The sequence below is a fragment of the Pleuronectes platessa genome, chromosome 2 (genome assembly GCF_947347685.1).
Source record: "Pleuronectes platessa chromosome 2, fPlePla1.1, whole genome shotgun sequence".
Lineage (NCBI taxonomy): Eukaryota > Metazoa > Chordata > Actinopteri > Pleuronectiformes > Pleuronectidae > Pleuronectes > Pleuronectes platessa.
Genome location: NC_070627.1, coordinates 21939366 through 22082990, shown reverse-complemented (window position 1 = coordinate 22082990; position 143625 = coordinate 21939366). Strand labels below are relative to the sequence as shown.

The window sequence follows — 143625 nt, the reverse complement described above, 5'->3', positions numbered from 1 at the left end:
CAACTCGCCGGGGTGAACCTCTTCTGGGGCTGACCAGGGCTAGAGGGGGCCACATGCCTGGGTGGCACTGCCTAACTAACCCCCCGGATGAGGGGTCTGGTTGTGATTTGGTTCAGTGGATGCTAAGACAGAGAAGACTCTTCCTTCGTTTTCTCTTTTGGCTAACACGAGTTGGGAAGGGGTGACAGAGAGGTCAGGGGGGCTCCAGTGGACTGTGCCCTGAGGGGGAATCCTGGGGAGGGATCGCAGAGAGGTAGTTGAGAGAAAGAGAGAGAGAGGGGATGGGGGTTGGGGGGGGGGGGGGGGGGGGGGGGTATCCCTCAGGAGCTTGGCCCGTCCTGAATCAAAACAAACAAACAGAGTGGTCCTCTGATCTAATCTGCCTGAACTAAAGCCCTCCAAACAGTCCGCTCGAAGCAGCTACTGCACTCACCAGCAGCATGTCCCTTACAGACATTCAGAAGCACCGTGAAGACAATAACTTCATTTTACTGCATCTTTACATTGTGAGTTAACAAGTCAAACTGAATGAAACTCATTTACATGAATACAATGAAGCACTGGGGGTTAGCTGCAATACTCTGATCTGGAGTTAAGCCCTGACTTCTGAAGACAGGATTAAGACACAGGACACTATTACTGTAAACACTGTAGTAAATACACGTGTTTATATTGACTGACATCCACCCATGCCTGTGCACGTTATCAGGATTATTCTAAGGCCACTGCCTGGGAAAGCCAACATGTTTGGCTCTTTGAATTCTCACCCTAAACATTCCTTCCATGTCTGTGTTTTGAGGCTTTGCTATGGTTTAGACAGTAGACTAAACTTCTCACTGGCTAGCTGTTACCCCAACACAATGCTAAACAAATCCCTCTTCCTCAGCGGCACCCCCACCAATGGCAGCGCAGCCTGCTGTCAGCTGACCAGCGAGGGAAGATGCGGGTGAGATTAGACCAATCAGGGGTCAGGCTGAGGTTATCACAACCGCTGCAAAACTAAAACAGATGGGAGGACGGAGCGCAGCACGACTCAACATCTACTGTTGGGATTCATATCTTCAGACCTTGTATTCTCCTGCTCCACTGGACTGGAAGAATGTCAGACTTAGTTTTGGTTTTGGATTCCGGGTCATGTTGCTTTAACAAAATAAGAGTGTGGATCAGCAAGTCCAGGGCGTACGATACGACACATGATAAGATGTGTAAATCTTGCACAGTGGTTAAATCCCTCTGTCCCTTAACGAATGTGACATAGAAACAAGAAAACATGCTGAATAAAGGCCACTCGCGTGTCCCGCTCTCATCTTCAAATCTTTGGCTTTCATCATGATCACAAACATTATAAGAGAGTTACAATACACAACTTAAGCAACATCAATTTTCTTGTAAGTAGCAGGGAACAAGATCACCCTCCTCTTTGGATTGACATTATTAAGAATTACATCAAATACACACAAGACAAAGTCTTTTATAAAGCATTGGTAACTAAGTGTGTGAGGTTTCATTATGATCACAGACATCCAATTTTTCTCTTAACTGTAGACTGGCCTTCTGGGATTTAAAAACCCAAACTTGCCCCAAATGGCATGTTTGCCCAAAACGTCATTCCTGTCGTCTGTCAGTCTGCTCTTTCTATTTTCCCCCCACGTTTGTCTATTTTTGCATAATTGTTTGCTTGTTTTCTTCATTATCTCTCCATCTGAAATTCAACTCCCCTCTGTGGTAAACATTAGGCCCCTCGCAGTCTCTCTCTCTCTCCCTCGTTCTCCCGCCAACTCCCTGCACCTAGATGAGATGTAATTGTGATTAACAACGCCGTGACAGGAGCACACAAGACTTTCGTCATGACGGAGAAACAAACAAACAGCGCTGACAGAGATAAAATGATTGAAATATGTACAACATCTTATCACAGATGTTAATTGTTTCCGTGTGGGAGGGGAGGGTGGATGCGGAGAGGAGAGGAGCGGTTCACGTGAGGGAGGGAAAGAGGAACTTGAGAATATCCTCCCTCTGCCTTTGGCCTGTGCCTGACTTCAGAGCTAAGCCCTCTCTCAAGAGAAGGTCAACACCAGGTTCAACTTTTCACCTCAGCAGCCTGAGAGAACACACTAAATACCAAGGATTACACCACGGTGCGCTGCAATATCGCCCAGCCTTCCACTGCTTTTCAGAACCGACCTACACAGCACATTTCAAAACCACAAAATTCAATAATGCACTTTCAATATAAAGTAAATGCCACAACTATGTGACTGTTGTCGTAGGGTTAGACACACTTGGTTCAGCAGAAAATACAAGTGCATCTGCTAGAAATGCATTGCGTTTAATTTGCCGAAGTATTATTATACATGCAACAACTGTAATTAAAATTCTATGCATTACATTTTTTCAGTTCAAGTACTCGCAAACTTTTTTTAAATGAAAGATTACAATTTTGATCAAATCAACTCTCAGCCATAAGCAGAACACCAAAGCCTCATGCCAATCTCATGTACTGAAGGGGAAAGTCGGCAGACAATAGTGGCAGGGAGCTGGTGACCCCTGATTTAACTTTGTGCACCATATCTAGTGCTGAAGTCCATGTGCGTGTGTGTGTGTATGTGTGTGCGTGTGTGAGCATGTGTGTGTGTGTGAGGGCATGATGATGTCTGTGCTGGTCAGGTGTAACCGAACAGACAGAAACACAGACAGGCAGGCGGCCGGCTGGCGTCAGCGGCCACACGCCTGTCACGACACACCACACGCCGTGCAGCCACATACCTCAGCGCCCACACTGCGTACACACAATGAGCGCTCAGTCCCCCGCATCACGCACCAGCGGCAGCAGCAATGTGAAATATTCACACAGGGACAGAAGGTAGAGAGACGGGAGGGGAACGGCTCCGGGGGAGACCTGGGAGGTGAGGTCGGAGGGAAGGGTTCAAGGGAGCGGGGCTGAAACAACGGCAAGAGGGATGTGATATTGCAACTTTTGACAAACTTGAGTTGTCTCTCTGCACAGCTGTTTGAGAGGAGAGGAGTCTGGGTACAAAACAATCTAAATCATATCTAGATTATGAGAATTGCTTTGGTGAAAATAAATGTCAACATTTTCTACAATATAAAAAGTAATTGTCATGCCTGCCCTCAGAAGAATTTACAGTTACACTTAAATCTAATCAATTACAAGAATCATAGCAGAAGCAGAAACAATTCACTAATAAATAGACCTGTAGTCAATTAATCTGCACCAAGTTTAAAATTTGAATTAACTTTAAAGTCTTACAAAGAAACGATCCTAGTTCTCGCGCATGAGGAGTTGCTGGTCTTTTGTCATCTGTTTTTACAAATTGAATTGTTGACTGTTGGCTGAACTGTGTTGGGACTGTCTCAAGTAAACTTGTGATGCACTGTTTTCTAAAATTGTATTAACTAAATAACAAATACATTAATCAAGGCATATCCAACAGATTATCAAAAAACAATTAATACTTATTTGCAGCGCTAATCACAATTTTAAATCAGTCTCTGCTTCATCCTAGTGACCTACTTTCTAAGTGAAACTTTCTGGGGAAGAATTTTTTTTTAATGTAATTTCAGAACAGGACCACAGTACACAATAACATGATGTTCCCGTGCTTTATTTGAACTGGAATTATTACAAAGATCCCTGAAAAAAATAAAATAGTAGTCACTTCTAAATGTTGGACCTGAGTTTCAAGACATTGCAGTTGTTATATAGCTCTCTCCCGCCCTCTGGTGGAGCAGGAGGAGACCTACATAAACTTCCTGTTAAAAAGCACCACAACCTCCTTATTAAACATATCAGACTGATCTGACGTTTCAAACTTTCTGTGGATCTGAGGGATGAACACCACAGATATGACCGTCTGTCATGTGAGGAGAAGGTGCTCGAGCACTTTCTACAGCCAGGGAGTGAATGGAGTACAGTGGGGCCCTCTCAAGCAAACGCTGACACCCTGAGCCGCGCACATCTGGTGTTAATCAGCAAAGCTTACACAAACACACACATACACACACGTACAAAGAGGCAGACACATACAGGCACTTCGGCAAAGATCCCCCTAAGAAAATCCCTCTCAACTCCTGAACTTCCGACATGACTGGGGTCAACACACTTGCCCTGGATCTATTAGTACAAACGCCGTGGCCATGTTGTAAGAAGTGGTGAGTTGTTACAGTACAAGGGCTTTGCCAAGTACACACAGTAAATTCTAGGCTCACTGCGTCGAGCAATGACAACACATAACCACAGATGCATACATAAACACACATAGATTTAAACGAGGGTATGAAGGGGTCAATGTTCAGAGCTCTCTATAATTAAAAAAGCTGGGGACAGGGGTTGAATTTTGACTTGTGATAAAATGAAATCTACTTGACAATAGAGATTTGCACCATGAAAGAAAACGGAAAACCAATAACTTCTACACATTCTAATGTCATTCGTGGACCACCAGGAAAGAGCAAGATAAAGACAAAAACACAGTGTGACTAAATTCAATCTGCATCCTTCTGTGTAGTTAACATCTTCATCAGCATGTTGCCCAAAAAGTTAATAAGAAGAAAAAGCAGCAACCCATCCATATAAAAGTGGTCAAGCCATATCTTGATCCTTTGTGGGGATAAAATGTAATTTCCTTTTGATCATTTATTTATTTTATTTTACTTGATATGTATAATGTGTTAATCTCCATTTTTTCAGTGTCTTGGTCTTGCGGATGTTACTCTGATTGTGGACAGCATGATATGACCTTTCGTGACAGACCTCACGTAACCTCACATGTGTTTTCATTTGTTCTGGTTTAATTTGGTTGCAGCTGCATGGAGTTATGAAAGGATCTACATCGTGGAACTATACTCTTTATCCTATTTAGAATGATGAATGTGGAAGATGTCAATCGGAATGTTTCCACATCAGACATATCACAACCCAGGTGTAAACTAAGGGGGTACTCATGGATCACACATCTCCACCAAGCCTAACGCCCTATCTTGCAAATAAAATGGCCTTGGCCCACACACCACCCTTCCATCAAGTTTCAATGAAATTGATTCTATATTTTTTGCTTAAATCCTGCTAACAGACAGATAAACAGCTATGAAAACATAACCTCCGAGGCAGAGGATAGAAGTTTAAATAGATTTTAAGTAAGAATAGTTTTTTTATATATTGAGCACAAACCTTCTTTTAATTATTTTTAAACTTGTATTCTCTATAACAAAAGCTCTTATTGCTTTGTTGAGCTAACCTGTCTAACACTTTTCATTGTGCCGTTGACCCTGTGTTAACTTGGATATAACAAATAAGACCTAATAAAATAAAATAAATACAAGAGCCACGCAAGTGAAATCCCCTGAGTGGGTGTGCCATAGGCAGTCATGTTGCTAATAGCCTAAATGCTAAATTTTAAAACACATCAGCAAATGTATATTATTATTTTAATTGGAGTGATAATAAAAAGCTAAAGCTAATCTCTTTTGAGAAAACAATAAGCTAAATTGATTTTTGAAGGTACAGCTAACTGATACATTAATTAATATCTTTATGACTGAGGATTAATTAGTTACATTTGTGGGAAGTTTTGATCTCATTTTGGATTGAATTTATCAAAAAGAACTTGAATCATTCCAAAGGTTTCATAATTATAAACAGCATGGATTATAATATACTATATACATACTATAGTCCTACTGTACCACACAGTTGTGCACATGTCATCATTAAGTTCTGTGTAGGATAACATACCTGTGTCCACCTGTGTGTGTTCCGGTGAGGCTCAGGAGCTGTGGCTCTGTGGGGGCTCACCTGTCAACAAACACATGATTTACATCAACAGGCTCACACAGACACACACACACAGACACAGACACACACACACACACACACACACACACACACACACACACACACACACACACACTGCAGCACTGTGTTGCCATTACAAACCAACTACAATGTGTCATTGAACTCACAAATTGAGATTCCTGGTTTTAATTATGTCGGTTCTGCGTCTGTTCTGTTGAGGTTTCAAACATTAGCTTTAGCTACTTTGAACTTTTAGCTAGTCCTTTTTACATAAATGTGAAGTTGGTTAACAAGGTAGCCTCACTGTTCTGTATTTAAGATGGAGAAGTTTCACCAGAGGTGTGTTAACCAGTGTCTACATGCTGGTGGTGGCTTCTCTTGTAAACTTCGAACATAAAATTTGGTGATAAATTAAAAAACATTCACATATCTCACCTCAGTGCAGCTTAATTAGCAAAATTACATTATGATCTGCCATTTCTTCTTCAGCTCAGCTGTCCAGTGCTACAAGTCGTGCTGAGCTCAATGCTGCCCCCTGTGATTAAAAATTACTTTACAGATTTAAATATGTTCCAATACAGCTAAACTACTGCTTTCAAAACTTGCCACAGTGAAGGTTGGGGGCCCTGATTGTAAAGTGGCACAAGCTGAAAATAACAGCAACATTTCACCATGTTTAGCTTCTAAACATACACAAAAAACTGGGGGCTTTTACATAGCTTTTATGATTTACAGAAATATCTGTTTACTTTGTCAATTCTAGTTTTCCCATAATGTTAATGTTAAATTTAAATATCAAATGTAAACAAAACTGTCAAATATAAATCCAAATAATAAATCTGAAACTAAATATTTACATCTTTATATTAAATTTAAACCTAAATGTTTAATCTAAATATAAATGTTGAATCTAAATCCAAACATTAAATCTAAATATCAAATCTAAATGTGAATACTACACTTATTTATTAAATCTAAATGTTTGATCCAAATGTTGAATCTAGTTGTTAAATTATTTATCGGGTCTATCATTGATGTAAACTTTTATATACTTTTCATGAAAAACTAAATATGGCAAAGCTATTGCGTTAAATCTGGTTAAAAGATTTAAAAATGCCACCTTTTTAAAACATTTTACAGCTAAACAGGTAAAAATGTTGCTGTTATCTTCAGCATGGGTCTCCTTTACAATCAGCAGCCAATATGAAAGTACATGAATATAATCTGACAAAGCTTCTCTCTCTCAACATAATAATGTTAATCATGCTTTCCACAGCATCCCCAAACTCCCTTCCCCTCTAATGCTCATTCCCACTGCTGCTCCACAGCTCAGAGAATTTGGCAGCTTCCATCATGTCAGAGAAAGAGAGAAGTATTGGGATCCAGAAAGAGAGGAGGGATTCTGTGTTCAGGCTTTTTGTATTGTGGAGGAAGTTGGAAATACTCAAGCATCTAAATAGTTTATTACAGTACTTGGCTAGCTGTATTTTCTTTTACTTTTCAGCACTGGTTGCTTTCAGCTTTGGTTCTCAGTCATCCAGTTTGGTACAGTTCAATGCAGAGGCAGTAAGTAACTTTATTTAAATAGACCTTTTCTAATCTTATCAACCAATCAGAGCACTTTACTGCGCAAGCCACATTCACCCATTCAATCAGCACTACTATGCATACATACCACAATTTGGTGTTCAATGTTTTGCCCAAGGACACTTTATTGTAGAGACTCCTCACTAAACTTTCGCAGGGTGTGAGAGAACATGTCATTCCACCAGGTTTGCACTCACAGTTCAAATACTTAAACTTTGAAACCTGAAAATGCAGAACTCAACTGGACCCATCCAGTGTCTCTCTTGCAGTGAAACAAGGTACATATTTTTACATAGAGAAATATTTATTTTAAACATGTAAACAGTGTTTATTTGGGTACAAAAAGCAGACGAACAGTGCCGCTAAAGCTTTATTAACTCTAGTATTTAAGTCATTAGTGAATCTATAAAAAACACTTAACATTGCAGTCAGGCTTTACACAAGTTGCACACATTGCCATTGTTATTATCTGCCCATGTCACAGTTATATGATTAAAGCCAATACTGAGTTGTAAGCAATATCTACTGAATAATGTCTAGTTATTAAGTTTAAAAGTTAACTGTTGAGAGATAACTGTTCAGTTATCTAAAAATAGCATTATTTTTAGCTAACTGAACAGTTATCACAAGGTGTAATTTTTTATTATCTTCAAATAAATATGTCAGTGTCCCTGTTGTTTTAATAATGTTTGTCCCCGCATGCGCATAATAGTTGAGTGATGTCACACAAGTCGTGAGAATCTGCTACTTGTCACATCACAACACTGTCACCTTAGAGTGACCCAAGTTGCTTCTAATTCAAATTTTAAGATTCAAATGGTCTTATAAAGCCCTGACACAATGTAGTCTGAGGCTCTTCCATCAATGAGGCCTTCTCCATCGTTGTCGACAAACCAGCAGGGAATACTTTCTCCATTCTTCATGTCCTGGCTGAAGTCCTTCTGCCAGTGTCTGTGGAGAAGAGAATACTGACAGTTAGGTGTGTGTGTGTGTGGTCCCGTATTACTCATGTTGTTTGGACCCACAACTGTTTACACAGTCACATTATGGGGATTATTTTTCTTATGTGGACAAAACGAAGTCTCCATACATAATTAATTTAATATTAAGGTGAAGACATGCTTTAAGGTTAAGGTTAAGGTTAAGGTTAATGTAAAGGTTAGGTTTAGGGTTAGGGTTAGGGTTAGGTCTAGGTCTAGGTTTAGTTTTAGGTTAGGCTAAGGTTAATGTTAGATTTGAGTTGAGGCTATGGTTGGGCAAAGAGCCACTATGGTTATGGTTGGAGAAGTCTCCAGGACATCAATGTAAGAATATGTATAGGTTTGTGAATGTGTGTGTGTTTGTTTGTGCGTGTGTGGTGTAAGAGTGTGTGTGTGTGTGTGTGTGCGTGTGTTTGTGTGTGTATTTTCACCTCGTCACGTTGACTGCTTGTCCCTTCACATACATGGTGGCATCTAATTTCTCCTGGTGGTCACCTGGACGCAGGTCTGTCACCTCAAACTCAACCCCATGGTAGAACTGACCTGGACCAAAATTGCTTGTTTAATATCTTGTGATATATTGAAAGTTAAAAATTAAAGCATGAAAATATGAAATAGCTGTTGCTGACCTAGCAGGCCATGAACTGAAGCAGACACATGATGGCTGTCCAGTGTGTAGAAGCCCAGGTAGTCCTGCTCCTCCCGAAGTCTCTTCCATTTCTTTGTGTGTTTGATCACCGTCAATTTAATGAAGTGCTTCAGGGTCACGGTCAGGCTGCAGTTCTTTGTTAACTTGAGGTCCATGCTGGAACAGATACAGACAATCTGTGTTTGACCCTATCCACTGTTTAAATGTTGCCCAAAACTTGGCTCAGAGGTGGAGGAGTACTGATACCAAAAGAGCGTGAATAAAAGGCTGGAACACTTCATGGCGCTATAGTCCACAACTGATAATATGTCCCTAACATCTGCTAGTGGTTGCTCACATCTAGTGGTGATCCCTGACATCTGCTGGTGGTTGGCAACTTATCATCAAACGATTTCTTGAAGACCTTCAAATGTACAAGGGATATTCTCCATTTTGTCTTATGTTTAAAATAAGAAATCATTTAAGATCCCATACCAATATTTTGCGTATGAACTTGAGCTAATTAAGTGTATAATAAACAAAACAAGTAACACCATTTTAACCTGTGGGCAAAATAACAAATATCTATTTATATAGTTGTAAAACATCTAATTTTTAACATGTCGTGTGCATGCATTTTAAATAATATCTGCACAGCAGTTTTACTCACTTTTTTTCTTTGATAGAGGCTGTATCAGACCACAGCATCTTGACATGTTTGCCATTGTGGAAGACGGAGATGTCCTGAGTGTTCACCTCCAGACTCACTCCCAGCTTCCGGTGGCTGATACCAAAACGCCCAAAGTAGGTGTTGGTTTTACCGTTTGGAACAACTTTCTTCTTGCCAATAATTTGGCCATTCACCAAAAAGCCTGAAGCATAATGAAATATTTCATGTCATTGCTTATTATGTTTTGATTATTTTTAAAGACGCATGGTAAACGAGTGACTAACCTGATTTGGCGTCTTTGACCAGAGTGAAAATGGTTCCTGGTTTGTCGTTGATGTTGAAGCACAGTGCGTCCTTTCTCTCTGGCAGCTCTATCATGAAATGAGGATCTCCATCCACTGCACAAGCATCATCCAAGAATCATGTAAGACAAATGTCAGACTCAAATATGATAGTAAGAGACTGAGCACTGTGGATAACCCCTGACTTTTAATACAGGTATGTGATAGATAATGAATAAAACTGAATATTTGAAATATCCCAGGTGTCATTGTCACATTGTGTCTGTTATGACAGGCTAATGCAATGATTTCCTTTTAGAAGTCAAAAATAAACATGACTTATTTCTGGTTTTGATGAGTCAAGCATTTGTTAAAAGCTTACCATCTGCATGACTACGAGAACTGGCAGCACGACCTGAGCCTGAGGAACCTGTCGTGCAAACATATCATTGTCAAAGTGAGGGTTGATTAGTTGTGTCATATAATTAAGTTAAAAGAGGTTTACCACGACTAGATGAACTCTGGCGAGATGCTGTTCGGCTGGATGCAGTTTTGTGAGATGTACCCGGATGGAATGCAAGTTTTTGAGATGTACCCTGGCGTCTCTCTGCTTCCTGTCGCTGGCCTGTAAAACAGTTAAAAGCACAAAGTTGGTTGGAAGCCATTGCAAAGATATAATGACACATACTGATTTAAATTGGCAAATAAAGAACATTCTGGTTTACTAGCCAACTTGTCCATCCGTCCATTATCTATACCTCTTATCCATTGAGGGTTAGGTGAGTGGTTGGAGCCCATCCAAGCTAATATTGAGCTATCATCAGGGTACAACATGGAGAAGTTGCTAGCGAATCACAGGTCCAACACACAGAGACAAACCACCATTCACTCTCAGATTCCCATTCACAGAAAACGCATGCAGACAAGGGCAGAGAACATGCAAACTTCACACAGAGACCCTGGCAAAACTGGAATTCAAACCAGGCAACAGTGCAAACCACCGCACCACTGTGCTGCCCCTGCTAACCTTTACTATATCAATTCCTTTCTATTCCTGCAAATAAAAGCAAAATATATGATAATAATTGATAACTGGTCACATGTCCCTTACTCTCAGTCAGCTTGTCAGCAATGAGAGGGCTGCTAGGTCCATCCTCGGTTTCAGGCTTGGTGACCACCATGGAGGTGAGCGGGGTGACAAAGCTGTACTGCAGGGACATGTTCAAAACCTTAGCTGTTATAGCATCTTTCTCTTGCTGAGTACCAAGGTCACTGGGAGACAGAAAAGAAAGAAGGGATCAGTTGGAAGTTGAATAATGAATAATGTGAGTAATCCTCTAAATCTGGTCAAAGGTACAATTTAAAGGTGAACGTGAACAAACCTGTTCTCCAGTAACTGCTGGATGGTAAGGTAGGCCCACAAACGCTCAGCAAAATCCCCAAAGATGTACTCTTGCTCTGGGTAGGTCACCTCCCAGTTTACCACATTGGCATTTCCCTGTACTTGTAAGTCTTTATCAGGCTGCAGAAACAAAAGTTTTTTCAAAAACAGATGATGAGAGAGGGTAGTAAATGTATGACTACAGTCATGGGTTAATGGTTTTGTTTATGGCAGTGGCAGACAAATTAATGTTTTAAGTGGGTGTTTAAGTTTGAAGAAAAGTTCAGGAAAGTAAACCTGTCGGTTGGGCTACTTGTTGAGATTATTCCATCTGGACCAATGTGTCATGTCAACCATCCTTGAAAAATTAACTGTACAATATGATGAGCTTTGAATATTCAGTGTCAGCTACAACAAGATTAACTTCTTACCCCCTGGCCAAGCACTTCCACCAGGAAATTATCCATGTCATTGCCGCTCAGCCGACCGGACACCACGATCTCTGAGCCGTTAAACAACTGGCTGAAGTGGTTTTTGGTCAAAGAGTCCACTGCATTGTCAGGATAACTCAGGTCCACTTCCAAGAGCAGAGGGTTGGAAACCTCCTCATAGAAACCCTGGGAAAAAGGCATAGCAAAAGTCATGTAATATCTGTATTCTACATTCCCTTTAAGGTGCAGAGATAGATTGGCAAAATGGTGTTAGACATCCCCTTTTCTGTTAATCTGTCTTTAATGGTTTTACTTTACCTGGAGTTGAATAGCAGAATCTGAAGCTTCATATATTCTGCGGGCCAGTCCCTTATTTTGTCTGCTCATCACATCCAGGAAGGAGTAATCCACATTATTTCCGAATCCAAGACAGAACAGAGACATCTTCCCCTTGATAGCATCATGCACATTCGTTTGGATCCTTTTGGGGACAGACACACCTATATACAAGCACGCACACGTGCACGAATCAAATGACAAACTGTAAGACAACTTTAAGCTTGTTTTTAGTTATCTACTTAATGTAGGTACAGAGACCTCTGACCTTCCAGACTGAAGTATTATTATCTTTCAAATCAAGACAACTTACCGCTGTTTGGCATCCCATCAGTCAGTAAAATAATCATATCCACACTCCTCTCTGGACGTGTCTTCTCTTCTCTTTCTTTCAACAGCATGCTCACTGCCCTCAGTACGGCGTCATTGATATCGGTGGCTGGGAGGGAAAAGAACAAATTAGATGGAGGCATGTTGCTTGTTTTCTGTTGTTTTATTACCTCTAAAGAAGCAGTCACGATTGACTTAAATTGTATTGGATTTGGCTGCAACACTGTTTACACCTGAGACTTGAGAAGTGTTTTATGGACTCAAACACTTCACCCAGTGAGTAGATGATGAGTGATTTTTTTTTACAGTGAACTATCCCTTCAAAGAGACAGGAGCTAAAACTAAGTGTTGCACAGTGGCTGAAAAGAGGAGCTGCGGCAATGGACACTATGAGGAAAGTGATACATATTCTGAACACTTCAAGTAATAACTCAAATTAAAATGATTCATTAAAAATGCTTAAAAAACGTCTCCTTTGAATGGAAAACAGACAGATTAAAGGCAGAAGACGTTTATGTCAAATAAATATACATAGTAACATTATGCATCTGTAAAAATATATTTAGATTTTTTTTAACTCTATGAATAGTAAATCGTTGATATTCAAACAGAATTTCTATTAATTTGCATTGAATAAACCATATTGCACTAAAGTTGCTGTCACTTGTCTCATACATCCATTGTCTCTTATCTTCCTGACGTAGGCAATGGCTTCAACCACATTTTCCTTTGTTGCTTTAGTAAGCGAGTTCTTCCAGGTGATAATGCGGTTGTCAAACACGATGAGAGCAAAGTGGTCCTCCACATGGAGGTCTTCCAGAATGGCAACCAATGCGTCCCTCGTCTGCAAAAGTTCACAGTTAAACACATAAAGAGGATCATAAACTGATGCCTGCAGTATGGGGCTTGCTTACTCCCCCCACACACACTCACACACACACACGCACACACAGTGACGCTCACACACACACACACACACACACACACACACACACACACACATATCTTTTACCTGTGCCATCTTTCTTCCACTCATTGATCCGCTCCTGTCAATCACAAACGCCACATTCTTTGGGACTCTGCGCAGGTCAGGGGGAGCAAAGAAGTGCACGAAGTATCCATTCACAATCTGCAGGGCAATAAAGAATTGAATCAACACTCGTTTGTGATTCTTATGTGCTGTTGTAAAGTCTTTGTTGGGAGCTGACCTGAACTTCTCCCAGGCCCTCCTCTCTTTTCACATCGTAGTTGATGAGGAAATCTCCGTCGATTATGCTCCTCTCACATTCTGGACACACTCTCTGTTGCTCCAGTGTTGGCGAGAAAGAAATGTGGGCCTGCGATACAGAGAGATTCATTTGACATTATTCTACACTTTACTTAAATTGTACTAAAAGAGATCATCAAATATTTTTAGAAGAACGGAAGCATGGAAAACTTTGTAATCCTTCACCTTTGTGCCGGTAACTGTTTTCTCCACCAGGGAAAGCAGGTCATTGGTGAGGAAAGTTGCTGAGGCGTCAAGAAAAGTGAAGCCCTGAGGCTCGTAGATGTTTGCTACAATCTGTCTCCACACACACACACACACACACACACACACACACACACACACACACACACACACACACACACACACACACACACAGACACACACACACAAACACACACACACCAACACACAGATCAAGAGTGTGATATAAGTCTCATTAATGTGCTGAAAAAAATTACACACAATGAAGCAGCTTATCTTTAAGCAAATGTTCTTATTTTGAAAGATAAAACAGGAGAGAGTAGAACCTGAAAGTCGTGCACTGGCTGTTTCGGTTTAACTCGAGTCACAATCTCATACTGGCCCAGTTTCCTCTGAAGGAGTTCCTCATAGGTCAGAATAAAAAACACTTTATTGTTGGCTGCTATATTGACAGACACTGAAAACACCTCCATCTTTCTCCCAGAGGCCCTGAAAGAATACACAGAGCACATAATTCACAGCTTTCTGATGTTACAATGTGTTTGTAATACTTGGTTTATGTATATTCAGCCTCGTCTGACTCACTTGACCAGTCCAGCAGTCTTTCCAGACGAAACAGCCTTCTCATACTCTTTCTTAGCCTTCTCTTTCTCCTTCACCTCCCCGACATACACCTGACCTTCAATCTCCCTGAGAGACAAAATTACAAGGGTCAAACCCAGAGAAACTTGCTTTTGCTCAACGGTCAAAAGTCCTGAGGTTTGAACTGACATGCTGAAGTTGGTGATGAAGGCGGTCTTGGGCAGGTCCACCTCAAAGAAGATTTCCTGCGAGGAGTTTGCTTTGTTCAGAGCCTTGGAGGTCATGACGGTGTGGGCGAAACGAGACGTCACCGTGCACTCCACGGTGACACTGTACACCTCCACCACCTGAGAGGATGAAGGGAGATGTAACTTTGGCCTGGTTGTCGAGTAAAATGTATTGTTTACGGGGCTTGAGCATCAGTAAATCGTAACCACTATGATTACAGCAAATAACCAAGACTAGTGGAGGACTGGCAAGTTCTGTCTTATGTCTCAGCAAGTGTCCAAAAAATCTGTATGAATATAAATGAATAAATAAATGCAGAAATTAATAATGAAAAACAAAATATTGCTTTCTGTATCTGTAAAAAAAGTATTTCTCTATTTGTACATTTATTAATTATGATGTTCTATATATTTAAAAAATATGTATTTCAACATATTTTTGTTTGTATTTCTAAGGTTATTAATTCATTCATTTCTACATTTATGTATTTATCCAGTTCTGTTATTCTAATTCAGTCTAAAGCCTGATTGTTTATAGCGTCGTTATCTTGTTCCTAATTTTATCCCTAATAGAAACGATTCACGTCATGAAACGGGAAGAGTTTACTTTAAAACATGAGATGAAACTTACTATTACTCCTGATGCAGATAGGAATAAAATACAGATGGAGAAATCTCTTCCAGCTCTTTTATCGTCATGTGAAGCAGTGAGGAAATAAAAGCATGCCAGTGGACACAGGGGAGGGGAGAGCGGAACAAGTGGCATCTGGAACCAATGTGATATATGGTAAATGTGGACTTCATTTCGCAACCGGTAACAATACCAAACAATCCCACTACTGTGAGGGAAGCTACCAGTCATCTTGACCATGTTTATTCAATTATCATATTCAGATTTGAATCCGATCCATGAACAAATGTAAAAGCTTTGCTGTTAGTGAGACCCCCTGTCCCGATTTTACGTCAATAGAAAAATTAGTTCCTTACATTTGTAGAGTTTGTGCTTCTTCTCTACAGAGAAAAAAGAGACAAAAATATATTTTCATTATTAACATTGTACGCTTTGAGTTTTGCAGAAAGGCATGACCACAAAGAAGGCAAGAAAGAAAGAAAGATTTGTAAAATGGCAGTTTAAACTGTGATAAGTATTTAAGTTGAATACCTTTATTGACCTGGTTGCCATAGTTTCTTGGGTTTCCTGAAACAGAGCATAGAGTTACTTTGATCTGCACCATATTAGACATCCCTTAATTAGACATTTCCCTGATTGTTAACCATTGGATACAGCCTGAACTGAAACATTCTAATGTGTCAAACAATCACTTATTGCAATTACAAGTGTCCATGCTGTTGATAGTCTTCATCAGTCGTACTCCTCTGTGTTTCCCAAAATGTAGGACAAATGTCAAATAAACAGGTTTATCAGGAATCTTAAGGGATCTTTGCTGCAGCATGCCGAGAAGTTAGAATCAGAAAGATGACGCATAACAAGTGTGGGAAAACAACCTCAGATGTAAAGGTCACACACAAACACAGACACACAGAAAGGGAAGATGATGAGGGAAATCGGTGCTCCACACTCTTTAGTTCAGTTCAACCATTTAGAGGCTATGATGCACTCGATTTCTAGAGCGTGAAAATGTGACTTATGTTCTTAACGTGTTTTGTGGAGTCGGGGGAACAAGGTGCAAGACCTGCTTGCTCCACTGCTGAGCTGAGGTCACTGAAGAATGGCTGTTGAACTGAAGGACAACCATGTTGACAGATGAATATGTGGGCGTCACGTTTCGATCACAGGTCATCTTCTTTAAAGGTTCAGTGTGTCAGATTTAGTGGCATCTATTGGTGAAGGTGCATATTGCAGGCCACGGAGTATCCCTCCTACCAACTCCTCTTTACAGTGTTAAGAAGAACCTGTAAAGGGCTTTTTAAATGTAAAGCATGAGAGGCTGTCTCTAAAACCAGTATTTGGTTTGTCCAGTCATGTAGAAATATGGTCTCCTCCGTGGTAGGATAGGATTTAGATATATAGAGGACTCCCTCTGAGGTAACAAAAACACAAAATGTGTACTTTCACCTGGTTATACAGTAATGAAAAAATAATTATCATAACTGCTGAGTGTCCCCCTAAATCCTACACACTGGACTTTTAAATGCATGAATAGAGATGTGTTCAGTCAGTCCATACAGGAGTGTGATATCACTTTATCTATACTATATGTCTTTAACCTTGGTATTCAATGAAAGTTCTATCCTCAGCTAATTTCTCTATTCAAGGAAATGTAGTATAAGATGTGTGCACACATTTATGAATGAAACTATAAACGAAAATCTTTACAAATTAATCAAACCTACACTCTCGTCAACATTGTGACCAAATTGTACAAGACCCATCTCACAAATGGTGACATGCACATAGAAGATCCCTGTTAATGCAAATTGCACACAAGCCTTTTGTTACAAAAATGAGGACAGGAAATTTGACTTGGACTCGAGTCCTGAAGATCAGACTTAACTCAGGACAAGGGTTTAAAATCAAGTCTGAATGTTTGACCTGGTAAAAATATGTAAATGGTAAAAAGTTAATAAGACAGACATGAGTTTAGTGACTGCACCAAAGTAGTAAGCCTTTATAAGTTTAAATTGCAGCAAATAAAGCTTTGGAGGGAAAATAATCAAAGCACATCGTTCGAAGGGTCACATTTCTGATGCTGAAACGTCTTGAATCTTTCAGTAAAGATTCAACATGGATCTGGGAGAATGAGTTCGATGACGTGCATTAACAGACCTGGGCCTTGACAATGACAGCGACAAACTCAAAAACAGCACGTGCAAAACTGCTGTTTTAGTCTGATGAGGATTTTCTTAATGAAGCTTCGTTGTCCCTACAGGTAAAAAGTCAAATCCCCTGAAAACAGCTAAATTGTCTTAAAACTCCTCCTACATCAATGATGTTTAACTTTAACTTAACTTAAATGCTTTTTCATGCTTCCAGTGTTCCTGCAGATGACTTGGTCACTGCTGCTTTAACATCTTTTTATTTGATTTTCTGTAGTGCTCCTCTGATTTCCTGCATAGCTGTGGTGATTGTGCAGGATAAACAGATCTTCCATTTGTTACTTTCTTTCACAAACAAAAGGGCTGTGGCAGTGGGCCAGCACTGCAAAGCAACTCACTTCCTGCATGCCAGGGGATTCGGCATGGGAAAGCTGTAGTCCTTACAGCTACAGATGCTTTCATAAACAATGCATACACTCACCTCACATCACGTAAGCATCATCTGACATAGAAATGAACTATGCACACGGAACTTATTTTAAATACCTGTGGCAGAGCATCACTCCTGGAAACAAGCAGAGCTCCCCGGGCCTTAGCTGGAAGGCAGATGTAGACGCAAACCCACAACAGGAGGACTCTCCACACAACAGGCATGCCTGGGAAACAGAAGTGCCTCTTCCCCGGCATGGCTGAGAACGAGTGTGGAAGGAATCTGAGGCATGTGGGGATCAAGTCTTCCAGCAAGAGTTGTACTCCGCCCACACTGTGCAGGAGGAGGGGCCCTCCATGTCCAAAGCTCTTCTTTTCAGTATGTTTGTGTGAGTAATCATGCGTAGTTTCCCATAAATTGCCTGCTTGTGTGGGTTTGTTTGCGTGGGTGTAATGCTTAGCCAGTCCCCACTTGCCCATAGGTGTGTACTCATGTATTAACTTCATGGAAAGTTACGTAGACAGCAGGATTTTCATCCAACATTTATTGTGGTAAGGGGGGAACAGTTCCTGTGGCTGAACAATAATCAAAGACATTTGCCACAATTAGGATTTTCTCTTTTTGCCTGTTCAACCATGAATAAAAAATCACCAAATGTTGCCATAGAGATCAAATTTATTAGGTGCCATGCTTTTAGTAGACTTTACATGAACTGTGATAAATCTTTTCACCGAGGTTTCCCTGCATAGAAACTGTTTGGATCCCAAGACTTTAAAACAGAAGTTTAACTAATAGACATTTTTGCTTTAGTCCATCTTTAAGAACAGTGTATTCCATGTCTTCCACGTCATAACACCTGTCTTTGAGTATATGACTGTGCAGGTACTATTTTAATAACGTTTTTTATCACTGTGATGGGTTCTGTGTTTGACACTGATATGTATCCTGCGTTTAAGCGGTTTTGAAAAGTCCTGACACAATGTAATCTGCTGCATCTCCGTCGATGAGGCCTGTTCCGTTACTGTGAATGAACCAGCAGGGAACCTTTTCTCCGTCCTTCACATTCCTCCTGAAGTCTCTCTGCCAGCCTCTGTGGACCAAGGCAGAAACGTCATGTAGACCAAGCGATGTTTATTCACATTTGAACACACTTTGCATTCACACTCTTCCATGGTGAGGTGGGACACTTATCTGAGAGAGGTACCTGGTCACATTGAGTTCCTGTCCCTTCACGAACATGGTGGCGTCTGGTTTCTCTGGGACTTCTCCTGGACGCAGGTCAGTCACCTCATATTCAATCCCTTGATAGAACTGACCTGGAGGACAAGCCGACATTTAAGAGTAATATTTTTTAATATTCATTTCAATAATGTTATTCCTTTTTTATGCTATAAAGAGACACCGCTTAAAATTTTGTAAATACTTAAATGCTGCCACAAACCTTAAACCATGCAGTCTAGTTCTGAGTAAGACCTCATCTATACTACCATTTCGCATGAAAATAAAATGATCCCCGTCCTCACACGGGCCTGAAAAGGCATATCAGATGACCACTCACATACACTGGGCATGCGCATGCCAATTTTAACAGGAATTGTAGCAGATTACTCGAAGGGGATCATGTGACCTGTGCCTGACTTATCAGCGAAGGCTACATCATGATTGAAAAGACCCAAACAGCAAACAGTTGTGAGTGTCCATACTAAAACATGCCGCCGGCAGCTTTTCCAAATGTCTGTTTTAACATCTCTGAAACTAGGTACGGAAACCAGGTGTATCCGTAGCAGAGTCGATGCATTTTTTATGAAAGCGTAGCGTTATGGATGTAGCGTATGAGCGTCACGTTGTACCTAGCAGGCCGTGAACAGCAGGGGAGAGGAGGTGGCTGTCCAGGGTGTAGAAACCCAAGTAGTCCTGATGGTACGGATGCTTCTCCCACACTTTGTGCAGCAGGATCACAAACTTCACTGAATCTTTTAGAGTTACGGTTAGGCTTCGATCCTTCGTCACAAGGAGATCAACGCTGAAGGACAAGAAGAAGAGTTCATTCTGAGCCTGGACTTCACATTTCATATTACTCATGTAGAGCGAGGTTCTATGAGCGACGGAGAAGCATGCAATTGTGCAGCCACTCACTTGGGTCCTTTGAGAGAGCCAGGATCAGACCACAGCAGCTTCACCCATTTGCCATCCTGGAACACTGAGATCTCATGAGTGCTGACCTCCAGCCTCACCCCCAGAGTGCGGTGGATGATGCCAAACCGCCAGAAATAGGTGTTGATTTTACCATTGAGGGGAATTTTCTTGTCCCCAATTGTCTGGCCATTGACCAAAATACCTGAAGAAACAATTCAGTCACTCACCACAGCATATGATTGAATGAAACGAAATTTACATTGTATTTAATACTGGTCTCGGGCTGACCTGACTCTGGATCTCTAACCAGTGTGAAAATGGTTCCTGGATTGTCATTGATGTTAAAACACAGAGCGTCATCTCTGTCTGGCAGCTCTATCATGAAATGAGGATCTCCATCCACTGCAAGTGATACCAGAGCACAATGACAGTAATGAATATGATTTAATTCATATAATATGGGGGATGGGTTTAATATATAGTATTTATAGTGATGATGTTAAACAGCCACGCTGTGAGGCACCACAGCAGGTACAGCTGTGCTTTGATCTAAATGCTAATAACAGCAGCAGGCTATGCTCACAATAGAGATGCTAAAAAGTTGACCTTTAGCATTTAATGTTTACCATTACAGGATAAAGTCCATCGGATTCATTGCTTGAGGGCCGTGAATATCTATAAAATAATATGTGTCAGTACATAGGTGAAGATAGTGACCTGCCTTTCAAATTGAAAAGTCAGAGGATCCAAAAGTCCTCAATTACATAAAGGACTGACAGAACAACTGACCGATAGAGCCATAACCATACAGATTGATGAAAATGATCAAAATACCATACCCGTAACCCATTGCTTACCAAAATGTGTAGGTGAAGAATAGGCGTTCGAAACCGGGCGTGCTAGATACAGGAATAATAAAGAAAAAACGAATTAATAAAGGGAAATTAGTTAAACATATTCATCTTTTTTTATGCTACAGGACAAAAAACATTACTGTCTTACCCAAACTGCTGGTGTAATGTCTTTGCACTGTCAAAAAAAGAACAAATTAATACCTTCTACAGTTCAAGCTTACCAAAATATGGAGGTGAAGAATAACTGTTCAAAACCGGGGTTATAAATTGATGTGCTCGATACAGGAAAAATAAAGAATAAAGCAAATTAAGAAAGTGAAATCTATTAAACATATACATCATTTTTTTATGCTACAGGACAAAAAAACCTTACTGTCTTACCCATTCTGTCAGCCTGTTGTCTTTGCTCTGTCAAAAAAATAAATAATGAATACCTTCTGTAGTTAAAGCTGAAGCTCTAGCCTCTACTAGTTAGTTAACAGAATAGAATGTTACAAAAAACATGAATTCACTGCAGGCCAGTGATGCCTGTGAACGTATTACAGTAAATTTTGGTCTGCATCACTCTCTAAAGCCTTTCTCTTTCCCTTTACCTTCAGTCAGCTTGTCGGCAATAAGAGGGCTTTCAGTTCCATCCTCGGTTTCAGGTTTGGTGACCACCATGGAAGTGAGAGGGGTGACGAAGCTGTACTGCAGAGACATGTCCAATGCCTTTGCTGTAGCATTGACTTTCTCGTCTGGGGTTCCACTCTTGCTGCAGGATGAAAAAAGATATTGAAGCTGCAACAAATGACGACGGAATTTAGAAAACGATAAGGAATCAACAAATGAATATTACAAGCTTATTTAAGTGCTTACAGACAATGGCCAAAGAGTATCATTTTCATCTGCCTTCATTCCACAAATGTCTGTCTGTCTGTGTGTGGACTGCATATCTCAAGAACCATTCATCTACTTCTCCCTTGGCATATGTATTGTAATTTGTCAGAGAAAGTGCAGTGCAGACTTGGTGCAATTTGGTGCTGCTATACATTCATCATTAATAAAAAAATGTATTTAACAAACAGGCGTGCAGATCTCTGTAGCAGTCAGTGGGAAAGGGCAGTTGGGCTGAAGTCTGGACGGAGTTGAATGTGTTTTTCTTCTAGTCATTGAATAAACTACAGCAGAGCCTCTTTCAGCCTGAGGCCAATTCTCTCTGTCTCCAGATCATTTAGATAAATTGATTATTATCATTTCACAATATAAGAGATACACAGTGGTTGATCTCTATCAAGGCAACACCATTCATAGAATTATTTCCTCTTCAGCAATTTGTCTTTAAAGTAAAGCACAATGTGTTGTTGCTGTAACACTTTGTGGAATTACAGAGGTTTTATTTTGGAAAGATTTTGAGTCTGTATACAAAGTTCAGCAACCAAACGATACAAAGTGACAGTATATTGTAGAACTTTTGCTGATCTGGAGAACAACCACGGAACAAATAAACAGCCCATTCTAAACAGACATGTTGAGAACAGGCACTGCGCTACTTAGACGAATGGAAATGATTTTCAAGCTAAAGCAACTCAGATTAAACTAAAGGACTCAAACAAACCTCTTGTCCAGTAATTGCTGGATGGTCAGATAGGCCCACAGGCGCTCTGTGAAGTCCCCAAAGATGTACTCCTCATCTGGATACACAACATTCCAGTTCAGAGCACTGGCCTTGCCCTGCACTTCGTACTTTTCCTCAGACTACAGGGGAGAGAAAACAGAAAGAAATGCAAGCAATTTGAGAAATAATGGACAAGTTTTCTCTCCATCTTAGCATTGTCTCCAAATGTCCCGCCATTTCCCTCTTCTCACCCCCTCGCCGAACACCTCCACCATAAAGTTGTCCAGATCGTTGTCTGTCAGCCGACCAGCTACCACAATCTCCGAGCCATTAAAAAGCTGGCTGAAGTGGTTGGTTGTCAAAAAATCGACTGCATTGTCAGGATAACGCAGGTCCACCTCCAAGAGCAGAGGGCTAGACACGTCCTCGTAGAAACCCTGAAATTGTTGCATACACACATTGTTTAAAATTTATTTGTACAAATGTGCTAATTAAATTACTATTTATTTTAATCTGCTAAGGAGCTTATGACTTGCCACTGTTTGATCGTTAATTTCTTTTTTTTTTTATCATTAGCAAGATTACAGAATAACTACAGAACAAATTTCCATGAAACTTGATGGAGGGATGGGACATAAAAAAAAAAAAAAAATTACACTTTTGCCGTGGATCACATGCACGATTTTTTTGTATAACTTTTTTTTACATTGCCAATTATTTCGGCAATCCCCTGAATAATTGAGGATCTTGACAAAAAACAAATTCAAGCATATTTGGGGGATTTTCAATGTGGTTTGTAAACTGTTTGTAAACTATATATATATAAATACATACATACACGCTCTGTATAAACAGTATTCTATTAGATTTTTTATTTGTGTTATGTTGAGCTCTATCATATTCTAATGTACTGTTATTTAAATCTATTTTACTCTAACTTTACATTTGTCTATTTCTTACTTTAAACCGTTCTTTGTATTTGGTTTATAACATTGCCCTTACTGCTGAGCTGAGCTCTCCTCTTGACCACAGATTGTACCGTTGACCTTGACCTTATGTTAACTTACATACAACAGTAAAACCTGAACTTTGTCTCATAAGGGGGTTGGATTTTCTTCTGCTGCTCTACAGTAACAAAAAGGGCAACAAACCTGAGACAAACATCAATGTGTACCTGAGGTAATGTTGAGTCGGGTCGCTAATCAAAAGCAGTGTATTTGTATCTTCAATACTTTTAGGACTGTGTCCAAACGATCATTTCGGTCATGTCGAATTCAAGGGGACAGCCATTCCAGTTTAAATTAAAATTATAAAAAACGATTGGCTCAGAATTGTACTCATAGTCTAATTCCTCCACCTGAAGTTGAACGGCTGCATCTGAAGCTTCATATATTCTGCGGGCCAGTCCTTTGTTTTGTTTGCCCATCACGTCCAGGAAGGAGTAGTCCACATCATCGCCAAACCCGAGACAGAACAGAGACATGTTTCCTCCGATGGCCAAATGCATATTCTCCTGGATCCTCTGGAGGTTAGTCTCTCCTTCAAAGCCAGAGATACAACATCCACAGTTTTAATGCTCAACCTAAAGTACATTGATCAAATACATCTAACAGTATGTGCACACTCAACATGCTCACCAGAATTTGGCATTCCATCAGTCATTAAAATAATCATATCACTACTCCTTTCAGGGAGCTTCTTCTCCTCCCTGTCTTCGACCAGCATTTTCACACCTCTCAACACTGCGTCATTGATATTGGTCCCTAGAAGGAAAACTCAAACAGTCAAGCGTCTCGTATCAGGATACATTTCTATCATTGAAGAAATAAAGAAGATATTTGGTCAAATTTGGAAAAAAGTGCCACTTGTTATTCTCTCAACCTCCATTGTCTTGAATGCGCCTCACGTAGCTACTGGCTTCATCCACATTTTCCTTGGTAGCTTTGCTAAGTGAGGGCCTCCAGGGAGTTATAGTGTGGTCAAACGGGATCAGGGCAAAGTGGTCCTCCTCGTGGAGGTCTTTGAGGATTTCAAGCATTGCCTGTCGTGTCTACAAAGGAGTACAAGGTCAGGGGTCAATACATTAGAACATCATCAACATATCAAATTAAAAGGCCTCTCACTTGTTCCATCTTTCTCCCACTCATTGATCCGCTCCTGTCGATCACAAACACCACATTCTTTGGGAGTCTGGGCAGGTCAGGTGGAGCGAAGAAGTGCACAAAGTATCCATTCACAATCTGAAGGGAAGATGATCATGATTCACATGAAGGAATGAAAGAAGCTAATCACAGATTCATCAATATTTTTTTAATTTGTGCAGCAGATACTGAGTTTAGTGACAGCTGACCTGAATGTTCCCAAAGCCCTCTGCTCGGTTTACGTCATATTTGATGACAAAATCTCCATCAATAAGTGTTCCATCACAACCTGGACACTTTCTCTGCTGCTCCACAGTTGGTGAGAACGAGATGCGTGCCTGATATAGGGATAAACACATTGAGCTCAGCTTGTTTTTTTTATTATTCTTGGGCCAGAAATGCTGGTGCATGTGAAGCCAAGGAAGTGAAACCTGAATTGTTTTGAATTCTGAAGGGTTACTGTGCCACGCACCTTTTTGTCTGTGACCGTTTTGTCCACCAGGGGGAGCAGGTCATTAGAAAGGAAGGTTGCATGGGCATCAACAAAGGTAATGCCCTGAGGCTCGAAGATATTTGTCACAATCTGTTACCTCACACAAACAGACACAAACATAATTTGTGAGGATAAACTTTCATTCAGGATCAATTAATTCACCATGAGGTAGAAAATGAATCATGAGCTTAGTTGCACCTGAAACTCCTGGACCAGGGTTTTGGGTTTAACTCGTGTTAAAATCTCATACTGGCCCATTTTCCTCTGAAGGAGCTCCTCATAGGCCAGAATGAAGGTCACGCTACTATTGGCTGCAATGTTGACAGACACAGAGAACTTCTCCATCTTCCTCCCAGAGGCCCTGAAATAAAACACAGACATAAGTGACAGCTGCAGATGTGCAGACAGTGTTTGGAGGGCTGGGTTTATGTATTTCATCATCTCCAGAGACTCACTTGACCAGTCCAGCAGTCTGTCCAGAGGAAACAGCCTTCTCATACTGTTTCTTGGCTTTCTCTTTCTCCTTCACCTCCCCGACATACATCTGACCTTCAATCTCCCTTTTTTAAGAGACAGAGAGATGGAGAGCTTGCATGATGCAACTTAAGAAACGTAAATAAACCGGGTCCTTTTAGTTAAGATCAGCTTTAGAGCACCATTGTAAAAGTTAGCGAGAAGAATGATTGTGTCATAAACAGAATGTGGTAACATGCTGGAGTGCGGAGAGAGTTGATATGAGAGTGGGGAAGTACTGACATGCTGAAGTTGGTGATGAAGGCGGTCTTGGGCAGGTCCACCTCAAAGAAGATTTCCTGGGAGGAGTTTGCTTTGTTCCGAGCCTTGGAGGTCATGACGGTTTGGGCGAAACGAGACATCACCGTGCACTCCACGGTGACACTGTACACCTCCACCTGAGACTGAAAGGAAGGATGGGTTGGAAAGACAGAAACTCTCATGAAAATGAGAAGCTTGCGTTCAGGGTTCAATATTGATAAATATGGAATAAACAGGTGACCAGCGCTCTGTAGCAGTCATTGGGGCTGGGGCAGTGTGCCTTCAGTCTATGGACCGAGTTGAACAGTTCTTCTTCTACATCCTTGGATAAACTACAGCGGTTGTCAGAAACTGTGTCGAACTGTGGGTCAGAATCGCTGCAAGACCTTTTTGATGACTTTTAATTATTTTTCTTTCACCACAACGGATTGAGACAGAGATTGGCCGGTGACAACATCCATAGAATCACGTTCTCTTTAGCAATTTGTCTTCAAACCAACAAGCACAATGTTTGTTTGATTGATGCAATGCTTTATGTTGAGCTGATATTCAAAAACTTTTGTTTTGAAAAGTTTTGAGCTTGGGTCGGAAGAATGTCTCTGTTGTTTAACAGACCTCTCAAATAATTGACATGCAATGTATGAAAAATACCAGCGGTTTAGCAAGTCATTAAACTTATATATAAAGCATGCAGATGAACAGTGTTTAAGATGCAGTTGGATTTGATGAAAAACATCAACTATAAAGTCTTCATTACAGATAAGCTGGGTAGGATGAACACAAAGTTTTCTAACTTCCCTCATTTACTTTATTACCATACCATTCACTGCATTACCATACCATACCAGACAAGCTTGTTTAATACGGGCTCTGCACAGGCTTTCACTTCTTCTTTCTGTGAATTAATGTGACGTCTGATATTTTCACTTTAATAATCAATTGAAACTGTGTTTTCCTCTCATGATTCACAGCGGGGTCCAGCCCATGCTGAGTTGCCCTGACTGGTGCCAAAATGAATTATAAGCACTGGAAAAAGTATCTTAAAAGACAGAAGACATGATGTCACTGGTTCCACCTTGGGAGTGTTCTGATGAGGCTGCTCAGCAGGGTTAATATGGATATATGGAAAAAAAGTTAGGTCAGTTATATCCAGTTCATCTTTATCCAATCTCTTTAGGAATCCACCTGCATCCTGTGTGAATTCTCATTGCTTTCTTCTGCCTGTTACTCTACAGCCTTTATTTCCTCTGATTCTCCAAACTCTTTTGTGCAGCCTCCTGAGTTAAGTTCAATATTTTATGGGGAATTTTATACGTATTTAATTATGGATCTACCAGTAATTCCACATATGATATTCAAGCAAATAGCCTTTTTAGTTGACAGTTTGGTTATTAATGGTATTTTCATTTATCTTCTCATTCTTATTGTGTGTATCTGCAGATCTGGCAGGTAAGAGGATGCCCTCACATATTAAAGACAACTTGTATTGTATTACCGTGGCTTCATTTGTACTTCTTTTCTGTAAAGGAAAAGAAAAGAAAAAGGAAATTATATTATTTTTAGATTTGAAAAATCTAATTTAAGACCGAACAAAACCATAAATTTCAACTGAGACTGCTTTATTCCCCTTTAACAACATGAATTTTCTATGTACCCTATACTTTTTAAATACTGTTTGTTAAGGGGCAAAACTTTGATAAATATAAACATAATGCGTGAGTGACTCTAACAAGTACCTGCATTGATCTGGCAGCTCCTCTCGTCTCCTGAAATACAAATAAAGCTCCATGATTGGATAAACAACACACTGTGTTAAAAGCATGTGTATCACATGTACAAATAAAGAGGAGAGAAAAAGATATGAATCTAAACAGGATCACAAATACAAACTTTGGAAGAGCAAAGTTTGGGTCAAAACATTTGAGAGGAAATCGGACGTGCTTCAATCAGGAGCTAAACTGATAAAATAAATAAATGCGATTTCAAATTAAAGTCAGGGTACAAAAAGCTGTGTGTGTGTGTGTGTGTGTGCATGTGTGTGTGAGGTCACCTGTGTCGCATCAGGGTACCCAGAGATGACCAGAGCCCCCTGGGTCAGGCTGGGCAGCCCGAGGCAGACGCAGCCCCACAACAGCAGCAGTCGAACACCCAGCAGTCCAGACATGACCAAACTGAACACAGGCTGACTTCACTGCTGAGAAAACTGCTCTCTGTCCAGGGGGAGGGACGTCGTGTGTGTGTGTGTGTGTGTGTGTGTGTGTGTGTGTGTGTGTGTGTGTGTGTGTGTGTGTGTGTGTGTTTGTGTGTGTGTTTGTTGTCCTGCAATATTGACAAACAGAAACAGACCTGAGTTCAGTGGTCAGAAGGCCCTGAGTTAGAAGTGCTTATGCTTGTAAAGTTGTGAAAGAAATGTCTGTGCTCAATCTGCAATGTGCATGACTGTTGGTAGAACTGACACCAAACTAACATATAATGACATCAGCCTCAACATAAATTACAGTTTCTATGTCTAATTGGATATAAGGTCAATGTGTGTATTTATTGTCTGTTTTGTGAAGCATTTATTTCCCGTCAGTTACTGTGATGTTCGGTTTGAATGGGTCAGAATATCTTTCGGAGTTATCTTACGTGAATTTTACATTAGTGCATGTATGTTTCTGAATAAAACACTTGATTTGTTCATTCATTGACCAACATCAGTCGGGTTTGTTTAATCTGGCGTTGGGCCAATGAGTTCTTCCTCTTCCTTTCACTCTTTCACTCAGCGTCTTGTGCTGCTCCACTTGATGCGTGTGTGTTTACATTATATCCCACGTGGGAGCGAACACTGGGCAGCTGTCTGAAACCAGAAAGACTCTCTTGTATGTTTTTTTAAATGCAACTACTGAAAAAAGTAAAGATTAGATTGCATTGCATGTAGATGAATGTGTTACACTGGGCTAATTCAATAACTTGACTACAAGGCTACTTTGACAGTAAATGTGTCCTTTGTCCCTCACATCATATTCCAGATGACCATTTAGGACAAATGTAGATTTAACCTTAACAAACAGATTTTGTCTGTACAATGAACCTTGTGAACAAACACAGTGGGCATGCACTCTGCACATCTGGTGAGTCATGGTCAACAGTAGATTAAAGAGTAAACAATCAAAGTTGTGCAATTTTCCACTGAATTCTTTGACGGGATATCAAACCTTCGGGGTCTGCACCATGGATGTCGGGATTTTGTGTTTGCAGTTTGTAGTGATGACAGAGCAGAACATATCACTTGTACTTTTGTTTGTGCTTGATTTTTTTGTCGGTTGAAATACTGCCATTGTCTCAGACAGGCCAGGGTTAATCCACTGTGCTCACAAGGCAAACATGTGCTGTTTGGCTTTATTTGTCTGTTTATTGTGTATTTATTGAATAGTGATAGGTAGTTAATGATAACTTGCACTATGTAAGTGTCGTACATACTCAAGCAAAATGCCTTAAAAGTGTATTTTATAAAGATGAGGCCTTAAAGGGCCTATGTTTTACACATTTCTTGGATATATGAGTGGTTTAACATTTTTTGTGTATTTGCATGTCCTCTCTCTGGAGCTGCAGACAGAACAGGCTGTTTTCACCTGCCTCGTGAGCCCTTCCTCTGATTGGGTGACTGCACTTTGAGTGACACGCGACCAGGCCTATCACCCGTCTCAATCAGAATCAGAATCAGAATCAGAATGTATTTATTGCCAAGTAGGTTTACACCTACGAGGAATTTGCTCTGGTTATTGGTGCATACAATGAACATAGAAAAAAAAACAAAAAAAAAACACAATAAATACAATAAATACAACACACATAAGAAAAGCAATAAAAAGAAACAATATATATTTACTCACTATTTACTTCTTATTTACTCCCCTTTTCTAATATTTATACAAAGTAACATTTATTTAGACATAAGCATATCTAAATAAAAGATATATAATAGATATAAAAAGTGAAATGTAAAAAGTGAAATGCAAGACAGTGAACAGTGTCAGATTGCAATATGCAATGTAGTGCAGTATAATATAATATTATATAATGTGTTAATTGAGCACATCCTTGAGGTGTGGGGGCGGAATAAAAGTCAGAGTCAGGTGGGGGTCCCGGACCTTGTTGATAAGGCCAATCTGACACATTGACGATCTCTTTGGTAAACACAGCTGAAAGTCACGTGGTTATGTTTGGATACAGCTATAGAAGACCAGCAGGTTCATAGTCAGTAAGTAACACTGTCCCTATGTTGGTTCAGTTTTAGCAGGACAGTCAGCAAATGTAGGTGTAACGTCCCGAGTTACAGTTTCACAATCATGTCAGAAGAAATAAAGCATGACCGCTGGTCTCGAACAGTAACGTTCTTAGGAGGAATGTGCACGGACACATTCTCTTCCTTTCATCGCTCCACGCTGCAGTGTTTCTTCAGTGTTGTTTGTTGTGGTTAGCCTGTGGTAGCTAACAAGCTGCTAGCTCAGCAACATGTCTGCTTAGTTAGGGTCGAGTTTGTTGGGCTCGGAGGCTGGACTGGTACCGGCTGGGTGGGGCTCAGAGACGAGTGCAGGCCCATATGACTCATACGGGGGAGGAAGTACGGAACAAGAGGTTCCGATAAAATATTTGTTAGAATGGACTGAGTGCAAAAGTCAGCGGAGGGACTGTTTTCATACTCAGAGGGTCCCTGCTGACCCCTTCAAGTAATTACGGAGAGTAAAAGCCCAGAAAATGTATTTGACACAATACAGGCCCTTTAAGACAGTTTAGTGTTGCATAAAGACCTTTACACATTTGCAGAAATGACAAGCTGGGTTGATAATGAAATCGTGTTAGCAAGATCTATAACACATCTATATAAGAGAGTTACATTAGTATTGATTAGGAGTTGTGTCCTGGCCACCTGATGAATGTAAAGGTTCTTCACTATCTCGAGGGGAACTGCAGAGTCTAGTGATAATTGTGAACTTTAACATGTGTCACGACCCCTGACCCCTGTCACATACAAGTAGTCATGTTATGCACTGTTTAAACTGCATTACAATGGTCAAATCAAAAATATTATCAAAATCAATCACAACAATAAATAGTGATTTGAAAGTACAATAATAATTCGGATCCAAAATGACTGTTAACTGTATTCATACTGCATCATTCATTTCAAGCCCTAAATGGAATTACTACAAACAAATAATGATAATAAAAAACAATATTCCAGTATGAGGGGAAATGATTTATTCAGGAAATGATCATGCAAAAGCAGAAGAAATAGGTATATACTTTTATTAAAAGCCAAGTCTCTATTAATAAATAAATGATACAATCCATTTATAGCTCATGACCCACATTAAAAAAATATTTACAGAGTCTGATGCACTGTTCAAACTGCAAAGTACAATAACTGCTTACATAGCAGTAAAGTCAACACACTCCACAGCACTAAGCAACTATCTCTGAACCATAACTGCTACTAAAATATGACAAACCCCTCTGTTTGTAATCCATATCATAAAACACTTTAAGAGTGCAGTGTATGTTTTTTTTCCACATCTCTCTCTCTCTCTCTCTCTCTCTCTCTCTCTCTCTCTCTCTCTCTCTCTCTCTTGTCCTGCAGTGTGTCTATTTGCTGAACACACTGGCTCCTGGAACTTTGGCAGCAGTCGGCTTGTCCAGGGCCGTCTCCGTCCCCGACCTCACTCCGCTGAACACAGACGGAGCCACTTTGCCCATACGCTCTGCACATGGAAAGAGACACGGACACGTATGTCACTGAAGTCGGTTTACTGAATTAAAGTACTTAGCCCGAGTGCAACACTTTAAAAACAGTTACTCTGGAGATGTTACACAACACAAATATCTGCGATAGTAATATTATTTTACACTTTCTCTGTGTTTTACTTTTTAACAAAGATCCGTCCTGGTATCAAATATCAATTAATTTGCTGGATTTAAAGGTTCAGTGTCTAGAAATCAGGTGAACGGGATCTACTGGCAGAAATTCAATCCAAAATAATCCTTGTGATGTTTTCACTGGTGTGTTTCACCTTAATTGTACTAATGTTGTTTTCTTTACCCTAGAATGGGCCATTTATATTTAAATACTGTATAATTACAATGGTAGCGGTTCCTCTCTATGGAGTCCGCCATTTTTTTTACAGTAGCTGAGACTGGACAAACTAAACAAATTTTGAGTTTTTATGACAACGGAGGGTTTCAACAGGTTCTCTTTCATGTTTGGAACTTGAGGGTGAGTGAGGGATACTCAGCTGCAACATGAATCCTCACCTCTAGATGTCCGTAAATTCTGCACACTGAACCTTTATGCTCTCTAAATACCAGCTTGTAACTATGATGTAACATTTTTTTAAATGAATAATCTTCCAAACATTGAATGCATAATTATGTGCATTGTGAGGTAACAGGAGAAGAAAGAAAATAACCTATCATCTCTGTCATAGTTGGACAAATACAATGATTTTGTTCTAATGGTTATTTCATAAAACTGGGTTCATTATATATCTCAGTAGCAATAATCCCACAACGTTATTGTGCACTCGCAGATTTAAGTTTAGTGTAAAATATGATCATTTATAGCACTTTAATTCCGATTTCGCTCATTAGTTCCTACCTGCAGCTGTTTACAGGGGGACAAGTTTGAATGTAACAGGGGAGAGCCACATGCTGGGTGGCGTGGTGATTCAATGAAGACAAAAGAAAATTAAATAACTGCTTATGGAGTACCCAGCTAAGTCAGGTTTGAGATTTACTTCTCTCACTCGCCACATATCCGTCCCTGGTGGTCTAGTGGTTAGGATTCGGCGCTCTCACCGCCGCGGCCCGGGTTCGATTCCCGGTCAGGGAACTAGTCTTTTGGCAAAATTTTGAACCACTGCGAACTGTGAACAACCGCGTTTACGTTACCAGGTTAAAGTAAACAAATCAGCTTTATATCATGGTCTTGATGGATAAATTATGTTTAACAAATAAATACACAACCCTGCTTCAACAATGCAACAGAAATAAATCAATATGTTATAATTATTATTTGTATTTAAAAACAAATAGATATTGAAATGAAAGAAGAGATAGTATACAGATATAAAGAAATGCGCGAATGTGCAAAAAGATTGGGAAATACATTGGGAATGTATTTCATTTTTTTCTACCTCTGTATAAATCTACATTTATTAACTTAACTTAGTTAGCGTCATCCAGTAGGAGAAGAAAAAAAGACTAAGTACGAAGTACAAAGAGAAAAGAGCTAAATCTGCTCAGTCAGTGAAACCACTTATCTCATGTTAAATTCATATTAGGCATTTTATTTACTATATTCTAATAATTGAATTGTATGTTTAGATATTTATTTATGTATCAACTTCAATGTTTCTATTGTGATTGTATTTATAATGTTTTTCATTCATGGATCAAGGATATATGTTTTCTATAGAAGAGGCCAAACAAACAGCATAATGAAATAGTGATATATGATTAACCAGCTTGTTAATCCTAAGGTTCTATACAAGTTGATCGATTGCATAGTTAAATTATATAAAACTGTTATGAAGGATGATAATTGGCGTCCCAAGGCTGAGCAGGATTAAAACAAGAGTAGAAATGTGTTTTTAGAGTCAACATCGGAGGCCGTGTTGTGTTTTTACATAGCATAAGTAAAAGGCTTTGCTCACCGCACTCTGCCATGACCTCATAGGTCTTACTCTTGACCTCGCCCTTCAGTCCCAGTTTACTGCGGGCTCCTTTCAGGTCCTCCTCCTTCATAGGGGGGCGCTTCTTCTTCTTCACCTCGCCTGGCTGGAGTTGGTAAAGAAAGAAGATTATGAATGATAGGGGCGGAAATAAAAGTCATGGTATTATTGATATCTGTTGTAAAAACTGGAGTAAGATGTAGGTGATTAATCCATTCAGCTAACTTACCTGTGACATGGTGATCAAATTTGTTGTATCAGTCCAACAGACGGCCTTTCCAGTGTGACACTGTCGCTGCTGTTTTCCAACTGTGTGTCTTTGTCTCCCAACATGCCTGCTATCATTTATATATATAGTCCTGGACCAGATCCTGTGGGCCAGTCAGAGCAGCTGCCCACTGCCCCGCTCTGCCTGTTGTCAGTGTGTATTATTAGGTCTGACGTGAGGGATGCGACGGCTGGAGCGGGTCTCCCATCTTTAAAGATAAAGTTCCAGGCCGACAGCTGATACTCAGGACACAGGTGGCACCTACGACTCTTTCTGCTGAAATCCAGAGCAAACTAAATCCCTCTGTAGGTGAAGTAATAAAATAGAATTATTGTGAACACATTTATTCTGATAAATGTTTAAACCATATTATTTTGTAGGTTTGTGACACTCAATTCCAGATGTTATTTTGTTTGTATTTTCTAGGGTTTTCATTCATTGGATTCTCATGAGAAGCTACAGATTAAGGCTGGAACAAGTAAGCAAACAGTTCCGGAGACAGCAGTCAGAGGAGTTGGACTGAGGTGTTAGCTCAGTTTCAAATGAAGGATGAAGGACCCACTGACTCACACATACAGAATGACTAACAGTCTCAGTCGTCATCTGTTTGTGAATCTTTCTACTGAATCTCAATTACAGAGTTACAGTATTACAACAGTAGAGTATTGTACAACACTTTATTGTTTAACTTAAAAATATATGTAGCCTAAGTAGGGTATTAATAAAGTATTATCAAACTCAGATCCTTTTTGGTTTATTGCAATACTATCAGCAGAGAGGGTGGATATTTATTTGAATGTGTATTAACCAGACAGAGCTTTTTATTTCATACATACATATAAATCATTAAAATATATTAGCATGTCTCAGAAAATGTCTCACATAAAATCAAAAGTAGGAATTGAATGAAAAAGGAATAAAGATAAATTAATAAATAGGTCTGTCTCTCTAACCTAAAATAGTATATTACAAACTGCAGTTGACGCTCCACAAGTGGCTCCTACGGCCACTGAGTGTTACTAGGGCCAAAGGGAACACGAAAACAACTAAGACAACATATGATATAGTTGTGTGAGGCAGGGAATGAGATCACAGCGTGGCCTGTGACAGTGCTACATGGAAACTCAGGCACTAGTGTGTCTTTAACTGGAGCTGATGAGTCAGGATGTGGTGGATTATCATGACTCCCCATACTAACTGTGGGTCTGTGCCTTTTCTTAAGCTTTTGTAAGAAGCTATTAGAAGTTCTAGCTGGATCTATTTCTGGACACATAGCCTTGACTGTAGGTACGAGTCTTCTAAAATCTGGTGCTCCATCTAGTGGTAAACCAGGACCAATGCCCACAGTTCTCCTCACTTATAAGAAGCACCTGAAATATTTTTTTTCTACTGCTGCTTGTATTGATTTAAATTTATGAAGCGTCCATGAGTGGTACCATCCTCCCTGGTCGTCTGCTGGTCCAGACTCAGGGTTGCCTGGATTAGGTTCTCGGTCAGGCAACCCTTTGTGGTTTACTAAAACAATACGAGATTCACATTAGAAAAGGACTCAAACATTTGGCTCAACATGGTTTATCACATCCTTTATTGAAAAAGCAGTTATAATGATAATTTACCTCCACCTCTTGCCTTTATACTCAGTCCACTTTGCAAAACATTAAAAGTCCTTTGTCCTGGTTTAGTTAACATAACTGATGCAAGATGCTGTAGTGTCAGTCAAGTAAAATGAACACTCATGTATTCCTTACCAACATGCCAAACACATCCTAATCAGCAACATAGTCATCGTACATTGCAGTCACAGTTTATCACTTCTCCTTTATTGAGAAGAAGCACTCACACATGCATCCAGCAGAAGCCAGTGCATACAGGTGTACTGTGTGTGTGTGTATATGTATATATATATAAATATATATATATATATAACCACCCACACACACATACATACACATAGAAACAAATTCACATCCACCCACGCGCAGCCTGACTCTTGTCTGTCTGGTGGACAGTCACTTTACAGTTTAGAGGTCTATGCATGTCACATTCTTTATATCAGAGCCTGCTGAATGCTGCCTGATGATCTGGAGCTCTGGATAAAACAGTCAAAAGAATCTAACAAACAGGCACTCAGGCACATTATTGTAACAAAAAACAAATCACAGGAAACACAAAAGGAAAGGTGAAAGCTAGAATAACTGGGAAACTGTGCAAGAAATTGTTCCCATATCTACTCTTCCCATTAAAGTAAAGGAATGAAGAACACTTTTGGAAGAAGCATAGTCACCTTTTTGGCCCGAAAATAACACAAACAAAAACATATACTAAATCCCTACAAGTCCAAATGAAATGAAATGTGTTCAAAGACAAAGAACACGCAGTCACAGCGAGTCAGTCAAACGGTCAACCAGAGGGAAATCTTGTGTCCACAGACAAACGATACTGACTGAGGGGACATGTTGCACACTGTGGTACCTGCAGTCCTGTAGGTGTAACAGTTGAAAGGACTTTACAAGAGAATAAAAATGGAAGTTTGCTGCAAGCATGAATGTGCTCCCTTTGATATGAGTAACATCACACATGAAGTTTACAGTAGTCAAGTGTGGAATTGTGCTCAAAAGTGTTAGTCACATCAATACCGTGATTCAAACAGTCTGATGCAATCGTGCGCGCACACACCCACGTGCACACACACTTCTGTGTTTGTGAGGACACTCTGACATAATTCATTGTCTAGCCCTTGCCCTCCCCCTCACAACTAAAAGCCTAAACATTATTCTAACCTTAAAACGTTAACTAATCCTAATCCTTATAAATCTGTATCCTCAAAACTGTACAGGTCAGCCAAAATATCCTCACTTCCCACACACACACCTTTAACATGAGAAAACGAAAAGCACAATGTTCATATGGATCTACATCAGGAATACACTCAGTTTAAAGGACATGTTAGAGTATTAGATATACTGTTTAATCAGTTTTGTTTGCATGTTTGGGTCTGGTGTGGCCACTGAGATTTGTCCAACTGTCATAATCCTGGACCAGTGCATCACAATGCCACCAAGGTCCACATAGTATTGTACCAGTGTCGCCCTTTTCATACGTCACTCACATTCAAATTTAACATGTTAACAAGGGTTCATGATTGAGATGTTTTCCCAAAGTGAATTTTAGATCAGTCGCCACAGGAGTGCCAAGTTAACTGCAAAAAAGAAATCTCCCGGTGTGTTGATAAATCCCAGGTTAGACACTCTTTATGCAGGAACTCTTCAGGATTCAACAGAGAATTCAATGAAAGTTTTTTCTTCTGCCGTCAATGAGCATCCTGTGTTTGAAAAGAGGTTGATATCAGATTCTGATGAGGTACTGGGACCGCTTGTGGATCTGTGTGGTGAACAGCTCCCGGAGAACATCTGATGGAAGCAGTTCAGCTAGGCACACGGGTCAAACAGGGATCCCCATGCGAAGCTTCTTCTTCTTCACTGTCTTCAGGCCACTTAACCGACGAACATCATCCTCGTCAGACTCGTCCATTTCATCATCTGCTGAGAAAATGATCTAAGGAACAGGAAGGAGAGAGAAGTATTAGAAGTGAATGGCGTACTGGGAGACGGGTTCATGATATCATTCTAAGGGCATCCAGAAGTCTTTCATGACTGAAAACATACCTTCCCCCCTCAACTGACATTTTTTCAGTTCATTATAAATCAAAAATATATTCCCCATAAATTGTTATATTTGTGGTCAATGACGCAGTATCATCATTGGCCCCCTTTTATCGATTTTTCCTCATTTCCTTTTAAATGTGTAAATTCATATTAAAAGGCCCTGATTAGAGGTGCAATCCTGTGTCATTAAACAGCTGCATGGAGTGCAATTATTCTCTCAGCCCCTCCTAGCTCTGCTCTGTCTCTCACCCCCTTATTCACCAACTGATACACAATGTACAGTCATTCACATAAACATGTTGTGAGACGAGAAAAGCAGATACGAGCCAGCCAGGAGTCGAACCTAGAATCTTCTGATCCGTAGTCAGACGCGTTATCCATTGCGCCACTGGCCCGCTGTGGCTGTTTCACTCCACTGAAAGGAATACATTTGTTCCAGCACAGCTCAGCCCATCCCCCACAGCTCTGCAGCCTGCTGAGAGCATGCGCTCTCAGGCCCACTGCTGCCACACGGAGGAAGTCAAACAAACCGTTGTCTGCACTGCTCTAACCTTCAAAAGTTAAAATGGATTGTAATTCTGAATTCCAGTTCTATTTGTGATCTAAATATGTATTAACAACTTGGCCCACTGACAAAATACAACTATTGTTTATAAGAGAATCAGCTTTTTCTCAAATAATTTGAGAATCTGCTTTCAGAAAGTAATTCAAAACAACCCTTGGATCTTTTTATATACAAGTTGTCTTGGAACATGTTAAACATGGGTGTCCACGTCCCACAATGTGAAAAAATGAGATCAAAGCAGCAGATGTTAAATACATCTTTCAAAAACAGTTCAGCAATTCATTAGGGCTCTAATCTTGCGCCACATTTAGCTAGTGTCTCTCGGCTGTACCCACTGTAGACCAGGATGGTACTACAGGTTAAAACTGTGTTAGTTGATCTGAATGGGTCAATACAAATGGCAGGGTATGAAACCGAGCCAGGAGTCAAACCTAGAATCTTGTCATTGAGAAATCGACAGTCTGACGGTTGAGAGTGCACACTCCAGATCAGCGGGTTGTGGCAATGCATCCGCAAGAAAGCTGAAGAAGAGACCAACTTGACTTAAGTCAGAGCAATGGTCAGCCGAAAGCAGTCACAAGTGTGGTTACACTTTACAAAAATCGATGGAGAGAATGCTCACGACAATATTTGTGAGGCAAAATGAAAAGCAGGCCAGGGTAACAAGTCTTACCCCGAGAAACACAGCAACCACAGACTAACATTAGCATATCTGTAGGCTAACGTTAGCATATCCCTCCTTGGACGATGAAACATTAAATGAGGCATCAGTAGCGTACACGAAATAAATGAACTGTTAGGTAGTATAACTGACTTCCAGGTTTTTGTAACATATCTGAGGATTTCTATTGCATGGTTCTCTCATGTGGTTTCTCCGATAGCCACGTTCATATTACTGCATTTAGACTCACCTCTGACTCCGAGTCGTCATGAGACAGAGCTCGTCTGTAGCGCACCTTACTGTTCCCCCGAGGGTCCTCCTCTCTCTCCTCCAGCTTTGCTTTTGTCCTGTGCTTCTTCATTAGAAAATTATCTACCACCCAGAACATGAGGGCCTAAAGGGAAGACAGACGACATTTGTGAATGATATTTCCTCTGGTGGAATTACCATAAGTAAACACACACACAAGGCAATGAACTTTGAATGAGCAAGCAGACATAATTTCAGTTATGAATTATGAAATTGCACAAGACACACGTGGTGCTAGTGGTGGAGAGAACAACGGGCTTACGTTGACGAAGAACGGAACGATGAGCATAACGATGGCCAGTTCCAGGTCAGGATTCTGTATGGGGTTGAGGAGAGCCAGCTGCGACACACATAAACAAGCACAAATGTAAGCATACATAAAGGCACATGTTGCCCCCACAGCTTTTAAATTACAGCAGAGATGGAAGGAGAGAACATTGGAGCAATCAGCACAACTTAGAATTTAATATACTCTACTAAACATCATCGGTAAGTCATCTAAAAGAGTGTGTATTATATACACAATGAATATGAAAGTATTATAATGCCCATTTAAAAGCAAATATGAGGTACAACTTCAGAATGCATGTGCATACATATGGACTGAAAACATTTAAGTTGTTTAGTCCCCTGAAATGGCAAATACTGCTGTAGTGTACTTTAACATCATAATAACTGCCAGTTGTCAAAAGACATAAGAAACAAACACCACAAACAGTGGATTCTAGGATTCGGAAGCCCGGGTTTAATTTCCTGTCAGGTGATAAGTTATTCTTTTTCACTACACTTGTCTGTAAAGCTGCTTTCAGACATGCACCAAACTCAGCAGATTCCTCCGAAGCATTGATGATGCTTGTTACACGTAACAGACGCAAAAATGGGAGAAAAAAAACTAGAAGAAAACAAATATCTCCTAGTGAAAAGGTGGTGCCATACAAGAAGAAGACACAGATACATAGATATTTAGAGCTTGTGGTGATAAGAGCCAACACCGGTGTTTGTAAAGAAAAACGCGTGATCTCTGCAGTGGAGTTAATACGTTGCTTCCCGTCTCTGCTGCTCCACCTTTTGCCTGAATTTGGTTGTTGTTATGAAAAATCCCGCTGTGTTGTGCATGTGTGAAAGACAGACTGCCGGTAAACTCCGTAGCGTATTCCCCAGATTTTACCTTCAGCTCATGTCGGAAAAGTGAAAAAACATTTTTGGTATAAAACCAGGCGCAATGATCTGCGTCTTTAGCGGCCCAACACAAGACAAATATTTGTAAGTGAAGAAATCAGACAAGAGCGTGAAAGGCAGACCTGCTCCATGAATTTATGTCATTTCTCATGTACAGCCTAAATTGCAGTTTCACAGGCCTTTTCAGAGCTGAAATCGTGTCTCATTATACAGCTGCATGCAGTGCATTTATTCGCTCAACCCTTCCTGGCTCTACTTTCTCTCTACCTTATTTACCAACACACTCACCGAGACAAAAGAAATGTAAGTCAGTAAATGAAAGCAAATCAGTCATTCGCATAAACTTGTTGTGAGACGAGAAAAGCAGATACGAGCCAGCCAGGAGTCGAACCTAGAATCTTCTGATCCGTAGTCAGACGCGTTATCCATTGCGCCACTGGCCCGCTGTGCGGCTTTCACTCTGCCAAAACCAATACATGTGTTCCAGCACAGCTCAGCCCATCCCCCACAGCTCTGCAGCCTGCTGAGAGCATGCACTCTCAGGCCCACTGCTGCCACATGGAGGAAGTCATACAAACCGTTGCAGACAAAGCTGGCTTTTGTCTGCACTGCTTTAACCATGTGATGTTAAAAAGGTTTGTAATTCAGAATTTCATTTCTATTTAAACAGATACAGACTAAGAGGCAGTGGCCCGGCTTTTATTTCCAGTCAGGGAACACCATGTCTCATGTACATTCTAAATTGCAGGTCAATGATAGCTTTGGAGAGTACGGCTCCCCCTTTAAATAATTAGAGTTCTTCTTTACTTGTCAGCTTTTCAAATAATTTTGTCTTTATTCTGACCTTTTTCCACTGGGGTATGAGGAGGACCAGCATGATGAGGACTTTCTCAAACATCATGATGAGGATATAGAGGATACACTGGCCCAACCACGCTGTGCACTGCACTGGCTCTCCTACACACACAAACAAACAAACACGCACACAGACACAAACATAGAAAAATAGAGAAACATCAGATTATTGTCAACAGTTATAACAAAATTTCCCAGCTTGAGTGTACAAAGTGTAATTGAGGGAAGAAAGCACTGTAGTAAGAAGTGACACAGCAGCATCACATTACTAAGGGGAGCTACTGCCCTCCATTGGACGTTCCAGGCTCTTTGAGAAATCGCTCTAACTCCCACTCTACCACTCAGACACATGGTCCTCACCATATTCTCCGAAACGCAGAGACTCCCACTGCCTCCACTCCACTACAGCACTGACAGCTCTCACCCCAGCATAGATCAGCAACATGCCCAGAGTGGCATCTAACAGGAAGTTAATGAGGTATCTGGGAGAAAAAGAAGAGTGAATGGAAACTGCATCTACAGTTTAACACATTATGTCTACAAGATTGAATAGTCGTCATTTGAACAGGTTCTTGGTGATGTATCCTCAGCATGCAGAATCAGAAAGCTCTAAGGTCGTCGAACACACAATTGACTCACAGTGAGCAGGGGTCCTCCTCTGTGAGGCCTGACAAGTAGACATTAGCGAAGTGAATGAATAACATTCCTATGGCCTGTTTTGAGGTATCCAGGAACCTGCGGAGAAACACAGGACAGTTGGTTTGTTTCCATTTGATGTCTTTGCAGAGAAATTAATTTAAGCAGGCTCAGCTGCCTTACCAGATCCTCCAGGGTCTCCTCTCACGTTTTGGCTCCCGGAAGCGTTTCACTGCGAATGGAAGACATATGTATTACAGATCACTCACACAAACACAGAGGTGCATAGAATCTGTCAAGCAGATTATTACTTTTCATGTAATCAAGTTACGACTCTCCTTTGAGCTGTCAAATGCCAAATGATCACTTGTGCTTTTATGCTATTTAGTACAACAGAAAATCGAGTCTTGTACCAATGTCCTTTAGATGAGTAAATGAAGGATGATGCATCCTTTTTGAGCATCTTAACACACAAGCAGGATACAAAGTGAGATATGAAAAAGTAGCAGGTGCTGCATCATGCACTATGTGTCTCTAAAAATGGCTGCTATTCGTTTTTCTGTAGGCTTGAAGAGAAACTGTTATATCTCACTTCGTGGCCTGCATGTGTGATCGAGTTACTGCTCAAAAAGGTGGCATCAGTATTTAGTTTCATATGTGTGCACTTTGTTGTTGCAGAATGAGAAGTGAGCAAAGGCAATATGTTGACTGACCTAATATCCTGTGCAGAAACTGAAGCGATTCGTCTGCTATCCTTGTTTTCAGCTCACTGCTAAACTAACCAAAACGTGTTTATCTCAAGATTCCCAAAAGGGGAAGTGAATCAGAATTGCTCATTAAGCTCATTAAGTATGCTGGTGTGTATAAGCACTGCTCTCCAGGTAACAAACTGTGAGAGAACTGAGTGTAGCTGTATTATGCATGGGCTGTTTTAGTTAAGGGCTTTCTAGAAGTTTAATTAATCCCTGTGTGAAAAGGAGTCTGAAGGGATAAATGTTAGAAGGCTCATCAGTATAAGCAGTGAAATGATCAACATAAATAACGCTCCAGCTGTTCCTCACAATAGTGGCTTGTTTTCATGACACCCCCGCTACCCTTCACTTTTAAGTGCTATGACATAGCTGCCTGGTGACAGGGGAGTGTCACTACTGTTGTTGTTAGATGACTGATTTACTTTTCTATCATCAGGGACGTACTCTGACCATTGTTTTAAGCTGTGACCCTGTGAGCTGCACAGTGACCTTCATCCGATCCGAGAGCTGTTTGTGTTTTCATGTAGGCGAGTTTTACCATTAGCTATGACCTCAGTGTCTGCTCTGAGAGTGACTTCAGACTGAACACACCCAGCACGCAGCTGGATGTGATGTGAAAACACGTGGAGGCCTCAGCCAACTCCTCTAACTCAGAGAGCTGCCTCCAGCAAAATGCTAAACATTCCTCACCACTGTGATGCTGCAGGGAGGCACACAATTCAGGCTGACTGAATGGAACCATGGCAAAATCTTGAGTGTAATTGTTTTTCTGTGGCAGTGTTTCCATGTCTTACTAAAAAAATTAAAAGATGCTGACGCTAACACAAAGCAAGAGATGGAAAAAGATATGAAAATTAGTCAGACAGCAGTTTAAAAAAAGCAGTTACATATACCAGTTTTTACAACAGGGTTTCTGCATGTCAACAAGTTAAATGTAAGACTTAATAAGTCCTCGTGGAGGAAATTTTAGACCTTCTTCAAGTATGAAAGAAGAGAATAACTCATGATACACTTTCTTGTCTTGCAAACTGGAGACAGTAGATATCCATTGTCTTTCCTATAGCCAGTGTTTTGTGATAAACTCTGACTAAGGCTGATCAGTTCCATATTGGTGTTGTTTGTAGTTTTATGTGCTAATATTTGTATGTGGTGAAAAAACTACAACAAACTGAAACACTCCAAACTATGCCTGCCACCAAAACAGGTCCTTTAAAATAAACTTTCAAATGTGATGGAGTTGATGTTAAAAGGAGCTTTAGCATTATAAAGACTCAAGTAAGTGTGTAATATTATAACTTAAGACTTCTTAAGTCCTAAAATTCTGATTATTAAACTTTTTACTTTTTCAGAGCCGGCAGAAACCCTGTACTACGATACTTAGGAAAGAGAAGTGACTATCAAGCAGCTGCAGCATATATTTAATAATAATCATTGAAGTTAGAAAATGGTACACTATCACAATTTTGTCAGAAGGTCGGTGGTTTGAGTTCCAGTGTTTTTGTGCAAGACTCTGGTCCCCAAATTGAATTCACTAAAAGGGAATGGTGTAATAGAAAAAGCACTGTATGAATGGGGTGAATGCAACTTGTAGGAGCATGTTGAGGCTAATAGAACCAGAAAAGTGACATATAAATACAATCCATTCACCTGCAAACTACTGCTGCTTCCCATGAGGCTTTTTTAATTATTGACATTTAATCTGATAGGGGTGTAATTGATATTATGTGACAGGAACATGTGCAAGCAAACGAGAGTGAGCAGCTCTTATTACCACAGTGAAGAGGAAGTAACCAGGATGAATTAAACCCCTGCATTTAGGTTTACAGGCGAGAGAGAGCATTTCTACTTCTGTCACGTTAGTCTTCCTCTGTTCTGGAGTAGGACATGATCCTCCCTGCCTAGATCAATAATACATTAGGTAGCAGAGCTCTGCTATTGCTTTATTGCCCTTGAGCAGCTGGTGTCCGATATCAGAGGCACGCAGCAGATCCTCCCTGGGTCCATACTCACACATCAGCGTGCTGAAAGCCATCATGGCCAGAAGTCCCTGTAGGAAAATCCCAAAGGAGTCCATGAGGGCGCCGTTCTCACACCTTCCACCATCGGTGGCCGGCGTCGGGCTGGAGGGCGCCGAGGTGTTGGTGAAGGACCCGGCGAGCAGCCCCGCTCCCCCGGGACCCGCCAGCGCCACGTCTCCGAGCTGGGACTGCATGTTGACCCCGCTTACAGCCGCCATGGGACACCGGAGCGGGTCGAGAGGAAACGATAAAGCCGGGGTGCAGTAGGAGCGACCCCCCGCTGCTCTCCAGCGGTTGACGGGTCAGCTAATCGATCGGTTCAGCGGGACAGTCTCCGGTGGAAGATGGTGGCATCCTCTGCCTCGCCAGCGCGCACTCATTCTCCTGCTTCAGACACCAACTGAGACATGGCTGTTCCAAGTGCCGCCGAGCCTCAACCTGCTAAGCAGAATAAAATAAGTTATAAAACCGTCATTTGGGACTCCTGCTCACAGGTCTGCACACTTTAAAACACATTTAAAAACCAGGTTTAAAAAGCTCCGCCACGCAGAGGAAACATATCCAGGCTCGTCCTAGAGTCTCCTTATCGGCAAGCTAACACTGGTGACAGGAGCCGGCTGCAACCACTGCCTCCGAACTACTTAAACCGACTGAATAACTTATCTTAAACCCCAAGTTAAGTGGGAGTTAACAGGTCAGGAGTGTTTAAATCTCCGGCTGACAAAACGTCAACGTGAAAAATCACAGATACGGCGGCTGAGACACTGCTACCATCACGTAACTAGCTAGCATCCAAGCTAACTCCTCAGTTCCATGGCGCTGACGCCAGAAGGACTACCTTGTGTTTCCTGGCAGTGAACACCAGGCTGCGCACTGTTCACCTGTCACGCTGACTCCTGCCCGGGCTGCTCCTCTGCGATTCAAATGAATATCGTGGATATCTGCAGGTCACGGTGAGAGGAGGTCCAGCAGCTCCCCTGCCCGGTAGAACCCACTCATGTTGACAGACCAGACGCACGGTCACGTGACCTGCGCACACGCGAACCGCACACTGGGAGTTGTAGGTTAAAAAGGTACAACAGACAAAAACTCGTTTTCATTGGATTTTTTAATTTCTTATTGCAGATTTCTCATTAAATAGCTGTAATAATCGTTTTTTTTTTTTTTAAACATGAAATAAAAATATGTTCCATTGCAGTAAGTACAAGCACATGAGTAAACAACTCCCACAGCAGGGTTTTCAAACACAAAATCAAGCACACGACAATAAACCACGCTACAGGAACTGGTAAAAAGAGGAACAACTCAGATACAAAAACATTTAGAGAAACGCTTCTCGCTTTAAAACTGCCCATCAAGTTAAATTGTTTAAAAATAACGTCTATTCAAAGATATGAAATGGCTCAAATAATCAACTGTAGCTGAATTTGTTAAAACCACTCTCCCCATGTGAGGAGGTGTTGGCATATTATGTGCAAACATCATATGCCTGTGTATTTAGGGCATTTGCTCAGAAAGTTAATTGCTCGATACGTTTTTCTTAACACCCTGTTGCACTAAAAGATATTTAATTATGTACACTATATACAAACATGCACTGTCATATTTGCATACCATCCAACAGTAGATGGTTTTGCTTGTGCTTCCATTACTGAATCCTCGCACTGTAGATTGGTCTTAACAGCAACTTGTAGGAGAAAGCAATTTGATGCAATGAGATGAAGAACATATCACATCTGTTGTTGAGCAGACGTGTGTCTGGTGTTCACACTAAAACAACCATCTGGCAACCACTCAAAGTGACTCACACACTCAGATTATCAATCACCGTATATCTAGCTTAATATCACCCTTGGCTTTAAAAAAACTTGGAACTTGCTTTAAATGTATGACACTTGTAGTTTCATCTGTGTACAATTAATTATAACTGTATTAATTACCAATTAGGCCAAATAGGCTGTTGAAACTAAAAACAAAAAGGACCCTACACATCCAAGATACAGCCTTGAGCTTATGCAATGAAAAATTGTTTTGTTGATTTTAAGTGCTTCAGTAAGTGGGCTGTCATATTTCGAGTGCAAAGAAATGTTTATCTTTTTTCGATGAAGAACGACTTCATTGTGAAAACACCAGGTCTTTCTGACTCCAGCAGACAACAATGAATGTTGACCAACAGATGCCAAATACTCTGAGGCCAGACTGTGACAGGAGAAGCTGTGATTCAGTACCGTTCCCTTTTTAGAGAAAGCCAGGCACGCTGGAGGTCATGAATGGACACAACAGCCCAATGGAGTCACAGCACTGGTGCTCAATTACCTTTCCTCAAAGAAAAATGAAATGTTAAAAAAAGGAGGAAATAAAAGCGGAGAAACCAAGGCATTCAGAAGACACAAAAGAGTAAAAAAAAATGATTGTTAGTACATGGCAAGAAAACCGAATCGTGTTATCTTAAAAGCATGTCTGCCATGATAGATTGAAGTCAAAATGTGTTGGATTTAAAAAAGGCTTTTAGATTTATTTATGACAAAGAAGGGCCTTGAATTCTCCTCTTTCAGTCCTTCCCTGTGTTATTCTCTCATAAAGAGACCCGCAACTGTTTTTGATCAGTATCTCTACTTTGCTTTCCATTCCCTCCTCCAGGATCAGGACATATCGCTCCACCCTCTGGTGTTCATGCCTCATGCATGTATGTGCAGGATTCTAAAGGATATCCAGTGTAAGAAAAATCAGAATGGGAAAATACAGTGTTTTCACAGGATTAATACACAAAACAGGATGTAATTGTGTCCATCAATGTTCAATCCCCGTCAGCTACGTGGCAAACTGTTGATAAAATGCCAGTTTGACCCTCTCGATGTGGTGGCACAGCTTGATGGCCGGTCCCAGCTTCAGGTCCATGCACTCCTGCACCGTCGGGAGGTTCAGCAGGAGCAGAGCTTGTCCGTCAATCTCCTATAAACACATACATCTATATGAGAAGCTTTTTCCATATATAGTTTGTTATTGGCTAAACTTTCTCTAGTGGTTTGGATGGGTGACTGACCGTGGATATACAAGATACATTTATTGATCCCAAACACTTGCACAGTCACATGCAGATGAGGGAAATTTGACCTCTGCTTTTCACTCATCTGGTGAACATCGCATGACACACAGAGCAGAGGGCAGCCATGCACGGCGCCCGGGGAGCAGATGTTGGGGGAGTAAGGTGCCTTGCTCAGGGGCACTTAGACAGTGGAGGTAGGGAGAGTGCTCTTTGGACTTTGGAACAGATATAATACAAGTACAGTTGTTGCAGTAGAGTGGAGCAAGCTGTCTTTCTGAGAGGCCAATAATTCCGTGAGTATTTCTTACCTGGTCCAAGAAAATCCTTGCTAGAGGTGCACAGTCAGTGCTCCTGATGAAGCGAACTACATCAGTAACGCTCCACTCCAGGGGGCTGGTGTCCAAACACAGCTTCTGAGGAGGCTCAATCTTTGAGGTCTATAAACACAGAGATGAGGTGAGTCAGAAAGAGGCGAGGTGAGAAGAGATCACAGCCTAAGTGGAAAAGCTCAAAGCTTGGTTTAACCCTTATGATTGATACTGAGAAGAGAGAAAAATTTCACAAAGGGAGCACTGATTTCCTGAGTCTTGATTCCCACATAAACTGAGTTGAGGGCACAGAGAAACAGCTGTAATGAGGATTATGTTGAAGGATGATGGAATAGAGCATAACAAGTTGGAAACATCAATAACTCCACCGAGGACACATTTTCACCTGTCCCTTTGTATCTGTCATTTTTCAGCAGGATTACACATAAATTACAGAATCAATTTGCAGAAGAACCGGGCGGAAGAATTGGACATGGACCAAGAAAGAGCCCATTCAATTTGATCCAGATCAGGTTATTGTTGAATTTCTTTAACAATGTGAGATTAATGCATTTTACATTTTTACCAATTTCCCAGAGAATAATGCATGGATTTTGATTTACGGATATACATTTGACACTATTCATATCTATGAGTGTGTGCAATCTTGTTTCATAGGGGGTAGGCTTTTTTTCTGCAGTAATAAAGCTGGTGCGGATCTGCACAAAGGGTCAAGAATTTTATTTTACTACTTTCTTTAACATTTTACCTTCTGCTAGAAAAGTAGACTCTCAAATTCAATATATTATTGAGATGAATAAGTTGGGCAGTGCAAGGCAATAACATTTAATGGGACGGGGTGCAGAGCTGATCTAGCTGTAATATTTTCATGTTCCTCAGAGATATACTGTTTAGAAACACCGCTATAAAAACAGATATTAAAAATGTGTTTGTAAAAATGTATCGTCAGGGCACACAGCTTTTTCTTTCTCTACTTTAAACACCTTTGGTGAGGGAGGGCGGTTCTCATCATCAGAGAAAGAGGGTGAGCGTGGTTTCCGGCGTCGGCGTGTGGGCCTGGGTGTCGCTGGTGGGGAGGGGGAGGGTGTGGTGGGCTGAGACTTCCCAACAGATTGTTCAGAATCGTCCTGGAGATCGTCCTGCAGCTCTGAGCCGGAGTCTTCACTCAGAGAATCGTCTTCATCTAAATCCTCTTCCTCTCCACTGCCCTGCAACCCAAAGATAAGGACAACCATGAATAAATAAATAAATCCAGTATAGTGACACAGATTAAAATAAGAATGACATAACAATGATGCCACCTACGAACCCTGTAATGTAATGCTTAATGAAGGGAATGTGTGCGTTACCTGTGGAGAACCAGCAGGTGTGTTATCCACGGAGGCTGAGGAGCGTCTCTTCTTATGGACAAAGAGCTGCTTCCTCCTCTTCCTCTTCCTCCCTCTTCTCTTCACTCCACCCTCCAGGTTGGAGTGGCCCCCCGGTGGACGGCCCACACGTTTACTCTTCTTCTTACCATAGTAATATGCTGGAGACAAGAGGACAGACTTATTTTGTTGCATCTGACAGGCCTGAAGGATTTTAATATAGTATTGAGAGACAAATGGTACATTTACAGCTGGGCTGAATAAATAAATCAAACAGTTTATTCTTAAATATGTACATTCTCAATGGGTAACGTATTATTAAATAAGATGAGTGAGGGAGTCTGGAGAGCACATGTCGTCAGGATTCTCATGAAAAGTACAAGACAAAAGAGACAGACATTTTATTTGTGTTACCATCATCACTTCTTGAGTCAGAGAGAAAACTAAACGCCCCTGACCTGCCAGACATTCTGTACTTAGGATCCAAACCCGACCAGAGACCGATGCATTTAATGTAAGCTGTACTGAGTTTGAAAAAGTGTATTTTTTTCATTTTCCCAGATTACAAGCAGTCTGTTAGAAGATGTATGAATACACATGCATACATACATAAATATACATGTGCGTATTTCTTGTGCATGCCTATTGCAGTTTCTAAATCACAGAATTTCTTTTTAGAATGTATCTACCCATTGATTCTTTCTACTCATGAGCAGCTTGACTGAAAAGAACTGGACTGTCTGAACCAAAACAAAATTAATGAGCTGTGAGCTGAATTAGAGGTCTGAATATCGGTTTTAATTAGGATCGCAACTGAAAGGCAAATATTCATATTTCCAACCAATTGATCAGTCACTAGCTTTTATGTTCATCGTCTTTATTGATCATGTGACAAATCATTTAACGGCTCAACATCAGCAGTGTGTATTAGTGTAAAGCACTTACTGTATTTGGTCTTGGTGAGGACAGAGCAGTTCTCAGAGCAGCGCTCCAGAACCATGCGAGGTCCAAACAGGTTTGGGCAGCACTCCAGCTTGATGCAGGTTTTCCTGCAGAAGTCGGCCACACGGTCTGCAGTGCGCACTATCTCCACTGTGGCCCGGTAACTCTTCCCCTTGTACCTGAAATGTGAGTAAAAGCAACGTTGACCAGTGAGCAAATTATGATAAATATGTTACAAACTACTTCCAAAGATGAAGATATGACTCTTCCCTCTCATAATCATGTCTAACAAATACGGTAGTTAGAACCAACAAGAAGTAACACGTGCTAAGTAACACTGCTAAATAAAGGCTATATTGTAGTATCAGTTATTTATTCCCTGTTGTGCATTTAAGAATAATTGCAATCCAAAATGGGTCCTAAAATAGACCAGCTGTGAAAACTTGTGCTATTCCTGCCAGTTATCTTCAGAGGGGAGAAATTCTATCTGAGGATTAAATGGTGATTCCACTCACTTGGCTTTGAGTGTCTCTCCGTAGCCTTGCCAGCGGCTCTCCTGGTCCAGCTGCAGCTCTCTCAGCACGCGGCTTGGCTTGTACGCAGAGTTTATCAGCAGACTCAATACCTGGGTATGAGACATGCAAAGGAATGCAACACATATCAGTTAATTATGGGTCGGAGGGTTAGTGGCTACTTTTGCTAGCAAACACTGATATGAGCATTTGAAAGATATATCATATCAGTGTATATGTTTTCCAATATGGACAGAAACGTAACATTTATTTTAACTGAATAAACGATGCAGAAAAGATATGCATTAATGTTTACATTACAGGTAAAAATAGGTTTATTTTTCTTAATTCATGCTCAGTATATTTTGTTGTATATGTGTTTTGATATTCACAGTTATTTATCATTAAGTTTATTGTTAAACTGTTAGATATCAAAACTCAATTTGAGGGGGGAAAATTAGGTTGAACTTAATCTGTATAATGGTACATAATATATGATAATTGGCTATGCATAGTCATGTCACAAGCATTGCTTAATAATGCTGACAACCATACCTCTGTGCTATATGATTGAGGGGAAGTATTTTTTGTTATCTAAACAGTTAACCTGTGGGTAGGCCCTCTCACCTCTTTGAGGACGAGGACACAGTTTCCAGGGCCGATGAACTGAGGCAGCTCAGCGATGCGTCCCTTGTTGAGGTAGGGCCCAGAGAAGCAGCGGTGGTTGAAGTATATCTTGGGACAGCAGTATTTCCCGTTCCCATGTCCTGCACGGGGATACAAAGATAGATACATATGATGGGACAACCACAGACAGCCAGTATATATAATATATATCACAGTTTGGGACCCTTCAGGGACAACTGACACACCACTCACCTGTTTCTGACTGGTGGGCCAGCTGCTGCCTCATAGCGTCAGGTGTCATAGACTTTGGTAGATTTCTGCTGTGAAGAGATGAAAACTGAGTCAGATGCTGAGAGGTCGTTAGACTCCATCCACTTAAACCAATAAACCAATCAATGACCACACCCTCCTCTTATACTCACTGTTTCTCTGGCTGCACGACAGCAATCTTCCTTTCTTTCGCGACTAAAAACAAGGAAAGAATAATGAGTGCTCAGTCACATTCATTTGATATTGTTAAAAAATATCACAGCATTAGATACAGACTTGTTATGGGAGGTGTTTTAAGAGGACGTTGCGTACCTGTGGGTTTGATGGGATGGATGAGTGGATAGCCATTTGTCTCACACCAGCTGATAGGGAAAATGTCCAGAGAGTCCACATGAATGATCAGCTCTGGCATTGGTTGCTTCAGCCCTGGACAAACAGACACAGACACACACAGAGCTGCTAAGAAATCCCTCCAGTACACAGTGAGCAGCACTAAAAATATCACAGACTACATTCTTATCTAGGCAAGTGAAGTATGAAGTGTATAGTGACTTAAATGGTCTCCTAATAAGTGACAAAGAAATATCACCAGATTTTATTTATGATTTGCTGCAACTGGCAAGATCATCCATGTCGTAACACACAATTTGACTTTGATATTTCCACAAAGTTTTCTACATTCATATACATTTCCATAGCTTAACAATATTTACACATCCCGAAGGCTCCAAAAAAAAACAGTTATCTTAGGCAGCTTCTTTCTGGGAGATGAATGTTGTCTTCTCCTCTCACTCCACCACATACTGACTGATGCTTTTCTTAAATTGTGTAAATATTTCTTGTGTTCACATCTTTAAACTCAGACTGGGTAAAACATCTTTTGATCTTCACGAACACAAATGATGTGCGTGTTTATTTTCTTGTAGAGCGTGGAAGTGAGACACTATCAGAACATATTTTAATACCAGGTTTGAACAGATGGACTAAAAGCTGTCCCGTTGGGATCAGATATCTCATGATCGATGTTAATACCAGGTCTGGCCAAGGCCACAGATCTGTACATGAAATGGACGTTATGCAATAATCCCAGATTCTGACATCCATGTCTTCTCCATAAAAATGAGAAAACTATCTGCACAGCTACGAAGCTTTGAGTAGATCCACAAAGGTTAATGTTTGACATATCATTGACACTCATGTGTAGTTGGATGGCAGAGCAATCATTCTCTTTTAGATCTATATTGTAATCTAGTAAAAAAAACACTTTCTTTCAGTATCTCATCTCACCTTCCAGACTGAGCCAAATGTACTGGCCTTTGACCCGGTTGACTGTTGCCACATGAATGTTCTCAGGTGACAGCGGGTTGACAGCCTCCAGTTTCATGGCCTCTTTGAAGCTGTGGTCACACTGCTCCTGGCAGGTAAACAAAGAGGGAAAAACCTGGTGAACGCCGTCTCACAGCAGTTTGTGTTCTGTGATTGTTATTCACTAGGAAATCACCACAGTGTCAGTGGTCCTTCACACTTCAGAAATATGTTCTCATCTCTAACATCTGTTACATCAGAAGTTCAGCCCTGAACTGCCGCTGCACCAAGCCAAGCTGTTCACATTATAATAATGAGCAAAGAGCACTAATTTAAATGCTGCTGCTATTCTCTTATAGGAATATTGTCTATTTATTTTATTCTTTATTCATCCGGTCATTGGTCTTTCTCTTTACTTTGCCTCACATCCAATCTGAACCAATAAACAAATCATATTTTATTTCGTTCAGTTATTTAGAACTATCTATCTGAAATGCTGCATGGACTTTGCAATTTAATAGCAAACAAGTTTTAGCTTGGACAGGAGGGTAATGGTGATTAAAAATCCAATATATTTCTGAATGCCCACTACAGCCATATAATAATATAATAATATGTCAAAATAAATGTATTGTCTCATTTTGACAGTGACAGGTGGAGAATATAAAATACGCTATGAGGTGTTTAATAGCTTCTCTTGTATGACTCATGTTCACTTCACAGCCCATGTTAAGTTTGAGCCCACACACTATTTGATCCTGTTATCAGTTTGGGACAGGAACATGCTTCTTATACTGAAGTGGGACCAGTGTGAACTTGTACTGGGTAAAACACAGGTTGACTTACAGTTGGGAAGCAGTGCTGAGGAGCTGCCTCCGCCTCACACTGTTTCAGGTAATCTGCCCAGTCAAAGTCCGGACCCTGGTATCCTGCACATGATGACATAGGGAAAGAAAACAGACAGAGATAAGAAAAGGGAGATAAAGGAAGCAAACAAAGCCAAGGAGAGAGAGGCAAAGACTACACAAGTCATTTTATCATGTTATTCCTAACAGGCAATTGGTTAAGAAGGTCGTAATCAAGGTACAATGTTTGACGGAGCAGACCTGGTGGGGGGCTGAGAGGGAGTCCATTTTTGAGGCTCCACTGAGTAGGGAAGATCCCTGGACTGTCTCTGTGACACAGGAAGGACCGTCCTGCACCTTCTGACTCCTCCATACCACAAAGGTCATCCATCGTCACCAGGAAGTACTGCTCACTGAACAACTGTAGAAGAAGAGAGGAGGAAATTACCTAACAGATAAGGAAAGGAGCGTCAATGCTTCCTTAATTATCTCATTCAGCAGAGGAAACACTAAACCATCTTTTATGAAAGGAGAGGAGAAAATGCCATCCCACAATTCATTGCAGCAGCAACCTTGTCGTTGCACCTGGATAGACCTCAAAACAGACCTGCTATTTAATTTCCTGACACGATCCAGAAGTGACGTGAATCCTCACATTTGGCTGAGCTCCTAATTTCTTCTTTGTCACATCTTTCCAGACAGGAGTCACAATGAGCAACAAACAAATTGAACTCATAGTTCACAATAACATCATCAGAACTAAATACACCTAGGTAGTTAGCTTTCTTTTCTATTTAACTATTATTTCAATGGCTATGATGTCTCTGCTTGTAAATTATTATGTTATTTCAACATGTCAGTCTTGTTGTTCCTACCTTGGTTAAATGTTCCCTCTGTTTAAACTAAAACAATCTTTTAGTAGGAGGTGTCATTCTGGTTCCGACAGGACATTTTTCTTGACTTGTACGCAAACGTCACTTTATCGAACATATTTAGTTATAAATAAAGTTGGTTTGAAAAAACAACAATGTTTAAATGGAGTCAGATTTCTCTGCAGCGTGGTTCTCCTTTCCTAACTCTTTACAGCTTCCCCTTCACAATCTTTCCTTGACCTCATGACATTTTTCCATCGGGGTCAAGGAATAGTGGTAAGCAAGGAGATTATTTAAGACTTTTCAAATGCAGCCTTGAAGTCATTCCAAAGTGACAGCTTTAAAAATCTGAATTCAAATGAATTTCAGCCATGCTGAGGAATGTGGGTCGACCCTTTCTTAGCTACAAAATACAGACAGTTCAGTTAAAAAAGGCAGAAAGCACAAACATCTACAGCCAATAAATAGCAAACAGAAGAGACAAAACATAGCAGCAGAGCAGAGACCGATTTCATAGGAAAGGCTGTTACCTTGGTGACAGTGGCAGGCCTGATGGAAATAGGAGCAGCCGGGTCAACAGCCTCCAGTTTCATCCCTTCCTTGAAACAATGAGCAGGGATGGCAGGCCGATCCTGAGACAATACACACACACACACACAGTTTGAGTCATTCTTAAACAGCACAGCACTCAGATGTTTCAGCGCCCAGTTTGAAGGTGTCACAACTCTTTGCAGTACCTTACTGAGCTCAGCAGTCAGAGCTTCATCCTGAGGCAGGTCACTGATCCTCTGCCTCACCTCCTCCCACTCCTCCTCTGTCCGCAGTGCCAACAGATCTGAAACCAACAAACACACACAAATCAGCTGCCGAAAAGAGCAAAACCTTGACTTCCTCACCACTGCGTTATTATTTTATTATCAATGAGCTACAAAAAAGCAAAACATCCAACGGAACAAATTCTCCTTTGCACAACTTTCCTATTTAATTTACTAAACCTGTTGGTCTGGATTATATCTGATATCAGCCTGTTCCTATCGACTCCTCTAAAACGGTTCCCTGCAACTAATTAAAACAATGTTGTCCTGCACAATTTCACAACCATTAAACACACAGACTTCTTATCACAAGGCGCTAGGTTAAAGCCGGATTTATAAATAGGGTGACATGTAGAATTAATGAAGCTGAACTTTGGTTGTTACCTTTGATGGATTTAAAAATACGTTATATTTTCCCCTATTTTTTTTTTATTATTCTTTAAGACGATGATTTCAAATCCCTTTTACTGCTCACTACATTCTGTCATCACATTAATCAAAGAATTAGCAGATTGTAGCCATTAAAACAATGATCCATCTGATCATTCATAGAAAATCCGTTTCAGGGTGTAATGGGGCACCATTCCATTGTGAATATTTGTCTCATAACATGTGAATACACATAATGAGAGGACATATGTGATTGAGAACGTAGACATAAACATGGGATTTTTAATAATGAATATTTAAACATTAGACCTGTAGCAGTGACTAAGTGTAAATGACAGAGCATAATAGATAAAATAGGGTTATGCTTTATAATTGGACATCCATGATTTCCACATTCATTTTTTCTGTCCTTCCATCAGTCAGCCTGCTTTGACACTAAACATAATTTCCTCTGCCAAGGAGGTTATGTTTTCCTCTGTGTCTGTTTTGTTTTTTATATTCTCACTGACTTCCAAGAGAATCATTCATGGATCATGATTTAAAAAACAGGCATATTTAAGGGACTGATTTCTACCAGCGTGTGCATTTCTGTGCAGCTTCATGCAATAATTGTGTTCTCTGCGGGCCCCTCACTGTGCTGGGCCCTTGGAATCTTTCTGCCCCCCCCCCTCTACACCTTGGCAGAAATATGCTCTCTACTTAGTGCCATTCTTCCTTTTGTTTCTAAATATATAATGTGATCTGTGTTAGAGCCACTGACCTGAGGGAGGCCTGAGGGTGCAGCTGTGCTCTTTGGCCCAGCCCGGTGGGTGGAGGCGTGGGTGGAGGTAGAAGAGCCAGACGGTTGCAGGTGTGCCTGGCAGGCCCTCTGTGCCAAGCAGACGCAGCTTCAGTCGCCCTCCGACATTCTCTTCCACCTCTGCAGCCCAGGCAAGCCCTGAGTCAGCGATGTCCTGGAGCTCCACGTAGCAGCCTGCGCACAGGAGCTCCACTGGGTCTCTGCCACGCTGGGGCTGTGGGGGGGGGGGGGGGGGTGAGGGACGGTAGATGAGAAGGTAGCAGCACACACACTTACACAAAACCCCAAATATATAAACATCTGGGAGAAAACCCTCAGTACACTAAGGCATGGTCACAGAAAGCTAACTAATGGCTCTAAAAACACACTGGGTGCTTCATGATAGACTTCTTTATTCAGTTCACATTTATTCCAATGAAGTCTACCATTTCAAATTGAGAATTATAGATTCTTTAAATACTTGGAGATTTGAATCTAAACTAAAATAATACAAAAATATAAAAAATAAGTAGCACACAGGAATAAAATATGGCATGACATGCAGCACAGTGAGTGTGTGTCTTTGTTTCTGTTTGTGTGTTAAAACTGAAGAGACATGGTTCTGATCACCTGAGGGTAAAAACTATCAGCTTGCGGTATCTCTTATCATTTCTGTTTACCAAACTTGCGTCAACCACTTATTGGGGTAAGCATGTCTGACTCTATTGTCTTCATATTTATCATTCGAGTAGTGATAGAGGCACAGCCAGAGAAAGAGACCAGAGCTAATGTTGCACCTTGGGTGTGAGTATATTCTAAGGAGGGACAGCCGCTTTGTTTCTCTGCCTTACCAATTCCAGCAGGTTGGCAGGCGCGCTGCACTCCTCAGCCAGAGCCTTCTCCAGCAGAGCCTCCCAGTCCTGGTGCTTCTCACGCGCACCTGAGGTGGATCATACACACAAAGCATTTAGTTGTATTAAACCAGCTGAACTCAGGATCACCAACACACACTCCACTCTGCATTTCTCATATTCAATCACAGCATCACCTATACCAGAAGAAACACTACAAGAATTCCTTTAATGTAACCATGGACTCATACCATCTTAAAGTGATCCCATCAAGTTAAAATCAGGGGTCCAGTACTTAGCATCAAAAACTGAAACTTGCTTTTGCCATCATCGCTATCCTGAACAATAATTTAGTTACTTATGGTATGAAAAAACATGTGTTTTCTTCACTGCTCATATGTGCCCGAAGCCCTTAGAAAAATAATAAAAGGTAGGGCACTCAAGGGTACACAAAAAAGTGACAGAAATATCCACTTGAGCATTTGAACTTTGTTATATTTACTAAATTTAATGATAAATACTTTTCATGATTTACGTTCACATAATCCTTTTAGCTCCGAAACGGAGGTTTTGTTTTGTTTGTTTGTTTTTGTCAGCAAGATTACACCGATACCGATTTCCATGACATTTTGTGGACGGGTGAGACGTAAGAGAATAATTCAAGTTTCTTGATGAAACGTTAGAAATAGTTAGGGGACTTATATTTATGAATGTGTGCATTTTGGTGCAGATCCAAATAAAAATCTGGATCTAGTGTATTTAAATGTTTTATAAGGGTTTTATAAGGAGCCTTGGCAGATGTATGCACACTATGGCTTTTTTAATTAGCTTCCATGTCATGTGACCCACTCAATCCAAACCAATACTAAATTGCATTTTTATTGTTTTTCTTTATTATTAAGACGCAACTGTTTTTATTACCTCAACCAAGAATGATTGGTTATGTTATGTTTTCATTGTTATGTTTTCATTGGAATTTTTTGGTCTGTTCTTTAACAGGATAACTCAAAAACTACAGAACTAATCTAATTTTGAGCCAATCCAGATAAGCAGGCAGATTCAGAAATTGCAAGATAGGGTGTCAAACTGGGCAGAGGTGTGTGCTCTATGAGGCCCCTTCTAGGTTAATGTAATGTAATCACAGAGCTCTTTAGGACATATACCTTGCTACTTATTGATTATTCATTGACGGATTATAGCCCAACCATTAGCCTATGTCTTACAGCTAAACACACCCTGCCAACACAAGCCATGCCTCACCCTCAGGGGCCTTCATGGTCTTTCCATGTTGGCGGCTCCAGCCCAGTGGGTGGAGGTCTGCCGTCATGAGATCACACCAGAAATCTGCGCGCCGGTCATCTTGGTAACCTTCGTAGCGTAGCAGCAGCAGCTGGCCGCATGTGGTGATGATGTTGGCGACCCAGTAGGGGCTGTCGGCCTCTGAGCGGACACACACCTCCAGCTTCATGCCTGGAGTCAGACCTGTCTGCAGACCCTGGTCCACCTGAGACAGAGACAGAGGATCGGAGAAACATGACGTCATTAAACCAGGTTTTCACACAAATAACAACTTACAAGGCTCACAAAGAAACTAAAGGACGTATCCTGTGTTACTATTGGGTTTCATTTCAAGTGTTAAAACCCATATTTGTGTAAGTCTTGTTACAACTGGTGTTGCAACATGCAACCTTTGAGTTTAGGCTGTTGACTGCTTTCTGATTGGATGCTGCTAAAGCTGTTTCATTGGAACCTGTTAACACTTTATTAGGGACTTCACCTGATTGCACATTCTGTGCATCTGAGTCATGCTTTCAGATTTATTTAATTTAATACATACTTTGAAACTAACAAGAAGTTACATGGAACTAAGAACTTCACACAGTAGCTGTATAAGCTTATCAAGAGACGGGAGTTGGCTGCGATCGTTGTCAGGACCCACATGTTTGAAGGCGTGATGGGGCACGGACACGGTTCCAGTCTCCTCCAGGTATTCATCCCAGTTAAAGTCGCACACATCCTGAGCAGAGTCTCCATCTGGAACACACACATACAAACACACACACAAACACTCCTCCTTTACAACCGGCTTCCCAACATTTTATCTTGCCCATTTCCCGCAGCTGTTCACAGAGCACTTCTTTCTTACCAGACTCCAGTGACTCCTGACTCATGCTGGTGCCCCCTCAAGGCCGAGACGTGGAGCTCTGAGGAGAGGAACAGAGGAGGATTATCATTATCATCCCGTGAGAGTGAAGGAAGAAGCACTCGACCAAAACTCTGATGCCACAGAGAAGAAAACACAGAAATGAAAATATAGCAGTGAAGCATCCTCGTCACAGCCTTACGTTTATCAGTAATCTCTGAGCGCTGCTACCGATTAGAGCTGGAAGATTAATGAGACAGGTTCCATCGCCAGCTGGCTCAGCACTTCACAAGCCAAACTGTATCAGCAAAAAGTTACACAAAGAGCTGGAAACCATGATCAAGAGTTACTGCGGCTCCCTCGTTTAAACTCTGGGTGAAGGAAGTGCTCTCCGGGATTCCATTAGAGAAGCCGAGATGCAATCCTGACACCACCCGGGACAAATCTATTAAAACATGGTCCTGCTTTTATAGAATTTGTCGAGAGTATTTCACTTACTGGAGCCAGCTGGAGCAAAGGATGCACAATGTTATGGAATATAAGTATCTTAATATTTCACAATGTATATATTCATATCAGAAACCTAATCGTGTGCATTTTTCTTTATTTTCTGTCATAATTCCTTACTCTCTTTTTTCCCACTATTGCCTTGGGTATGTTAGAAGAGGGTTCTGTAGCACAACATTTAAGTGTATCTGGTTTTTATGCTGCGTTTTGCAACCTGAAATTCTATAAATTAAGTATTCAACTTTTTCTATAGTAGTCTGTTCTTTTAAAGGTTCAGTGTGTATAATTTAGTGAAATCTAGTGGTGAAGCTACATGTTGAAGCTTAATACCCCTCACCTCACTCTCCCCTTCCAAATATGAAAGAGAACTTTTGAAAACATTCAGTTGTCATAAAAACTCAAAAGGTGTTTAGTTTGTCCAGTTTGGGCTACTGTAAAAAACATGGCAGCCTCCATAGACCACAATTCACCCGATTTAGATGAAACACACAGAAAACATCACAGGATTATTTTATATTCAGTATCTGCCAATTGATCCCTTTCCCCCAAATCTTACACACTGGAACTTTAAAAAGTCAACATGCAAATATATGCACAAACCAGCAGTGATGGCATTCATTAGTAGGAGAGAAAACTAATTCAACAGCTCTAACTTTAAATAAATCGACTTCAAGGCCAGATATTAGCATTTGTTTGAATTCCTCAGCTATTTTAAAATCAAGGACTGCTGGGTTTTCATAGAAGATCTGTTCAGACACCAATTCTTTGTTTAAGTTATGACATCAATATTCAAGTGCTTGCATCTGGTCCTGGTCTCAATAAATACAAAACAGAAGTAGTGAATAAAATTACAGATTACATCCTGCTGACTGCAATTCATTAGGGCAGCACAGGCTACCACCTAAGTAACACAGCAGATGGTGCGAGATGGGGAAATATATTAAACTATGCTAATCTCGTCCTGCTTCATCTCTACTTGTGAGACTCATCTTTTTAAAACCAAATCTAATACCTTTTCCTGACCCGATGTAAAGACTCAAGCGGCGCCCTGACATGAATGTGGACACACACATCAAACTCTGACACATCAAACTGAAGCCGCAGCATTGTGACAAGCTGGTGAAATAAGTTAATGCAACAAGAGAGGGGGCCTGAATGAGAAGGAAGGGAACGCGGGGAGTGAAACAGTGGATAGATAGAGCGGTGTATGGGATGCTGAGGAGAGCTGCTCTGTCACGGCGGCTCTATTCAGCCGGCCTGTCAGGCCCGTCTTTGTCACGTCTGACATCTCTATTAAAAGCAGGGCCGCCATCGGAGTCCACCCCCTCCCGTCCACCGGACTGCCGCCGCGACCCCCGTGCTCTGTCGGGATCAGCGCCGCCTTTCACCCCTCGACCCTGCCCCAGACTCCCTCTGTCTTTCTGACCCCCCCTCCCTCCGACGCATACACACACACACACGCACACACCAGAGGGCCTTATTGTCCCCGTGGGTCGCACTCTTCCACAAGAGTGGAAAAAAAGAGCATTGGAATCAGGATTAAAAATAGAGCTCAAGTCAAGAAACTTTATGTGACACCGACACGTCATCTACGAATTCATGCTACAATTATAAGTGGATTCCATTTCTACCTCTCATATAAGTTCCTGCGACCTTCTATGATCCGTTCTAAGGTGTTTGAATACAAATTGAAAATGAATAAATCTTTCTCAATGACGCCCTGTGTTTAGGTAATGCCTCCTACGTGAAGGACTGATTGCAAAACGTCTGGCAACTACTGAAAACTTTCAACATTTCTTCTGACTTTGACTTCGCCAGCCTAAGCTACACACTGAACAGCACAGGAAGAAAAGCAACTCCCCCTATTTCATGCACAGTAAGTGTGTGGACTCCAGCGATCACATTCTGCCTGAATCGTTCTGCACCAACCGAGACCCCGACTGAACCGAGCAGAGAAAGGGCCAAATGTGAACACACACAAAACAACAACTGAGATCCACACTACATCTCTATACATGCACTAACTGAATTATTCTCATCAGCACTTAGCATTTCTTAGCAGAGCGTTTCTGTTTGAGGGTTATTGATCTATAGGTTTTAAGAAATCAGTCAAGGAAGTGGAAAGAAAAGTTTTGTTTGTCGCTCACATCATTGAAACATACCTTTAGGAAATCTGCAGCGTATTTCCGTTACAGAAACTCTATCAACTGAATTTTAAATAACCAGCAGACCTCCCTGTGAATAGTCTTCATGGGGACTATCTCAAGTTCCTCCTTTGAAAAGTGTCTTTCATCTGTGACAGACATTGTTTCTAGAAACTGATGTGATTCAACAGTAGCTGAAACCTAATTGTATTTGTCAACACTGAGAGAATATTTTATCATTTTTTCCATTTTTATACACCCTTGAAATAGAATTTTCATCAATAGCAATATAACAAAAGCCAAATCAATATATATTTATATAATGTTTATGCCTTGTAAAAATGCGTTTGCTGATTTTATATAGAAGACCAAATAAAACATATTGCTCCTTCCTACTGCTTTTCAGACAGAAGATGAAATGTTAATCCATGTTACTAAACATTCAGGATGTAATGTTTTCCTTGTTGTTTTCTCTTACTTCTGCTGCCGATTGTCCATATTCTGATCTTTTTAGACAATCTTTTGAAATTGTATCTTTTAAAAGCGTTTGAAATACAAAAAACTGCAAGCACAGTGAGGAGCCATAACGCATGATTGATCTTTACCTCAGATTTATTAAATGTTTATAAGTGTTTGCCATTCTCTGCTCATAAAGAGTTTTAAACCACAACCTTCACCCAGAAGCCAAAATCCCTCTTTAAATTTAAAATTAATTATAATCTGACATGTATTATGATAATTATCGATACACTGATATGACCATTAGTATAAAGCTTGAGTAGGCTTTAAAACACATGTGCTTCCTGACAATCACATGATACCATTCAGCACCACATAATTAAAGGGATAGTTCACTTGAAAATCTAAATCCCCTCACTCATTATCTACTCACCAGTATGCTGATGGAGTGGTGGCTGAAGTGTTTGAGTCCGTGAAACCCTAATTTACACCATGTTTTAAGCTTAAAATGTCTGCTGTGAACATGGCTCCAGGGGAGGATACCAGAGGACATGTACGCTGTAAAACACCGTCTAAATGGCTCCGTTTTGTGTCGAATTTGAACGTTAGAACTTGCGACACTTAGATGACACCACAAGCTGTATGGAGGCATGTTATGCTGTCTTCTGCTGTATTTTTACGTTTTGCATTGGATTAGGCTGCAACGCTGTTTACCCCTGAGACTCCAAAAGGCTGTTGTGGGCTCCAACCCTCCTCCCACCCCTCCATCGGCTTATGGCGAGTAGATAATGAGTGCATTTTCATTTTAAGAGTGAGCCTTCCCTTTAAGCAGCACGGTGGAGGTTTAATCTCAGGTTTAATTTGCCAGGACACCTTACACCTGCCAAGGCGATTTATATCACTTTAAATGCATTAACGTGGACAGCAAAGGGTGGCACTGAAACTGAACCAACACAAAGTTGGCCTCGCTCGTCGTGGTTCATCCACCGACTGGAGACCAAACCAGGTTGTTGTTTATCTCCTCCGCACACAACAACACTTTCCCTCAACTGCCTCCACTCGGCTCGGAGACATGCCGCCGGCTGCCATCGCGTATAGCGGCTCGTCCGCCGGAGCTGCGCCGCGGCCACTGGATCACTCAAGTTGCACAATGGTTGAAGTTGCGAGCCAGAGGCGACGCGGGGCTGCAGTAAGTCAACGTGGGGCATGACAACCGAGTGACACGCCGTGCGTCGGGCTGCCCTGAGAGCCCGAGGCGAGAAGCTCTCCAACAAACCCACTTATTATTCAGCTGCTTTTATTTGAGGGAGCGAGCCATACGCGTGAAATGTGCTGAGGTTCGCGCAACCTTCATTATATAAGACTTCCACATTAAAAAATATTCAGTGACTTATTCAAGGGCACATCACTGGAAATGTCCACACGAGCCCGTGTAGTGGAAGCAGCCCCGAGAAGATCGCGCTGCTACACCGCAGGATTCACGAACAGAGATGGGCCATTAACGCGATGGCTTTGCAGAGAGAGAGAGAGAGAGAGAGAGAGAGAGAGGGAGAGAGAGAGAGACTACCGCGGCCACGGTCTTAACTTTCACACTGAGGAGAACGTGGCAAACGGCGAGAGAGCCGAATGCAACCAGGCAGATGTGCGGTGAATAAACATGCGGGGCTGAAACGCGCGAGGTCCCGCACACACGCTGAGGAAATAAATAGAAAACCCGCCTGCGTCCGAGTCAAGTTAGTGGACGTCAGGGCTTCGAGCAATAAGAGCAGGCTGACGAGCAATAAGGGCGCTTACACTCGACCGAGCCCGACCCGTCTTTTTGAGAGACGGGAAAAACGACGGATGTGCCCCCGGTACACCAACCAGCGCGGGGGTCCGCTGACAAACAACATCCCGTACGTGAATATTTAGTCGCCAAATTCGCCTCTTACCGCTAAGTAGTTTTTCCAAGTCGCTTTTTTCGGATGCCGTTCCTCTCCGCCTGCTCGCCAGCAGCTCTGTGAAGTCGGAGCAGACGAGCGCCGGCAGCCCCGGATGTGTCCTTTCCAAAATATAACGGCCACGGGCGGCGGGTGGCTGCAGTTACAGTGAAGGGAACTGAACGGGCCTTTTTGTCTGTGGAGGAGGGAATCGCGAGACTTCCGGTGTGGCCCTGCGAGCTTGACGCGCTTCTCGTCCACGACCTCGTTCCAATATGGCACGAGGGGCCAGTGCGCATGTGCGGCCGCCTGTGTGCCTGTGAGCCCGGCTACACCGACTTCCATCTTCACACACACGCACACACTCACACGAACACACACTATACACAATACCAACCAACACTCACATCTGTAAGGCGAACAAAAGAGAGCAGGAAAAAAAACACATTTATTATTATTCATTATAAACAGAAAGTGATCAGTGGTTTAATGGCGTTTAATGATTCTACACCGTTTGAGCTGAATTCAATTCTCATCGACCCACTTTCCATAAGTGCAGCGTGTCTTTTTTTAACCACAAAAAAAATCTGCGCCCTGTGTGTTGCAGTTGCGTTTATATAGTGTTATTGAAAATGACCTAAAATTGCTTTATTCAAATTCATTTAAAGTAAATGAAATCCCACACACTGCGCCTTAGAATGCTGCTGCTTCCTAAATAAATCCCAATAGCCCCATGTTATAATGTATTTCTGCTGTGTGGGATCTCAGCTCGGGTTTTTATTATTTTTGGTATGGGAGGGGGGGGGGGGTTGAGGGCGGGAGAAACTGCTGGAAACGACAGAGCGAAGTCCATGTTTCCTATTAATAAACGAGCTTCCTTTATATGAATATGAAGTGTGATCGTCTGCGGGAGCTCGCACATAATCCGCGGTGTCTGAAACAGGTTCTGCCGCTCACTTGGACTGCAGAGCTAGTGCCTCGCATTATCGTCCACAATAGACCAAGCCTTCGGATGCCTGGTGTGACAAAAGACCCACAAGAAAAAAACCAAAAAAAAGATACCCGCGTTTTGTGGAAACAGTGCATGAAATGTGAGCATCACAGAAGCGATCGGATGTTGCACGAACAGTGGAAACAGTCGTGGACATGCCGTGCATAAATCAAAAGGCATGTATTAAATTCATTAATTTGATCACAAGTGCGGAGGTGCTCTCTCTCTCTCTCTCTCTCTCTCTCTCTCTCTATAAGCTATCACTCATCACTGTAAAACTAGTATAATGAAATTAGGTTTTGCAAATAAAAATTCTATAAAAAATCAATTATTTGTCCTTTTTTTATCATGTTATTTTAACCCCGACAATAGTGGGGGGTCATTTTATTTTTAAGAGGTCTGTAACTTGAATGCTACATTCAGGCTTAAGGCTGTTTTTTGCATAAAGGCAAATGTTCTCAACGGCTTGGATGAGGTTGTATCTCTCGGTGCAGGCTGCAGCTTCTACAGGGCCTGTTTGTTCAGTGGTCACATCCTGCAGCAGCCAGTGGATTACTGCTGGGGACAGAGGACAAGGACAGGGTCAGCCGTGCGCACTGCAGGAATGCGTCCAGTCCACGCATTGGTAAGGACATGGGAGGGAGCAGTTATATCACCTGACCGCTACGTGGCAGTAAATCCCAACAGGTCTTCCTACAGAGAGCTTCTTCCTTTCGGCGGTCAGGTGCTGCAGTATCATTGCCACAATGGTAGACATTCTACGGTTTGTCTTTACAATTGGCTACACGAATACATGTTTACACGAGAAGCCCTGTGACATACAAGTCTTCAACAATAGATGTAAAATGAAAAAAGCAGACATGCATTTTGAGTTTATATTATATTTATTTATAATCAGATGTAAAAGACGAAGAGAGTAAAAAAGTAGACCCTTAAATCAGGAGACAGCTCATGGTTACGTACATAATGTTTTTTTTTACATAGACAGCACTATTATTCTCATGTTCAAAATTCCTACATTCAAGTAATATAATACATCTCAAAGACTTTGTGTTTCCAGTGACATAAGCCCCTCCCTCCTACACAAAATGACACATCCTTCTAAACACATACTTCAGGTATAGTACCACACCGCTGCTACAGCTCTTTCCAGTAAGTCTGCTGACACCCCAGGAAATTAACCCGAGGATGACATGAGGGTCGATTGTTTTACGTTACTCTTTAGTTTGATGAGCAGCCAGAGGTTTGACATCAGTGGCAGAGAAAGAGAAAATAAGACAACATGCAGATATCTGCGCTAAATTTAAAACAACAGAACCGCACATTCTCACACTCTTTGAGGTGTGTGTGTATGTGCAGTGTGAGGGGAAAAGCTCCTCAACAAGCTTAATTCAGAGGGATTTAACAACCCCCCACTCTCCCTCTCCCAGCTTTGTGCTACAATTCTTCCTATGACGACTGGATAAACCAAGGATTCATTGAAAAGCAGACAATGTTACCGGGCACAGCAGCACCATTTGCATCTAAGAAAATATCTGCACACACCCACACACCGGGGTGCATGGGCTAACACACACTCCCAGATGGGGATGTGCAAGCGGGCATGCAGCAGGCAAAGCAACAACAGGGTGAGAGTGAATACTGTCTGTACCACTGACTTCTCCTGACATGCGTGTGCGATGCAGGGTGGATATATTTGTATGACTAATAAGGGGCGTGGGCACATGCCTATGAATTCAAATGTAGAGAAATTCATTCAAATTCTGTCCAATAGACGATTTGTACAGATTCAAGATTTGATCATGACAACAAGAACAAAATCACAGAAAAGTAAGAAACAGCAAAAGGCAGAATTGACCACCCCCCCAGCATTGATTATAGTAACATTGGTTTCATTTAGAATCTCCCTTAATTTCCTTCAGCTTTACACTCTTTTATTCACCTTTAAATGCTTGACCGCTGAGACATGATTAACGCTTTAAACATTGGCAAACAACAGTGTTATTTTATCTCATCCTCTGACAGAGGAAGTGCATAGGTCATAGTCCAGCCCAAATCTTTTCACGTTCTTGTCGTCCATCCAGTTGATAAGGGATTAGGATAACAACCTGTTTTGGTTTGCTAGGGCTAGGACTGTGGTTCCAGGGAAACCATTTTGCATGTTCACTTGGTTATCATTTGCTCTAGCTTGGGGTTGACAAAGGAAAAGCCAGCAAATGCGGCCTGGTCCATGGAGTCGATGAGGTTCTTGTCTGCATGGGAGAGGCGAGGCTTTTCACTCAGGAACTCTCTGTCAAAGTTGCTACAGTCACTGGCAGATTTCTGTGGGAGGTAGATCGGGGATTTTAGTCTGGTATCCAGGATGCATGCAGTCCTATTTACACAAATGGAGCAATGCTTTCTCGAAAGTTCAGGTAGCCAACTCTGTCTGCACTACTCCACCCATGTGACATGTCTCACTCTCCAGAATTCTCTATTATACATATCCTCTTATTTTAGTTGTCTATTTAAGCTGCAGATATGTCCCATCTCTCCCTTTGCCTGACAGTGACTCATCTAACTAATCCTCCTGCAGCCTCGGACAGGGAGTTTAAGGTTTATTAGTTCATCATAAATATGCCCCATTATTATCTTCATGCAATCATATCTGATGGGAGTGATAAGGAGCCCCAAATCCAATCTCTGACCATGTTCTGCTGCTGTAATAAATAATTCTAACATGAGTTTTCTAACTGAAGTGGATTTCTGGCAGCACATAGGTTATTCAGGAATAAAAAAAATCATAGGCTCATACCACTTTGGGCTTGAAAGGGGGGTCCATCTCTCTCCTCTCCAGTGCTGGCCAGTTGATGGATTTGAAAAAGGGGTGTTTACGGATGTCTCCCACCACGCCCAACCTCCGACTGGGGTCTCGATCAAACAACTAAAATGAAAGGATATAACTGATTTCACTACAGAAACAGCAAAAACAACTCCCTTTCACACTATATTTTGTAAAAAGGAAACGCTTACAATGACATCTATTCATGTTTATGATATATTTGCCTTTGTGGGACAAAGTGTGTATAAGAACGTTATTTAATCACCAGTTCAATCAGGTTCTTGGCCTCCTTGGAGATCCAGCGAGGGTAGTGAGGGGTGTCCGACCTGATGGATTCAAACAGCTCGTCCTCATCATCACCTTGGAAAGGTGACTGACCAATCAGCATCTCATACACTAGCACACCAAAAGACCACCAGTCCACTGAGAAGGTGTACTTCTGTCCTAACAGGATCTAGGATCGGAGACAGATACATGAGATGTTCATAAGGAGAATAAGGACATAAAGGAAATGTAACTACAGACACTGCAATGCCTCCTATCAGCCACAGGGTGACATGTATTGCAAAACAATGACGGAATACATGGCCCTTCAGATTTATTCTAAACTATACAGCAGAATTAATATGTATATAGGATTTTAAGGCAGACGTTATGGTATAATACTACTAAATTTGCTCTAAGCTTTAAGACGAACCTCTGGTGCAATATAGTCTGGTGTTCCACAAAATGTTGTGGCTCTGGCCTCTCCAAACACGTTCTCTTTGCACATGCCAAAGTCTGCAATCTTTATGTGTCCATCCTTGTCCAGCATCACATTGTCCAGCTTCAAATCTCTACAGAAAGACACAGAAAGAGTTAATTCCAATTCCATCAGTTGTTGTACAGTATATTCTGCTAAAATGACTGCAGTCTAAAATCCAAAAAGAGATTTAGTTCTAAACTGATCTGTTGAAGTTTAATATATAGATTGTAGATACTGGTGCAAAATGTTTTTTAACCTGTAGATGATTCCTTTTGAGTGGAGGAACTGCAGTCCCACTATTATCTCAGCACCATAGAATCTGAGGATTGAAATGTACAAAAAAAAACATTAAACACTATTTTACTGTGAATAAAAGCATCAGACACACATCCTCAATCGTGCAAAATGACAACTGCCAAGGCACTCATGTTTCTTAACGTGGTTTCCTAGTTTACTCACGTGGCTCTGTTGAGATCGAAGCGCCCTTTGTCCTGGATGTGGAACATCAAGTCGCCCCCATTCAGGTACTCCATCACAAAGAGGAGGTGCTCCTGTGCAAACAACACATTAATGTCAGCTCAGATAAATGGGGCATGAGGAGACAGTGAGTGACGGGGTTCAGATAAAGGGGGTGGATGTGTGGGTCCTCATGGACAACTGGGAATTGTTGCTCCTACCATCCTGACCCAGATTGACTCCCTATAAGAGAAGATGCTTTTTAAGCTTTTAATCGTGAAACCCTCAGTATGTCTCTGCTTACTTTAGACTGGAACGTGGAGTAGAGGTGTGTGAGGAAGGGGTTCTCCCAAGCGAGGGCCAGGACTCTCTTCTCCACCATGGTGCACTCCACGTCGTCATCCATGAGGACGACATCCTTCTTCAGAACCTTCACGGCAAAGTACTTACCCTGGCCCTTCAGCTCTGCCAGCAGTACCTGGGGTGACAGAGTCGCACAGCGTGAGCACTTCATCAGGGTGATAACAGCAGTATTTTGGAATATATTTATAGCAAAGAAATCGAGATGAGGAAGTTATTCATATCTCCTGCTCCGGTTCTATCTGAGTGCACTGGCACCAGGATACAATGAACCTGGCTATAAATTAAACCTCTCTACTTTGTGACTCTGTTTTCCTAAAATAGGTCAGCCTTTAAGGCTGTAGGATTTGTCAAATGTTGACTGGGATCTATATTGATGGAGTAACACAGCTCTGAAAACCATCTCCCACTCCAGTACATGAAGAAAGTAATCCAACAAGTAGTGGGGGAAGTATTGATCTACGATGTATTGCTAGCCTAGTTCATCAAAAATGTACGACACCATAGTCAGAGAAGAATAAATGACGGAGCTGAGAGAAGGAGGTTAATATTGCAAGAAAATATATTTCTTGCAATATTTAACATTTAAGTTGTAACTTTATAAGTAAAGAACATGGATAGTCTCTGTTAAATTATAGATTGTAACTTTTACAAGAGAAAATAAGTAAAACCAATGTGTGTTTTTGTCACAGTACCACCTGAGGTGGGTGACAAATTCAAATTAGCATACATTGCATTCAGGTTTATCACAGGGGGTTTGAGTGAAGCTGGATAACAGAGGAGATGAGCTGGTTATAGAGAGCTGCGTGGCAAACAAAGTCAAACAGGCAATCGTAAAGTGATCCTAAAGCTCAATGAAATAAAGGTTACTGAAAGAAATTCACAAATCCCACTTGTATTGCTGTAGATGTAACCAGCATCTGTCCATTGAGTTGTTGGTCCTGATTTACAAAATGTCAAAAAATTCTAAGAGAATATCATTTGTTTAGATATTCTCCAATTTTTTTCCACCAAATCTGAATTTCTCAAAATACTCTGAGGGAGTTTAATAAAAGTAGTCAGTATACTTTGTCATAATAAGCATGACAATTTTTGACTTATGGTCAAAGACGTGGGTTGTGAGCTCACAGTGACCTTCTTCACCTTTGACCATCAAATCCTACAGAAGTCATCTTTGAATCTAAGTGAATGTTCAAGCCAAATGTAGGAGATGCCATCAGAGATCTCTGGAAATTTTGACTCAACAAAAGGTGAGGACACATTGACCTTGACATGTGACTTTAGTTCTCCAAATGAAACTTTGTTCACGATTTGAAGTATTTCCTTCAAGTTGTTCCTAATATATCACATTTTCCAGACACTGAAAGAAGCTCAGCTGAGCTACGGCTGTCAATGGTGCAGAGGCATAACAAATGTGGCTGAAGGACGGAGAGGGACAGACCTTGATGATGGAGTGTACTAAGACAAGATGTGATAAGAATCTGTCTCTTTAGGATTAGTGCCCATCAAAGCTCACCTGTATCACCTATCATCATTTCAAACATCTTCACATTCCTGTTTTTCTTAGTTATTTCACTTCTAATGGTTTCAGACTTGGGTTAATATTCACGCCAAGGCAAAATCAGGTGGAATTTAATGGTCTTATATTTTATGTGTAACAACACTGGCTTACACAGTTTTGTGTATGGAAAAACATCTCATGTTAAATTCAGGAACATGTTCAGAGATGGGGATCAGGGGACACACCTTTCCAAAGCTGCCTTTGCCCAGCACCTTGTGGAACACCAGGTGGTTCAGGGTGAGGTGTACCCGGGGGACTGTAGAGGCCACTGGGAATGGACTCACGCCCTCTCCTGCCTTCCCGTTACCAGCTACAAGTAAATAAATACAAGTTTGCACATACAAGGTAAACATATGAAAACCTGAATAAAAACACATATAAACAAACCCATACAATAATGAGCTAAGATTTCAGAATGTAACTGGCATTAACTAGAGCTTGATTTCGAATTATACAAACCTATTTTAACATTATATAACTGGATTTAAATCCATTGACTTTGCAGTGTATATGTGTGTGTGCTACAATGAACACATCTTACCACTAGGGTCTACTGTTGCACTTTGGATGTCTTGGTAGATCCCAACGTCTGATGCATTGGAGTCATCTGGCTTCTTGATAGATTTCTGAAGAAGAAATAGGTTTTTGCTGAAACAATTATGATAACGTACATATTTTACAACACTGACTTGACACAATCAACACAAACTCAAATGTTTGTTACAGTGCTAACCTGGGAGACTTGAGACAGAGCCTCTGCCAGGAGTTTCTGGTTGATTCCACACATATTGGCCACTTTCTTCTGACAGTAACTGTGTACGTTCATGCCACAGTCTGTTCACAGGTGAAACAAATGTCCAGTTGTGAGGGAGAATACGATGAAAGGTTGACCGACAAAAAAACAAACATGAACACTTAGGACTCACCATCACATTTGAGGCCCTGTTTGTAGAGACCCCACAGCAAGCTGCCACAGTGGTCACAGAAAGTAGGGCTCTTGTAGTTATAGTGCTTGAAACGATGTGGCATATCAATCTTGAAGCGCTCTTTCTGGAACTACACAGACACACACACACATACAGAAATATGTCAAAGTCAAAATAAAATTCTACAGATAATATTTAAGCACATTCCGCCATAGATTTCCTTACTGAATTTAATATAGATGCATTCTGTCCACTTGGTTAAGTATAATATAAAATATTTTTTTATTCATGGAATTACACAAGGATCAAATGAATGATAAATGTTCTACCTTATAACAAAGCATAAGCCATAAAAGCATGAGAGAATAACTAAATCAGTTTCAAATCATAGCTTGGAAGAATTAATACAAAGATAACGCTGTAAATCAAGTTCACAGTCAGTATCAGATCTGAGGTGAAGTGTTGCTTTCACGCTGGAGAACATTAACTTCTGCTCACCACAGTATCACGGCTGTTCGTGGCCGTTCCAGTGCACCTGCCAATGATTATTTCGGTGCACTTCTTGTGGATTGCAGCATTGCATTCTGAGTGAAATAAACAAGCACATATTTTGATAATCGAGATGAATAGAAAAAGCATAACATCTGTTAAAAATGTAGTTAGCCATTAAATAAACACTCACGTCTGCACTTGTAACCTTGCTTGTTGAGCCCCCTAAAATGGATTAAAGAGATGGAAAGAAATGAGAGAAAAACATAGCTGCTGATTCCAGAGAAATATAATTGAGATGCTTCATTATTTGGACTGTGACGGTGTCACTTATGTATTCTAATAAAATGCACAAGTTGACTGTCTCCATTGTGCAAATCTTCTAATCTACATCTGAACTGTCAGACATTTATTATTCAAAGTATTATATAAATAAAGAACCCTAAGAAAACCTGAGAGAACTGAATAACAGTGACTAAAGGGTTTTACGTTTTTTGGATCATGATTAAAACTAATACAAATACACATTTTCAGGTGGTATATCGGGAAACACAACTTTCCATTTCCTCCTGCTTGTCTCTTGAGAGAAAATAAACTACTGTATGTTGTGAGACGGGGAGTTTGGCTCACAGGTTAGTCCTGCTGACATAGTTGGAAAACATCATGATAGCCTTGTGGGATTTCCCTAGACGGTGACTCATTCCCACAATAGCAGCCCTGCTGTTGTTTCTACCATCACTCCCGCCCCCCGGCACTGTTCCATTTAGGAAACTAGAATTGCAACTAATTGGTCTTTTGAGAAATACCCATGGGGGGGCCCGGCTTTTCTTATTGGCCAACTGATGTTTTTATCCCATTTGGTGCCAAGAGAATATTCAGTAGGTGATGGCACAAATGGTCCGAGTTTATTAAAGCTGCGCCAGTGGCATCTTCATTAAAGTTCAACGCTGATCATAATAACACTTTATAAAAACAAGCTGACAGGCGTATTAGCTGCTTCTGGGCGAGTCATATCCAAACAGAAGCCTTTTCCTGGAACTCATAAACACTAAACGTCAAAGAGAAAGAAGTATTTGATATGTGAACAAGCTAAAGCACACAAGTGTAACAGTGACGTAGTGGAATCACGTAACAAATGCAGGACTCTCACCAGAGGAACTCTCTGCACACAGAGCAGAAGGTGGGCTGGCCGAAGAAAGTGGCGCAGAACTCGTGGTTCTTGATCATGTGAACCTTGGGCTGCTTGAAAGCTCCCCTCCTCCTGTTGAGGGTCATGACTCCATCCTCCGGAGGAAGCTTCACCGACCGCTTCATAGACACTGAGGAGAAACATTTACATAAGCAAATCAAACTGAGTTACTTTATACTTTGTCTGCTCAGATCTAAAAGACTACAGGGTGAACTTTGAAGTGAAGCGCTAGCAAACTCCCTTTTTTATTGATTCCCAAAAGCATATACAATGACTCTTTGTTTGCTTAATTAATCACCCTACTTTTATTTAACAGTCTAGCTAGTAATGATGATCAAGCACTGTGGGCTTTTAAATGATATCACAGTGGGAATTAATCACTCAAATATCCAAGGGATACTTTGTCCAAAAGCTCTGTTTGATAAAGAAGGAGGCCGCAGGCAATGCTGGGAACTGGACGGCAAACAGAGAATAATGCCCTTCTGTTTAGGCGGCTGCAGTTGACTCAAGTCAACAGGGTGGGGTCAAAAGTCACCCAGGGAAGAGTGTAAAAGGAGGCGTGGGAGAAGTAAACAAAGAAAGCAGAAACTCTGGAAGAGATAGGGAGAGTGGGTGGGCGTTATGGAGGGGTTCAGAAGAAGAACAATTCGAAAAAGGAGTAGCCTCACAGAGAGAATTGATAGACTGGGGAAAAGTGGGAAGAGTGATGAGGTGAGTGAGATAAGCCAACTTCCTCTCTGCCATTCTCCTGAAAGATGTTTGTGTTTGGACAGTGTTTCAGGGAGCCAAGAAAGTGGGAGTGAGAGAGAGAGGGGGCAATGACAGACAGGGGAGGCAGACAGCGTAGAGGGCTGTTCACACATACCTAAAAATACTCTGCTTTTCAGGAAACCCGTGAAGTGTGTAGGAGGGAGCTAACGGAGTAGGGATCTCTTTCATAACAGTAGGCACACCTCCTTCTCATGACCCCCTCCGACCCTGAACAGTGAACCCCTGACTGTTCCACTCCCACAAAAGTAACTCTCCTAACCAGAACCAGTTGGTAAATCTCACCCAGTCCACTCCATGTAGGCAGTGAGTTGGGTTCCCTGCAGGGGAGTTAGCCATCATCTGTTTCCAGTAAAGTATCCCGACCACTAAAGGCTAATGGAGAGAGCACTTCTATGAAAACTCTTCAAACCTACAAGTTTATCACCTCCATTTCAAACCAAAGGACTACATACAGGGCGTCTATGTAAACCCAGCCCCAAAGACAAATGAACATGAAGAACAGTTGCAGTTACATTGGTTTCCTTCCAACAACTGAAAAGCACAATGTGAATTAGCCAGATATATTTTTGCATTTGGGCCAAAGAATGCTAACTGCACACTCCTCAGAGAGGCTGTCAGTAACTAACATTTGGGGATGTTTGCAGAAAACGCAGGGAAATGAACCACAGATGAGGATCATTTCTGCCAGTAGAGGGCATAGCAAATCACACAAAATAAAGGGGAGATTGATTCCGGGGTGAGAAAAGACTGAAGGGAGGGGGCAAGAATAAGAAACAAGAGGGAGGTGGTGGTCCTCACAGTTGATGATGTCAGACTATCATCCCGTTACAGACACTCTTCCCTGGTGGTCTAGTGGTTAGGATTCTGCGCTCTCACCGCCGCGGCCCGGGTGCCATTCCCCGTCAGGGAACTACTTGTTTTAAAATTGAAAGAAATATATTTAGTCACCAGTAAGGATTTAAAATATCTGAAGCCAAATTTGATGAGGTCATGTTCTTTGTTTCTAGACACCTGTCACTAAATTCTGATCATAAATCACCCAGACAGAACCATATTCTCTATTTGAATTTGCTTATTTCAATTGGTATTTTGGGGAATCTGCAACTTATTTAATGTTAAATGTTCAAACAAATGTTAAGTCTATAAGATGTAGACATTTTACCTGCATCAGCATCCTCCAGGAAGAACTGTACAGCAATCTGGATCCTCCCTGAAGGATGTAGGTCCACCCAGAACTCGGAACGTCCGTTGCTTTTGGACTTTTTACAGCGTTCTGCCAGTACAGACACACCCACTGTGGCCTTGGCCAATGGCTCATCAGTCTTCTGCATGAGAACCAGTTCTAGGACACGCCCCTCATAAATGTGAGCATCAAAATTGGACTTCCATCCTGGATACATGGTGGGCTTCCTCTGGACCAGGGTCTTTCCTCGCTCTGTGAGAGAACATTGGGATCATCCATTGGAAGAAAATGCTCATCTTTTACTTTTTCATTCTCAGGACAGTCACAGCACATGAACTAACAGAAACTACCTGGCCTTGTTGAAGTTTACTAAACGGACTTTTCAGCTCAGCAGATGGTGACTGTTAAAAGTACTACACTGAGGATGTGTGCGTCAGTACATACCTGTGTCGAGAGACTCCTTCATCTTGACGGCACAGATGGGAGGTTCAGATTGAGGAGTCAGAACGCCCATGTCATGAGCATTGAGAGAGATACGCAGGAAGGGTGCCATGGTGACCACTCACCTACGCCTCCTGGAACAAAGAAACAGATCCAGAGTTTGAAAATCTCATATCATCACACGTCCATGCTTATCTTCTTCTAGCGTCACTCATAGTGTGTGTTTAAAACAGGAGAGAAGAGAGTCAGTCACAAAGAGTCACTGTTCTCTGATGAAAACTACAGAGGAAGCTCAAGTGTCCAACTTAAGACAAACTTAGGAAAGTATCTGCCAGTAATGATGGATGAGGAAACACAGAGGTCCTCCTGAACTGAGACACATAGTGACAGAAAATCAGTAATATCAAACTTTTAAAACAAAGCTCCAGTGTTAATGACAAAGGCAAACGTGAAGTTTGTATGTAACGAGTAAATTTCTGGCTCTGGCCTTCTTCTTTTAAGGTGTTTTGACTATATCAAAAGCCCCTTTTTCAAAGAAGGAGCAAACCTCTTTGGCAATAAATCATATTTTTCAGCAGATTCACCCACATTTAAAAACCTGCATATACCCTGTAATTTTGGTGTAAAAGAGAACTGTCTATACTTAGCATCAGCTCTGGCCATTCTGAGCGCACAAAAGGCTTTTATTTTATTCTGCAGAGGAGATAGTGGTTCTCCTGTTTGGTTACATTCTGGTCCTTTAGTGTTTCTTTTTTTCAGTTGGTGGTGTAGGCTGAAGCTCGGGGGCCACTCCTAACAGACTAGTTGACCAGAACACCTTGCAGTTCTATTGCTTTGATTTGCTAAGGGATCATCCAGGCAGCTTTTTACTATATTACAGGAAAATATCCTTTCCAAATCTTTTCTGTCTGTTTTATTGTTCGACTATAATCTAAACTTGCATTAAGCTGAATTGCCAAATCTTAGAAATGTGATATTTTAAGTAATAGACTCTAGTCAATAAATTCTTTGATTTATCTATACCTTCTTTGAAAATAATACTGAAGTGAACATTTTATTTTACACTTCTGCTACAACAAATGAAACAGAAAACACAACTTGCGAAAGTGTCCAATGCTCTTGCTTCATTTAGACTGAATTGCTCCATTGACAGATTGCTCACCACTGCTTTCCACGTGATCTGTGTACTTCCCTCTCAACACACACACATAAATTATACATACATAAATACAACCCAGAAATAAATGCCTATTATATATCTTTTTTATTAGAAAATCCGGTTAGCAGGGAAAAGGGAGTTTGAACTATTTTCTGAGAACTTTACAATGATAAAATGTGTTCATCTAATGCAGAAAATAGTGATTAAGTCAGTGTCTAGAAATGTTCTTCTATTAAGTAGCAGCAGGACACCACAGCATCTTACCACAAGGGCAAGAACTTGTCTTTTTTTTCCAGTTTTTAGTACACAGTGATCAGTGAATTAGTGATCTTGAACAGTGAGAACAGCTACATAATGACACTTCCTCCATTTCAGGGGCCTTGTAATATCATAAATTACAACAGGTTCTAAACAAGGGGCCAGGCATTCAATCCTCATGTTGTGGAGAATACTGCACTTATACACTCTCTGAACCTTAGATACTATCACCACGATTTCACACTTGAGTCACACAAATGCTGCATCACACACTAGCAGGACGCGGAGGGCGTATTAGTCTACATTCTGATTCCCAAAACAGCTAAACAATCTCCCAGAAATCCTCCAAGAATTTCCACACAGCCTTCTTGTGAGCTTTTAAGTTCCTTAAGTTGATCTCTTGAAGCTTCGGTTGCTTGCTCCATTGACATAATCGTGGTTTAATAGTCATTTCAGAGACACCCACGTCTGCGCTTTGAGGAAAAACAGCATCTCATTCTAAATTCTCAATGTTGTTAATCTGCTCTTTAAAAATACATTTCTTGGCATTAATCTCCAAAAGCAAAATGCACCTACAAACTCTCTTATGCTTGAGCAGGAATATGCACATGAAGCCCCTGGATAATAAAGTACTGTACTCTTCCTGTTTCTGTTCTATAGTTAATCATTAATGAGGAGACACGTTTTGTTTGAGTTCTTGATGCTTTTCACGTTGCTGAATGCCTAATGAGCTCCTGAGTGACTGAACCAGTATGTGCCGGATAAACAGTGTGTACATGTCTTCTGCTCAGCCTGTAGTAGAATAGTGTAAATGCTATTTTCAGCTCTGGTTGGATCAGATCATGTTTCATTTTGTCCACTAAAGACTCATCTGAATGAAGGATTTTAGAGAGAAGACATTAAGCTCGTAACCATTTTCCTATGGAGATCACCACTTTAACATCCACCGTTTTTCAGGAATCCCATTTTTCGAATTATTCTGACTACACATGAACAAACAATCTGTAACGACCAAGATGAATAGCTACTTGGTTATGCTAGTCTCAGGTTCGACTTTGCTTTTCCCTTTGGACAAATGCCTCATGTGACCAAGTGGGCTGGAGTGGACAGAAATACTACGGGGAGAATCAATGCTCTGGATTTTGATGGTCAAAAATATAAGTATAAAAAATTGGATTTATACGTCGCCTTCCAAGGTGCCAAGGGCCGCTTTGCAAACTAAGGAAACAGAAAAAGGACAGAACATGTGAACTGGAGAAAATGAAACTAGTGGTCAAAAGTCTTTGTGAACAGGTGGACTTCAGGAGATCTTTAAAAGTGTCCAGTGATGGGGCATTGAGGATGCTGGGAGAAAAAATGATGACAACCATCGTGTCTAAGCGTGAAGATAAGTTATGCACTTCAGTAAATTAAGATATGTTAGTCTCAACTTTACATGTAAGGTATATTTCTGGATATAAATTTGCATTCGTCCATTTCTTTGCCGTGACTCTACCAGGCTGAGAACACGTTTGTGTGACCCTGAGATGTGAAGAGGACGCAAACAAGCAACCATTTCTGAGTGAGGTCAGGAGGGTCGAGAAATTGTTGGAGCGCTCATTGTATGGCCTAAGCATGCACATACACAGACAGGCACACATACTAATAAAATATCAATCACTGTCTGAGTCTGACACATGCAAAAGTATATTAAAAATAAGTACATTTTGCAGCCTGTTTCCAGTTTTCTCTCGGCTTTACACACACTCGCTCTTGTGTACACATACATCGGCTCTGCTACACAGAAAACAGATCCTTGTTTCCCCAGAGGGAGTGGAAAAAATGAGCACATGCAATTGGGGAAGGGGTGGGTAGAGGAAAAGAGCAAGAGGGAGGGAAAGAAAAAAAAAAGCAGATAGGCGACATACTGTGAAGCAGGCCAGTGGACATGAGCAGAAACCAGACTGAATGAGAGAACCAGATTAGTCCTCACTGGATCCAACCACAATGATTTCAGCTTCCAACAACAAGAACAGCATTGTAAGAGTTACTGGAGAGGTCGAGTTACTCTTAAAATTCATCCTTAGCTTTTGACCACGCCAAAAACATCTGCAAAGAAATGTGAGGCTGAACTCCCTGCCTGCGCTGTATGTGCTAACTTTGCGCAACACAAAATGATCCCTAAATTATACACAAACTAGAAAGAACATGACAACCAGATGATGTTAGTAACTAGAGCAGGCCATTAAATGTCTCTTGACTTGAAATTTCTTCTGTCACTCATATTAGCCCTGAGGACGTTTAAGGAGTTCTTATACCAAAAATGACGCCTGACACATTTAATAATCATTAAATGTCATAAACAGGCAGGAGAAAGTACGTTTAAATAATTAGCAGGTAGAATATATAACGATTATTGACATGAATATTTAGTTGGAATGATATGACACAATTCCTCCATTACCCAATGTGGATCAAACAGCACAATAGTGCAGACAGAGATGCTAGAGCGTCTACATAAGATAGGTTATCATTAAAGTCACGCTGGAAGATGCAGTCAGAGGTCTGGTATGCTCTGAATTATAAGACATGTCATGTACTGGAAAGAGTGAACGAGCCGGTCTGGCAGGTTTGGGAGCTCCTAACCGTCAGCCGTTAATCAGCATGTCTGAGCAACGACAGGTACAATTACACAGAGAATGACAGCAACAGTCATCGAAAACTCAACGGAAGAGACATTTCATTTACCAGCAATGGGAATTCCTTTGTATTTGTTGGCCGCCTGCAGAATGGCTGGAAGGGATTCTGAGTCACATTCACAGTGTGAATGTTTGACGATAGAACACAGTTGACGGGTTAATCCTTGTTCTGACGACTGAGCCCAGAGTTGTTTACACCAAAAGGAGCATGAATTGTGGGTGTTTATGTCCACATTTGAGGATTTTATTCTATACAGAGTCCCACGATTTTGGTAAAATGCAGCAGAAAAATAGATCCTAAAGACAACCCAACATTTTTCATGGCCTCAGTGGAATGTTGTTGTCTGGACACTGAGGTGAGTTACCTGACACCAAGCCCGCTGAAAATGTGCTTCACTCCCCGACTGGGAGGCAAAATTCATCAAAACAAACAAGAAGTGAATACGGCTGCAGTAGATGCCTGATGTCTATAGGTTGTAGTCACTTATCAAAAAGAAACCAGATACAACATATTATGACTTTGATTAGATTTATCTTAATTGATCTGATTACACGCAGTCCACTTAAACTATATATTAAAGGGGCAACATTTTCTACTGTGCTCATGGTGTTGAAGTGTGAGGCAAATAAAGGCAATTTTTCCTATTATTTTTATATTTAAGGAAATTGAGCAAAGGCACCATAAACCGAGCATGGACAACAGGTGACATTTTATCTTTTTGTAGCAGGAACACACACACACACATCTTACTAAGAGCTATCACAATGACTGAGTTATAACACATGTCATTAGACTATTTAAGAGAACCAGCAACTGTGAATCTGTCTCAGCTAAATGGTATGCAGACTTTATTAAAAATGTTAACTACAACTTATATTTATGTCAAAATAAAAGATATTAAGATAGGCCTACTTGAATATGTGACAGGTTGAAAAGCACAGGTGTTTTTAACATTGAGCTGCTTTGGTTCCAAGGTCCTGTCATTGTGCGTGCTGCCTCACTGTAACACTGTCAGGATTTACTCAGATATTTGAACAAAGTGAAGCCATTGTTATTCGTAAGACCTCTGCTTTCCTCCTCGGTTAAGTCAAACTGTGTTAAGTGACAAAAGGAGACCAGAGGTACTGATTGAACCCCCTTTAATGAGAAACGTTCAGTAACATCTTGAGACGAGCAGCACCCGTACAGTATCCTTTCATTTCCTGATGGGTTATATTCAGTTTCAGTACAAGCAAGTCAGCTGGTGATGGTCAACTTGGGAAATGACCCAATGAGAGTATGGAAGAAAATAATTGTCATTATAATCTGAATTTGATCAGCAACTGAATAAAACATTTCTTTCTGAATTCATGTGATCTGAATAATTCATCAATTTCAAAAACCTTTTCCTGTATAAATTTACTTAAATAACCCTGATAATTAAAAAGAATATTCACGTTGCTTTATTTCAATGAGGCCAATACTTGTAATAGGTGGTAATGGGACATGAAAATATATCATGTGATGATAGAAAAATGTCTATGGTTTCCTTTTAGGTTCTTTTGTTTGTTTTGTCACTGTGCACATCACTCTTTAGGATTCAGTCATTATTTGGACAGGCCTTTGCCTACTTCCACACAGCTTGGATGCAGGCAGAAAATCCACATGAGGGCGACGCAAACAAACATGGAGGAGGGTAAACATGACACAGAACAAAACTCATTATGACCAGCCAAGACAAACAAGTCATTCCCAAAGAATGGCTTTATGATGGACGTGGTTTAGGTATGAGCGGTCTAGCATGGCCCAGAAAACTGTGCTTGACAATTAAGCTGCAGACTGAATCAAACAGACTCAAACACCACTAACCTCCTTTACCACAGGTGCAAGAATCATGCCAAACATGTTGCAAGAGGTTTTTGTCCACAGCAGAGAATCATAAAGATTGAAAGAGATAACCGTTGCTGTTGTAGCTTACATCTGCAAAGGCCCAATTCAAATGGCCAAGAAAAGGACTGAGCAACAAAGTGAAGATTCGTATCATTATCTAGACATGTCCTCTGTCAGAACATGTGGTTTTGGTCATATCTCAGAGCCGTAGGTTGTAATTATGTCATCAGTGCATTAGTGAGTGATGTAAACAGACCTGACAGGATGGTAATTAAAGCTCGGAGATGACGGATGCAGGTACACAGATCACTAAACGAGAGCTGCAGGTGATATCAAACAAATCATGTGAGAGGGCATCAGATTTGGAGGCTGCTGACTCACCTGCTGCCCTGAAGCTACTGTCAAGAAAACCAGGAAGTATGTGACACTTTCTCGAACTGATACGTTCACATCATACATTTTAAAACCAAAGTCAGGAAATGTCAAGGAAGAAATTTGAGAAAATGAGTCCTGTCGTTTCATCCCATCTGATCAAAACATTGTTTGTTAGAATAAAAAAAAACCTTGCTGTCCCTGTCCTACCATTTTTTATTACCTTTGCAGTTATCTCATAGTCATCTCAAAGCCCATTGGCTATCATTGGATCACAAATTAATGTCTGGGGGCAAAGGCCAATATTTTGGAGCTTCAAGTGGAAACAGTGAATATTCAAGCCAAGAGTCCATTTTGCATTTGCCGTACACTGTTTACAATCTGACCAGAGTGAGAACGGTTCTCCACACAAAACCCAAACATCAGCACTTTTTGTGGGTGTTTTATGTTCATACGACATCTCTATTAACAGCTCTCTGCATATATATGTAGATAAATTAAAAAGCCAATTAGGTCAATGTGTTCTGCCTCGCAACATGGACACCTGACTGCTCAAACATGATTGGTCAAACTACAAACGGTAAGTAGAAGGCGTCCGGACCCTGTATATTCACAAGCAGAATCTGTTTATTGAGATTATTTAAAGAGAGACACAATGACAGCGAGTCAGGGTGCAAGGCTGAGTGTAAGACAAAAAGATCCACAACAGACTCAGAGCAACCTGGCTGGATGGAGCTATAAAACAGCTGGTGGCTCAGAAAATGAGAGCTGAACAAACATGCCTCACACGGTTATAATGAACCTGTATTATGGTTAGTCGGGCAGGCCAGACCACACCTGTACCTATAACCTGTGTGGATGTGAGTGTAAAGATTTATTGCATCACAAAGCCACTCTTTATTATAGCTCAGAGCAGATTGGAAATGAAACGATCATAATTGAAAAAGGCTGTTCTATAGTTGTGGTTACACCGTTGATTGTGCAGTGGGCATCTGCTGCTGCAATATTGCTTTCCTAGCTCCACACATGTAGGACATAGATTTGAGAGTACATACTGAGAGTACATACTGTACCCCTGTCAAGTCTGCACACCCATCTGTCTGCCTTTTTAAACTACTTAACACTTTCAGAAGTTTTCCATCGTCTTCTGGGTCCAGATCTGCACCCAAATACACCCAGTCAAAAATAACTAGGCAGCTTTGCTTCTTTGACGGAGGTAATATACTTTGAGGCCAGTCCATCATTTTCTTTTCTTTTCTACTCCCAAACAACAAACAAAGTCATGCAAAACACCAGGTCCTACAAAACTTTCCTTAATCCAAAAGTCTTCCACTGAGGCACGATGGTATGTGTTGTTACAGTGTTAACCCTGTCCAGAAGTACATAAGTGCACTGACTCACAAACATACACACACACGCCCACACACACTAATAACCTAGAACAAAGCAGTCTTTAATGAATTTCAGTGGAGGCTGACTTGAAAGAATCAAAGCCTTCCTTTCTTTCACTAACCAAGGTTAATGTCTAACACCCCCCTCACCAACCACACACGGGTGCACACACACACGTTGTCATAGGTCAACTCTGGAAACTTTAGACTTACATTCATTTCCTGAAGAACTGACCTAACCTTAACCTCATCCACTGAATTCACTTTTCAGTTCCAAGTTAACGGGAAAAGTGAACTCTTGCTCTCTCTCTCGCACGGACACACACACAAAGTAGTACAAGAAAGAAAAGAGATTTAAGTTTGAAGAACAGCTGGTTCGAGGTCAGAGTCAGATGAGCTGTTGCGATACCTATATTCATCTAACACTGACTGTGAATTCACCTAAGACCAAATCAATAGATGCTGTCATTGTCTGCCTAATGGATGTGAGAACTGTACACAATGACACAAACCTCAGATGCTGTGCAGGGTTAACCTTTTCGGACTTTCTATCACTGTTTCTGTGACTGAGCACTTTGGCACGGCATCAAACCTGCTATACGAGCATGGAATTAATCCTGCCACTGTGTGCGAGTGTGTGTGTGTGTTCTCTCCACATGCATTAAGAGCGGTGTCCATTTCTGCCCAGCTCACAGTTCACAAAGCCTTGGTTAAGTCAGACAAAATAGCATCTGAGCGAGGAAAGCCGAGTAGGATACCATGATGTAGTGTGTGCTTGTGTGTGTGTGTGTGTGTTTGTGTGTGTACTTGTGTTTGATAGAGAGAGAGAGAGAGAGAGAGAGAGAGGGACCAAGGACAAATACTCACCCAGCATTGATTTTGCAAACTTGCGCCAACTAAGTTTTTGTGTGAGTCTGCGCGTGTGTGTGTGTGTGTGTGTTTAACTGGAGGTATTCTCTTAAGAGAATCATTTCCTATTATATATTCTACAGTACAATTTAATGAAGTGAAAACATAGTTTCGAAGATACTGGGACTACATTGTGTTGTAGATGTTTTTGCCACAATTATACTTTTTGTGTTGAATAGTGATGCACTGAAGAAAACACCCATTCAATTAAATGGACCAAATTTCTCAACTGTACTCGTGTTTATTTCAATTTGGCCTCTTCACAAAGAGCAGCGCACCAAAATAAAAAGTAGAGCAGCAAGATTTACCAAATTCAAATTGAAACCACAAAATGAATTATGTAGCGTTAAATACTTGACTGCTCTAATGTGCAATTTGTCAGGCACAGATTGATTTTATTTTAAAAAAGTGAGCTGATTCAATACCCAGCTGCTACTGGAATTGATTGTTTTACCTTTCATTTGCTCTGTTCAAGCTTACCCCACTCCCCCAATCCTGTATCAAAATAAATAACGAATACATACCTCTACCAACTATACCTTGAATACAATTTTGGAGCACTTAATTGGCACTTACTTATAGCACTTTGTAGTTTTGCCTTTTTTTGAAGAAATGTACTTTCTTGATTCTTGTTGTTCTGGGTTCGTACCCTCATGGTTGAATGCACTTATTGTAAGTCGCTTTGGATAAAAGCGTCAGCTAAATGAAATGTAATGTCATGTAATACAAGAAGGCGAGGTGTTTATGAGCATAGTGTTCTTTTGAGGTTTTAGGGTGTCTCCAGTCTTGTCCTCCAAGCAGCTCATGGAGCCACAAGCCAATATTGACACACCAATACCTGCAGGCGGATAGTGTTACCTGCGCTCACAAAGCTGCAGCGCCTCCAGAATATGACAACGGGAGACAGGTTCTTGTGTCATAGTGTGTGACACAAGACTTGCACAAGCAATGAGGGCAATATTTCAAAACAGGACAACGTGTTCAGTGGACCTGTGGAGCTGACAGTGGATTCAGAGTTATTTCCAGCCACAAGAATGCCGGGTAATTCCCTTAAGCTAAACACTGCCATCACAAACATTAACTCCGTGCCTTCATCACCTTTTGTGCTAAGTAGATGGTTGAGAAACAGGCCAAGCATAAGACACAATGAGAATGACGTCCTCATGGCAACAAACAGTTGTCAGTATCGTGGTTGATGAGCAGGTGCGGCTCCAACCTGATTGCAATGGCATGAACGATCAATTCAGACTCACAGACCTCAGTTACAGCTGGGCGCATAAAACTGGCTTCAATACCAGTTCAAACACAATGAGCCGAGCGCTGCTGTTCATAATCTGTATTGTCTCTGTGGCGGCCATGACACTGGCTGCTGTCAAACCAGAAACCAAAGAGGAACTACAGTCCACTGAAACTCCACTGACCAAATATGACGTTAACCAGATATGCACTGTAGACATTGACTGTATGCAACCTGCAGAACTGAGCCCCTTAAGGTAAATTCATAGTTTCGGTTTCTGCCAGTCCATTGGGACACAAATCGTCATCCTATCATGTCTTCTAGGGCCCACACTGATTTCCTGGTGCAGCCTAAATTTGCGACCATGCTTGACTGTACATGACAATTGCGCATGCTACAGGTACAATATATATCCACTGGAATGGAATGTGGGATCATGTGCGCATGTGTGGAACGCCAGACCAATGCAGCCCCTTATTCTAGTATGAATGGAACCGCATGAACGTGTGACCAAGAACAAGTGTGCAACTCAGAACACAGGAAGAACAGTCATTTCTTTAGTGTCAGGGGAGTTTAAGTATCATTAAGAGAACCACTTGACTTGAGACCTTAACTAAAATGCCCTGAAATAAGCCACTTTAAGGGATGAACTACTTTATAAACAAAAATGTAGCACGTTAATATGTGTTGTTTATTGCATTGTCAGTGTAATTAAGTTGTCGTTAAGGGATCTTTGTTGTCTAACTTACAAATAAGAGGAATCCCTTCGTCTAAAGGGTTAAATAGCTACAATGATTGTCTGGCTTTTGGATAAATATTAACTAGCTCTGGGCAGGCAGTAAAACAATATCAATTATTATCGCAACAATCAATAGCAATACAGCAAAAGTTCAATATATATCTATGTAATGCTTATGTATTGTAGAGCCCAGTAAAAAAAAACAACTGTTCTACTTCAGAATAAATCAAATGATTTGCTGTTTATCATGTGTATGTCATTCTCTGCTCATACAGAGTTTAAAACCAAAGTACGACATAATAACGTGAGATTTATCAAGATAATTATTGATATCGACTGGTTTAAACATTTTTGCACATATTGTCCAACCCTAAGTTTACGTCATAAAGATTAATTATGCGTTAGTTAAAACAAGTGGATATATGATGTTCTGATTAATTAAAGTCTGGAAGGGGGGGCGGGTCTCTTTGGTTTCGGTTGTGTTTTGACAGACAGCAGTCAGTGTTATAGTCACTCTCCATCAGATTTGTCAAATCTTTTATCTTGTGTTTGTCTTTCTCAGCTCATTAAGAAGAACCACAACCTTCACCCAGAAGACACACAAATCTGTCTTCAAACTTAAAGAAGAAATTATTGTGACATATATCACGATAATTACAACTTAAAACTTGAACTCCACGGTTTGAACCTGGCTCCATTTTCACCTCCCAGCAGACTGCTGTGTTTCCACAGTGTGGGATACGACACTTGTTGTAGCGGTGCGGTCAACCCAGTTTCCCCAGTGCCAGTGGAGAAGTGGGAAGTTCAGTCACATGCTGTGAACCTGCAAGCACTGAAACCAGGCTCAACGTAACTTACGTAACAACAACTACAGCAGAGAGGAGGGAGACATTCCGCCACTGTAACTCTCTCATTCCCCCCAAAGCCAAACAGTCGCCTCATTGCCGTGAGAGCTGACACACACACACAAACACACACACACTCACACACACACACACACACACACACACACACACACACACACACACACACACACACACACACACACACACACAAACTTACTGCTGTTACTGTCTCTACTGTAACACAGCGAGCTCAAGTGTTTCTTTTCTTTCTTTACCAGCTTGAACTAACTTGCCGCCAAACTGAGACTTTACCTCTCCTCCGCTGAGCCGCCTCGGGTTGGTCGTGGGTTTGGTGTTTGAACCTCCGTCTTTCCTGGAAGTGCCACTTCAAAAGCTCTCTCTTTGGGTGTGCTTCAGGAAGTGTTCGAGTCCGCTGCTGTTCATTCAAACTGACTGCCTCTCTCTCCTCTCTCTCCTCTGTCTCCTCTGCCTCTGTCTTCTCTCTGTCCTTTGCCTCTGTCTCCGCTGTGTCCTCTGTGACTGCTCGGCTCCGTACTGCGGCTCCGCACGGCAGCGCGCGGTGCAGTGTGTAGTGAACGTGTGACGTCACCCAGGTGAATTCCCACTGTCACACACACACTCACACAAACACACACACACTTACACACACACACACACTCGAGCGTGCGCGCGACTTCAGAGGACATTACATAGACTTACATTGATTTCTCAGAAACTTACTCCAATCCTAACCATACATAGCCCCAGCCCTAACCTAAACCTTTACCAAAACATTAACCTTAAGTTAAACCCAATCTTAAACTAAATCGACTGTAAAACTGAACCTAACCTAACTTTAAAAAACTGATTTAATTGATTTGCTTATTGTCCCTATAAAAAAGACGCCATGTGACAGATTTTGGTCCTCACAGCATGAGTAATACCTGGAAAACACACACACACACACAGACAAAGAGAAGGGAAAACTACATAGCTGCAGCAATAAACACGCCGCTCATACAGGTAAACAGTGACATCAACAGCTCTATCTTTGCTTAGCACTGACAGAACCGGACTGACAGCTCTGCGAACAGGATATTTCACGTTGGAAATTGGAAATGTTCTCAGCTGCAGGTGAGCAAGAATACTGCTGCGTCTTCCCAGAATTCACTTTGTCTTAACCACAAACCTAACATGGTATCATAGCACCACAAGGAAGTGAATACAAAGTTTTGCATGTTCAACAGCATTTATGTTCCTTGAAGTGAAACGTGTGTGTATTTGGCCGGAAAAACCACAAATGGGGAAATCAAGTATATTCTAAGACACACACACACACACACACACACACACACACACACACACACACACACACACACACACACACAAAAACACAGGGGATCCCAGCAGGATTTAATACTGTAACACAGATGTGCCACAAGGCCGTGAGAACTCTCCTTTCCTCTACACACTGTAGACTAATGAATACAGGAACAGTCGGCCAAATAATTACATTTCCTGAAGATACAGTGATTTTAAGTTTCCTTGCACCGGTATGGCTGCCCTGCAATGTACTTTAATTTTACTTTTATCAATGTAATGATGAGATTGACACCTTTAAAGACTGGTGTGATAGTCGTCACGTCATTTTTGACATAAAAATAGACGAAGGAGATAATATTCAACCCCAGATAGCCAGGTGAGAGTCCATGAGCCAGTGATAATCAGTGACAACATTATTGAGCAGATTAGCACTTTTAAATATCTGGGCGTACAGCCGGACTGTAATCTGAAAAGGCGTGCCCTTGTAGGCTTCACACACACACACACACACATACAACAACACACACACACACATGGACACACACACACACAGGTTTAAAGAGAACACAATTTTATGGGCCAATCCAAAACAGCCATTAACTTGTATACAGCCCCTCCACACTCCCTCTCCTCTCCTACACAAATCACGGATATCCACGTGGTGATGTGGTGCTGAGTCATCAAACACCACTCTCCCGCCCACACAAGCATCAAATACCATATGACTAAGAGAAAATCCTTTAAATTTAGCCAGGCTGTCTCAGCTACTAATGGGGATTTTTAGCTCTAAAGAGAATAGAACAATGACGTATAGAATAGGTGAGCAGGGTTGAATGCTGATGGCGATTTCTGAGTGAGCCTGGAGTTAGTCATCACCACCACAGACATTTGGAGCAGAGGACAATAGATTTGGAACCACACGGAAAGCTTTTGTATCTGGAAACAAGTTTGCAGCCAGGCTCAAACTTTGATCCAGATTTCAACATCTCTCTGAACCATAATTGGTGGTTGTAACAAAGATTACATCACAGTTAAATTCAAAGATTCCTGTGTGTCCAGTACAGTTACCGAGGCCTTCTTGAACACAAACCAACAACTAATGAGAACAAAATGTAATTTTTTCCATTACTGTCACTTCACCTCCTTGAAGACTACCTGCTGTTGTGGAAAGCCTCACGCTGCCCCGGTGGCTGTAAACAAATATACAGCCCAATAAAACTATCAGAGACTTTTCATTAGTCACCTCTGCCTGTCCTTCCCAGCGCACACAGCCTGCCTCTGCCTTTCAGAAGTGATATCCAGTGGACCCCTCCCTTTGCTTTATTCCGCCCAACATTCTGGTTCAGCAGAAACTACATCAAATTGGGGAAGCAGGCTTTTCTCCACTACACCAGAAACAAGACAAAAAAGGGTTCTTTACCATCGCCAGCCTCCTATGATAGAAATGTAGGTCAGAAGGGGGCCTGGTTTCCGTCAGCCACCAGTTATGTGACGGTGATAAAGTTAATTTCTTGCAAACACCTGGGGCTGCAGAAGTCCCAGGTTAAAATTAGAAACAGCATTGTTGCCTGGGAGAATTCCAGCTCGAGGTTTCACCAGTTGGTGCAGTTCAATAGGCGTAAAGCTGACTGTTGTAGAAACTCTGCAGGTTATGTCATTTTACTGTGACAGCACTGATTGCATGACAGCAGACAGCACTCACACTGTATATGTGAATCAGCCTGCTTCGTGTTTGCTGTGTGAATTAGACTTGTATCCGGACAAACCAGACAGTTCCTGTTGTGATGTCCGTTTCTGCCATCGTCGACCAGTGCCAGGGCAAACATGAGAGAGAGTAATGAGAGGAGCAGACGAACAGAGGAAGGGAGGGAGGGGTGAAAAAACAATCCCTAAAAAAGGAACGAAATTGCCGTTTCATCAAGAGACATGCCACAGACTAAAATGGGCCTCAGTCTCTCTGTCCTCATTTCCTCTTCCCTGTGACTTTCTTCAGCTTTTTTTTTTTTTTTACATAGCTGCATGTTTGTAGACAAGGAGAAGTTCAAGTGCTGCTTTTTTTCAAAAAGCGTTGAGGTTAACCAGACGAGTTTTTGAAACAGAAATGAGCTTGTCTGAGCCCATACATGGGGACATGCAACACAGAGTTGGTAAAACATTGTGTCAGGGTTTGAGTTATCATCAACATAAACAGCAACTTTCCTTTCCTGTTTCAACCACTGCTGGAGAAGCCTTCCTCTCAGACTCTGATAAGAAAACAAGCATTGCAAGTGTTTCTCACCGCAGCAGAAGACACACACACACACACACGTTTGTACAGCTATCTTCGGGAGGACACTCATTGGCATAATGCATTCCATAGACCCTTACCCTAACCCTAACCATCCAAACTAAATCCCTAACCCTAACCCTAACCCTAATCCTAACTCTAAAACCAGGCCTAACCCCCAAACAGTCCATTAAACTGGGGGTCATACAATGACGACTGGCCAAAAGGTCCTCACCTCCCAAAATGTCCTCACTCCTTAGGTTGTAGGCTCAAACTGGTCATCACAAAGATATCTGTTAAAGGGCACACAGACACACACACACACACACACACACACACAAATTGTTTCACTTTTTTGTTGAATTACGAGAACAAGTCCAAATAAAAATCTGTATCTAGTGAATTTAAAATGTGATTTCATAAGGGGACCTTGGTGGAGGTATTCACGACACACTGAGAAGTTTAAGAAGATTTTAATATGTAAGAAAGTTGATTGTTCCTTTGTTTATGACTATGATTAAATAAGTTGTGCAATAAATGTTGACCCTTTTTCTTCAGTTGTATCTCTGCCTTTTTTTTTACAGTATACAGTAGTTAAAAGTAATAGAAAATTGGGTGTTACATATAGACTTATTAATATTTTGTTATTTGGCACAATTTGTGTTGATATCAACACATCTGATTAATTGTCATTCATACTTATCCTCCCTTCATTGTTTTCTATATAAAGATCAGAGATCAGATGGAAGATTTCCACTTCAAAAAGTCACGATCTCAGATTGGCTCAAGGTGTGTCTACAATGTTACACAACAAGATTTACGGCATGGAAATAATTACTGAGCTCACAATTCTGGCGTCAGTACAAGTAACTGAGGACTGTCCCTTTGACATTCCCGTGCCAGTATCTCATCTTAAAAAGGATTCCAACACTTTATCTTTCACTTTGTCATTTAACCATGACTTGCAGTTTCCCTTGTTTGATTCTGGATCTATTTCCTGAAGAGGGTTGCTGTTTTTGGAATCAAGTACAGAATCTATTTAATTCCAGACTTATTATTGGCCTCCTGAAGGTGGATTGGAAACGTTCCCAGTAAGTAGAAGTGCCTCTGAAAACACCTTAGACGTTGCCATTTTTAGAAGTCCCTTCTTTTATTTGCACAGACAGAAACTGAAGGCTGTCGATTGAAGCATGCAGACAGTTACTCAATCACTCTGTGCATCTCTGGCTCCCAGGTTACTTAGGGGGAATGCTCCAGGACTCTGTTTGTATGAGTGTGTGTGTGAGTGTGTAAGTGTGTGTGTATGTGTGTGACTGGCCATGTGACCGAGTTCATGCTCCCATCATGACGAGAAGGGGAACAGGGTGTCTTTAACTTTCAGCTGCTCGAAGGAATTGGAAAACTTTCAATGTTTTCAATGCTTTTCGTCACTTCTCTGTCTCTCTCTCAGGTACTTGAAGTAAGTATTGGGTCACTGGCTCCACTGGGATCACGTATATCTGGAGCAACCCCAATCTTCCTATTATCTCTCCTGCCTACTTTCAGACTGACGTACAATCACTCCATCTTTACTCATCTAATTAGAAATTATCTCTTGGTCTTGATCTCTGTATCCATTAACAATGTTCTCCTCGAACAATTTGTGCTACGTCCCATCATTATTATGTGTATAGACAAGCTTTTTAAAATTATTAACGATATTAATGCAAGTTTTGAATTATCTGAGGGCCATGCTGGCTGATGAATTAAAGCCTCATCCATCTTCTGTTCTTCGGTAAGCTCTCACACTGGCCCTGCTCTGGTTGATTTGTTGTCATTAATATTGCATGAGTTGATAGAGAAATAGGCCAAAATGTTTTGTGCTGTTTCTCTGTCTTTAAATATTTATGCCTGCCACTATTTCCCAGTCGTGGTCCACTGCTGCCAGACTGGTTTTGGGTCTGTGAAACTCCGGGTGAACTAATCAACTTATCTGAAAGGGCTCAAGCTCGTTTCTTTGCATTAAAATGTATCACCTCTTTTGCCAAAGAGCACCTTGTGTCATTTGTACACATATTGTATATTTCCAAACAGACACACTCCTTATTTTGCCTTTCCACAATTATGATTTAGATTTGACCTTCAGAGTTTTTACTTGATCAGTTAGTTGTATCTCAGGTGCCATTGCTGTAGTTTTTAATCATTATACTTATAAACGCCATTCTTATTTATGAATGGATGTGAATTTAAAGTGTGAAATACCCTTTCGCCACGTATATCTGTCACACAAAGTATTGGTGGAACAATCTGCTCAATTTGACACAATGCTTTGAAACGTCCCCTTTACCTTTATTTAAGTTAAGAAAAGAATTGCTGAAACATACTAAGAAACGTATTAATTACATGTGTTAAGTGTCTGCAGAGCTTCTTGTTTACATGCTGAATAAAGGGCGACTGCTGGTGGATGGTCACACCTCTTAGCAGTAATGACATTGCACACCTTCCTTCTCTTTTCTGTATAAAACAATACATCTGTTCAGTTCACAGCTGTTATTTCAGGTTTAGGATAAAGCCCTTACCTCAATGTGCAACACCTGTCATGAAGTAAATACAATGTTTGTTGCATCTAATCTTCTTTGAACCCTGTAAACCGAAGCACCTGATGACGTGCTGGTGAACAAACAAACATGCAAAGAGGAACTGTCGCGTTTTCAGTCATCATCATGTGTGGCTCGGCTCACAATGAGATCTGTGGTGGCGTTATGTACGGCTGCCCCCTGCTGGATGAAACAGACACACAACCCAAGTGTTTGAACAAGCAATGGAGACACATGGGTTTGCCAGTAATACCCTTCATATCAACAACCCTTCAATATGAGCTGCATTTGGGAAGCCATCTAATACAATAAACATGAAGACTAAACCAGGAGCGTTGTGTTTTACAAAAGTAGTATTTATACTCTTTGATTGCACCGGTGTCTATTTTAATGGGTCCAGTTATGTTTTTTAGATGATATAATATAATAAATAATAACATAAGCATATAATAAATAAGTGATAAAATGATCTAGTGAAATGATGGGAAAGAGAGGACCAATACCTAAATATATAACAACAGAAGTAATTGCTACATAAACATAAAAAAGAAAACAAATATAATAAATCAGTAAGCCAAAAAATTTACTAAAACCCGGAAAAGAAAAGGTAATATTGGAGATGAGAAACATTTCACATGACATTAACATAAAACTGTACATTATAATAATGGAAGTGGAATGGAATAAAAAATGTAATGATAAACATATAGGACATAATAATGAAAGAGTAATAATGCAGTGTGTGCACCCCACTATGAAAGCACATGACATATACAAGGTTTTAAAGGAGTTTATTTTTATAAGTATCTATATACATAAACATTTACAATGCACTATATGCAAGAGGTACAATCCATAATAACAGTATCGGTATGGCCCATAAGAAAAAGGTAGAAAAGCTGCACAGTACTTGACGATTGTGTGCTTGAGAAATGATGTGGTTTGACAGGGTGAAGGATCTCCTGTGTTACGGAGCAGCTAATGCCTTCAGATTGGTTCTTTAAGAGAAGCGATGGGGGTGTGTTCATGTTTTATCAGGAGAGAAGTGAAACTTCAATGTGTTTCCTTCGGCTCAGATGACGAACGATGGCAGATGGTAGTTTAACAGGGGCTCTTTCTTAGCAATGTCCATGATGTTCCAGTGGTTAAATTGTAATTACATCCATGTATAGAGCATCCATGTATAGAGCATGAAAAAAGGCGTGAATAAAAAATGGCACAATAGTATATTCTTATGTTACTGGGCAGTAACAGAACTGTTCGTAATACTAGAAGGTTACAGTATACAAGACTAGACTTTTAGAAAAAGCTAATGTTATCAAGGTCTTTTGTGAGGACATGACAGTAGTACAGTACTGTGATAACATAATGACAAATGAGGAGCACAATTTCATATCAGGCACATTCATCATCAGTTGCACGTTGCATTGCATTCAACAGGATGAAAATAACTGGCACTTGAGAACTGGGTATGTCAAACTGTGAAAGCATTTTAAGAACCTACAGATTCAAATACAAAGCAAGTTCTCCTCAGCGTAGAAGGACTGTTGACTGGCTGCCATGCTGAGGGTCATTCTGTCGCTCTGTAGATTCAACGCAAGAGTAGGACTTTGTAAAAACGCCACGAGAAACATAATGTACGCACACTACATTGAATAAAATGACCTCTTACTCAAAACACAGCGTGACACCATTTTTCTATACAAATAAATCATATAATTCACCTCAGTATCTGTATCAGTAGTGTATACATCACAATATATATTCAGAATACCAAATATATATTCGGAATACCAGACATCTCTCTAAATCTGCGGAAGATATTTTCCCTTTAATGAGCTATTAAAACTACTGAGGAGCAATGGTTGTTTTTGATCATTTTGCAGAAAAAGTAACCTTGAAATGTCCCTTGTATTAGAACAGAGGATGTGATGTGACCATCTCCTCCAGAGCCAAAAGAGTAGTTTCATAATTCAGTGGAGACGCTGGTCAAAGACACCAAAATACAGCAAAGACAAAACAGTAGCAGATTTGAACAGGATGGAACTTGTACAATGTTGTAACTGAGGGGATAAAATGTTCTCCCTAAAATGTTCTGACCGGCCGCCTTGACTAAGCCGCCCCTGGTGATCATAATGTTGTGTTATATTCCACAACAGGCCAGACATGATGACTCCTCACTGGTGTGAGTCCAGATGCAGCAGGTAGCTATGTTGTGCTCCACAGAGGAGCTCGAGCAGCCACACTGAGCAGGTGCTATAAAACAGTAGCTTCCTCAATGGCGTTCACCCACCTGGAACAAAGGAAAGTGGAACATTAGACCATAACGGGCACAGCAACTGTTTTTTAAATTTATTTGAGACGTTACGATATCTCGGCCTATACTGCTTTCCTCAAACTTTATGGAAAGTGCCTCATTCCAACCGAAACACAGCATTAAAGACCTGCAATTCACTTTCACAGTCACACACTTTATTAAGATGACTATCATTTTCAAAATAGTATATTAGCAACAAATCACAATAAATGAGCCTCTTGAAACTTATTTGTTTTCTTAATCTATATCTTGGTTTTAAAACTTTATGTTTTGTGGTTAACAGTCCTTTAACTTAACTCGTACATAAACCGCATGTACGAGTACAGTATGTACCGTATCCACTGTTGACTCATCCTGATATCAATATTTGTGAGTGTAAAAATATGAACGATATATCAGTCAAAAGTATATTTTTAAACTATACAAACAATTTGATATCGATCTCTTGCATTTGTTTGTTTCACTACCTGTCAGGTTGTTCGTTGGCTGGATTGTTTGTAAACAAGATCACTCAAAACAATTGAATGGATTTTCACGACATTTGTTTATTTTATCTATATGTTGACTCTTGAATGCTGAGATCTTTTTGCAAAAAGTGTTAATCTGACATATTTAAAGGGATAGTTCACCGAAGCTTGAAAATTCCCCCATTATCTACTCACCACAATGCCAACGGAGGGCTAGGTGAACAGTTTGAGTCCACAAAGCACTTTTGGAGTTTCAGGGGTAAACAGTGTTGCAGCCAAATCCAATACAATTAAAGTAAATGGTGACCTATTCTTCTGTCAGAAAAAATCAACAGAAAAACACATAAAATGCCTCCATACTGTTCCTGTGGTGTCATCCAAGTGACCGCAAGCCCCATTATTTATATTCAAGTCAAAACTGCGTAATTTACTGCAGCAGTAACAGCAGCTATCACAAGTTGTCTCTGATGTCAGCATGGCCCCGTGGGTGAAGGTATAGAGGGAGATAGTGAGCCCTGCTGGCAGCTGTTGTGTACTACAAACAAGTGTCATCTCATGAACAGCTGTCAGAAATGCCTGTCTTTGAATTCCAGGTGCTAAACATGCCCTGAACATGTCCCTGGTGGTCTAGTGGTTAGGATTCGGCGCTCTCACCGCCGCGGCCCGGGTTCGATTCCCGGTCAGGGAACAGTTGTTTACTTACCCACTAATACAGGTCGTTAACAAGGTCCAAATTAATCAATTAGGTTACTGCTGAAAATGTTTCCATTCAGAGCTAATACTGGACTCTATGTAATAACACTATACTTACACACAAGGACATCATGACTATATTTGTGGAAGCATTTTATGTCAGTAGTTTCTTTTTAATGTTTTTTACGAAGTGGTCGCCAGTTACTTCAATAGATTTGTATTTGCTGCAACACTGTTTACCCCTGGAACTCCGAAAGTGTTTAGCAGATTCAAACACTTCACCCACCCCTCCATCCACATAGTGGTGAGTAGATAATTTGTGAATTTTCATTTTTGGGTGAACTATCCCTTTAACAAGGAGTTTGTGGAGTTACATCACTGTTATTATGAAGATGTGAAGAGGGGTATAGAGGGAGATAGTGAGCCCTGCCGGCAGATGTTGTGTTCCACAAACAAGTGTCATCTCACGAGCAGCTGTCATAAATGCCTGTCTTTCGATTCCAAGGGCTTGACAATACCCTAATATGTCCCTGGTAGTCTAGTGGTTAGGATTCGGAGCTCTCACCGCCGCTGCCCGGGTTCATTAAAAGAGACCAAAATAATCAATTAAGTTACATGATGTCTCCATTGACTTCAACTGTTTTGGATTTGGCTGCAACGCTGTTTACCTCTGAAACTCTAGAAGTTGTATTGGATTCTGCCTCAGCACTGTTTACTACGGTGGCCCTGAGAGCTCAACGAACAGCAACTTAAGAAAACACATGCAAGTTGACAAAACACATGCAAGTTGACAAAACACAAGCAAAGAAGGAAAACATCTTCATCAATTTCACAACACAACACAACACATTACAGAAAAGCGCTGCAAATAGACAAACGCGCTGCAAATAGAGGAGAAAACACAACGGAAGTGTTTCCAGAGGACAGCTAAAAGGGATGGACACTGCTGCCACAGGAGACGCAAAAACGTCCAATACACCATACAAATTCGGTTCCGCACAGGGGTCGGCAACCCGCGGCTCTTCAGCCCCTCTGCAGTGGCTGTACAGTACAGTGTTGTGCATATTTTCCGCGGACGCTGAAATTAACGAATCAGTTTTCATATTATTAACGTGAACGTAACGATGAACGTGAGTGAACGTCACGTTCATTTTTTAAATTATCATCGTATCAGGCCATCATGAAATACCAGGAGTAGGCGTGTTTGTGTGTGTGTGTGTGTGTGTGTGTGTGTGTGTGTGTGTGTGTGTGTGTGTGTGTGTGTGTGTGTGTGGCAAGAGCACGGGTCGCAGGGCTCCGACCCCGCCCACTCGCTCAGAAGAGGGGGCAAAATGTCTCTTCTGATACTAAAGGTTTCCTGCCCCTGCACACTATGGACAATACATGGCCTCACAAAAAGGGGCTGGCTTGTTAGCGCTGCTTATTCAGTTTAACAAGAGAAGACGGCATGTCTCTAGATCGGACCATCTTCAGAGCTCAGAACTCACTGTGGGTCTGTCCGAGCAGGTGGGCGGGGTTGGAGCCCCGGTGCGCTGGCTAAACACACACACACACCCTCCATCGACATAGTGGTGAGTAGATAATTAGAGCATTTTCATTTTTGGGTGAACCATCTGTTTAACAAGGGGTTCATGGCTGCATCACTGTTATTATGAAGCTGTGAAGAAGGGTATCGTGGGAGATAGTGAGCCCTGCTGGCAGCTGTTGTGTACTACAAACATTTGCCATCTCATGAGCAGCTGTCAGAAATGCCTGAGATGCGATTACAGAAGCTTGACAACATCTAAACATGTCCCTGGTAGTCTAGTGGTTAGGATTCGGCGCTCTCACCGCCGCGGCCCGGGTTCGATTCCCGGTCAGGGAACAACTATTTACTTACTCACTAATACAGGTCATTAAAAGAGACCAAAATCATCAATTAAGTTACATGATGTCTCCATTGACTTCAACTATGTTGGATTTGGCTGCCACGCTGTTTACCTCTGAAACTCTAAAAGCTTTTTGTTTACTCAAACACCCCACCCCCCTCCCCCCATCGTCATATCTGTTTGTAGATGATGAGTGAATTTTTTTTTTTTTTATCAAAGCAGATATGAGAACATGGAATTAAAAAGCAGTATTTTCGAGCTAATCAAACTGACGCATTAGCACTCACTACAGCCATCTAGCTTAAGATATGCAAATCATATGCAAGGGTGAGGTATGCTCTATGCAGGCGCACCCCTACACAGGACAAAGGGTTCGATTCCCGGTCAGGGAACGAGTTTTTCATATCACTGCTATACAGTAATTCAAAACCATGACTGCTTTAACATAGTGCTGACCTGCGAGCAGTCTGTTGGTCTTCGGCCCTGAAACTGTAGTATAGGGTTTTCTTGTGGTACAGATGGAACACGCTGCTGCTGCTCTCCTCCACCTCTGGTCTCTCTGTCAGCTTGACGGTGAAGCCCTGCAGAGGGAGACTCTCCGCAGCCACCTTATCCTGAGAAACCACAGTGAAGACAACAAACACACATATACAAGTTAATAACACAGATGTTGCATTATGCAGATAATACATTTTGAACGTGTCCAGAAGAACATAGCGTCACTTGTGGAAAGAAAAGGAGAGAGCACAGAGAATCCCTATGTATAAGTCACATTAAGCGTCCAGCCCCCGAGGAAAGGCTGAACACTGCAAACATAGGAGTTAAACAATTCTGCACTGTGTTGGCTAGAAGGGAAGAAGAAGAATAGTGGAGATGCTTCTGTGATCCTTGTGTGATTATGACATGCATGTGAGTGAGTGTCTTGGGGCTGGTGTGGGAGACTCTGTGCCCCCTCACCTCATGGGCTGTGAAGGTGTAGAGCACCTTGTCTTTGAGGAGGAACCACAGCCGCTTCCATTTCCTCTTGCTCTTCTTTCGGCGCTGCAGGCTGCCACTCATGGTGGAGCCCTCCACGCCGAGCGACACCTGATGAAATTCATGATATATTAGACACTCATAAATATAGGTAGATAGATACAGAGTGTTGAAGATATAAGCGGGACCCCTTTACAGGATAGTTCACAGAAAAATTAAAACACTCATTATCTATTCACCACTGTGCCAATGGAGGGGTGGGGGAAGGTTGTTTTTTTTACGTTTTCTACGAAGTGGTCACCATTGACTCCAATTGTATTGGATTCTGCCTCAGCACTATTTACCCCTGAAACTCCAAAAGTATTTTGTGAACTCAAACACCCTCCATTCGACATAGCGGTTAGTAGATAATTAGTGCATTTTCATTTTTGGGTGAACCATCTGTTTAACAAGGGGTTCATGGCTGCATCACTGTTATTATGAAGCTGTGAAGAAGGGTATCGTGGGAGATAGTGAGCCCTGCTGGCAGCTGTTGTGTACTACAAACATTTGCCATCTCATGAGCAGCTGTCAGAAATGCCTGAGATGCGATTACAGAAGCTTGACAACATCTAAACATGTCCCTGGTAGTCTAGTGGTTAGGATTCGGCGCTCTCACCGCCGCGGCCCGGGTTCGATTCCCGGTCAGGGAACACTTCTTTACTTACTCACTAATACAGGTCATTAAACATGACCCAAACAATCAACTAATTACAAGATGTGCTGAAAATGACTCTTTCCATTCAGACCTAAGACTGAACTCTCTGTAATATCAATTAACTTACACACATGCACATCATGACCATATTTACATCTAACTATTATTTCATATTTTGAAACCGGAGCACAGAAGCCATTTGGAACGTGCAGCTCACTTGATTGAGAGAGGAGCTGCTCTTCCTGCTCTTCCACAAACTCGGGGGCTGCAGGCTCTGGAAGACAGCAGAGAGGGGACGACTGGCCCGGTGAGTCCGAGGGCTGGAGCTGCCGCATGCCCCCGTCACGCTGCCACCTACAGACACATACACAGTTAAGAAAGTATCAAAGAGAAAAACACACCAGGAGGGTTTTCCACCAGGGAGACACTTATTTATACAAAGAGCTGAGACTCACCTTTTTTCCTGAGCTCGGCAAAGCAGTGGTCACAAACTTTGGCCACTCGGTCTTTGAGGTACTTCAGTGGGTATCTGTTCCTGGAGCAGGCACGACAGACCACCTGCTCAGAGACACAGAATGCAAGACATTTAACTAACCAGCCCTGGACATAATACAGTTTCAGACATAAACCTTTTTCTGATTTACAATAGCATGTAACAAAAAAGATCAAGACAAATGAAAACAGATTATCATGTTGCATCTGACCTTGCCACAGGCGTTGCAGTGGTGTCGCCTTAGTGTGAGGCTGAAGTCAGAGGTACAGTTCATGCACATCATCACATGGGAAACTGGCACCAGCACAGGAGCAGCTTCACCCAGGGCCATCCACAACTTCTCACGCGCCTGTTTACACAAAGTTGGGATAATGCTCAAATGTTTGAACCTGAGTAAGTTTCCAACCATAGTTGATTTTTAAAACTATTACCTTTAGTTGCAGTATTGATGTACATTTTTGCAGTGAAACACTGTTTTACATTTAAAGTTATTGTAATCTACAGTAAATACATTCAGTGGCACACTGCTTACTTGTTCAAGCTCAACAGACAGACTGAGGAGGCCCCCAGACTATATGTACAACTCCTCTTAGATATAATGAAATGAGAGTGATTAATGCAATAACCATGTCACTAGGCTGCCAGACTGTAACCATCACTGCCTATGTTTATTTGATTTTATATATTTTTTATCTATATAGTCTTTTAAATTAAGCTTTACTCTTGCCCATAATTTGACAAGCTATGTTTGTTTAACGCAACTTTGTATAGCTTCAGTTAAGTCTTTAAATCTGTATTTATATTTGGGTTCAAGCCTCAGTTACTTGTGTCTTTCACACTAGTACTTAAAATACTTGTATTGTCAATATCTCCATTAGCACATACTTCTTTACAGTGACTATCTATCTATCTATCTATCTATCTATCTATCTATCTATCTATCTATTTAGATAAGTATAATTATAATATTATTATAGTTATTAATCATTTACAATTCAAGTCATCTTTCAGTTGATGCATTGAACCAATCAAAGAGAACTTTTCGTCTTTAACAAAGACCCTCTGCTGTTGTCACAGTTATTCTCTCACCTCACTGCAGGGTCCACCAAATGTGCAGAGTCCTGCAGCATGGTCCGCTATGGCTCTACTCAGTGTGTGGAACCAGTCCTCCCTCTCTCCGACCGAACTGAAGAGAAAAAGAGACTGTCACACCCGGTGCTTTTAAATGGCTTGCTATCTCAAACCTTGAGTGCTTGAGGCGAGAACAAATCTCGTTTCAGGTCCTATTCAAGTACACGCTGTTCATTTCAGGAGTGGTTGTCTGTCAGCTGCTCACCTGGCGGAGAGTGTAATGGTGATGTCAGACACCTCAATTCTGAGACAGTTCAACACGTTGTCTAGGACAGGTTTGCTCACCTGAGGGACAAAAACAGTTCAGTGGAAAAAGCTTTCAGCAAAACAATGAAGTTTTAAAAGAGCCAGAGAAATGAGAAGTTGTACCTTCATTCCAGACAGAGACAGTGTGTTCTTAAGCCTGTATTTCCCATCCTGCTGAGGGTAGGTGTACAGCATTATATCGTTCATCTGATGAAGAAGAACACAGAAAGAGGAAATGAGAGGGTTAGTATGTTATATGTTAGTCATGGTAGATTCATGAGAAATAAACTAGGTCCCAAAAACTGAATGACGCTTCTCATAATGTAATACCCAATAAATACCACAAGAGGATGGTGTTGCCTTGAGGGAAAGTGTAGCTGTCACCTAATTGTTTCGTCTTTCTTCTATGAAAGCAACAGTGTGGCCTCAACTACTTAAGATTATGTTTCCTTTCAGATCACTCACACATGCCTGTGAATCCTGTCCGCAGCAAATTCCCATGTATACACACAACAAAATCAAGGCATTACTGCTCAGAAAGTATTTATTTGCTCTTTAGCAGAAAAAGTATTGTGATCCTTCAACATACCAAGGGCCCATTGTGTTAAAGAGACGCATTTCATTTCTTCCCAGACAAAAGAAATGACATCATCGGTCACACCTAATGTGTGCTCTAAACATCCGCTGGGGCCATAAAGGCAGCATCCAGGAATTCTCCACCCTGCCCCGGGCTCCAGGCCTCCCCTCGCCCTCCCTGTCTTCTCAGGCTGCACTGAGAACCAGAGCTGGGTGGAACCGGCCACCTTCACCACAACAACAACACAAACAAGCCGCAGTTATGGGTTCACTGGCCGCCTGGCTGCAGACAAAACAGTGCATGATAGCCAAACCGGGGCGCTGGCCTGCGACCTCTGGGCAGCAGCCACCGCAGTTCCCCTGCTCCACCCTGTGCCGCTCATTTACTCAAAGATTCCTCCAACAGAAACCCGACCGAGCGCCAAGTTAAGCGACTGCACAACCGACTCTCTCCCATGAGACACAGCATGCGCCCACTTGAGCCCTCGCCACCTTAAGCCATTTACTCTCTCCACCAGTGGCGTTTTGTCTCATCCTCGAACCCTTCACCTCCTTCAGCTGCCGCTCTCATTCATTTCATTCATTCTCTCTATCCTCTGGCGTCTCTCTGGATCTCCATCCCTCCTTCTAATCCCTTCTCTACCTCATTCAACCTTTCTTCTTTGAGCCCAGGCTTGTGACATAGTTGCAGCTTCTCCCTGTCGCTGAGGAGAGTGATGGTTTTCATTTTCACTGTGGTTTGGACATGTTTTCAGTAAAGGCCAATAAATAACACCTGACACGCTGCTGAAGTCGTCCACTTCAAGGGGGCGATTGGCTTTAAAACCCTCATAGCTTAGAAGTATCAACACCCAAACATTTTCAGCTATCGCTCAACCGCAATCCTGTTGAGCAGAGAGAACGAGGGAATAGGAGATTAGAAAAATCCACCTGGTATCTTATCCGAGCTCATGAATGCTGCTCAAGCATAATTCACAACATTAGACAGCACTGATTGCACATGTTTTTGATTGAACAATAGAGCGGGTCTCCCTGCTTCGCGTTATGTGTTTATGTAGTGCCGACACCCCTCCTTCGCCACCTCCCCCTCCTCCTCCCGGCATTTCTACAGGGTGTCTGGCCTTCACTTCGCTGTCAGGCCCCTCCCAATACACAGGAAGCCGGCATCCAGTGACCCACACCAAACATCCTGTGAGGAAGTGGGGCCCTGGAAAACAAGTCCTGAGAAGGGGAGGAGAGGAGAAGAGCGGAGAGGGGAGGCCCTTGTGCACGGGTGTGGTGCTCATGGTGCAGGTCTTTGCAGCCTTGGCCTCGTGCCCCCCCTCCTCCTCCACCTCAACCTCACCTACCTCACAGACCGACCTCCGCCCAACATTCCCCCATATGTTTGCAGATCGAGCTAGCTTTGTTTTCACCACAGCTTTTATAATACGGCAGGTGTTCTCTACTGCAGCGACTCGCATCAAATTGCTGATGTAACAATGACTGAACCCCAGAACGAGCAATGCTCAGCAATAACAAACATCAAATAACGCCATACGTCAACATGCATTGTTTATCTGTTTTTTAACGACAACACCAGACAAACTGAACTGAAGATGAGAGAGGAAACGTCTTCAAGAAACACAATGAAGTCCAGCTGCCTATGTGCACATGAACAACAATCCTCATTATCAGTCAATTCTAACATTTTACTTAATCCCATGATTAAATTGTCATAAAAAAAACAAAAGGTGTTTAGTTTGTCCAGTTTAGGCTAGTGTAAAAAACATGGAGGACCTGCTCCCGATGTAAGTAAAGAGTATTTAAATATAACGGGTCCATTCTAGGGTAAAACACAACAATAATTCGATTCAATTAGATGATCAGTAGGATTATTTGATATTCAACTTCTGCCAATAGAACCTTTCACCTAAATCTTACACACTGTACCTTTAAATATGAGAGCTGGGCTAATTTCTCCTTAATGTCTATTATTTTAAAATATTGAAAAGTAACGAAGGGGAAAATTACAACCTACAATATTTTTAAAGGCTTAAACACTTTCCTATCTCTCATTGTGTCTGATGTGATGAAGTTCTTATGATATGTACAGAAGATATATTACCAGAAACAGGTGTCGCGGCTGCCTGCTCTTCCTCGACACCTTCATTAGTGTGCCCTCTTTGACAAACATCTGCCAAAAGAAACATTTTTCATTATGGCATTAGAAAATACATGTTTGTAGGTCCTGTGAAGGCTTTTCATGGCTTGAATGTGGTTGTGGAACAATGTGTTGCTGTGTTTGGATAGAGGACTCGTAATAGTGACCAGTCTCAGAGAGATGGTGCTCACCCTTCCGGACTTCAGGAGGTCCCTCTTTCCTTTAACACTGTACTCTATGTGGACCAGACGCAGCAGGTTCTCCTGCGGGGGGAGGAAAGAGCAGAGAGATGGACGGAGATTATCCACTGATGGACGGAAGAGGAGACAAGAGAATGAAACCGTCCCTGTTTGTGCGTGAATGAAAGGGAGGGAATGCAGAAGGGGATGCGATAGTGAGAGCTGAATGGGGGGGGGGGGGGGGGTGAAGAGATAGAGGGAGCCTCTGTTTCCACTGTCTGTCCGCCTGTGTGTGCGTGTCAGTGTAAGTGCACAGATGAGAAAAAACACAGTTTGATAAAAGTGAGGCACAGGGGATCCTGACAGGGAGAGGAGGGAGGGTTTGTGAATGATCTCCAAGAGCTGCTCATGTTTGAGGGGGAGCGTAAGCCGTGTCCACCCTTCACACTGCTCCCTTTGTAATGATACACCTGGGACGCTCTGTTGACATCATCTCTCCTCGCCCCTTGCGTTAATCAGCAAGTTTCAGAGGCCACCGCCAAAGAGGGATAGACCTCTCCTTCACTCCCGCGTGTCATATAGAAGAGGGATTCACGCGCCTCAAAACCACGTCGGTCTGACTCGCTCACACTCGATCTCCATCGGAAAATTGGCCTTTCATTGCCACGGGGAATATAAAGACGTATCTCAATAGCTGTGAATATGTCAAACTCTGCAGGTTGAATATAAAACACATGGGGTGTTATCCAGATAAAAAAACTCACCCCCTGTTTCAAATTGTCATTGGCCTGGTCGGCCAGCTCGGACACGATCACCAAGGCAGCTGCAACACAAACAGGGAAACAAGGAGAGATTTATATGCAATCGACTCCAGTAAAGACACTCAGCCATTGTGACTCAATAACTGTGCTCTGATACATGTCAAGCAGCTGCAGTGTGTATGTGTGTGACTGGGTCTATGACCACTGAAAGAAAAATATTATTATCATGCTTCCTACCTTGTGTGTCTTCATATTCTTTAGAGTCAGGAGACAGGTTGTTCAGGTAATCTGGAGACAACAGAGGAAAGAGTAAAGGCATGAAAAATTATGATTATAATACACCTTAATGCTTACTAAGAAAAAACTGTTTTTAACTGTCTGTGAAGGGCAGCTCATTAAGTGCAAGAGATGACATGCCATGCCATGCCAATATGCTAATACTCCTCTCCTTAGTCGGTCTTAAACATTTATAGATTTTAAAGACCATAGTAATCACATTTCAGCATATACTGCTCAGACTTTGCTTTACAGAGAGTGCACACTAACGGTATGTCTGTGTTACCTGTGAGTAGCATCCGGTACTGAAGAACTCTCACTATGACCTGCAGCAGCTGGTGTTTCAGTGGGACCTCAGTGTCTTTTGGGACGCGTGTCTGTACACACACACACACACACACACACACACACACACACACACACACACACACACACACAATTCACAGTAAGTACCAATGTCACAGATTAACATTTGTTACAAACGTTTTTCTTTTTCTGATAGATATTGTAAAGGTAAGCGGTCTAGGTAATGGATGGATGGATAGAACAAGGGAAGGACAGAAGGATGGATGGATGAATGGATGGAAGGAAGGAAGGTAGGAAGGAAGGAGGGAAGGATAAATGGAAGGAAGGACAGAGGGATGGATGGATAGATGGAAGGAAGGAAGGAAGGAAGGAAGGAAGGAAGGAAGGAAGGAAGGAAGGAAGGAAGGAAGGATGGTAGGAAAGTAGGAAGGTAGGAAGGTAGGAAGGTAGGAAGGTAGGAAGGCAGGATGGATGCAAAGATGGAAGGAAGTCAGGAAGGAAGGACAGAGGGATGGATAGAAGGATGGGTGGATCGATGAATGGAGGGATGGAAGGAAGAAATGAATGGATGGATGGAGGGATATAGTTCTGCATAGTGCTTTTGTCCCATTAATATATTTATACTGTATCGTGTACTGCATGCTTCATCTCATATGAAAATGCTTTTATTAGCATTCAGTAACTGAATTGTTTAACCATGTATCAATGACTTCAAACATTTTTGCAGAATAAAACTGGAGCAAAATGAAACTCTCATTATTCTATGGCCCGACACAGAACCCCTCTGAATCCCCCGAACCACACCCACCAAACCACTGCTCTGTCTCCTAACGAGGACGACCTTGAGTATAAGATGCTACGAGTCAAGGTCACACTTGACAAAGCGAACACTGTCGGACAGGTTGACCTTCACCTATCTTTTCCTGCACCAAAAAAAAAACTGAGCAAATCCCATTCTTCTTCTAAGAGGAGTCGTTTGCAGGTGAAAGAGGCTGAAATTGGCAAAATCAAAGAGAGAAAATCAATCAGGACCTAATTGTATCTGACAGGTATTTATATCCTGAGAGGTGGAGAAGCAACGGGGGACTGACACACACACACACACACACACACACACACACACACACACACACACACACACACACACACACAAGTCTTTTTTATAATCCAATGAAGTCCTACCCTTCATTAGAGAGGCACAGATAGCACCCTGCGGGAAACTGCATTTCATGCTATTTACACTGCAGACACACAGACACACACAGACACACACACTCCAGAGATAACAGTGACTGGGCCTGTAAAGAGCAGATATGGGAGAAGCAAGCTACACACTTAATGCTCTTTGTCTTCATTATCACAAGTCAGAAGTAAAGCAGAGGGCGGGCTGATGGCTCTTTTAATGAGCAGGTCTTCATGTATGCTTGTCTTTATGTCTCTTGCTCTTTCCTTTTCCGTCTCATCATGCTTCCCTCCTTCCTCAGCAACAACCCCTAATTGAGATTAACTTTTCAGTCCCCCCCTCCCTCTCATGCTCCTCCTCCCTCCCCATCACAGCATGATAATAACCAGCTCCTCAATATTACTGGCCTCAGAACATCTGCTCTTCTCAAGTGTCGCTTGTAGATTGTCATCCAATTGACACTTGCTCAGAGGAAGTGGCTTTCCAGAGATGGTAATTGGCGCTCGGTTTGTTTGGCTGAGCGAGCCAAACGGAGGAGGAGAGAAGAGGGTATGTGTGAGGCCTCGTGCTGGGAGATACACACGCACACGCACGCGCACACACACACACATGCACGGACAAATACACCTTTCAGCCTCCGTCACGGCCAGCTGATTTCCTGCACGCACACACACAACCGATCTAATTGGGGAGTTGTAAAGGAGGCTGCTTCTCTAATTAGCTTCTGTCTGCCTCATTGCCCAGCTGCCTTTACAAGGAATTCACTCCATCGCTCTCCCCCTCCACCTCTCTCCCCCTCCATCTCTCTCCGTCCACCTGCTGCACAGCCTCCTCCTCTCATCCTCCTGGGTTTCCCGCACGAGAGAGAACACACACACAGGCTCTGCACAAACCCAGAGGCCGTGACATGAATATAAATCCAAGCTGAAGAGATCTCCAAAAAAACAGTTTCACAAGATCCACAAGATTTTGTGTCCGGACATGCCCCTGCAAAACAATCAGGCAAAAATACACAGAGGTGCAAACACACTTGCACACAGGGGCCACGAGCACACACAGACACACACCATAGTGTCTGCCAATGTTTATAGATGGTGCTGTAAACAAGCAAGTGGCTGTGGAGAGGAGGCTTTAATCCTGTAAGGGTCTAGCACTGATCTGATCAGGGTCTGCGGCTACTTCATCACTGTCATCACCACATCCACAATGAGATTACTACCACTTTTGGCCCTGGCTCGTAGCAGCACAGATGGAGGAGGAGGCGGGTGGAGAGGAAAGAGAGGTGGAGAGGCAAGTGAGGGTTTAAAACTGAGAACAGAGAAAGAGAAGCAAAATAGAAGCCAATGCTGAAAATGTTGAGTTTGAGAAAATATTCAGATCAGCACTGAGTTACACAACCAGCAGACGGATGACTGTTGTCCCTCTCAGTCTTATCTATACAGTCTCTCCTCTATTAGCCCACCTTCTCCTCTATTACAGAGCAGTCACACACGCCATGCAAGTCCCAAGGCAGTGATCCGATTGAGCACGGCATCAATCATCACAGACACACAAACACACACACGCACGGTAGGTTGGGGACGAAGAGGAGGACAGACCCCAGGTTACAGGTTTATATGCAATATGGGAAATGTAAAACCAATATGCAATGCGTATTTGCAGTGGCAGGTGCTTTGAATCTGCCAGTGGACTAAAGAACAGTTCAATGTGCCTCTGGGTGTGAATGTTTGGGGTGTTACAGGAATCACATTCTTAACATTGACACAAATGAGGGTCAATGAAAAAACTAAACAAAACTGAAAAACAAAGGCAAATTCTCATCCACACAGAACCTGATTAAAGATGACTTTGCTCCTTAGATAAGATGATGCCCATTCATGGTTTTATCTTTTGTTGCAAATCAGCCCGTTTATGGCCTCTGCAGGTAGCAGTTAAAGGTTTATGAAGTGTGGAAAGAGGAACTCAGCGCCATGCAGCCAAAATGCAGAAGATCATTAATGAGTTTGATCAAGGTTATATGGGAGGTTAAATTATTGGCTGACACAGACCAAGTTTGAAAACCTGCTTTAAGACACTAAAGGCGAGTGTTTATTGAACGTGATGACGGCACGGAGACGCCATCTCTCACCTTCACCCTCTTATGTTTACATTAGTCCCACTAAAGTCTGGCAGAGCCACTGTGTTTCTGGAATGGGCCAGCTGCTGCTGAATATTCATGGGCGGAAGCATTTGGTGCATTGTCCGTTCGCTTTTCTTATCAAACTTGAAACGCCTGGAGCCATTGTGTCACGAGCCAATCAAAGTACAGTATGGAACTGCGTGCATTTGGGTAGAGAGATGCTCTTTGGAATAGGTTTAAATGAGCTGTGGCACAAAAATGCATCCACAAAATCTGTAAATAACGCGGTTAAAATGACCAAAGAGGAAATCATTATTATTTCTAAACAGGCTGAGCTGTGTGCTGCTGCACAGCAGTTATAACTCTGTAAGTGGTGAATCAATTCTTTCCACAGAGCACGGCTGCATGGAAATGACAAATCTACCGCTGTATCTCTCTGGTCTTATCTATAGCCTCTCTTAATATCCTGTCTTTTAGTTGAAACATGTCATTGTTACCAGCACAGACTATCCACATTCCTAGTCAACACACTGATAAAGGGTTGATTAGGTGATCCAGGAGCACAATTCATGGGCCGATGCAATGACATTCAAGCCCTTCACTGCATTTTGATCCCCTCCAACAAATCCCACTGCTCCAATCTCCTGGGCGTATGTGGGATGAAGAGATTCATGCCGGACAAAGAGCGAGTATTTTGTGTTGAGCGAGTGTAAAATGTGTGAGCATGACAGTGGAAAGGTCAGTCCCATGGAGAGGAGCAGGATAGAGAGGGTTTAAAAAAAAAAGGCCATTATCTCCCCCTGGAAGCTAGGTGACAAAAATATAGGTTGAGAGCTGCTGAGCGAGAGCCAGGGGAAATACCAGGTTTGATCTCTGCTCCGCGAAAACACTCACAAGGCTTTACTTTCCCTCCACAAACATGGAAACTGAACCTGAGATTTAAATATGTGACTGTCAAAACACTTCCCCTCCGAGGAGGATCTCTGGGTATCAGGCGGAGCTCCGATCCCACGCTTAGCTCATACTTTATGTGTTTATAAAAAGAAAACAGATGAAAACAAAGCGATACGGACATTGGCAAGAAGTCGCATTCACGGCAACAAGGATTTTTAGGTCAAATAATGTACCTCAAACTTCTTGACGATGCTGGCGAAGGCTGGGCTGTTCCTGCAGCTCTCCTCCAGTAAGGCCATGCTGCGATCATACTCTGAGATGAACGTGTCGAACACACCGAAGTCCTCCCGACGAGACAGAATCACATCCACCACCCTTTGGCTCTCCTCCCTTTAAAGTGAGGAAAAGCAAAGGTGAAGCACTCTGTCTTTAATCACTCCGGGAGAACACTGTGGTTTAAAAGGACACATCCTTCAATACACTGACATTTTAAAACGAGTCTCTGATGGTGATGAAGGCTTTAGGGCTATTTATTTTTCAGTAGTAACCACTTCTTCCTCAACCTGCTGCTTGAACCTCAGTTAATAGTTTCCTGAACAGTGTCTTGACGGTCAACTAACAGATTAGAAAGGTTTTGCTTTAAGCCATTAACTGTGTGAGTTCTAAGAAACATTGACCGTTCACTGGGAATATACAGCATCATGGTCTCTAAGCTATGGTCAATGGGCCTGTTATGGTTGTGAAAAGATGACACAAAAAGTTGAGTCTGGTGAGACGTTATAGTTGACTGTCTCATTGTGAACAATAGCTTTGATTTGAAGGCACAATTCAAAACTCAGCTTATTTGAGCAAAACACCTGAAACAAGGGGAAACAGAAATTCTGGCTTTGTCCAGAAGCAACTAAATCTGCCTAGTAAACCAAAAATACAACTTAATGACAGTGTGAGATGATGAAATAGTTGAGCACATAACCCCTTTTTTCAAGTCTTTAATGAGAAGCCACAGATAGTGACATTGCTTTGTAAACATGAATCCCCCCCCCCCCCCCCCCCCCCCACACCCCCCCCAAAAAAGATCTATATAAATATTATTTGAAAAACACTACTTTTTCTTATAGGACAGAGAAGTTGATCAATTTACAATTTGATTATGTAAACAAAATACTATTTTGAATGTTTTATTTGCACAATCAGAACAACCACAGAATATAATCCCTTCACTTCATTGATACTCATTGACTCATTCAGAAACACTTTCCTGTGGTTTTGGTTTTCTTCCACGCATCACTTCTGGTTTAAAAGAAACCCCTCTCCCATTATTAAACCATCATTAAAGCAAGATTATATTTGTGACCTCAGTGAAGAATCAATATCTTTGTTTCGAGACTTCATGCGGATGAAAATAGAAATTTTTATATCCAATCATTTGAAAACTAAATATAAACTGTGGGCCCACAGAGAAGGATGAACTATGGCATCGTTGTCAGTCATGCAAGCGCTGTTTCTTACCATTGAGTGATGCGTTCCTCCAGCTCAGAGAGGATGCTGCTGTGGAGGGTGTAGACCTGGGGTAGCACGCCCAGTATCTCCCCCAGCCTCTGCTCTTCCAGCACCGGCTCTCCTCCCTCACCCACCGTTTCAGCCACCTCTGACCTAAAGTCCTGCACAAGAGAGAAACAGGATTTACACCAACTTGAGGGACAGAAGAAAACGAGAGAGGAATGGAGGAAATGTCTGTGGGGCTGGAATGAGGAAGGGAGGGAGAGCAGGAGATATGAACGGCAGAGAGGAACGAGGAATGAAGAGTGGGGGAGAAAAATGGAAGGAAGGAAGGTCAGATCCTCCTAAACATCCTTCCTGCCACCCTCCCTTCATATCACCTCAGTACTTTGGGCTCTGTCCAGGCATTCAGGAAAGGCGGCGCTGCTCGCACAAGAGTTACACACCAGGTGTTGTTGCATAATGACCTTGGTGCTCGATGACACAATGCTGGTTTGTACATGGTCCCCACTTTTCATCTGATTTGGGACAAGGACCCGAAAACTCCCTGATACACAGTGAATTTAAGTCTATTGCAGTCTGTTCAGCAATCATAAAACATGTGCAGCAGGCCTTAATAGCTGCATTGCCAGTGACTAAGTGGACTAATATGAGGAGTTATTGCACATGGGGGTGAAAAACCAAGGGAGAGGTTATTTATCTACTCAGCAAATGAAGGCAAAAAAATAAAGAAATAAAAGTGGATGAATTGTCGACAGTTTTCTCTGTGGGCAAAGGAACTAGCATCATATATATACATAAAGCCTTGATGTGTCTGGAGCCTGTCTATTCCTGTTCTGAGCAGAACACAGACACAGAGCAAAGAGAGAGACGTCCCAGTTGGACGGCAGATAATGTGGTGACACTGGGCGCTTCAGATCGGGCCGTTCATCATGCACAATCGATGGTGTATGGGTTAACATTCATCACGTCTTCTGGGCAGACAAACAGCTACTTTAACGACTCCTGTTGACTCTGTCTCCCAGGTTACACACACACCATACACACACACACACACACACACACACACACACACACACACAAGCACTCAGATGCATGAATGAGAGGCGCTTTGCTCTCCATTCCGCCAGTCCACTCCTCACCTTATCCCTATTTTCCTCACGTCAGTCGGGTCAAAAAAAAAGCAACGCTAAGCAGTGGGCCGGGCAGCCAGTCATGCTTCGCTATAAGTCAACCCACAGAATCTGTTCTGGGGTCCCGGGTCACAAACGAGAACAAAATAATAAGTCTCTTGCAGCCTTATATGCTGCAGCCGTCACAGGGAAAGTCGTTTGGAAGAGGAGCACGGCCTCCCTTCCTATGTGGAGACAGGGTCTGGAAATTCTTTGTATTCTTGTTATTCCTTATCAAACAATGGAACAATAGCTCATGTGTGCCTCTCACTTAACGCCGCTCCTGCGACCCCCCCCAACCCCCGCAAAAAAAGAATGTGTTTGTACATGTTGTGCCGCTGGAGCGTTTCCCGGCTGAATTACCGTTTCATGCTAATTACGACATCGGTCTGCAACAATCGGTAACTAACACCTCCGAGTCTTGATCTCCTCTTGAAGTTTGAAGACTAAGATCCTGACGTGGTGCCTATGCATTATGCATCAGTGTGAAGAACAAGCCTTCAATGTCACCTTCGAAAGGTGGCGAACAGATTCAATTAGGTGGCGCGGTAACACCGAAGAGGAGCGCGGGCAGAGGTGCGGCGCTGTCTTTTCAAGTGAGAACGTGTGAAAACAGACAATTAACACTGAAAAATTATTTCGGCTGGATTTGGAAATTACTTTCAAACTGTTATTCCTGAGACTCGTATCCATCTAAACTTGCAGCGCGGGTTTCTGTCTCTACTTAGACATGCAGGGACTAATTGGTATAATTCAGCATCATGATGAGACTGGAGATTTATGATTATTAGAGGTGTCCATTGTATAATATTTGCATTACTTGCTATATTGCACATCACACCAAGCATCTGCTTTTGTACTCGCAGCAGAGTTTCATAAATCATAGCGAGGGGGCAAGCATATAAAATTCATCTCATGACCTTATTCAAGGTTATAAGGTACAGGCTGACTGATGGGCTGCTCCGTGTTCAGTGACTCTACCTGTCAGAGATGTACAGGAAACCATCACTGTAATAGAAACTCTTGCACGCTATCCTTTAAAATGTGCTGCCTGCCTCACTCCTCCTTTCGGACTTTCCTTTCTCATCAAAATGAAATCACACACACAGTTTCAGTGTCCATTTTGGGAATGTCCTCCTTTGCGTGTAGCTCTGCGGGGATGTTGTCTTGTTGTGACAGGCAGTGGGTGAGAAACGATGGAAATAGATGAGGACAGTTGGCTGTGATGCCTAACTGACCTCTGGAGGCTTACTACAGCTCACCTTTAAATCCTCCATCCTTCCCTCTTTACTGTGTTGAGCGGCAAATTCTCTGCTTAATGGCCAACCTTGTCATCGTGAGTCCAATAGAATCACTAATAAAAAGCCCCACCGACAACCTTTACATGACCTTCAGATTGCCAGACGCGTTGTGTATCTACCACGTACAGTATCAGTGGAGCAGGGGACACAAGGAAAGCATCAGCGAGAGCGCCTGGTGGACGCAAACAGCGTCATCTTACAACCGACCACACCAGAGTACACGTCAACATTGTCAAGACCAGGAAGTAGATCTCGCTGCAACAACATTGATAAACCTGAGCAGAGCCTAACAACAGAGGGGAGGAGGAGAAGAAGGAGACAGAGACTGGGGAGCAGACACACAGGATATGATGTTATCAGCAGCTTTTTAATAACCTTTAAAGGGATAGTTCTGATTATCATTTGAAGAGGGGTGGAATGAAGTGCTTAACCACAGCTTAGAACATGCAGTAGATTTCGGGTGTCATGCTCCTAATGTGGAGAGTTAGGGCACAGAAGCTGAGCAATGAAGGTCTGTGTACTGGCCGAGCAGTTTTTAAGCCACTTAAAAAAAAGTAAACGCTATAGTTATGCTCTCAGATGACTCAGCACTACATTTTCTCAACCTATGCTTACAATCAGAGAGGATGTATGAACAAAATGAAAAAGAGTGATTATAACAACAACAACAAAAGAAGAAAAAGAAGAAGATGGAGACTTGTTGATCGGCTGAAAATGAGAGCGGAGGGAATATGCCGTGGAAACTGGAAGCCAAGCTGGACCCTGAGACGGAGCTGAAGATACCCGGTGGGGCAGATGTGTGAGCGTTCAGCCCAGGCCCACAGACCCGCAGAACTGACTGAGTGGGACTTGGTTGGATGCCAGTGCCTTACATTCAGTCTGCATCACTATCCACAAGGCACCACCTTAGAAATCGTTACAAAAACTAAGTTTTGCTGCTGTTGCGTTCAGTGAGAGCGGAATGTGATCTCAGGTATAAGACAAGGGAAGTTGAGCAGTTAAGAAAATGTACGACCAAAGGAAAGTTTGGTTTGATAGTAAAATAAGACAGTGATGATATTAAAAATAAAACATGCACTTAAACTAATTTGGTCTTTTTTCAACCACTAACAGTCCAGGGGCATTTCAGGGGCCAATCACATTTCAGCTGGAGCCCCGCCCTAGATACAACCCTGCTTTACTAAAATGCCCCCTTTCCTGGGGTTGTATCACCGAACTATCCCTTTAATCAGCCTTGAATCAGGATGCATTTAAAGCAAATGCCACAGTTTATGGTAGCAAAGGTATTCTTACCTCTTGAAGGTACTTGATGGCGTCGACGTGTCTGCAAAACAAGAACAGAAACCCGGAAGATTTACTCAACTTTCAAGAGGGAAGTTACAACCTCCTGCAAAACCACATTAATCTTAAAAGTCTCATTAGATTATCTAAATTATGCATGGTGAGGAAACTACATCAAAGCAGTGGTTAATTGTGGAGCAGTGTCAAGGGCAACGTTTAATAACAGACACGTTTGCAAGTGGCTGTCAGTTACTGCACATGCATTAGCTTTGGAGCAGGAGAGATATGGTCGGAAGGAATGGAAGAGAAGACTCAGCGGCACAAAATGAAAACCATCTGATCTGGATGCAGCGTGTTGGTGTGTGATGACATGCAGGAGAGCAGTGCAAAGGGGGGAATTCCTCGGGTGCGGATGCTCACAATCTCTCGGAGTCGACGAGCTCCTTGGCGACGTAGAACGCTCGGGATCGGCCATCAATCTGCGTGACAAGGAGGGAGAACGGTGGGAGATGAATGAACACAGCTAATGTGTAAACGGTCTCTGTGGGCACTTACTGCTCTCAAACATTAATAGGAACTGCTATGTTGGATCCAGGGAGAGTGGCGAAAAAGCAAATTCACTTTCTTTTTTATTTCTGCTGTCAAAATAAGACCGATTATTTCATTACAGTGCAGCGCAGACATGAAGCCTCTCTCACATGCGGGACTTTTAAATTTAGATGCATTATGGATGAGCGGCCGTGTGTGAGGTGACAACAGTGCTGCCCATTGATTTAGAGGCTAATCACAGGGTCTCAAAACATCCAAGCCAAAACATAACACTGAAGCCATTTAGTTTTTTTGTTTTTTTTATCGGCCATGCTCCTGTGTTGTTATTTCCTCTATGGTGCATTTCACAAATACTAAATGAAAGGAACTGATCCTCATTTCCTCGAAATAACAACCAAAACACGCTAAACGAAACTGTTCCCGAGGCCAACTTAAATCTATCTGCTCCTCTTCCTCTATGTGTTTTCTTCAGTTTATTGTGTTTCTCCTTTGAAGACACCCTAAACAAGGAAATGCACGTCACATGACAGGAGCAGGGGTCTGATGTTATTGTGGCAGGACGGGTGGGGTCCGTATCTGAGCCACGGTAAAATGGCTGCGTTTTACTGTACGGAAGTCTGGGGGGGGGGAGGGTCGAGGCGAAACAGTACGACAGTGAATTAAGGGGAAATGTTCATGGATGAAGACCTGTATATGTATCACAATATAAGCAAGTCTCTCCTTTTGTTTTACGGTATGTTCTCATTTTTATTCAAATCTGCAGGTTCACGTCTCGAAGTTCGAATATGAGGTCAATCAATACAATAAAACCATTAAACGGACCAGTCCATCATGTTTTGGTTCATTATCTTAACTTGATGGATCAGACAAATAAAACTATCTACCTTGATTTGGTTGATCTCACCTGTCGGTCATAAGTCTGCTCCGCCACCCCCTCCTCTTCCTCTGAGGTGCGCCCGTGCTCCTCATCCCCTGACAGCCCAGCAGAGACGGGGTTCATCGGGAACGGCTCGGTGTAGGCGCTGCAAAGGAGAGAGAGGACGGTATGAATACGGCGAAACAGCACTGGCACTTGAGTACGCATATTCAATAGTATAACAGCACACATACATATACAATGCAATCATGACAAAGGTCCCTGAAAGTCACTTCAATTGGGATTACAGGGCAGAGAGAGAGGACACACACATTTCAAAATAGCACATTTCCAGTTATAAGCCATTAATTGTATACTATATTTATAGCAGTATATTTTCAAAGCCCCGAGCAATATTCTAAATCCTCTGTTTATGAGCGTTTTTCTTTTTCCTGTGTGCGTCTCTGAACATTTAGATTCCCCTCATGGTGTCCTCCGGTGGCACCTTGTAATCCCTTTCCTGATTCGCTCTTCCCACAGATGGCACAGCTGTGTACGTTCAGCCGTAATCCTTTTGTGCGGCGCCGCTGTACCTGAGGGGGGCACGCTGTAGGTCACTTCACATGTAATCCCTTTAAATGTTACCTGTGGTAATTATTAATGTCCTCTGGCCCATTAAGACCCATTCAGTGTGTTTGACCTAATTCACTGCCAGGAGGATAAATGGATAACAACACGTTTTGGTTGAGGCTGCTACACAAGTGGAATCATTGCGCGGAACGTCATTTGAAATGGAGAGACAATTCAAAATCACATGGACAATTTGTTGACTGAATTTCTGTTACAGTATGTTAATTAGTAGGAATGAAACATCGTATGATGCAAATTATATGTAGTTAAAGATATTAAAAGAAAAACAAACCCCTCTGTATTTTACAATTATTCAAAGGGCAATTTCATCTGGAGTTGTTTTGCATCCTGGTCATTGCACTAAAACCCTTATGTCCATTTTACAAAAAGATTTATATATTTCTACATTTCTACAGCCTACTTGTCTATTCCAACGTTCATGTTGAGGGGCTGATAGTTGAATATGATCATTTAAATATAGATTCACTTGTTCACTTCAGAGAAATCTTACAATAAAACAATTATTCAATTAAAAATAAATGGCTGATTAATCACTTATGAAAAGTATCACAAGTCATAATCATTATCAATTAGTTGCAGCCATATTCCTACGCCTTTTTCTTTATGCAGTGGAAATAGTGTGATCTGCAATGTTGATAACTTTAATTTCAATGCAATAATAATTTGTGCAAATAAAAAAAGTAACACACACACACACACACACACGCACACACACACTGCCCCTTAATAAACGCTTGCTCTGGGGTGATAAACAGCCTCCTGTGTGTGTAGAGAGTAGACAACGGTTATAGGACCAAAGGTTAACAGAGTTACCCACTGGACTTCATCTCCATTCAGACATACAGTACTCTTGCCTCATGAGATTTACACCTCACCACACACACTCGTGCACACACACACAGCAGCCGGGTTGGGTGGGCTGGAGAAAACACCTACAGCCCATTACTCATGGTTGACCTGAGAGTAGACAGTTCAGCCTGGTGTGGGCTGCCGGGCGATGTAGGGAAGTAAACCTTAGGAATGAGTTCAAAGAAGAATTTTCACTCTTTCGCTCTGATTTATTATCCGAGCTTTCAATTGTCCGAGAGAAACTCTGCGCCGGGAATTCTCACCTTCACCTTTTCACCTCCAACCATAAACAGCACAATCTTGGAAAACAAACCTTTTGTTCTGTAAGGTTGTGACCTAACTTATAACGACAACCCCTTGAAAAAAAGAACATAAAACAAAAAAAATTATTTTATCTAAATTTTTTAGTTTAGCGTAATTTAAATCAAATCTTCTTGCAAAGAAGATGTTAATGTTACAGGTTGTTTTTATTGGATTTGATTTCTTTACAAAATCTAGCGTATCAGTATAAGCAGAGGACACGGCGTCTCTGTAAAAAGACCTATACAGCTCTAATCTCCTGTGGATTTGATGATGCCTTTAATATGCAATTTAATTGAGCTAAACATTGAGCATTGAAATATATACTAGCAGCAATCAGACCTTTTTCTAATTATAACGACACTATTATAGCAAATAGGAGCAGATGAATAGGTTCATTAGATCTCTAACTATAGACGATACTATTTGATTGATACTAATGGAAGGATTAAGAGGATGGGAGATGGTTTTCATTGTTTGCTGCTTTTAGTGCATGATGATGACACGTAGCCTGTGGCTGTTGTGCTGCTGCTGTGACACAGTGAGATGAAGTGACTTGTGAAGATGCTGGTGCTCTGACGGCCGCAGCTTTGGTTAATAATAACCTCACATCACGTGAAAGGCTATGATCCAGACACTGTATGTTAAATACAATGTTTCCTGATGTCTTTTTTATTTTACCTCAACACAAATATCTGTACTCGACTCCTTACATTTTCAAAACAAGCCCGTTACTCTCCCCTTTAATGCATTTGATGGAAATTATCAGTTTTTTTAATTTAGCAACAATGCCCTCCCAACATTGGGACAGATTTCAACCTCAATGGATAAAAACACAGAAAAGACAATTCCTTGATGTGTGAAGAGTTCATATCACGCATAGCATATGTAACGCGACTTATCAAAAAGAAACAGACAAGAGATGGAGACTCAACGGTGGAGAGGAGGTGTATACTGTACGTCTGTGACGAGGAGAAACAACATGGAAGAAAGAGAAGAATCTGGGAAACGATGAAGCGGAGCAACAAAACATTCCCCATCCCTGGCCTTTTTTGAATTAAGAATATCTCATTCAATACTTTGTCCTGTTTCCGACAGAAGAAATGTTCTTCAGAGAGGAACTTTTTACATTCTATACTTTGCTTTCAGACTTTGTACTTACACTCTTACTTGAGTAAAGGCGTTAAATCAGTACTGGTACCTTTACTGGAGTCGTTTGTATCTATATCTATAGTATCTATACTTCTGCTTAAGTATAGATTCTGTTCACTTTTGCCCCCTCTGACTGTACAGCCTCTCTGGTTTACATTCTTGCAGCAACAAAAACAGCCGACCTGGCATTCCTGACGGGACTACACCTCATCTTGTTGTTCAAGGGAGAGGTCTGGGAACCTCCACCCCACCACCCTGACCCCCCACTCCATCCTATCTGTCCTCCCCTGTCTCCACCTCTCCTGCCTCCCGCCAGAGTCCCACCCTCGTCCTGCATTTCCTGTAAACAGGCTGGTGGGAAGCTCCGAGGCCGGACGCTTCCTCCCCGGGGGATGACCTGGCAATGACCTCAGAGCGCCTGGCACCAGGCTTGGCGAGCCAAAACGACACGCCCTGTCCACCACCTCGCCACACAGCCACCACCCAGTACAACAATGTACTTAAGATGGCTCCCTCATCACTACTAACGCTAACATAACAGTGGGTGGAGGTGCTGTTTTAGAGGCCACGGCTTTGTGTTCACGCTGGAGAGGTTCATAGTGGAATGATTGACGTGAAAATTACGCAAAAGGTTAAATGTATTTCACTGATTACAACACAGAAATATTATTTTCTTTCATTTGTAATATTAATATTCATTTAGCATCCTATTGTGTTCAATATCATGTGAAATATTACATTTGAACTGCATTTAGCGCCATAAATATTTTATCTTTTTATTTTATAATATACATTTTTTATTTAAACTTTACCTATTTTTTAACACTTTATTCTTTAATACCTTTTGTTTTATTCTATTCTACTTTATTGTATATTGTACTGTTGTTAAAATCTTGGAGAGAGATGGCTTTCCTTCGGGATTAATAAAGTCTATCTTATCTTATCTTATCTTATCTTATTTTTCATCAGCAGTTAAACATACTGGTATAAAACCTGTCTGCCATGTGTGCATGGAAAACCAGACACCTGCATCATTGCTGAAAGTTTACCAGCAACCACTTCAAGTTGACACTTAGAGCATCTGATGCTCTCGGAGTTGAGTGCAATCGTTAATCTCTGGCTTTCTTTTCTTTCTCAACACTCATTTGTTTCTACATGGCGCCGAGGGCAGTTCTGCTGATGCAGCATGCTTAGCACCAGCCTCATTTTTTGATAACAGCGCAGAGCTGCGACTTAATGTGCGTGCACATATGCACACTCACGCCTACAAACGGGCACCTTGGTTATGCTTGGGTTGAGTCATTAGGGGGAAATTTGTTTTCCCGTTGTACGCTGCGGTCGCCCCGCTAATGAACATGTTTCTTTGCTTAGCCTGAATGCTTGTGCTGAAATGTAGTCTGAATGGTGCTATACATTAATCACACAAGTGGAGAAAAGCCCAGCCTGTGGCACCGCGGCTTTGTAAGTTTGCTTTAAATGCATGCCTGCTACTGTAGGCATGGTCCTTTTGTGTGCAGCGCTCTGGGGCCATTCAGTCATTTTCCTCGCCACAGAAATCCGCCGTTTCTCTTTAGATGTAAAAAACCACATTGGCTGTTGAATTTGTTCTCAATAAATCACTGCCGTCATCAGCCTGGCGATCTGGGACAGTGGCCATGTCAAGCTTTGAACAGAGTTTAGTGCGAGAGATGCACACACAAAGACAGGGACAAATTACTACACAAGAGTTATTTTGGGGCACACACATATACACTGGCACTCAAATAAACATAAAGCAGGCCCGGACACTCCACAGAGTGGCCCTGGCAACAGACACGTCTCCAGGAGGGATGTGGTGAAAGTGAGGTGACAGGACAGATTGGTTCTTTGCCTCACTGTGAGCGCAGGGAGACCATCTACCACACAATGAGCCATGTCGATAACATCACTGCGAGAAAAAGAGCCCTCACTGAGGCACCATTGTCTGGCAAATGGAAGGGGTTCAGATGTTGTGATTAAAAGTATAAACTCTTAAGTACACAGGACATGACATCATGTTACCTGGAGGTACCTGAGCTTTAAATGTGTGAAAAAATATGAAATTGCATGCACTGCAAGATGAGGCCATTTCTACATAGGGGGAAATAGTTATAAAAGACAGAAACTGCTAAATAAAACATGCATGGCGTAACATATAAACAAAGGACACCACAAACATAAAAAAACAAGCTGAGGTTGAAGCATTTTGCCCCAAGATTATCTGAAAGCCTTCGAGGGAGCTCTTGGTATTGACCCATCGCTTTGACTGCACACAGGCCATCAAACACAACTATTTTATTAAGTCTGGGGGAAGACTGTGGGCCTCAGTGGCTGGAGCTGTGGCACAGGCCAGGGTAATTTGGTACAGCCTGACCGCTGTGATTCCTCACTCTATCACACGCTGCTGTAAATCCTGTGGCCCCTCCAGGGTCCAATGAAAGAGAAGCACTTGGGAGAGGGCTACTTTAATAAAAGCCTTCCTAAACTTAACCATAAGTGTCAGGTACAGGAGAGCAATTACACCGCAACTGCTCTTTCTCCCATCCTTGTTCTCACTTTCCCCTCCCCCTCTCATAGTGTACCTTACCGCTCCACTCTTTGTTTTTTTTTAACTCTTCTGCTCCTTTTATTAACACATCTCCTCCCTTCTCTCACCTTTTTTTCTCGTCCGTCTCAACTTCCGCGTGTTGAAAGAACTCCCCCACATATTTTCACTTTTAATTGCCGACCATAATTACTTTCTGTAAGGTGAATAACCTGTGTATAGTGAGCCACCCACGTGCCATTACCTGTTCTATCACCTCAGACTTGCAAAGGAAGCAGTGGCACCAGATGTGACCCCCTAAATCTTCCAAATGAAGAAACTCGAGTAAGCTCTCCCACATGCATTGTCCTGAGACAGCAGCCTGCTCATCTCTCACTGAACACTCTGCTCTGAGAGGCAGCCAGGTGATCCCCTTCTCATCGGAGGTGTGGTGTAAGGAAATCTATCAGCTGTTCAGAGGTCAAGATTACACCTGTGAGTGGTTGGGTCCAGGCCTAACAATTCAGATCAATATTTTGAAACTAATTCCAGGAATGAAAAATCTCATCCCGAGAAGAAAAGGGAAATATTAGCATGTGCTTGATTTCCAGAATTGCACATTAACTGTAATACCATATGGGATCATAAATAAAACCCATATTAGGTTAATCATATTAAAGTGGTACAACATAAGGCTGTTTTAAATGTTTCTTAATCAGCCAATTGTTTGATCAATTATTGATTTATGGTTGTGGTTTATGGTTTTTCCCAGAATCCATGGGGGCATCTTTAAATAATAATTACCGAATTTATTTTTTATTTTGAGGGGGTTGAGCCAATGCCAGTGAACAGTTGGTACATCTGCTTAAATAATCCAATAATTCATCAATTGTAAAAAACATTTGCCTTATTTATTTTCTGCTGATATACTGAAATGCCAATATTGAAATATTTAAGCATGTCTTGAAAAAATTCCACTCCACTATTGTGGGTATCTAAATATATTTGGGGGTTTTCCATTGTGAGTTGGAAGCAGATGATTAAGACACAAATGTTTCCAAACCTCGTCAAATAAAACCAAAGTATCAGTATGGCTAATGTGATAACTTACTGTGTGTGCCAATGTAAGTTGTGTGACTCAAGGCATTTTAATTCATGCTTGAGATGATAAAGAAGGATTTTATTCATTATGAATGGTTACTGTACCTTTCAGTGTCGTCTTTCGATGTCTGGGCTTTACTGTCAATCCCGGGGAAACTGTTCATATCCACATAGCCATCATTTTCATTGCAAGCAACTGTGGCGCGGTTTGGATCCTCAAAAAACTCTGTCACAGTGTGGGATCTGGTGGGCCTGGTCGGGATCTGGATGTTCTCATAGTCTGAGCTCAGTGCTGGGATGTTTTCATAGTCTGAGGTGTCTGCACTGGGGAAGGAGATGGAGCGCGGTTTTGTCAAAGGCAGAGGCATCAATGAGCGGCGAGAACGCTCCTCAAAGGACTCCACTCTGGAGACGCCCCTGCCATAAGCTTTCAGGTCACCTTTCCTCCTCTGATGGACATTGTCAAGGACGAAGCTGGACGGCAGGTCTGAAGGACGCTGCTGTGGGTTCACCAGGCGGGACTGGAGCTGAGGTGAGCTGCCCGTGCTCCTACGGTCCAGCTCTATAACTCTTACTGGGCCGTGGTGGCTGGACTCAGAGGAGGAACGTGAAGAACGAACACTTACATCACTGAATCCCTTAGAATCTGTCTTCCTCTTGAACTTCAGTGCCAGAAAACGTTTAAAGGAGGACGTCTTCTTCTTAGGTAGGTCACTGGGTTCATGTTGGATCAGCAGGGATGGGGAACTCTTGGTGACTGGTCTTTTAGCAATGTATGCCAGCTCAAAGGGTGGTGGGATGTCCACTAGAGAAGTTGGTGTGGAAATCCCGCTGGACGATTGATGGCTACGCTGGGAGAAGCTTCCAGAAGAGGTTATGACACATGGGAGGGAGAGGGTATCATCTCTCCTCCTCATCCTGATCTCATCCTTCAGGGACTGTTTGAACCCTGTTGGGGAAGTCAAGGTTAATTCTGCACCCTCTGCAGACCGAGAGTATAACAAGAAGCGGCGAGAGTTCCTTGAAGGGATCACAGCGTTGACCTCTGGCTGCCGTGAATGGTTGAGCGGTTCACCGTTGTTATCTAAGGCCACTGTACAGTAGTCATGAGTCTGGTACTCTGTCCCGGTCTCTTCTGGTACAGTTTCTGGGACATAGCCTGAAATTTTACCAGAATAAGAGCGAGACCGTGTGACGATAGATTTCCTATCCAGTGTTACGAAGTTCTCCCCTTCTGAGTCAAACCCAGCCTCTTCGTAAATATGCTCTTCACTCTCGGAGTCTGTGTTTTCATAGTAAGGCACAATATGGCAGTCCAGTTCCTCAATGTCTTCTTCAAAGGCCTCAGTTGTGTGGGCGAACACCACTCTGTTGGTGAGCTCTGGGGTGCGACCTAGGTCAAGGTCTGTTGGCACTGTTATGTTGCACAGTCTAAGGCGAGGCTGACAGCTTTTTCTCTGGTCGTGATAGGCCTGATCTCGTTTGGCCGTTCTCTCTTTCGCACTCTTTCCTTTGATGTGTTTCTTTTCCTGTTCTTCCTCTTCCTCGTCGTCGCCTATCTCCACATAATCCTCCGATGAGACACACTCCAGCTGCTCGAAGTCATCCGCTTTGGGACAGAGAGAATCGTCGATGTCTGCATACTCATCTGCTGACTCGCTCTCTTTTGCTTTGTCTTTGTGCTCATTTGACAGCTCTGTGCCCTCCTCGGTCTCGCCCTCTCCTGAAAGGGCCTGCTTATCCTTCAGCTTGTCCACATCATCTGATGACACATAATAAGGTTCTTGGTTAGAAGCAGCTGGTGTTTGCAGTTCACTTGAAGGTTTGTCATCAGTATCATCCTGACTCCACTCGGGGTCAGCAGTGTCCGTCATGTCCCCCGGGACAGCTCCGATGACTGAATAGGGCCCAAACACATCCTCTGTGCTGGATGTGAATCGAAAACAGCCGGAAGGATCTTTTGTGGCCCGTTCCGGTTGCCATACCTCTGTTTCAGCTGGGTCACATGACTCACATGTATCACTGGCATCATCCGTGGGGCCAATCACATCGTAGGGATACTCCTCGGTTAATGTTGGAAGCAAGCAGAATCCAAATGCAAATCCTCCAGCTTTCAACTCAGTCTTGTCGGTGATTAAGTCTACATTGTCCTCACTTCCGGCATCACTGTCCTTATCACTCTGACGTAGTGTTTGATCAGGGCTTTGCTCTTCTTCATGTTTATCAGAGAGTCCTGTAGAATCACAGCATAATTCAGTCTTTTCACTAAAACTCTCTATCTCCTCTTCATCTAAAGCTTCATCCTCTGTTTCAGTCAGAAGAAGCGAAGGCGTTGATGTCGTGTCATCGTCGGTGTTATCGCCACCTTCAGGCGTGTTCAAGTCATTGTCAGTGTTTTCATCTTCAGTAGTGTCGACAGCAGAGACATCGTCTCCTTTGACCGTTTCCTCAGAGCCTATACTGTCTCCATCACCATCATTATCTAATATGTCTGCTTCTTTCTCCGTTCCTTCACTCTCTCCTTCGTCCTCTGTATTATTTTTTCCATTGCCATTAGCCTCACTTTCCTGCTCTTTGTCCTGATTCTCCTCGACCATCTCACTGAGCTCTTCAGTTTCCCCATCAGAGTGGGGCCGGTCTCCGTTACTAAGGCTCTGTGGGGGGCAGGACTCTTCCTGTTGGCAAGGCTCATACAGGGGTGTTGGCTTGGGGGCGACAGGAGGTTTTGGACCACGGAAATGGGGACACGGCCTGGACATCAGCTTGGACTGTACTTTGATGGTCAAATGACTGCGGATCTTTGTCTGAGGGACTTGCAGTGGATTTTGAAAATCTGCAACAAGGAGAGTGAAAGATCATTCAAAAGCTGTAAAACCACACCAAAATAACATTTTCATTTCACCCAGGGGTAAACATGTGAACCCTGTTTCTGTGTAGAATACAAAGAGGAAGGCCAGACCTGCACAGCAGTCGGTGACATACAGAAAGCCGCAGGGGACATTATCAGCAGGAAAAACAACAGAGTCACAGGGTACTTACAGGAGGAACAATAACATCACCCTGTCTGGGGAAATGACACGTAGGCTGTTCTCTTATAGCAGGGTCGGATAAACAACGGATCATGGCTTTAAAGATAATTTCAGAATCTTTCCACAGAATGAAATGGAAACATAAGGGATGATTAGAGCACATATTTTCCTAATTTTTGACACTGTGCAGACAAACTTACTTTTGATCGAGACTATACATCAACCTGCATATTCCTCAAAACACCTTTCTGTATCTGTCTGTGAGGGGAATGCATATCCTGCAAACCGTTCATCTTATTGGCCTCATATTTGGCATGTCTATTGTTAAATTCCAAAGGAAGTGCAGTGCCAAGTTCGGTGCAATTTGACTATAAAATCTTCATTGCAAATAAACCAGGTCAGATGAACAAAACGTTTTCTAACTTCACTCCGCACAATGATAAGGAATAATTCTAAAGCAGCTACGGAGCATTAACACAGGACAAGAGAACAGACCATTCCAAACAGGAATGTTAAGAACATGCACTGCACTAGTTAGTTAAAAACTGTGAGGTCATTGAAGACCACTGCCTACAAAATTTGGAATTGTCACGAGACACACCCACACTTAACAAAGTGTGTACACTCCTTGGGTCTTCCTGTTATTTAGTACCTGCCCTGACGCACATCCTATTAAACCCTCTGTGCACTTTGGCTATCTCTGAGTGATTTCACTCTCGCCTGTATCGTTGTCTCTCTGGACATCAGTCTGAATTGTCTTTTCTGAGAACCTGTCATTCATTCTGCCCACACTGCCAGGTACAGTCTTTTTCTCTGTGAATGTCACCACAGTCCGTGTTCCGGGTTCTCCTCCAGCAGGGCCCGCTAACAGGACTCCACACAGGATGTCAGAAGGGGGAAGGACATTAGCAGCATGGCCCCTCATCACTCCTCCATGAACCTCTCCAGGAGTACGCATTTTTCACAACACAAATGGACTTCCTTCTTGTCATTCTTCCCCGATTCTCACGAAGCACTCTCACACTGCCTGATGCAGACACACACACACACACACACACACAAACATACACACACACACACACACACACACACACACACACACAAACACACACACACAAACACACACACATACACACACACGCACACACACACACTCACACCAACACTGACGCTCACACTCACACTCACACTCACACACACACACGCACACGCACACACACACTAACACTCACACACAAACTCTCTCTCTCTCTCACACACGCACAGACACACAAACCCTCTCTCGCTGTCTCTCTCTCTCTCTCTCTCTCACACACAAACACACACACACAGACACATACTCTATTTTTTTGGGGGGGGGGGTCTTTTTGAGTGTGTCAAAGAACAATAAAGCTGGGAGAGAAAACAAGGGTCCTGCTCTGACAAAACACCCAACTGCAAACAACAGGATATGATTTATGCAACAAGAATTCAATTAAAACAAATGTTTCTAAAACAAGGGAAGAGATACACACTGGGACCTTGGCTGTGCAAAAACTCCAGGATATGATTTCAGACCGTGTCCTTAAATGTCACCTGTCAAATCTAAAGAGAAAACTGCGGGGGGAAAATTGATTAAATTATTGAGAAAAATGTCTTTCTTTGAAACATCAGACAAGAAATCCCAAACGAAAAGCATCTCTCTGATCCTTTGTTTTGAGAAATAATAAATATGCAGTACACTTTGCAGACAGGTGACCTTCTGTATTGAACAACGGGGCTTGTCTGCTTTCACAGATTATAATCCCAAAACCAACCCATCACTAATCCTAGAACAGAACATCTTTCTAAACCATGCATATTTATTTTACATTTCATTAACATTAAACACTTTACCAGTGCAAACCCTCACTTAAAGCAACTGAACCCAATGCAAATCTAAAACTCTCCAAAAAAAAAAAATTCTGATCAGGAAAAATTTGCTAAATTATTTTAATGAACATTTAAGCAGTTCAACCAATCTATAGTTGTGTCAGTAACTATCAATGAAATACCTGGTATCAAACACTACGACACACTGCACCAGGCTGTGCTGGATAAGAATTGGCATTTGAATGTTAAATTTGTTGAAAAAGAACCGGTGACATGTTTTCAGACAGAAATGTCACGAATTAACTGAAACACGTGCTTGGTCCCACTTTCTTCGGCTGTACAACATTTTAAAAGTTTTCTTTTCTGGGCTTCTCGAAACGAGCATTCGCCACCAACCTGCGTTCATCGTGGGACATCATCATCCACGGGATCCGACACTTCTCCTCATGGTTCCCTCTCGCAGCGTCGCTCCGAATGACGTGGCGACTTAATCCAAACCCACTGCGGGAAAAATCAAGTTGCAGCGGGAGAGTTGAAGAACGTTTCTTTTTCTTTTCTTTTGAATGAGAGGAAGACGCGTGTGTTTCTGCAGAGTGAGAGCAGCGGAGCTCTGAGGCGGCGTGTACCTCCAGTGCGGATGCGACATGAGACTGGTGCGCTCCTGTGTGGAAACGGGAGGTGCTGCTGGGCGCTTCCTGAGGCTGGACTACAGGAGACAGCCCGGACCACAGTCAGTCTCTGTGTGTTTTAAGTGTTTGCAATGCACATCGCTGCAGCTCAGATATTGCACAGCCAGCATCAGTGGAGGACTATACGGTTCGTGTTTTGGTTCTGGACGCTTCTCCACAGATGCGCCCCGGTGCCATGTTCTGATTTAGAGGCAAAGGGCAAGGCTGCATGAATAGGAATAAGACCAAACCCACTCAGTTCGGGAGATTCCTACTGCAAATATGAGGCACAGTCCCACTTACTGTGTTTTACTGAGTTCACTGACATCTGATTAGATCCCTGAAATCTGCAGTCACTGTCTCTGTACAAATCATTTTCTTAAATTGCATCTGCTCTTATTCCGCTGCACAACACATCACTTCACTGATATACAATTTAAAAAGCTGGAAAGTTAGTACCCATGTTACATGAGCTGTTGAACTGTGCCATGATTTTTATTCTTGGAATGATTGCAAAATAAAGTCTCTGAATATATTCTAGTCAGAAATTAAGCGGAGATTTTGATCAGTGTTTTCTTCAACCTGTTTTCCTCACACATTATTTCCTGGACCAGAACAGTATTAAGAGTGGTTCCTAAAAGCAGTTTCCAAAAACAGTTTCTCTAGGACACCAAAGCTTTTTTGCTATTGGCCAGGGCTTCCTGGCGCAGCATCTGTTGCATGATTGAATGAATGCAACCCTTTAAAAACCTTTCTTCATAACAGGAAACCGCTCTCCCTGTTTCCTGCACAACAGGCAACACTTCCTTAGCAACAGATGGGAATGGTGGCAGTGTTAACCCCTTCGCTTGGTGCATGTGCACAGCCATGATGGTTCGAGGAACAGACAAGCCCCACTCTCGGCGGTCTTTCAAGGACAGACACACCTTGGGCAACGCACCAGGAGTCTGGGATCATTGCCCACTTGGGGTCTTTTGATTTGACAGTTCTAAATGCCGATTAAATGCCCCCATATTGGGATGGGAATATCTCACCTCTTCTCATTTCTTTTTTTAGTTCTCTTCACTCTCTTGCACACTTGAAGGTCAAACAAAGCAGCAGACCTCAGGGATTTTTTTGCAGGAGAGTTGAAGTGGCTAGTGATGGAGAGGAGAGGCAGAATAAAATAATCGGCTGTGCTGTATCACTGCGGGGCTCTGGTCAGGACTGCTGCAGCGGCACACTGACCCATACATTATACACACAGCAAAACTCCCATTCCAGATGGTTCAGTGCAGAAAGGATTAGGCTCTGCTGCAGGTGCACAGCTCTGAGACTCTGCATGGTTAGAGAGTTAATTTCATAATCCCCTCATGCTATCTTTGCACTTGCGTAAAGGGTCATCTCATTAAAGCTTTACCATTTTGCTGCATGGAATGATACATTCCTTAACTATTATTATCTACCCAGTAATTCCACAAATGTCTCACTGTCTTTCTGTCTGTGTGTCTGTATGTGGACACATATCTCGCAAAAAATGAATCTTATTGCTTTCACATTTGGCGTGTGTATTGAAAATTGCCTGAGAAATTGAACTGCCATTGTGCAAATTGGACATTCTATAAGTTAAACTGTAATAAAAACTGAATAAACAAGTGAGCAGCTCTCTGTAGCAGTCAGCGGGGGCGGGGCAGTGTGCCCTCAGTGTGTGGACCAAAGTCATGTCTTCCTCTACACTCTCAGATAAACTACTGCAGGGGTCAATGGGTCAAACAGATCATTTTGATTATTTTGTTTTTCTATTTCACCACATCGGACTGACACAGACATTAACAGGAGTCAGGGATGCTATCCCTCAATAATTACAACATTTATAGAATCATCATTGTTGCTGCAATGCTTCCAACGGGAGAATTATAGAGCTTGTAGTTTTTAACTTGGGTCTGAAGATTGTGTCGATTGCTCGACAGACCTCTTTAATAGTCGACATGCAGCTGACATGCAATGCGGAAAATAACACCAGTTTAGTAAATCATTCAAACCACACACGTGGACAGCAATGAAGTTTCTTTTTCAGGAAAACATCCAACATAAAATCGCCATTGCAGATAAACCAGGTAGGATGAACACAAAGTTTCCTAACTTTGAGGAGGACTCACTAATGGGAAGGAATACTTCTTAAGTAGTTCAGGAGCATTAACACAGCAGGATTAGAACAGAGACTGCAGTCTCATTAAAGCCTCAACAATTCATTTCAAAATATAAATTATTATTGTCACTAAAGAGGGCAATTATTAGTTGTGAAATGATTTGTGTAGAAGATGCAACCATTGTGTTTGCTAGTAATTAAGCTGTTCATATGCATAAGTAGGATGCTGAGTAATGTATTGTGCAAAATGCAACAGCACAAAAACAATGCAATCACTGTGACTCAGTTGTTTTGTTTCCATTTGCAACAGTGTGATTCTGTAACCATTATTGAGTGCTGGAGCCAAGACCATTTTAATGGGTCAGTAGTAGCACATTTATAGCTGCCATAAAGTAACCTTTTGTTTTGGAATAGGAGCGACTAAAGATAGCCCTGCTCTGGTCTTTTTGGCAGCGCCCACTGTGACTCTCAAGCGTATTCTACTTCCAATTGACACACATGACCCCTTTTTAGTGTTTTCATTAGAGCAAAATATGTTTTGCATTTGCAGCGTGTGCAAATAGAAGCTGTCAAGAGTATTGTGCATGAGAGTGCAGAGAAGAATGGCTTGAGGAGTAAATATCCCCCCAGATGTGGCACAGACGGTCAAAACATGTTTTTTGGACTCAGGGACACAACATTTCCTGGACTGCCTCTGGCTGTGCGCTGCGCTCCGTCAGCCTACCTGGAACATGACTTGACAGGATGAAAATAGGGGAACAGAGGCATTATGGGAAAAACATGCCGTAGTAGCGGGGAACAAACTGACTCCTGCTCCCCCTCCACTCGGCTGCTCACATACAGCCAAACAGGAAAGGGAACGAGGGAAAGGGGTCAGCACCTTGTTCCCAGGGCTGCGACGATCCATAACACCTGCTTTGCCAGAGAGTGGAGGCTGAACTGAAGCAATGTGACATCACACTGTCATGCAGCTGATTACTGGAAAGCACTTGTTTTGATTTTCAACCTCATTTTGGCCCAGTCTCCTGCCCGAATGTGTGTCAGTGGAAACTTGCACCAGGATCTATTTCCAAGGCTACATTTAAAGTACTCTGTTGTGAGTTGTTGTGTTGTCATTGTGTGTTATTATGGATGGGGTTTAAAACTGATATGGAGCCAACATGTTTGCATGGACAGAGATTGTAATATCATTGTTTAAAAAAAACACACACAGTAGTGTCGGTGTGGCCTAAGAAAAGTTAGCACTCCATCACATCGTTATGCAAATAAGCTGTAGGGTATTAAGTTCAGGTATTGATTTATGTGATACTCAAGTACAATCAAGCAGAGGTCTGTCATTCTTTAAAGTGACCCAAACACCCTTGTAATTAGGTGGCAAAGCATTTGACTGCAGCAATGGATTGAATCATTATTGACATGATTTATTGATTCCCAGCTGTGCACAGTCAGTAAGGAGTGCTCTTCTGAGACGTGTGCATTTTCCCAGAGCTTTAGATTCTGATTAAGAGACTTCAGAGCAGAGGTAGGAGTATAAACAACAGGACCGCAGACTTTATTAAAACGTCAGAAAACTGAAGAATGCAGAGATTATTTTAGGATGAATAGAGTTAAGTTGTTTTTGACAAAGGACTGTGACAAGATAGACATTGCATTATTGAATGGAGCCAGAGGAACCCTGGAAACTCAGGTGTCTTCTTAGATAAAAACAGTTTTTTGTAAGCTGAGTGGAATAAGAAAAACCCTGTTGTCAGCAGTGTGTGCCCCAGTCTCCCAACAATATAGAGCCACACACTCGCACACACGCACACATACACACTCGCACACACACACATACACACGCATGACAGCATTTCATCAAAAGCAGCAAACACTTAATTCCCCACAGAACTCCACAGCAAATTGATTCAATTGGCCTCTATCATATTTGTCATTTGAATAATAAAGACACATTGTATTGCTTTAAAAACGTTATTGTGCCTTCATCATCACAGCTGGGAATTCTCCCATGCATGTGTCAGCACTTTTCTATTTTAAATGACATGCAAGTTTTCTAAATAATGACTGAGTGCTCTGTCCGTGGGTTTTAAGGTCACATTTAAGGTCTAACTTCAGAAGGGCTGTTTGTGTTAAGTCTCGCCTACTCTCAGATAAGGTGGCAGCACTTCTCCATCACCAATAAACAAAGTATTACTGCTGTGTGGTAAAAGGCCATGGCTACGGCACAATAGCTGTCACCCTGCTGTTAATTAGCCCAAAGCCCAGAGAGTAGGTCAGACTCTGATAACCGAAGAATTTGTTTTTCTTTCGTTTCTATTGTATCGGGCACACTCCTCCGAGCCGCACTGTGAACACGATTTACTGCTTCAAAATAAAATTCTCATGGAGCACTATAAAAAATAAGTAGCATTTATGCCCTTTCAGAATAAAGGGCTAAGTCAAGACATTACATGCTGCATGGTGTTTGGTGTGACAGATAAATGAGCACGGTAGAGGCCTTTCATTGCAAGAGACTGTTGGGTTTGCATTCTCTCAGTCTATGCAGGTTATTACTTTATTTTATATATATATATATATATCCTCACTCTCTGCAGTATGTTTTTGTTCATCATTTTAATAGCCCTTTAATAACATTCCCATGTGGCAATATAATACAAAATTATCTGCATGGGATCTGCTCAGAGTGTGAGATAAGATAAGCTCAGACCACTGTGGGGAAATATGCCGTGTTACAGCAGCGGTATTGTGTTTGTGTTACGTGTTTTTGAGCAACTGCCTACATTTGAGTGAACATAAAGTGTATTTGCTTCTGTTTTCATTAAGCACAGCACTAAAGCATCGAGAGGGAAAACAATAGTATCATGAAAAAAACAGCCCCAGGCCAGAATTTACTCTTCCTGTGAATGTTTTCACATTTCTCAGCCAAAGGAGAGCGGGCGGATGCAGTTACTCCTGCTAGTGAAACACACGTCTTTGGCAGAGCTTTTTTAAAGTCTCACGCAAAGTGTGTGCACACACTGTCTGACTTATGTAACAGTAGGCAAAAAAGGAAAAGATGTCATTTAAAGACAGATACCAAGCTTTAAATGTGTCTGTCAGTATTGGAATCAAATTTAACTGAGGCTCGCATTTCATACGTCAAAGTTTCAAAGTGAAATATCGTCCTTGAAGGTTTCTACACGTATGAATAAAAAATGACATTCTGCCCAATTTTGGAACAAACCCTGAGTCAAAGCTATGAATAATAAGTATTATTCAATCAGAGCAACGTGTGCATAAATTGTGTGCGTGAGGAAAACAATGATACTCATGCACAACACATCACAAGAATGATAACATATCTAGGGGCTTTCCAACTTCTTCTGACAATGCATCTTCCATCATACTGCCCCCGTGCACAGATATGAATGAGCGATGTGATGTCTGTGTTCTTGTGTGTTTGCGTCTCAGCCCAGCTCTCATTGGTCTAGATAGCTGTGGAAAACACAGATGGTTGTTGCTTTTGCTTCTTCCGCCAAACCTGTTTGACCTTTTACACAAAGATAACAGGGCAGTCTCTTATCCACAGGACACCCCCCCCCCCCCCACCCCCCCCGCCCCCACGTCCAAAAGAGCCAGGCCTGGCAGCTCAGACAGAGGACTTCCTCCCTCCGAGCTGTCTGATGGAACAATATCAACAGCCAGCGCCACAATCACCCTTTTGTGCCTCCACTTGGCTTTTGTTTTGGAGTAATTAAGTCCTTTCTAATCAAGACGGCTCGCTGACAGACAGGAAATGAGAGATCTGCATTAATATAAGTTTATAATAAGTCTTTGACTTGCTGGTCATGTAGGTTTTTGAGCTCGGACATGATAAACAAATCAGAGAATTTAACTTAAATAATATTTAATCAGGGTTTTCAAATGTGCACAAAAAGAAAGCTTCTGCTTTGGATCATTGTGTCTCGCTGTTCTTTACATAAAATCTGCCATATGGATGTGGATGCTGATGATTGTTTTTCTGTGTTGATCACCCAAAACCTTCAGACTATGATTTGTCACCAAATACTATGAAAAGAAAACATTGGAGTCAGTCCACCTTCCACAACTGCTTTTGTGACCCTCAGCCTCAATTCCATCTGTTCTTGCGGGAATATTTAAATATTTAACAAATAAGGATATCGGTGTATACTTAAATTTTTGAATTTTCAAAATTGATTCCTGAAACGGATCTGAACAGTGAAGGTTTTGGCAAATGTTATTCAAACAGGAGTAAATAGGGTATTTCTTAGGAATTATTTTTAGTTGCGGATTCTTACACATTTGATGGTTTTGTTGTTTTCGTGGGAAGAAAATATTAAATATAACGCCAGACTTATCTTTTACCCACTTTAGCTAATAAGCTACTTCAGGTCTGTGACTGTGTCCTTTCTCACCTCAGGTCGTTGTCAATTCCCCTTTGACACGACGACTTTCTCCCTGGAGAACACTGACGTCCATTCTATCAGCACAAGGTGACCCTATAGGAAACTCCTATGTCAGGACACACAAGCCTACTTCAATATTGGCTATTTGACTTTACTAATCTCCTATTATCTATTTCTAACCATTCCCTCTTTTGTTTATTCTCAGTATCTTCCTCTTTCAGGCTCTTCTTTTCTTTTCTGTTTCTCTTTTTATCTCTTTCTAATGGACACACACACGTAAGAGGTCTGGCTGTCCGGTCCCTGGTCAGATATTTCACTGAGGTGGTTTTAGCCAGGAGGGGGTTTATTGTGTGTTCTTATGCAGAAGCCTCAGGGGATGAGGGGTGGTGGTGGTGCTGTTTCACATGCAAACTGGAGGGATTTCCACCAACATCAGCACAAATGGCTCGGCCAATTTTCATTTATAGAAGCTGCAAAACCACCAAGGTGTGGAATATGCCTCAACGTGTATATCTGATTGTGCAATTTATCATGACAACAATGCACAGGTCACAACACCGCTAAGGTGTGGTGGTGCGGTCAAACTGGTAATTATAAAAAAGACAGACCTGCAGAGACCTTCATGTGAGCTCATCTGTTTCTCAGTAAGGAACAGAAGAGGGAGAAGTCACTTAAAATAACATCATCTTTAAGAAATTACTGCCCGCAGGTGATGGGTGTCAATCGCAGCAGTGTGTCAGCTGATGTCAATCAGTAGCTATCAATCCTATAGAGACAATGTGTTGCTATGGAAACCTAGAGGTCAAAGGGGTCAGCTTTGATACAATGCACCGCAGCCGATCGTTACTGTCGTCGTAACACCTCGGCAGGGCGATATTGCCTGAGTTGTCATTATTTGGTGCAGCGAAAATCCCTCTTCCTCCTTCCCCTGGGACCCACTTCTGTTCCTCACCCCTCATTGACCCAGCAGCCATTGTCTGTAATATCCAAACTCGTTCTCTTGAGCGGGGTCTTGGCTCTGCTGTGTCGTATTGCTTTATAAATTCAGCGCTCTGGCGCCAGTGCAATAACTGAGATTTAAATGTCAGGTGATGGAGCCACATTGAGCTTAAGTGGGTAATAAAGATATATTGCAGTAGAGCAAGTGTCTCTTTAGTTGGTACATGTGTACAGGATGACAAATGTGTTCAGACTTTATGTGAGGGTGTGTGTATGTGCATGGGTAGACAAAAATACATTTTGTATATATATATATATATTTCATTTACCTCTAATAGGGTTAAGCGGCCCCTGGAGGTGAAGCAGAGATGAGGTCGGAGAGAGACCAGCAAGCAAAATAATATGGAGCATTAATTTTGTCAGGCTTTATTCAATTGAGTCTGGTTCCCCTGCAGTGAAGCCAAATTTAAAGCAAAGTATTGAGACTTGGCTAAAACATATCTGACAATTATTGAGAAATACATACAATTCCGACCAAGCAAATGAAATGTGAATGATAAGATTAAAAAAAGCTTTCAAATGGTGTCGCGAAGTTGAAGACTATCATGAGGGACAACTAAAATTACATTATTATTAGGCTACATCCACACTTCTACGTGTTCATTTGAAACTATGCTGTGGAAACACCTTGCGTTCACACTACTCTGGAGTTTCAGAGCTGCTAAAATGGAGAAGTTTGGAAATTCTGCAAGCCTTGTTTTAGTTTGAAAACTCCAGGGGCATGTTTTTCATCTGGACGGGCTGAAACAGAGTTGTTAGGAAACGATGAACCCTCACAACCTCTTACTGATTGGCTCTTCTGACAACGCATAGTCTTTGCGGTTTCGTCAGGATCCCACAATTACAAACGTTGCTGACCCTGTTTTCTTTGCTAACAGGTGTGCAGTTTAATTCTGTAACGTAACATGATACAACATCGTTCATGTGTAGGAGACACTATTTTGCTATTGCTGCTTCTCGTTTGTTTCAGGCGTGTTAGTATAGACGGGGATTAAGACTGATATGAAGCCAAAATGCTTGTCTAGACCGAGATTTAAGGTTTTAGTTTGAAAACGCCATTTGCAAATGAAAACATAGTTGCATGGATGAAGCCTTAATCTCTCCAGAATGCATGTTATTAAACTGATTTAACTTTAGCATAAGTTGTGTATGAGGTCAATGGTGCAAAGCAGAATAATTAAATGTTTTTTTGATTGTATTGTTTAAAAGTGTATAGCCACAAAATCACCATTAAAAGGATTCTGTTCACTTGTTGTGCGTGAAAATGAAATAACTAAAAATCACATTCAGACAGTACAAGCACCAGTGCTCTTTCCATACCAGCAGCCATATGAACCCACTGTGAGAAAATCTGTACCTTCAAGCAGTATGCACATTTTAAGAGCTCCATTACAAAGTTTGTGCTAACACAAACATAAAGAGGCCATAAAATGGTAGATAATCATCCTGGGGGCACACCTCCCCACTGGATTCCTGTTCTGCTCAGGATGGACACATGCTTATTGTGCTAAACCCCTGCTTCCTGCTACACAACAACACCTTTCAGCAGTTTTCCCCACTCGCCTTTGGGAGGTGTGAATGTGTGTGCGATCGCAGGGAGGTGGCCTACATATATCCTGAGCTGCACTTTTCATTACTCTCATAAGGCGAGGTCACAGGGTGAGGTCTGCTCAGGTCTCACGCCGTACAGGTGCACAACTAGTGGAGCTGAAATGAGATGTAATATCTGGCGGAGTGGCTTTCATCAAACTGAACGTCCTTGCCGCAGACAGCGAGCGGGGCGGACGGTGACAGGCAGGGAAATGAAGCTTTGGGTGGCCGCTGAGATGGAACAGGAGATGTCTCAGTCAGAGAGATAGTGGCGAGCTAACAGCAGTGCCACTGAGTTCCCTGCAGAGACCGTCAGCGGAGCACAGCGTAAATTATAAGACAGACACATTCGCAGTGGTAGACTATATGCTTGAGAAACTGTGTGCCAAAGGGGAACACATAAACAGAATACCTCATCAGCATTTGATGGTGTTTTCAGATGTGAGGTATCAAATTTGACAAGATTAAAACACCTAGAAGAGATTTTGTTTTGCGCAGCTGTCACCAGCGTCCTAACCTGCAGAGGACGGGGCTGTCACACTCTCATCTCAGATGTGCATCCATTACTGTGTGGAATTCTAATGGGACACAGCCACAACAAGGGCAGAGTCGACCACTAACATGATTATGGTAATGATTGGCAACAGCTATCCCTCCAAGCACCGGGGAAGATGCGCACTGAAATGGCAATTCTTTACAATTAATCAAAACATATAAATAGACATAATGTCATTGACTTTCACTCTTGACAGACAAGCAATTGGTGAATGTTGTTGATACGGCTGGAGCCATTCAATCACGGTGATGCATGGGGTGGGAGGCGGGGAATTTGTCAGGCTACAATACATCATGTCAACATTTAGTTTAAACTTTGTCAGCAAACGTAATTAGCCAATATCACAATTTTACACGTCGGAACAGGTATAACATCCATCTCACCAGCCGACACGTAAGTGGCTGCTTGTATTTGATAGCAAGTAGACCTCAGGGATTAACACTGTAATGCAAACTCTGCAGAAAACAGGGCTCTCATTTATGTGAGGTCTGAGAATGAAGGACTGTAACTAAACAGGCCATTTACAGCCATGTCCATGAGACTGTAGCTGTGTCCCAATTCAGGGGCTGCCTCCTTTAGAGGACACGTTGTACCTGGCCCACAAAGGAGGTGGTCCTCATGGGCACTTTTGTTGGCTGCTTTTGAAGAAGTCTTTGAAATGCCGTGATGCAAACAGTCTTAAAATGCAGCCTCCGAAGGATGCAGCCCCTGAATTAAAACAACTTGTATATAGCCAGGTAGCTTTAATGTTCACTGTCACTGTAGACAAAGTGCCGCTAAGGCTGGCAAAACTGTCATAGTTTAGCAGCTTCTGTATTTTGTGTATTTGTGTTAGTAAGTACTTGCTTTTAAATATACTTAAAGTATTACGAGTAAAGGGATTTTACAAGTATCATGGTAGATCCATGGTAGATCCATTTTAGGTGTCTCTTTGATGCTGCTGCAGGCCAGTTGACCAATTCCCCTCTTGGTTATTGATTATTTAAAAAAATATATAAAAACCATAGTGAACATTTAATGTTATGCACAGTAGAAATGGTAGAAGTAGAAAAGTAGAAGGTACAGATATGTGCTGATCTACAGTATATAAATAGCAGGAAAGGTGGAAAGTACCTGAAAATAAATCTAAATCTTAAGTAAATACGGATATAAGAAAAATGTACTGTTATGAATTATACTTAATTTCATCCTACCATGCTGCTTAAATAGATTAAAACCAAAGGTACCTTTCGGTCTAACAAGCACCAAAACGATGAAGTGAAAAGTGAAGTGTTCCTGTACCTTTATGTCTGATCACAATAATATCATGTAAATATATGCAGTGATGACAGTACAAGCTGTATTTTATGGATGGGACAGAATTATATGTGCAACACAACAAGCCTATGCTAATTTGCAGAGCTAATCAGTGTGAGGTTTTAAAACGTATTAAAACAATGCACTCTCTTACTGACAGGCTGCTGCAGAGAAGAGAAGCAGTCACACCGGGTGTAAATCCCAACTCCCCCTGTGAACCACCAGCCTCCCGGAGGAACACTCCACCTCAGCACATCTACGCACTGATCTAATGTATGTGTGATCAGCCGAGCATGCGTTAAATGCAAGTGTTGAGTACTACTTTATTCACAGAGACAGATGGTGCCCCCTCTCCTTCCAACACCACTTTCCCTTCCGCTTCCTCTCAAAAATACACGCCTTTGATTTATGTTCTGCCTCCAGAGGCAACTTTCTCTTTTGCTCCTCTTTTAATTGCCAGTTTTTTTTTTCTGTCTCTCACCTTTTCCTCTCGACACACTCAAAGGCTTCTTTGCAGTGGAGCTGTAGAATATGGCTGTAGGCTCTGCAACAGAATATAACATATAAAGCCAATCCTATCTCTGTTGATCCACCTGAGACTAGCCCAGCTTTATGTTATATATGTATATATATACCTTCCTGGAAACCTTGAGGATTGCTATGTTTATCTTCCTGGTGTCAGACAAAGAGAAAATCCCCAAACCACAATACACAATGGTTTTTCTCTTTTTCCTCTCATTTATGTGTTTATCACTTTTCCCTGTGAAACATGGTGTGATTTTCCCTTCTCGCTATAGGGAAATGTATCAAGACAAATATATGGCTCTCATCAAACAGTAGTTTAAGGATTGTCTGTGTCGGTGCTCACTGATATACACCTTATATTATCACATTATAAAACATACAGCTTTGGAACCACTGCTCTTATCTGTTCACTCAAAATGATTGTTCCATTTTTAAGTCTGGCTGCTTTAAAACAACCCCTCTCCTGTGGAAATGGCACTCCCTCAATTCAAGGCACTTATAACGGTGCTGATAATAGCTGTAGGCACTGTATTAGATTTGAAATTTTGGGGCACAAGAACCCCCCCCCCCCCCCCCCCCGTTTAACGTCTCATTCTTGACCCTGCAGCGTATTTTTGTCCTTGTTTGATTTGGTTTGTCCATGAACGTCATAAAGTGGTTAATGGTTGGTGTTTATTAGCAGGGAGAGGATAGCCCATCCACGATGGAGTTGTATTGATCCTCTATCAACACGCCACATGCTAAATCCTCATCTTGACAGCTGTGATTGAAGACTATTTTGCCTGTGGGTTGTGAGAGATCGTTCATGAAGAGATCAGTAATTAGGTGTGAAATTTCTGTAATTCTTATGGTAAACAGTTTTTAGCCTCTTGTTTGTGTGTGTGTAGTTTGTCCTCATTCCAGGTCATCTTGGCAGGAGATGTTGTAGCTCAGTTTAGTGTCTGGCAGACAGAGGTTTGCACTCTATTGTCCCAATATTGTCATTCAGATTTTTCAGTGCAAATAAAATGTTGCTGTTATTCTCTATCTGATGAGACAGCTACTCCATCCTAGAGGAGGGATAGCTCCCCTGGTCCTCTGCCTGAGGCTATGAGGATGCATGAATGTCTACAGATTGTATTAGGCTGGAGGTAAACTTACACCACTATGCATTTGCATGATTGCTGCCAAAATTAGTTTTGAGCATCATTCATGCTCTTGCTAACATTCCCAGGATTACCCACCCTAGCTTTAACCCTGTGCTTCTGCAAGATGAAAAGTGCAGATGAGCATCGGATGCAGCAGGATGGAGATGCGACATGGGGGGCATGTTAGCAGTAGTCTGACCTACTGGGGGGTGTAGACCTTCCTCTGGCTGCACTTCTCGCACAACATTCTCCTCTCCTTCTGATATCTGCTGATTTCAATCCCCTCCTCTCCTTGATACATGTTGTATGTTGCACAGTGGAGCAGAATGCCAATGTGCCTCCCTGAAAAACACAGTCATCGTTTGTTCTGAAAGTTCAAACTAAAATGCCATATTCCAAGATAAGTTTATTTGTCCATACAATACTGTAGCTTTATGCTAATGACAACCATTTGTCCCTCGCTGTGACAACAGAGTTCTTCAGTCTGAAAACAGCCAGGTTAATCGACTGTGTGAAGACGTAAAATGTAAATAGTTACAAAATCAAACCAGCGGAGGGCCTGCTGTTTTACTGAGTGTTTGCAGTAAAATGAATGCAGCGTGTATAAAAAAAGAACCAGTTCTTTTATACAATGTGTATTTAACTAGAAGGAGACT

At 41.9% G+C, this 143625-nt stretch overlaps 6 protein-coding genes and 6 non-coding genes across 26 annotated transcripts; 4 read left to right on the top strand and 8 right to left on the bottom strand.

The window, feature by feature from the left end:
• Window positions 1-7502: 7502 nt before the first annotated feature.
• Window positions 7503-18253, bottom strand: LOC128455800 (inter-alpha-trypsin inhibitor heavy chain H3). The gene is made up of 22 exons (XM_053439678.1): window positions 18044-18253; window positions 15882-15917; window positions 15707-15730; window positions 14682-14839; window positions 14496-14600; window positions 14237-14399; window positions 13893-14003; window positions 13648-13776; window positions 13452-13568; window positions 13115-13283; window positions 12423-12548; window positions 12092-12273; window positions 11774-11959; window positions 11344-11483; window positions 11073-11233; window positions 10467-10586; window positions 10344-10391; window positions 9965-10078; window positions 9681-9882; window positions 9012-9187; window positions 8814-8925; window positions 7503-8353 (listed from the first exon to the last, which is right to left on the bottom strand). The coding sequence occupies exons 1-22, from the start codon at window positions 18182-18184 to the stop codon at window positions 8215-8217; spliced, it is 2859 nt and encodes a 952-aa protein (XP_053295653.1). The 5' UTR covers window positions 18185-18253; the 3' UTR covers window positions 7503-8214.
• Window positions 18254-18584: 331 nt separating this feature from the next.
• On the bottom strand, window positions 18585-28128 carry LOC128455162 (inter-alpha-trypsin inhibitor heavy chain H3). 2 transcript variants are annotated; one of them, XM_053438842.1, is made up of 23 exons: window positions 27973-28128; window positions 27659-27688; window positions 27418-27441; window positions 25905-26065; window positions 25604-25708; window positions 25347-25509; window positions 25128-25238; window positions 24865-24993; window positions 24638-24754; window positions 24396-24564; window positions 24152-24277; window positions 23872-24053; window positions 22766-22951; window positions 22515-22654; window positions 21511-21671; window positions 21299-21325; window positions 21066-21092; window positions 20921-20962; window positions 20352-20465; window positions 20064-20265; window positions 19778-19950; window positions 19132-19243; window positions 18585-19017 (listed from the first exon to the last, which is right to left on the bottom strand). In XM_053438842.1, exons 1-23 carry the CDS (start codon window positions 28084-28086, stop codon window positions 18879-18881), a joined length of 2754 nt encoding a protein of 917 aa, XP_053294817.1. In that variant the 5' UTR covers window positions 28087-28128; the 3' UTR covers window positions 18585-18878. The 2 variants fall into 2 exon arrangements, with proteins under 2 accessions (XP_053294817.1, XP_053294824.1); XM_053438849.1 differs by lacking the exon at window positions 27418-27441.
• A 3023-nt stretch (window positions 28129-31151) lies between these two features.
• LOC128458171 (store-operated calcium entry regulator STIMATE) lies at window positions 31152-45563 on the bottom strand. 5 transcript variants are annotated; one of them, XM_053442911.1, is made up of 11 exons: window positions 45381-45563; window positions 44535-44983; window positions 41956-42004; window positions 41776-41871; window positions 41497-41618; window positions 41126-41238; window positions 39365-39442; window positions 39044-39187; window positions 37350-37457; window positions 33617-33740; window positions 31152-31666 (listed from the first exon to the last, which is right to left on the bottom strand). In XM_053442911.1, exons 2-11 carry the CDS (start codon window positions 44758-44760, stop codon window positions 31551-31553), a joined length of 1176 nt encoding a protein of 391 aa, XP_053298886.1. In that variant the 5' UTR covers window positions 44761-44983; window positions 45381-45563; the 3' UTR covers window positions 31152-31550. The 5 variants fall into 5 exon arrangements, with proteins under 5 accessions (XP_053298886.1, XP_053298877.1, XP_053298850.1 ...); XM_053442875.1 differs by lacking the exons at window positions 31152-31666; window positions 33617-33740 and having other exon boundaries at window positions 35471-37457; window positions 44535-44980; XM_053442892.1 differs by lacking the exons at window positions 31152-31666; window positions 33617-33740 and having other exon boundaries at window positions 35471-37457; window positions 45424-45561.
• trnae-cuc (transfer RNA glutamic acid (anticodon CUC)) lies at window positions 32722-32793 on the top strand. The gene has a single exon. It is a non-coding gene; the product is annotated as a tRNA-Glu (tRNA).
• On the bottom strand, window positions 37890-37962 carry trnar-acg (transfer RNA arginine (anticodon ACG)). Its single transcript has one exon. It is a non-coding gene; the product is annotated as a tRNA-Arg (tRNA).
• trnar-acg (transfer RNA arginine (anticodon ACG)) lies at window positions 40652-40724 on the bottom strand. Its single transcript has one exon. It is a non-coding gene; the product is annotated as a tRNA-Arg (tRNA).
• Window positions 45564-45632: 69 nt separating the features above from the next.
• On the bottom strand, window positions 45633-64806 carry sfmbt1 (Scm like with four mbt domains 1). Of its 2 annotated transcripts, none has more exons than XM_053442989.1 (21): window positions 64676-64806; window positions 59638-59695; window positions 59431-59525; window positions 58752-58995; window positions 57492-57580; window positions 56623-56875; window positions 55395-55492; window positions 55188-55289; window positions 54047-54206; window positions 53787-53869; window positions 52923-53049; window positions 51948-52061; window positions 51788-51830; window positions 51618-51682; window positions 51366-51505; window positions 50742-50851; window positions 50230-50405; window positions 49267-49445; window positions 48901-49125; window positions 47897-48025; window positions 45633-47494 (listed from the first exon to the last, which is right to left on the bottom strand). In XM_053442989.1, exons 2-21 carry the CDS (start codon window positions 59660-59662, stop codon window positions 47354-47356), a joined length of 2598 nt encoding a protein of 865 aa, XP_053298964.1. In that variant the 5' UTR covers window positions 59663-59695; window positions 64676-64806; the 3' UTR covers window positions 45633-47353. The 2 variants fall into 2 exon arrangements, with proteins under 2 accessions (XP_053298964.1, XP_053298955.1); XM_053442980.1 differs by having other exon boundaries at window positions 51618-51685; window positions 64676-64805.
• Window positions 64807-66519: 1713 nt separating this feature from the next.
• On the bottom strand, window positions 66520-94343 carry LOC128453300 (protein kinase C delta type). 8 transcript variants are annotated; one of them, XM_053436163.1, is made up of 18 exons: window positions 94202-94343; window positions 91879-91936; window positions 76600-76730; window positions 76135-76407; window positions 74163-74331; window positions 73206-73237; window positions 73022-73107; window positions 72524-72653; window positions 72331-72431; window positions 72139-72223; window positions 71783-71907; window positions 69981-70154; window positions 69680-69771; window positions 69477-69539; window positions 69173-69311; window positions 68741-68929; window positions 68449-68577; window positions 66520-67976 (listed from the first exon to the last, which is right to left on the bottom strand). In XM_053436163.1, the coding sequence occupies exons 3-18, from the start codon at window positions 76706-76708 to the stop codon at window positions 67818-67820; spliced, it is 2055 nt and encodes a 684-aa protein (XP_053292138.1). In that variant the 5' UTR covers window positions 76709-76730; window positions 91879-91936; window positions 94202-94343; the 3' UTR covers window positions 66520-67817. The 8 variants fall into 8 exon arrangements, with proteins under 8 accessions (XP_053292138.1, XP_053292146.1, XP_053292105.1 ...); XM_053436171.1 differs by lacking the exon at window positions 91879-91936 and having other exon boundaries at window positions 94202-94310; XM_053436130.1 differs by lacking the exons at window positions 91879-91936; window positions 94202-94343 and adding an exon at window positions 88330-88636.
• A 651-nt stretch (window positions 94344-94994) lies between these two features.
• On the bottom strand, window positions 94995-130334 carry fgd5a (FYVE, RhoGEF and PH domain containing 5a). Of its 2 annotated transcripts, none has more exons than XM_053439645.1 (21): window positions 130074-130334; window positions 124903-127630; window positions 118251-118368; window positions 117218-117276; window positions 116810-116840; window positions 113053-113204; window positions 111777-111933; window positions 107328-107418; window positions 107003-107053; window positions 106769-106827; window positions 106017-106088; window positions 105790-105858; window positions 103230-103313; window positions 103066-103145; window positions 102819-102915; window positions 101941-102078; window positions 101692-101794; window positions 101454-101590; window positions 100522-100650; window positions 100021-100178; window positions 94995-96512 (listed from the first exon to the last, which is right to left on the bottom strand). In XM_053439645.1, the coding sequence occupies exons 1-21, from the start codon at window positions 130081-130083 to the stop codon at window positions 96476-96478; spliced, it is 4560 nt and encodes a 1519-aa protein (XP_053295620.1). In that variant the 5' UTR covers window positions 130084-130334; the 3' UTR covers window positions 94995-96475. The 2 variants fall into 2 exon arrangements, with proteins under 2 accessions (XP_053295620.1, XP_053295628.1); XM_053439653.1 differs by having other exon boundaries at window positions 100549-100650.
• On the top strand, window positions 97620-97691 carry trnae-cuc (transfer RNA glutamic acid (anticodon CUC)). Its single transcript has one exon. It is a non-coding gene; the product is annotated as a tRNA-Glu (tRNA).
• On the top strand, window positions 99489-99560 carry trnae-cuc (transfer RNA glutamic acid (anticodon CUC)). Its single transcript has one exon. It is a non-coding gene; the product is annotated as a tRNA-Glu (tRNA).
• trnae-cuc (transfer RNA glutamic acid (anticodon CUC)) lies at window positions 101160-101231 on the top strand. The gene has a single exon. It is a non-coding gene; the product is annotated as a tRNA-Glu (tRNA).
• Window positions 130335-143625: the final 13291 nt, after the last annotated feature.

Coding starts and splice junctions, on each gene's coding strand:
- fgd5a (XM_053439645.1), bottom strand. Junction 105,859..106,016: donor ACCTCCTGAAGTCCGGAAGG/GTGAGCACCATC, acceptor TTCTTTTGGCAG/ATGTTTGTCAAAGAGGGCAC. Junction 96,513..100,020: donor GACCAACAGACTGCTCGCAG/GTCAGCACTATG, acceptor CCTTTGTTCCAG/GTGGGTGAACGCCATTGAGG.
- LOC128453300 (XM_053436163.1), bottom strand. CDS start 76,708: ATGGCACCCTTCCTGCGTATCTCTCTCAATGCTCATGACATGGGCGTT. Junction 76,408..76,599: donor GAAGGAGTCTCTCGACACAG/GTATGTACTGAC, acceptor GTTCTCTCACAG/AGCGAGGAAAGACCCTGGTC. Junction 69,772..69,980: donor ACTCCACGTTCCAGTCTAAA/GTAAGCAGAGAC, acceptor TTGTTTGCACAG/GAGCACCTCCTCTTTGTGAT.
- LOC128458171 (XM_053442911.1), bottom strand. CDS start 44,760: ATGGCGGCTGTAAGCGGGGTCAACATGCAGTCCCAGCTCGGAGACGTG. Junction 41,239..41,496: donor TCTGCGTTTCGGAGAATATG/GTGAGGACCATG, acceptor TTGTGTGTGTAG/GAGAGCCAGTGCAGTGCACA. Junction 39,443..41,125: donor TCATACCCCAGTGGAAAAAG/GTCAGAATAAAG, acceptor TGTGTGTCGCAG/CTGGCTCTCCTCAACCCCAT.
- sfmbt1 (XM_053442980.1), bottom strand. CDS start 59,662: ATGAGTCAGGAGTCACTGGAGTCTG. Junction 53,050..53,786: donor CTCAGCACTGCTTCCCAACT/GTAAGTCAACCT, acceptor TTTACCTGCCAG/GAGCAGTGTGACCACAGCTT. Junction 51,506..51,617: donor GGCCCACCAGTCAGAAACAG/GTGAGTGGTGTG, acceptor ATCCCCGTGCAG/GACATGGGAACGGGAAATAC.
- LOC128455800 (XM_053439678.1), bottom strand. CDS start 18,184: ATGCCGGGGAAGAGGCACTTCTGTTTCCCAGGCATGCCTGTTGTGTGG. Junction 13,284..13,451: donor GTGGAAGAAAGATGGCACAG/GTAAAAGATATG, acceptor GAACTTTTGCAG/ACGAGGGACGCATTGGTTGC. Junction 12,549..13,114: donor GAAGATAAGAGACAATGGAT/GTATGAGACAAG, acceptor TTTCCCTCCCAG/CCACCGATATCAATGACGCC.
- LOC128455162 (XM_053438842.1), bottom strand. CDS start 28,086: ATGTCTGGACTGCTGGGTGTTCGACTGCTGCTGTTGTGGGGCTGCGTC. Junction 22,655..22,765: donor TGGAGGTGTTCGGCGAGGGG/GTGAGAAGAGGG, acceptor TCTCCCCTGTAG/TCTGAGGAAAAGTACGAAGT. Junction 21,672..22,514: donor CAGCAATTACTGGACAAGAG/GTTTGTTTGAGT, acceptor TTCATCCTGCAG/CAAGAGTGGAACCCCAGACG.